The sequence below is a fragment of the Nicotiana tomentosiformis genome, chromosome 8 (assembly GCF_000390325.3).
Source record: "Nicotiana tomentosiformis chromosome 8, ASM39032v3, whole genome shotgun sequence".
Lineage (NCBI taxonomy): Eukaryota > Viridiplantae > Streptophyta > Magnoliopsida > Solanales > Solanaceae > Nicotiana > Nicotiana tomentosiformis.
Window position 1 is genome coordinate 111,470,679 of NC_090819.1, and position 125,548 is coordinate 111,596,226.

The 125,548-nt window shown below is 36.9% G+C and overlaps 6 protein-coding genes across 8 annotated transcripts; 3 read left to right on the forward strand and 3 right to left on the reverse strand.

Moving 5' to 3' along the window:
- The first annotated feature begins 36,131 nt into the window (after positions 1 to 36,131).
- LOC138897994 (uncharacterized) lies at positions 36,132 to 38,931 on the forward strand. The gene is made up of 5 exons (XM_070184025.1): positions 36,132 to 36,358; positions 36,446 to 36,582; positions 37,030 to 37,511; positions 37,863 to 38,276; positions 38,608 to 38,931. The coding sequence occupies exons 1-5, from the start codon at positions 36,132 to 36,134 to the stop codon at positions 38,929 to 38,931; spliced, it is 1,584 nt and encodes a 527-aa protein (XP_070040126.1).
- Positions 38,932 to 44,316: 5,385 nt separating this feature from the next.
- Positions 44,317 to 56,305, forward strand: LOC104092099 (arginine--tRNA ligase, chloroplastic/mitochondrial-like). 2 transcript variants are annotated; one of them, XM_009597603.4, is made up of 18 exons: positions 44,317 to 44,509; positions 45,159 to 45,235; positions 45,345 to 45,484; positions 45,970 to 46,045; positions 46,177 to 46,278; positions 46,376 to 46,591; positions 48,568 to 48,648; positions 49,042 to 49,125; positions 49,411 to 49,515; positions 51,059 to 51,237; positions 51,910 to 51,994; positions 52,142 to 52,328; positions 52,502 to 52,571; positions 54,571 to 54,640; positions 54,914 to 55,003; positions 55,223 to 55,291; positions 55,384 to 55,482; positions 56,069 to 56,305. In XM_009597603.4, the coding sequence occupies exons 1-18, from the start codon at positions 44,395 to 44,397 to the stop codon at positions 56,177 to 56,179; spliced, it is 1,956 nt and encodes a 651-aa protein (XP_009595898.1). In that variant the 5' UTR covers positions 44,317 to 44,394; the 3' UTR covers positions 56,180 to 56,305. The 2 variants fall into 2 exon arrangements, with proteins under 2 accessions (XP_009595898.1, XP_033510963.1); XM_033655072.2 differs by having other exon boundaries at positions 44,328 to 44,509; positions 45,155 to 45,235.
- Positions 56,306 to 57,465: 1,160 nt separating this feature from the next.
- On the reverse strand, positions 57,466 to 58,554 carry LOC104092098 (protein OXIDATIVE STRESS 3). Its single transcript, XM_009597602.4, has 2 exons — positions 58,153 to 58,554; positions 57,466 to 57,947 (listed from the first exon to the last, which is right to left on the reverse strand). Exons 1-2 carry the CDS (start codon positions 58,347 to 58,349, stop codon positions 57,677 to 57,679), a joined length of 468 nt encoding a protein of 155 aa, XP_009595897.1. The 5' UTR covers positions 58,350 to 58,554; the 3' UTR covers positions 57,466 to 57,676.
- A 7,373-nt stretch (positions 58,555 to 65,927) lies between these two features.
- LOC104092097 (mitogen-activated protein kinase kinase 6) lies at positions 65,928 to 73,417 on the reverse strand. Of its 2 annotated transcripts, none has more exons than XM_009597600.4 (8): positions 73,151 to 73,417; positions 72,946 to 73,030; positions 68,271 to 68,405; positions 67,574 to 67,798; positions 67,302 to 67,484; positions 66,893 to 67,116; positions 66,254 to 66,360; positions 65,928 to 66,159 (listed from the first exon to the last, which is right to left on the reverse strand). In XM_009597600.4, the coding sequence occupies exons 1-7, from the start codon at positions 73,222 to 73,224 to the stop codon at positions 66,276 to 66,278; spliced, it is 1,011 nt and encodes a 336-aa protein (XP_009595895.1). In that variant the 5' UTR covers positions 73,225 to 73,417; the 3' UTR covers positions 65,928 to 66,159; positions 66,254 to 66,275. The 2 variants fall into 2 exon arrangements, with proteins under 2 accessions (XP_009595895.1, XP_009595894.1); XM_009597599.4 differs by having other exon boundaries at positions 66,254 to 66,299; positions 73,151 to 73,415.
- Positions 73,418 to 75,105: 1,688 nt separating this feature from the next.
- On the forward strand, positions 75,106 to 76,212 carry LOC138897995 (uncharacterized). Its single transcript, XM_070184026.1, has 2 exons — positions 75,106 to 75,417; positions 75,766 to 76,212. Exons 1-2 carry the CDS (start codon positions 75,106 to 75,108, stop codon positions 76,210 to 76,212), a joined length of 759 nt encoding a protein of 252 aa, XP_070040127.1.
- A 1,647-nt stretch (positions 76,213 to 77,859) lies between these two features.
- LOC117278068 (uncharacterized) lies at positions 77,860 to 104,442 on the reverse strand. The gene is made up of 8 exons (XM_070184027.1): positions 104,431 to 104,442; positions 104,213 to 104,320; positions 103,583 to 103,897; positions 103,088 to 103,351; positions 102,321 to 102,808; positions 79,533 to 79,583; positions 78,204 to 78,322; positions 77,860 to 77,954 (listed from the first exon to the last, which is right to left on the reverse strand). The coding sequence occupies exons 1-8, from the start codon at positions 104,440 to 104,442 to the stop codon at positions 77,860 to 77,862; spliced, it is 1,452 nt and encodes a 483-aa protein (XP_070040128.1).
- Between the last annotated feature and the right edge of the window lie 21,106 nt (positions 104,443 to 125,548).

Here is a 125,548-nt window from a genome sequence, read left to right on the forward strand (position 1 = left end):
TGCAACATGCTTAGTGAATTTCCTGCTTCTTCCTTGACTGGTACTTAGTCTAAATCGAAAGATTTCGTGATGTAGTAGCATTTCTATTGTTTGCGCTGCATATTTACTTTGGGACTACGGAATGTTATTCCGGGAGATCTCCTTGTACTGCATATTTACTTTAGAACTATGGAACGGTATTCCGGGAGATCCCTTGTACTGCATATTTAATTTAGGACTACGGAATAGTATTTCGGGAGATCCCCATGTACTGCATATTTACTTTGGGACTACGGAACGGTATTCCGGGAGATCCCCTTATACTGCATATTTACTTTGGGACTACAGAACGGTATTACGGGAGATCCCCTTGTACTGCATATTTACTTTGGGACTACGGAACGGTATTCCAGGAGATCCCCTTGTACTGCATATTTACTTTGGGACTACGAAACGGTATTCCGGGAGATCGTATTCCGGGAGATCCCCCATGTACTGCACATTTACGTTTGGGACTACGAGATGGTATCTCGGGAGATCCCCTGTTGTGTTTTTGTGTATCGAGCAGTTACCTTCTATGATTTTATTGTTGTTAGATTTTAGCCTTTATTTTATTGTGGTATTACACTCTATCTTGTTTTATTATATATTTACCAGTTGGGACCTGACCTGACCTCGTCACTACTCAACCGAGGTTAGGCTTAGCACTTATTGGGTACTGATTGTGGTGTACTCATGCTACTCTATGCATATGTTTTTCGTGTGCTGATCCAGGTGCTCCTTATCAGCCGCACTATTGTGAGCCAGGACAGCTTTGGAGACTTCAAAGTATATATGTCGCGTCCGCAGACCTCGGAGTCCCCTTCTACTCTTTCTCATGTCCATTATCTTCTGTATTTTTCCTTGTTAGACTCGGATGTATAGAGACACTAGATTTTTCCTTATATAGTTTGTGATTCACGATGTTCTGGGTTTTAGGATTTGTTGTGTATTTTTGAATAGTTGGTTAAATTTATATTTTTAGTTCATTATTCTGCAAAATGTTAGGCTTACCTAGTTATAGAGACTAGGTGCCGTCACGACATCACACAGAGGGGAAATTAGGTCGTGACAAGTTGGTATCAGAGCACTAGGTTCATAGGTGTCGTGAGTCACAAGCCGGTTTATTAGATTCTCGCGGATCGGTACGAAGACATCTGTACTTATCTTCGGGAGGCTATGGAACTGTTAGGAAAATTTCACTACTTTGATTCCTTGTCCTGCGAAAATTGTTGACTTCAATGATTCTAAATTTCTGTATTCTATTCTCTTATAGATGGTGAGGACACGTACAAGCGGATCTGGTGAACAGGCACTCGCGCCCCCTGCTAGAGCCGCGAGAGGCCGGGGCTGGGGTAGAGGCCGAGGACGTCCACGTAGTACAGCCAGAGCACCCACACGAGCTGCTACAGAGGAGCCCCCAGTAGCTCCAGCTGGAGGACAGGCACCTGAGGTACCTGTTTCTGCACCAGCCCTCCAGGAGACTCTAGTCCAGTTTCTGAGCATGTTCAGCACCTTAGCTCAGGCTCGATTAATTTCACTTGCTCCTGCCACATCTCAGGCCGGGGGAGGAGCACAGACTCCCATCGCGGGTACTCCAGAGCAGCGAGTTCAGGTCGACCAGGTTCCATAGATTGTACCAATGCAGTCGGTAGATCCAGCTCAGCCCAAGGTTAGGGCAGCAGCTTATGAGGCAGAGCAGCTCAGACTTGAGAGGTACAAGAAGTACCACACCACCTACCTTCAGCGGATTGGCTACAGATGATGCTCAGGGTTTTCTGGAGGAGTGTCATCGTATTCTCCATACTATGGGCGTAGTAGAGACGAGTGGGATTTCTTTTACTACATTCCAGCTTAGGGGAGCAGCCTATCAGTGGTGGCGTGCTTATGAGCTGAGTAGTCCGGCTGAGGCAGCTTTACTTACATGGACTCAGTTCTCGGATATGTTTTTGAGAGAGTATGTCCCTCAGAGCCTTAGGAACTCATGGCGCGTGGAGTTTGAGCAGCTGCGCCAGGGTGCTATGGCTGTGTCAGAGTATGCAGTCTGTTTCAGTAATTTGGCCCAACATGCACCAGCCTTAGTTGCCACAGTTCGAGAGAGGGTTCGATGGTTTATTGAGGGACTCCATCACAGCATCCGGAGTAGTATGGCTAGGGAGTTGGAGATGGATATTTCTTATCAGCAGGTTGTGAGTATTGCCAGGAGATTTGAGGGCATGTTTGCCCGGGATAGAGAGGAGAGGGAGGCCAAGAGGTCTCGAGAGGCTAGTTATTATTCTGGAGCTCGTGCCCCAACAGCTCTCCATAGTAGGGGTTATGTGAGCCACCCCGTTCATTCAGCTCCTCCAGCCGCCAGCGGTGTTCCAGCTCCTCCTAGGCCCCAGGAGCCTTATTATGCACCGCCAGTAACTAGTGTGCCTCCTGCACGGGGTGTTCCTAGTGGCTAGTCCAGCAGACCTGGCCCGAGCCAGTCACAGCAGCCACGCCCTCCCAGATCTTGTTTTGATTGTGGTGACACTCGCCATGTGGTGAGGGATTTCCCCAGGATTAGGAGGGGTGCACCTCCACAGACTTCTTATCCACAACGTGCTCCATCGGGTCCTCAGGCCATGATTACAGCACCAGCTGCCACCCCACCTGCTCAGCCAGCTCGAGGTGGAGGTCGGGGAGGTAGAGGTCGCCCTAGAGGGGGAGGCCAGGCCAAATACTATGCACTTCCTGCTCGTACAGAGGCAATTTCTTCTGATTCTGTCATTACAAGTATTTTTCCGGTCTGTCATAGAGATGTGTCGGTATTATTTGACCCAGGCTCTACATATTCTTATATTTCCTCTTATTTTGCCTTGTATTTGGGCATATCTCGGGATTCGTTGAGTTCCCCTATTTATATGTCTACTGCTGTGGGAGATTCTCTTATTGTGGACCGCGTGTATCGGTCGAGTTTGATTGCTCTTAGTGGTTTTGAGACCAGGGCCGATTTATTATTGCTCAGCATAGTGAACTTTGATATTATTTTAGGCATGGACTGGTTGTCGCCCCATTATGCTATTCTTGATTGTCACGCTAAGAACGTGACACTGGCTATGCTAGGTTTACCACGATTAGAGTGGAGAGGTACCTTAGAGTATACTCCCAGCAGAGTTATTTCATTTCTTAAAGCTCAACGAATGGTTGAGAAGGGGTGTGACGCGTATCTAGCTTATGTGAGAGATGTCAGTATTGATACCCCTACAGTTGAGTCAGTTCCAGTAGTGAGGGACTTTCTATATGTGTTTCTAGCAGATCTTCCGGGCATGCCGCCCGATAGAGATATTGATTTTGGCATTGATTTGTTGTCGTGCACTCAACCCATCTTTATTACTCCATATCGTATGGCTCCTCCTGAGTTAAAGGAGTTGAAGGAGCAGTTACAGGAATTGCTTGATAAGGGCTTCGTTTGGCCCAGTGTGTCACCTTAGGGTGCTCCTATCTTATTTGTGAAGAAGAAGGATGGTTCTATGCAGATGTGTATTGATTACCGCCAGTTGAACAAAGCCACAGTAAAGAACAGGTATCCATTGCCTCGTATTGATGACTTATTTGATCAGTTACAGGGTGCCAGAGTGTTTTCCAAGATTTACTTACGTTCAGGATATCATCAGTTGAAGATTCAGGAGCAAGATATCCTGAAGACGGCTTTCAGGACCAGATATGGTCATTATGAGTTTCTTGTTATGTCTTTTGGGCTGACCAATGCCCCATCAGCTTTTATGCACTTGATGCACAGTGTATTCTGGCCTTATCTTGACTCATTCATCATTATGTTCATTGACAACATTCTGGTATACTCCCGGAGTCGGGAGGATCATGAGCAGCACCTGAGGACTGCGCTTCAGACCTTAAGAGAAAAGAAGTTATATGCAAAATTTTTAAAGTGTGAGTTTTGGCTAGACTTAGTGGCATTCTTGGGTCATATAGTATCGAGTAAGGGGATCCAGGTGGATCCGAAGAAGATTGAAGCAGTACAGAGTTGGCCCAGACCATCCTCAGCTACAGAGATCCGGAGTTTTCTTAGATTGGCGGGGTATTACCATCGCTTTGTAGAGGGATTCTCCTCTATTGCAGCACCTATGACCAGGCTGACCCAGAAGGGCGCTCCGTTCAGGTGGACAGAGGAATATGAGGAGAGCTTTCAGAAGCTCAAGACAGCTTTGACTACAGCCCCGGTATTGGTATTACCTACAGGTTCGGGGTCTTATACTGTATATTATGATGCATCGCGAATTCGTCTTGGCACGGTGTTGATGCAGGACGGTAGGGTGATTGCATACGCGTCCAGACAGCTGAAGGTGCACGAAAAGAACTATCATGTCCACGACCTTGAGTTAGCAGCTATTGTTCATGCCTTGAAGATATGGCGGCATCATTTAAAAGGTGTTCCTTGTGAGATTTACACCGATTATCAGAGTTTGCAGCATCTGTTTAAGCATAAAGATCTTAACTTACGTCAGCGGAGGTGGTTGGAGCTACTTAAGGATTATGATATCACTATTTTGTACCACCCTGGGAAGGCCAATGTGGTGGCCGATGCTTTGAGTCGCCGGGCAGAGAGTTTAGGGAGTTTAGCATATCTACCAACAGCAGAGAGGCCATTAGCATTGGATGTTCCGGCCTTATCCAGCCAGTTTGTGAGATTGGATATTTCTGAGCCGAGCCGAGTATTAGCTTGTGTGGTCTCTCGGTCTTCTCTTTATGATCGTATCAGGGAGCGTCAGTATGATGACCCCCATCTGCTTGTCCTTAAGGACACGGTCCAGCACGGTGATGCTAAGGAGGTCACTATTGGAGATGATGGTGCATTGAGGATGCAGGGCAGGCTATGTGTGCCCAATGTAGATAGTTTGCATGAGTTGATTCTCCAGGAGGCTCACAGTTCAAGGTACTCTATTCATATGGGTGCCTCAAAGATGTATCAGGACTTGAAACAACATTACTGGTGGGGGAGAATGAAGAAAAATATAGTAGAGTATGTGGCTCGATGTCTGAATTGCCAGCAGGTAAAATATAAGCATCAACGACCAGGTAGATTGCTTCAGAATTTAGAGATTTCGGAGTGGAAATGCAGTTTGGGTGATTATGGATAGGCTGACCAAGTCAGCTCATTTCATTCCTATGATGACTACCTATTCTTCCGAGCAGTTGGCTCAAAATTATATCCGCGAGATCGTCAGACTTTATGGCGTACCAGTATCTATCATATCTGACTGGGGTACGTAGTTTACATCACGGTTCAGGAGAGCTGTACAGCACGAGTTGGGTACTCAGGTTGAGTTGAGCGCAGCGTTTCACCCTCAGACGGATGAGCAGTCCAAGCGCACTATTCAGATACTGGAGGATATGCTCCGCGCTTATGTGATAGATTTTGGGGGTGCTTGGGATCAGTTCTTACCACTTGCGGAGTTTACTTATAACAACAGTTATCAGTCCAACATTTAGACGGAACCGTATGAGGCTCTGTATGGTAGGCGGTGTCGGTCCCCAGTGGGTTGGTTCGAGTCCGGCAAGGCCAGATTATTGGGTACAGACTTAGTTCAAGATGCCTTGAAAAAGGTTAAGGTAATTCAGGATAGACTTCGCACAGCCCGGTCCAGACAGAAGAGTTATGCCGATCAGAAGGTTCACGATTTGGCATTCATGGTTAGAGAGCGAGTCTAGCTCCGGGTTTCGCCTATGAAGGGCGTTATAAGGTTTGGAAAGAAGGGCAAGCTGAGCCCAAGGTTCATCGGTCCATTTGAGGTGTTGCGGCGAGTTGGGGAGGTTGCTTATGAGCTTGCCTTGCCTCCCAGTCTAGCAGGATTTCATCTGGTATTCCATGTTTCTATGCTCTGGAAGTATCATGGCCATCCGTCCCATGTGTTACATTTCATCTCAGTCCAATTGGACAAGGATTTATCTTATGTTAAGGAGCCAGTGGCTATTTTAGACAGGCAGGTCATAAACCTAAGGTCAAAGAACATTGCTTCAGTAAAGGTCCAGTGGAGGGGTCAGTCGGCCGAGGAGGCAAATTAGGAGGGTGAGTAGGATATGTGCAGCCGTTATCCTCATCTTTTCACCACTTCAGGTATGTCTATATACTCGTTCGAGGACGAACGATTGTTTTAAGAGGGGGAGGATGTACCGACCCGGGCGGTCGTTTTGAAAATAACAACCCCGATCCCATATTTACTGCTTCCCCCATACCTTTTTCTACTTATGTGACTTGCCGGGAGATTTTGTTTTGGGTTCGGAGTGTTTTAGGACACTTAGTCCCTAAAACATGAGCTTAAGTTTTAGAATTTTGACCATAGTCAGAACTGTGTGAAGACGACGCCGAAATGAATATCCCTCGGTTCCGTTAGCGCCGTTAGGTGATTTTGGACTTAGGGCGTGTCTGGATTGTGTTTTGGAGGTCCGTAGGTCATTTAGGCTTGAATTGGCGAAAGTTGAATTTTAGGAATTTTGAACCGGTAGTGGAAATTTTGATATCGGGGTCGGAATCTGATTCCAGAAGTTGGAGTAGGTACGTAATATCGAATATGACTTGCATGAAAAATTTGGGGTCAATCGGACGTGGTTTGATAGGTTTCGGCATCGGTTGTAAAATTTTGAAGTTTCAAGTTCTTTAACTTTGAATTGGAGGGTGATTCGTGATTTTAGCATTATTTGATGTAATTTGAGGGCTCGACTAAGTGCGTATGGTGTTTTAGTATTGGTTGGAATGTTTGGTCGAGGTCCCTGGGGGCCTTGGGTGTGTTTCGGATGCTCAACGGGTAATATTTTGACTTAAAGAGTTGGCAGTTTTTGTTGCTGTTCTGCAGCTGGTTTTCCTTCATCGCGATCGCGTGAGAAGGCTCGCGATCGTGTAGAGTAATTTGGGAGACCAGCTGGGTTATCGCTTTGTGTTCTCCAAGAATGGGACGCAATCGCGTAGGTTCGTCAGGTTATGCATCGCGAATGTGTGGGCTAGGCCGCGTTCGCGAAGAAGAAATAAGGCAGTAGTGGAATTGGGTGTTGTTCTTCGCGATCGCGTGAGTTCAGTCACGATCGCGTAAGTCTGAGGAGCTATTTCATCGCATTCGAGTGGAGAGTTACGCGTTCGCGTAGAGTAAAATAATGGGACAGCGAAGTTGTTCTTCGCGATCGCGAGGGTGTTTCCGCGATCGCGATGAAGGAAAAATATCTAGCTAGAATTAAAGTTCAAAATCGAGGGTTTTTGGTTCATAACTCAAAATTTTGATTGAGAGCTCGGTAGAAGGCGACATTTGGAGAGATTTTCGGAGGAAGTTTTTGGGTAATGATTCTTAACTCCTTTATGGTTATATTCTACTAATCTATGCTTGAATTCATCGTTTAAATTCGGATTTGGGGTGAAAATTTGAGAAAATTTGAGAAAAGTTCTTAGACCGAATTTTGGGGTTTTGATCGAGATTTTTGTATCAGATTTGAGTAATTTTGGTACGAGTAAACTCGTGAGTGAATGGGTGTTCGTATTTTACGACATTTACCCGATTCCGAGATGTGGGCCCCGCGGGGGATTTTTTAGTTAATTTTGATTTTTTGTTAAAATGTTGATTTCAATAATTAGATGAGTCTATTATGGTTGTATTTATGATATGTAATTGCTTTTGGCTAGATTTTGCCCATTTGGAGCCGGATATTCGTGGGAAAGGCATTGTAACCGATTGATTGAGCTTGGTTCGACGTAAGTGGCTTGCCTAACTTTGTGTGGGGGAAATCCCCTTAAGATTTGGAACTATTGTGATATGTGAGCATCGTGTACGTGAGGTAACGAGTACGTACACGGGCTAGTTGTGGAAAAACCCGATTTTCTTACTAAGCAGCAACCTGTTTTCCTCTTATTTTGAGTTACACCATTTTAATGAGTATTAATCTATTTTCATTCTTAATTGAGTTATTTCTAATATGTGTAGCTATCCTGTTTATTCTAATACAGCATGTCTACGTGTCTTAACTGCTTATGTGAACTCTTGTAACGACCCGGCCGGTCATTTCGAGAGTTATAGCATTGTTTCCCCATTCATGCTTCTTTATGTGTTGTTCAGCAGTGTTGAGTTGTATCGAGTTGGTAGGTTTGGGTCCGGAGTAGTTTTGGAGTTAAATGAAAACTTAGTCTCTTAGTTAGAAAGTTAAGTTAGAAAAGTCAACCAGATATTGACCTATGTGTAAACGATCTCGGATTTGAATTCTGATGGTTCTGTTAGCTCCGTTAGGTGATTTTGGACTTAGGAGTGCATTCGGAATGTGATTTGGAGGTCCGTGGTAGAATTAGGCTTGAATTGGCGAAATTGGAAATTTGGCGAATTCGGTTGGCAGTGGAAAAAATTGATATTGGGGTCGGAATGTAATTCCGGAAGTTGGAGTAGGTTCGTAGTGTCATTTGTGATGTGTGTGCAAAATTTGAGGCCATTCGGACGTGGTTTGGTTGATTTCGGTATCGGTTGCCGAATTTGGAAATTTAGAAGTTCTTAGGCTTGAATCCGAGGGTAATTTGGTGTTTTGATGTTGTTTTGAGTGATTCAAAGATTCGACTAAGTTGGTATGTTGATATATGACTTGTTAGTATTTTTTTGGTTGAGGTCCCGAGGGCCTCGAGGTGATTCCGGGTGGTTAACGGATTTGTCAAAGTTGAGAAATGCAGCTGGAAGCTGCTGGTGTAAGGCTACTGGTGTGGCCGCACCTGCAGATGGTGAGCCGCAGGTGCGATGATCGCAAGTGCGGATGGCATGTCGCAGATGCAGAAAATGGAGGCCTGGCATTGAGCGCAGGTGCGGAAGAGAGGATTGCACCTGCGAGCCCACGGGTGCAAAGGGGCAGTCGTAGGTGCGAAGCTTGGCATCTAAGTGACTTTCGCAGATGCGCACCTGGGACCGAAGCGGGTCCGCAGGTGCGAGAAAGGGTCCGCAGGTGCGGAATCCCTGGGGCAGATCCTATATATCATACTTCGCGATTTTTGGTGCATTCTTCACCATTTCTATCCGGTTTTGGAGCTTTTGGGAGAGATTTGAAGATGGAATATATGGGGTTTCATTGAAGTAAGTTACTTGAGCCCTAATACTTGTATATATGGTGATTTTCCGTTGTTTAATCGGTGTAATTAGTGAAAAATGAGGGGTTAGGGCTTGGGATTTTTGGAGAAGTAATTTAAGGATTTGAAGGACCAAACGATGTCGGATTTTGATGAATTTTATATGGTTAGACTCAGTAGAGGACAAGGTTTATTATTCTGCCATTTTTTGACTGATTTCGAGACATAGGCCCGGGGGTCGGGTTTTGGCCGGTTTCGGATTTTTGGCATATTTTGTAGTTTTTCTTGCGGAATTCACTCCATTAGCGTATATTGATGGTATTGTACTGATTCTGATTAGATTCAGAGCATTTGGAGACCGAGTCCAGAGACGAGGGCATCCTAGAGTAGGATTTTTAAGTTGTTAAGGTAAGTAACAGTTTTAACTCTGGCTTTGAGGGTATACACCCGGAGATTTGACATCACGTGATTGTTTGGGAGTGATACCACGCTAGGTGACGAGCGTGTGGGTGTGCACCGTGAGGGATTGAGACTTGGTCCATCCCGTGAGGCTGTGAGGCCTAATGGCTATTATTTGTGGTTATATGTTTATTTGTTGTTGAACTTGTTTGCCTTCATGTTAGAGATCATGCTTAGGCTTTATTCATGCTCACATTATTTGTACTCAGTCATAGAAATTATTGTACATGTTTACCTCAGTCTCTATTATTTGCTAATATGCGGTGATACTTGATGTGGGTTGTGTTCCCTTATTTGTTGGTGATGATGAGGCTAGTGAGGTACATGATTGAGTGAGGTCGAGGGCCTGGTTGTGAGGATATTAATACCATAGTGCATGAGTTGTCAGCGTAGCACGTGAGTTGACCGTGCGGGTCCAGGTATTGATACCATAGCGTGTGAGTTGTCCGCGCAGCACGTGAGTTGACCGTGCGGATCCAGGTATTGATATGATGGCACGTGAGTTGTCCGTGCTTAGCGCTTGGGCTTTGGAAGCCCCTCCGGAGTCTGTACACACCCCCAGTAAGCGCAGAGTGTTGAGTGTTTTGAGTGTTGAGTGATGAGTGCGAGTGATGAGTGATGGAGTGACACTGCTGTGAGGTTGTATTTATTTGTGTTGTTGCTGCATTTATCTGTTAAACTTCCTTGTGGCATTTACTGAGTTATGGAATTACCTGTTTATTTCTGTTTATTTTTAAATTGTGAAAATAAATAATTGGACTGTTTTACTTTGCTCGTCACTATTGCTCAGTTCCTTAGTTATTTATGTTACTTGCTGAGGTGGTTGTACTCATGCTGCACCCTGCACTTTATGTGCAGATTCAGGTGAGTTAGAGCGCGGCAATCGTTGAGTTCAGGCCGGCTATCTGTGGAGATTGCAAGGTAGTTGCTAGCGTCCGCAGGACCCTGTTACTCCTTTTATCATTTCTTCTTCTGGATTGTATTGACAGTTAGACAGTTTCATTTCTTAGTTCATAGATTTAGACGCTCATGACTTAGTGACACCCCGATATTTGGGGCTCGTTTCCATATTTTTCTATATTACATATAGAGTTGATTTAGTTTATGAAAAAATTAAATGTTGAAATGTTTTATTAAATTCTTATAATCGATTTAGTAGTAATATTTTGGGAAATAGGCTTGCCTTGTAACACGATAGGCGCCATCACGACCATGGTTAGATTTTGGGTCGTGACAACTCTGTGCAACATGCTTAGTGAATTTCCTGCTTCTTCCTTGACTGGTACTTAGTCTAAATCGTAATATTTCATGATGTAGTTGTATTTCTATTGTTTGCGCTGCATATTTACTTTGGGACTACGGAACAGTATTTCGGGAGATCCCCTTGTACTGTATATTTACTTTGGGACTACGGAACGGTATTCCGGAAGATCCCCATGTACTGCATATTTACTTTGGGACTACAGAATGGTATTCCGGGAGATCCCCCTGTACTGCATATTTACTTTAGGACTATAGAACGGTATTTCGGGAGATCCCTCATGTACTGCACATTTGCGTTTGGGACTACGAGACGGTATCTCGGGAGATCCCCTATTGTGTTTCTGTGTACCAAGCTGTTACCTTCTATGATTTCATTGTTGATAGATTTTAGCCTTTATTTTATTGCGTGATTACACGCTATCTTGTTTTATTATATATTTACCAGTAGGGCCCTGACCTAACCTCATTGACCTCGTCACTACTCGACTGAGGTTAGGCTTGGCACTTACTGGGTACCGATTGTGGTGTACTCGTGCTACTCTCTGCGTATGTTTTCCGTGTGTATATCCAGGTGCTCCTTATCAGCCGCACTATCAGTGAGCCGGGACAGCTTTGGAGATTTCAAGGTATATCTGCTGCGTCCGCAGACCTCGGAGTCCCCTTCTACTCTTTCTCATGTCCATTATCTTCTATATTTTTCCTTGTTAGACTCTGATGTATAGAAATAATAGATTTTTCCTTCTGTAGTTTGTGATTCACGATGTTCCGGGTTTTGGGATTTGTTGTGTATTTTTGAATAGTTGGTTAAATTTTTATTTTTATTTCATTATTTCGTAAAATGTTAGGCTTACCTAGTTGTAGAGACGCCGTCACGACGTCACACAGAGAGAAAATTGGGTCGTGACAATGTTTTAGTTCAATCATATATTTTTGGTTCTTTAGTATTACTATTGTGAAGATTAATTAATATAACCGAGAGGAGTGCAATTTCTTATTCAACTTGAGTAGTAATATATATTTGTAATCGTGAGAGGCATTTATATATTTTTGAGAAATAGAAATTGAAAAATAATAATTCTACTATATAATAGAAATATTAAGTAAAGTGAGGAGCCCAACACATTTTTATTATATTTGTGAAAAATAAAATATTTTCTATTGCTCTATTCCAGCATTTTTAGTTAGTTAATTCACAACTTAACTCTTTCTGATTTTCTCAAATAGTAATTAAAACAAAAAATATCTGTAGAATAGATAAACCAATCTCTGTGGGTTCGACATCTTTTTATACTATTATTTGACAAAGTACGAGTTAGAATTTTATATACGTTAGACACTCGTGAAATTTTGGCGATGTTGTCGGAGATTGGCTAAATTTGTCACAACCCCAATTTCCAACCTTAGGATGTCGTGATGGCACCTAGTCTCAAGACTGGGTAAGCCTAACACATGTTGATTTAAAACAGAATTGAACTATTTAATCATTTATCATAAACCACTAAATGACATACATAGCCGCAAGCAGCAAATAGTTCTACATTTTCCAATACCGGTAATACAAAGTCATAAGCACTACTGAGACACACTAGAATTTCTAAACACAATACTGCTTTGAATTACAGTTTAACAGTAGCATAATAAAGTGAGATGGTGACTCCGAGGCCTGCAAACGTCAAGCAGGTATACCTTGAAGTCTCCCGTCGCGCAGACACAACTCTCAACAACACAGTCAGAATACATGGATATGTACAAAAATGTGCAGAAGCGTAGCATGAGTACACCACAACGGTACCCAGTAAGTATCAAGCCTAACTTCGGTATAGTAGTGACGAGGCCAGGTCAAGACACCTGCTAGACATAGAAATATGTTCAAGATATACATAATCTAATAATGGAAAGAACATAAATATAAGACCAACGGCGAAAAAATTATTGATTTACAACCAACAATGAAGTAATAGAAACATAAATGGCAGCAAACGATTAATAAAGAAACAACATAATTAGAACACCGATGAGATGTAAATGTACTCAAATAAGGAAAAAAGGATGACAACTCAAATAATCAAATCGCTCCCAACGCATGGACTTACAACAAGAATTACCCTGAGGCACCACGCCTCATAAACCATGAGTCATGGACCACAATTTCTAAATCTTACACATATGGCACCTCGTGCCCACAATAACAATCACCTTCGTACGGCAAAGCCCACGTGCTACCATGTACATTGCAACCGTGATAGATATTAATTTAGATGAACGTAAGATATATTTATACACCATAAAACATAATAACAATCTTGAATAAAGTAAGTTGTCAAATGAAATAATGAGTTTATTCTAGAAATCAAGTAAAGTAAAATAATATACAATTTGTATGAAACATAGTATAAGATGGGATTAGTTTAGAAATTAATAAAATTGAGTAAAAGTATCTTTTTTAAGCAATGCAAAACATAAGTTAAATTAACGAATTAAATATATAATTTGTTAAGGAAAAATATGATAATAATTTTAAGTAAGGTAAACATCTAACAGGATGATGAGTATAATTTGAGAACCCAATTATAGTGAAAGTGCGATAACCATTTAGAATAAGAAGGCACCGAGTGAGATAACGAGTTCTATCTTAAGAGGCACGTAGAATAAAGCATGCTAATAATTCTTTTATTTAATCCATTATGTTACCAACAACCCAACAAAATATGATATAGGGACTCCACACAATTAAATTCACAATGACAATCAATTCACCAAGTTATAACGGAGGCACGAATTGGCATGTTAAAGAAACACAACAAATCACGTAAAATGCATGACTCACACAAGAAACCACAATCATTCTAACACCAAGATAACAACGAATAACCAAACACAATCAAAATGCGAATGAATGGTTGAAGGAATAACAATGATCGTTCAAATCAACAAGTTATTCCAACATGGAATGTACAATAGAAATCACAACCGAGGTACCGCCTCGTATTCACATTTCACAATTTTAATCACAATCTTTTCGTATATCACCGCGTGAACCTTACATTTAGTTTTGAAACTCATTTTTTTCGAAATAGCTACATGCATTTTAGCCCATCTTATCTCACTGTGTGGCTTCAAGTAGTTCCCCAACTAGCAACACGCGTATCAAGCCCACCTTATCTCACCGCATGCATATCAACCCCTAGCCTTATACCACCGCATGCGTATCAATATCACAACACAATCACAACTCACACCACAAGTGCCTATATGCCATAACTTGCCACAAAGTCAACAACACCAATATTTCTACAACAAATAGCTCATGGCTCAACCATAATGTGTACAAGAATTTCAACAATAACAATATGAATGAGAATGCTCAACAAGAAAAGGTATCTCAACAATTAACAACTTTGCCTCAATATGATAACGACTATTACAACTTCAACACCAATAACTCAACAAGATGATATTCCACGAAATAACAACTTCAAGTGATTCAACAATTAAGAGGTAACAAGACAATAAGGAAGGCAATAACTTCAACTAAAGTATATAAGAGCAAAATAACAAGTAAGAGGTAGAACAAGTGCTAACAACGTCAAATAGAGCATGCAAGAGCAGATTAACAATGAGAGATATAACATGTCATGACAATTCAATTAAAGGCATGGAAAGAGTCTAGATAATCTAAACCCGTAACACCACATATAGCATGTGCACCCACTCGTCACCTTGCGTACACGGCCTTCACATAATACAAATAGCACAATCAACCCAAATCCTAAGGGGTAGTTTCCCCCACACAAAGTTAGGCAAGATACTTACCTCAAACAAGCTCAATCGATACACCAAAAGTGTCATCCCACTCAAATCATCATTCGAATGGCCCGAAACTAGCCAAAAGCAACTCAAAATTATCAATTATCAAATAATACCATAGGAAGCAAATTCAATCGATAAAGGTCGAATCTTTACACATTACCCAAAGTCAACCAAAAAGTCAAATCCAGGCCCGCACCTCGGAACCCGACAAAACTCACAAAATCCGATAACCTATTCAATTACGAGCCTAACCATACTAATTTTACTCAATTCCAACTCCGAATTCGGTGTTCAAAACTCAAAAAATTACTTTAGGAAAGTTTAGACAAAAACCCCAAATTTCTCTTTTGAAATCATCAATCAAATGCTAAAAACGAAGATGGAATTACGGAATATAATTAAAATCGAGTAGAAAATACTTACCCCATAGAAGAAACTTTAAATACATCCTTGAATTCTCCCAACCCCAAACTTTCAAGATGAGAAAAACTCAACAATATTAATAGTCAAAAATTGTCAATTGTTCTGCCTCGTTTCTTATGCCAAACGATCCTGAAACTCACTTTTAATGCCTCCAATAGATTTCTCGTGAAATTTCAGTGAAGTTAGACCTTTGAATCACTCCATTTGACCTTATAATGAAGGAGATATGTTGGTTTCAATATTTGAAAATAGTACATATTTTTAAATACGAATTCAATGGCAATTTCGTAAATAATCTGAAAAATCTGGCAACTCAATTCTTAGTAAAATGATCATAAATTCCGCATACGATGTCGAAACTTGATTATTTCAGTTGCTATGATTTTATAATTATGATACGGATATATTGATTTGGTCGAAACACAAATCAAAGGCCGCCTGCTCAATATGGTAACCTTTATGCTCAAATCGACGTTGAAACTGAAAACAATCACTATACAACCCAAACATATCCAAAACTCATCAAAATTTAACCAAACTTTGTGGACACGTCCAAAATTATCATACAAACTTATTGAAATAATTAAAATTCGATTCTGAGTCCGTTACCCAAAAGTCAAACCTTGGTAAACTCTTCTAACTTAAAGCTTCTAAAACGAGAATCATTCTTCCAAACCAATCTCGAACTTCCTGAAAAATGAAACCAACCATACACGCAAGTCATAATATATAATATGAAGTTACTCAAAGTCTCAAACCACCGAATGGAACGCTAAAACTCAAAACGACCAGTCGGGTCGTTACAAAAGTTTACTACATATTAATTGTTTTACTACTAATTTGAGATTTTTTTTAATTGTGTAATTATTTTAACTTCTTTTGCAGAAATTTCGGAAAGTGTATGACCCGTTACTCTTTAAGAGAACTAGTCGAATACGATCCTGAAATTAAAAAATCATGTTGTTGCGAAAAGAACAAACTTCACGATCTCAAATTTTCACATCAGAGGAAATGGTGAACAAAGAACTCAATTATCAACTTCCATCACATCAAGTAGATGAACAGCTTGATGATGTGGCACCACGACGTGATATAATACTTAGAGATTATGCAAGGCCATATCATTTTGAAGGAGAATCAAGTGTGAGGAGACCATCAATTGCAACAAATAATTTTGAAATTCGCACAGGCTTGATTCAAACCATTCATCAATCATGTCAGTTTGTTGGTGGTGCAAGTTAAGATTCTCACACCCATCTAATTAATTTTCTTGAACTAGTTTGACCCACTTATAAACTTCGCCAAACACACTCTAAAAAAAGGAGATAAAAAAGTTATAAAATTAAACAAAAAGTGAGATCATAATAACAACACTAATAATAATAATAATAATAATAATAATAATAATAATAATAATAATAATAATAATAATAATAATAATAATAATAATAATAATAATAATAATAATAATAATAATAATCTTCTATATATAATAAAAGGAGAGGCAAAAGCACAGTATGAAGACAAGTGGCATTAGGACAAAACAAACTACCTTTCTAACTAAAAAACCTTTTGAATTTTAAATTTTGAATTAATTGGTTAGTTACTCTATTTGAATTAAGAAAAATATAGATATCTTATAATTAGCAATAAAAAATGAAAAATATATATATATATATATATATATATATATATATATATATATATATATATATATATATATATATATATATATATAAAATTCACATTCAAATTGGGGAGTAGTTTCAAGTTGAAGTTTTTAAATTATTTTAAAATAAAATAAAAAATAAGAAAAAATAAAATAAGCTATAATAAAAAAACGAAAATATATAATAAAAGAACCTACCCATTCACATTGGGGAGTAGTTTCAAGTTGGATTTTTAAAATTATTTTAAAATAAAAAACGAAAAAAAATAAAAACTTTCAATTCAAATTGGGGAGTAGTTTCTTCCTAATATATATATATATATATATATATATATATATATATATATATATATATATATATATATATATATAAAACCATCAATTCAAATTGGGGAGTAGTTTCAAGTTGGAGTTTTAAAATTATTTTAAAATAAAAAAATAAAAATAAAGAAATAAAAAACTTTTAATTCAAATTGGGGAGTAGTTTCTTCCTAATATAGTAATCTATATAAATATCTATTTTATTTATATATATATATAAAAAAAAAAAGTAAATAATTATATGATGTCAAGTGATATAACCATAAGACGATAAGTGTAGATTTTTAGGACAAAGCTCCAACAAAGTTGGAGTTTTAAAATTATTTTAAAATAAAAAAAAAATATTGCCAATTCAAATTGGGAATTAGTTCCAAGTTGGAGTTTTAAGACAAAATAAACTTCTTTTCTAACTAAAAAAAACTTTTGAATTTTAAATTTTGAATAAATTGGTTATTCTATTTGAATGATATAAATATAGATATCTTATAATTATCTATAATAAAAATAATAAAAATCAAATACTCATTCGAATTAGGGAGTAGTTTCAAGTTGGAGTTTCAAAATTATTTTACAATAAAAAATGAAATTAAAAATAAAATAAAATTGCCAATTCAATTTGGGGAGTAGTTTCAAGTTGGAGTTTTATGACAAAATAAACTACATTTCTAACTAAAAAACCTTTTGTCACGACCCAATTTCCCCTCCGTTTGGGTATCATGATGGCACCTAGTCTTAGGGACTAAGTAAGCCTAACAATAATTAAAACAACAACATTATTTAAATAGAATGAATGGAACCAAACCTAAATCCGGAATCACAAATACAGCAAGGACAAGTAATAACGTAGCAACTACAACCGCTTTTATATCAGGTTTTAGCCAACAACTTCACGAGGTACCGAACCTCGAACAATTCACAACTCACGGGTCTCAATACCTGAACCCTAACACTTGGCATCATGTGCCCTCATAACACCTCATAACCGCACTAACGACTCACGTGCCAATAGAGCCATTCTCACATAGAAGGCAAGTAAACAAGGGTGAGCATCTATGTTCAACAATATCAAGAACACCTCTTATCCGATAAGAGTGCTTAACTACGTGTATGCTTGTGCAAGTGTCCTAACATAGTCCATACCAGCAAATAAGCATAAGGAGGAAGAAGAACGGATAACACGTAGAATATTTTCTCACAGCTTTCACAAGATAAAGCTCACACAGGTATGTATACCACTACATAAATATCAACAACAAGAATGCCCTCAGGCCATAAATCATCACAAATCAATCCCTGACACAGTCCACCTTGTCTCGCCACGTGTGCAATAGTAACATAAATGCCCGCCTTGTCTCGCCACATGTGCATAATAATATTCCCACCTTGTCTCGCCACATGCGCAACCCATATATATATATATATATATATATATATATATATATATATATATATATACCGCCTTATCATGCCGCATGTGCAAATATCAATGGTAACAATAGCACGGCAGAAACCTCGTGCAACCCCATAATAACAACCGCACGGTAGAAACCTCGTGCATCACAATAATAACAACCGCATGGCAGAAACCTCGTGCATCACCACAACAAGTACCACAACAAAAATGACAATAATACAAAGTACGATAAGTAAATCAACTCAAGAACTTTAATTCACAAAGAAACGGTAGAACCAATTCATAAGGAATAACCACAGTAAAGAATGCTAGGCGTAAAGAGAACAACTCAACAAAGGAAAAACTATTGTGTAGCAACGATCCCACAATATACACTTCAACAACAGGGAAACTAACATGAGTCAAATAATTCCAAATAAAACAAGTCGACTAAGATATAGGATATCTAAAACTTCTTTTAAGATTGAGGAATTAATAAGGATATTCAACAATTTAATTAATGATAAGCAGCGGAAAGATAATCATAACCTCAATTAACAAGAAGAGATAATAATAATAATTTCAAATAAAGATAAGAAGTTATGAAAAGATAGCATGACAATAGGGGAGGTAAAATCTTCAGTTAAGTCAAATTAAGAGTCAAATAGGCAATAAGAGTGAATCTTGAAAGCAATTAATTCTAATTAAAGCATGTAGAGGTGAAACTAGTAAATAGGAATTTAATTATATCAAGAACAACTTCATACTCAATGAATATAAGGACCCAAGAATCCCAACAAGCCAACTTTTCACAAATAAGTTCGAGCACGCACTCGTCACCTCGCGTGCATGGACTACAGTCAACATAGAAGACTCAAATCCTAAGGGGAAAATCCCCCACACAAGGTTAGGCAAGATACTTACCTCGAACCAAGCTCAAACAGTCCGTAAGAATGCCCTTTCCTCAATTATCCAACTCTGAATGGTCCAAATCTAACCAAACACAATTGCATATCATGAATACAACGATAATAGACTCATCTAATTAATGGAATCAATATTTTAACAAAAAATCTGAAATTTGCCCAAAAACTTCGACTCGGGCCCACGTCTCGGAATCGGGTAAAAATCATAAAATATGAACACCCATTTAGTCATGAGTCCAACCATATAAGAATTACTCAAATCCGACCACAAATCCCCTTTCAAAACTCTAAATCTTTACTGAAAAAGTTCTTCCAATTTTTCCCAATTTCAACTCCAAAAATCCGAAACTAAATGGAGAAAACAACTATAGATTAATGGAATACAACCAAATACGAGTTAGGAATCATTACCCCAAAGCTTCTTCTGAAAATCCCTCAAAGAATCGCCATCTCCCGAGCTCAAAATCAAAAATGGAGTGAATGAAATAACCCTCGATTCCAACCCCTTTCTGCCCAGCGATCCTCGCACCTGCGACCATTTCTCTCACCTGCGCCTACCGCACCTGCGGTCTAAGGAGTCGCACCTGCGGAAGTCACTAACTCCCACAGTCTCCGCACCTGCGAGCCTTCTGCGCATCTGCGGGCATCGCAGATGCGGAACTTCCTCGCACCTGCGACCCCAGGCCAACCCTCAATTCTCGCATCTACGCTTCCATCTCCGCACGTGTGAATCCGCTGATGCGCACAAATTCTCCGCACCTGCGGAGACTGCCAAGTCCAGCTCTTCTTGGACCTGCGCCTCATTCTTCGCACATGCGACCATCGCACCTGCGCCCAAGGTCCGCAGGTGCGATTACACCTGAACTCAGACCTCCCCAAAACCATAGAAACCATCTGCAACTCGTCTGAAAAACACCTAGGGCCCTCGGGACCCCGTCCAAACATACCAACAAGTTCTATACCCTAACACGGACCCGCTCAAGGTCTCAAATCACATCAAACGACATCGAAACTACGAATCGCACCATGAATCGAACTTATAAATTTTTCAAATCTTTCAACTTCTAAAACCCGTGCTAAACCTATCAAATCAACCCGGAATGACGTCAAATTTCGCAAGCAAGTCCCAAATAACATAACGGAATTATTCCAACTCTCGGAATCGCATTCCGACCCCGATATCAAAAAGTCCAGTTCCGGTCCAAATCTCCAAAAATTTGACTTTCGCCATTTCAAACCTAAATCGGCTACAGACCTCGGATTTATAGTACGGACACGCTCCTAAGTCCAAAATCACACAACGGAGCTAATGGAACCGACAAAACTCCATTCTGAAGTCGTCTTCACGTAGTTCCGACTACGGTCAAAATCCTAAGACTTAAGCTTTCGTTTTAGGGACTAAGTGTCCCAAATCACTCTGAAACATCCGGTAACCGAATTCAACCACGCACGCAAGTTAATACACATAATATGAAGCTGCTCAGGGCCTTATGCCATCGAACGAGACTTAAATTCTCAAAACAATCGGTCGGGTCGTTACATCCTTTCTCTTTTAAACAAACATTCGTCCTCAAACGTGCTAAGCATCGCCTCGAAGTCTTGAAATCACTTAAAGTACATACCCAACACACACTCGTGGGTGACCCCACGTCACCCCAATCCACATAAGCCTGACAACACCATCTCAACTGTAATTTATCCTTTCTGCCAACACCGATAAGCTTTAGAGTCAAAAATTCTCACCTTCCATTTTTCTTCAAAAGACCCGATTCTAAATCCATAACCGATATCAGTCTCAACCAGTGGTAACAACTCATGCCTACACCCACAAGGTACGACCACACAACAAGACACACCACATATAGGCCCATAATAACATTTCTGATCACAATAGCTGCCCGAAATCAAAACCAGCACCGGCAATTAGACCCATATCCGTTAGCAACCCATTTCAAACCTCCAAAATACTGACAATGATGCAAGAAACATGAAGACCTCATAACTATACTCCCGAATCAACAAGTCACAACTAACACCATCGGGCACACACCCCGCAAGCTAAAACTCAAGAAGCACATAATGAAAATGACTGAATATGTAAAGAGAAACACATAAGGGAAATATCAAACAAGCCCGACAGGCTCAACTCTCTAACAGTATCATACTACGAATCAATTCAAAAGGAAAAATCAAAGTATATGAAAAAATCACAAGAATCTCATCCTGATATAACTTCCACAGCGGCACGCAGCCCGACTCAAACATATCAAATCACATGGAATCGTGAGGATCTCACCCTCAACTCTGAATCACAAGTCGAATACACATCATACCAATGGAAATCCTCCACTAACTCAATTCTGCCAATAAAATCTCAACACTTGCTAAATTCTCAACCCGGTAGAGTATCAAATCACCAATTATAACCAATTTACTCAGGAATCACATCAAACCTACCATAATGGACAACGTGAATTCATGTATAGTCTCGTAACTTTTTATGATGAATAGAAACAAATGATAGACATGGCTATCACTCATGGAATCTCCCAATGGGGTAAACATCTAAACATAATACTAAGTCATAAACTCACCCATAGGTGGGACAACAAGTAGGGGAACTCGCCCCGATAAGCAGGACCGAATCAAAATACGAATGGTGCTCCTCTGTAACAAATCAAAAGCATACATGTATGACATCATCTGGCACAGTGGCCTCTAGCCTACTATATGAAACACATCAACGGGTCGGGCCTTCCACTCTTGGGTGCCCTCTACTTGCCTGAATACTCCGATGTGGCACACCTATCCGGAGTCTAGGACAATATCTCACCCTGTGGGTGGTATCTCCACACTCGAAGCAACCTCTCTGCTGACATGGTTGCGGGAACTGTGCGGTAAGGGTACTCTAAGACCCATGAGCACCAGAAACACTATGCGAAGCCTGAAGTGCAAACTGAACTGGCTGACCCATAAAACCTCTACCATGTCGTACCCTGCCTCCAAAATAAGGACCAGTAGATCTCTCCAGTCTATGAGGCCTCCTTACCTCCATGTCCTCTCTCTCTTAATCTCGCTTGTACTCTCTCTCATGGCCTCGCCTGTCTTCTCTCTCCTGGTCCCACATGCCCTCTACCCGGCGAGCGATCCCTACCACCTGCTGAAACGAAACATCTGACTCTAACTCCCGAGCCATGCTGAACCGAATATCATGTTTGAGTCCCTCAATGAATCTACGGACACGCTCTCTAACTGTGGCAACCAAATCACTGAATCTCACGGCATACTCTGACACTGACACAGTGCCCTAGCACAGCTGCTCAAACTCCGCGTGCCATGCATCTCGAAGGGACTGAGGTACAAACTCTCTCAGGAACATCTCTGAAAACTGAACCCATGTAAGTGAAGCTAACTCGGCTGGGCTACCCAACTCATATGCCCGTCACCACTGGTAAGCCGCTCCCCTGAGCTGGAACGTAGTAAAAGCAACCCCGCTCGTCTTCACAATACCCATAGTACGGAGAATGCGGCGACACTCTTCCAGAAAACCCTGTGCACTCTCTGAAGCCAAACCACTACATGTAGGAGGGTCATATTTCTTGAACCTTGCAAGTCTAAGCTGCTCTTCCTCAGATGTTGCTGCCCTGACCACGGGCTGATTTGAGACCACAGGTTGTGTCGCCATGACACCTGGAACCTGACCGACATGAACTCGCTGCTCTAAGGTATGGGCGGCGGGAGTCTGGGCTCCTCCCCTGGTATGTAAAATAGCTGGTGCAACTGAAATCAACCCCGCCTGAGCCAATGTACCAAACATGCTCAGGAACTATGCTAAGGTCTCCTGAAGTCCGGGGGTAACAGCAGGCGCCTCCGGTACCTGCTCCCCAACTGGAACTACTGGCGGCTCCTCAACTGCTGCCCTGGTAGGTGCTCTGGTTGTGGCACTTACTCGTCGTTGGCCTCTGCCTCTGCCTCTGCCTCTGTCTCTAGCGATACCTGCTCCAGGAGCAGCGTCGTCGATAACTGCAGCTCGTGTCCTCACCATCTGTGAGAGAATGGAATGATAAAAGTTCAAACTCCGAGATCAATAAGCTCGCATGATAGGAATGAAAGAAGTGAAATTGTCCTAATAGTTTCGTAGCCTCTCGAAGATAAGTACAGACATCTCTGTACCGATCCGCAAGACTCTACTAAAATCGCTTATGACTTGTAGCACCTATGAACCTAGAGATCTTATACCAACTTGTCACGACCCAATTTCCCTTCTGTTTGGGTATCGTGAAGGCACCTAGTCTTAGGGACTAGGTAAGCCTAACAATAATTAAAACAACAACTTTATTTAAATAGAATCTCTTACAATTCCCAAAACCGGTAGTACAAGTCATAAGCTCTACAGAGTATTTGCTAGAAAACTTCTAAATACAATTGTCCATAAATAAGAATAAACAGTGCAAAATAAAAAGTTGAAGGTGACTCCGAAGCCTGTGAACGCAGCGGCAGGTTTACCTTGAGTCTCCGCAACAACAGTCCACACAGCTAGCTAACGAACAATTACCTGAATCTGCACAAAAGAAAATGTGTGGAAGAGTAGCATGAGCACACCACAGTGGTGCCCAGTAAGTATCAAGACTAACCTCGGTGGGGTAGTGACGAGGAACAGTCAAGACACTCACCGGTCTAATAAACTAAACAGGTACAAGTATATGAGCAGCAGAAGTATGATGTCTACATAAAGACTATGCAATATGGCTCACAATACAATAATGGAAATAAGGAAGGAAACAACCAGTGTCTGCAAAATATCATGAAAATGACACAGAAAAATGAATGGAACCCAACCTAAATCCGGAATCACAAACACAGCAAGGACAAGTAATAACGCAACAACTACAACCGCTTTTACATCAGGTTTTAGCCAACAACTTCACGAGGTACCGAACCTCGGACAATTCACAACTCACTGGTCTCAATACCTGAACCCTAACACTTGGCATCCTGTGCCCTCATAACACCTCATAACCGCACTGACGACTCACGTGCCAATAGAGTCATTCTCACATAGAAGGCAAGTAAACAAGGGTGAGCATCTATGTTCAACAATATCAAGAACACCTCTTATCCGATAAGAGTGCTTAACTACGTGTATGCTTGTTCAAGTGTCCTAACATAGTCCATACCAGCAAATAAACATAAGGAAGAAGAAGAACGGACAACACGTAGAATATTTTCTCACAGCTTTCACAAGATAAAGCTCACACAGGTACGTATACCACTACACAAATATCAACAGCAAGAATGCCCCAGGCCATAAATCATCACAATTCAATCCCTGACACAACCCACCTTGTCTCGCCACATGTGCAATAGTAACATAAATGCCTACCTTATCTCGCCACACGTGCATAATAATGTTCCCACCTTGTCTCGCCACATGCGCAACCCCCCCCCCCACACATATATATACATATATATATATATATATATATATGTGTGTGTGTGTGTGTGTGTGTGTGTGTGTGTGTGTGCGTGTGTCACGCCGCATGTGCAAATATCAATGGTAACAATAGCATGGCAGAAACCTCATGCAATCCCAAAATAACAACCGCACGGCAGAAACCTCGTGCATCACAATAATAACAACCGCATGGCAGAAACCTCGTGCATCACCACAACAAGTACCACAACAATGACGATAATACAAAGTACGACAAGTAAATCAACTCAAGAACTTTAATTCACAAAGAAACGATAGAACCAATTCACAAAGAATAACCACAGTAAAGAATGCTAGGCGTAAAGAGAACATCTCAACAAAGGGAAAACTAATGTGTAGCAACGATCCCACAATATACACTTCAACAATAGAATTTTTTTTTACAGTTAAGACTAATAAATATCAAGGGATAAACAGGGAATCAATAAGGCATGTTGCACAGAGTTCAAATAAGCAGTTAAAGCAAGTAGACATGGGATATTATACTGAACAGGATAACTACACATATTGGAATAACTCAATTAAGACTGAAAAATAGACTAATACTCATTTAAACAGTATAACTTCCAATTTAAGGAAAATCAGGTTTCTACTCAGTAAAATAAATCGAGTTTTACAACAAATAGCCCGTGTACATACTCGTCACCTCACGTACACGGAGCTCACATATCACAACAGTACCAAATCCTAAAGGTATTTCCCCCACACAAGGTTAGGCAAGCCACTTACCTCGAACCAAGCTCAATCAATCGGTGACAATGCATTTTCCACGAATATCCGACTCTGAATGGTCCAAATCTAGCCAAAATCAATTACATACCATAAATACAACTATAAAAAATTAATCTAATTAACAAAAAAAAAGAATTTAACAAAAATTCCGAAATCCGTCCTAAAAATTCGACTCAGGCCCACGTCTCGGAATCGGGCAAATATCACAAAATCCGAAAGCCCATTCACTCACTAGTCCAACCATACCAAATTTATCAATATCCGGCCTCAAATGACCACTCAAAACCTAAAATCAAACTCTTCAAATCCCTAGCCTCAAACTCTCAAATTCCAGCTTAAATACACACTAACTAGGTGGAAAAATTAAATCGGAAGCAAGATTATTGATCAAAAATAAGAACAAGGGACTTACCTCACAAAATTCTTCGAAAATTCTCTCAAGAAATCGCAAAACCCGAGCTCAAAATAATGAAAATGAGAAAAAATCGCGAACCCTTGCATTTAAGTGTTCTATCCAGCTTTTCCGCATCTGCGGACCTCTAGTCGCACCTGCGACGCTGCACCTGCGGAATTTCCATCGCATGTGCGGAAATGACTTAAAGAGACTGGGTCCGCATCTGCGAGTAATGGGCCGCACCTACGCGCCCGCTCCTGCGGAATTCCTCCACTTCTACGATCCCTCACGCCCTGGCCCCTTCCGCTTCTATGCTCCATCTTCCGCATCTGCGGCTGCGCATATGTTGTTATACCTCCGCACATGCGACCTCAGATCTCTTCCTTCTAAATCGCACTTGTGTCCATTGGCTCGCTTCTGCGGGCTCGCACCTGCGGTCAATGTTGCGTAGGTGCGATTACACCAGGTGCAGCAGCTTCACTTATTCTTCCAAAATCGAATTTGATCTGTTAACCATCCGAAATTAACCTGAGGCCCCCAAGACCTCAACCAAACATACCCACTAGTCCTAAATCACCATATGGACATAGTCGAGCCGTCAAATCACATCAAACAACGCTAAAAACATGAATCACCCTCCAATTCAAACTTAATGAACTTGAAACTTTAAATTTTTACAACCGATGCCGAAACCTACCAAACCACATCCGGTTGACCTCAGAATTTTGCACACAAGTCATAATTGACATTACGGACCTATTGCAACTTCTGGAATTAGAATCCGACCCCAATATCAAAAGTTCACTACCGGTCAAAATCTCCAAAAATTCGACTTTCGCCATTTCAAGCCTAAATGAGCTACAGATCACCAAAACACAATCCGGACATGCCCCTAAGTCCAAAGTCACCCAACGGAGCTAACGAAACCGACGAAACTCCATTTCAGATTCGTTTTCCCACAGTTTTGACTACGGTCAAAATCTTAGAACTTAAGATTCACCTTTAGGGACTAAGTGTCCCAAATCACTCCGAAATCACCAACAAAACCTCCCGGCAAGTCACATAAGCAGAAAAAGATATGGGGAAAGTAGTAAATAGAGGATCGGGCTATTACTCTCAAAACGACCGGACGGGTCATTACAAAAGCACAAGAATCTCATTATCAACTCCGGGTCATCAGCAAATTACATATTCGGTTAGTTAGAAATCTCTCTGTTACTTATCTCCAGGAGAAATTCACAATATAAAACACGTTTCCTACACTGATAGAGAATATCCGACTCAACCCATGGTAGAAACCATCAAGAACTCTTCGAAATCCATTTGCACCTAACCAAGTTATCAGAACTGAAATCCTCTAACTCGACCAAGCCACGCAGGTCACCAAACCCAAGAATATTGCCACCGAAACATTTGTAAAAATCTCACCACATCATAATTACCAAAAGAACCGAGCATACAATTACCAGACTAATCCAACTTGTTACCAATTTGTCCTATTATCTCTGAGTTTCTTCTGAATTACCCTCAAGTTGACATTTCTCCTTGTGAGAACACTATTATCCTTACCCACAACTCACTACAAGACATACTAACATAAAACCATACCGCCATAAGGCCCATAAGCCACTGTATCCTTATTAAGGACCACAAAAGTACCACCGCTCATCGAGCCACAAATTCCACTCGTAGGAACATTACCGGACGTATGAGTCTAAATGTACAAGTTACAACTGAAGCTACCGAGCCTAAGCTGTGGTCTAAACCTGGCCTCAAGTCCTCCAGACTGGCCCATCACCAAAACACAAAATACACATCTTGAACCTCATCCCTAGAATCACAAGCCGGCGATGCACAACTAATACCGAGCGCTCACATGCGCACACGAATGCGTGGAAGGAATTCAAAGAACTATGTTTCGAGTTGAATCAATTCTGCACGATAGAATACAAGAAAGTAAAATTTTCCTAAGGGTTCAGCAACCTCTCGAAGATAAGTACAGACGTCTATGTATCGATCCGCAAGACTCTGCTAAACCTGCTCATGACTCATGAGACCTATGTAATCTAAAGCTCTGATACCAACTTGTCATGACCCAAAATCTCACCTGTCGTGATGGCGCCTATCTCAATACTAGGCAAGCCGACAATCTCAATAAACCACAATATCTTTTAAGTTTGAAAATATTATAATTAAATTTAACGGAAGAAATCTCACAAATATAAATATAAACATTCCCAAAACCCGGTGTCACTGAGTACATGAGAATTTAAATGAATACAAAGTCTGACTGATAAAAATCGATTTCTGAAATATAGAACAATACAATAACTAAACAGGAAGGGAATCATGTATGCGGACGTCAAGCAGCTACCTTGATAGTCTCCAACAGAAGTAACTCCGAAATCTAGCAGCCGTCATATTCGGAAGTACCTACATCTGCACGCGAGGTGCAGAGTGTAGTATGAGTACAACCAACTCAATAAGTAACAAGACTAACCTCTGGACTGAAAGTAGTAACGAGCTCCGCAGGTTCAATCCAGTATAAATAATGGTACAAAAATGTAGGCATGCTTTTAAGTTCAATAGTTAAACTCAGTACAAGTTAAATGGATCAATACTGCATGATATGAGAAATATGACATCTCAGTAGAAAGGCCTAATGTAAATATTGGTCACATATTATTCGGTCACTCATGACTCTTTATGGCCAATCCAGCCCATAGATATTCGGTCCCGTATATATATACACATCGACTGACAGTCAGTCACTCAGTACCGTATAAGGCCAATCCATCCCTGGGTAATTTATTCCCAATGTAAATGATACGGACAAGATCCATGTCTAGAGAAAATTCATCACAACATATAAATAAGTAATGCAAGTCCATGCCCTAGAAAGTCCATCCCGAATATATATAATCATCTACGCTCACTGGGGGTATGTACAGACTCCAGAGGGGCTCCTTCAGCCCAAGCGTTATATAAAGTCGATATGGCCTAGTGCGACATGCAGTTCGATCCCATAATAATAATAAAGCATGCTACAGGCGGGCATCCCCGATCCATATAGTAATAAAGCCTATAAGGCCTGCTGCATGTGGGCAGCCCCGATCCATATAGTAATAAAGCCTATAAGGCGTGCATCCCGATCCTATAATAATATATATAAAGCCGATATGTCCTGCTGCAGGCGGGCAGCCCCGATTCAATAAATATCCTCACAATGGATGAGCATGAATGGGTATCAAATGTACATTTTAAAATAATTAATTCAATAGCAACACGACCGTATGGGTCCCAAAATATCGGCACATAGCCTAAACATGATCTTTATTACGAGCCTCAGCTCAATTCCTCTAACACGTGCGGCATGTTCAGATAATAACGTGATTCTTTAACTTTGCAACTTCACAGGATTTATTCAAGTCAATTTATATGGTGCACGTCCACACGCTCGTCAACTATCGTATTCGTCACCTCCGAACAGCTTATATAACACCAATTCGGGGATTCATACGCTCAGAACCAATTTTAGAAGCGTTACTTCTCTCAAACCGTGTAATTTCTCACTCTATTATGTCCTTGCCTCGAGAATTGGTCTCCGAAAACCTCGTATCTAGTCACATATAATTCGATTCAGTCAATAAAAATTACTGAATTAATTCCATAAGAAAATATAAATTTTCCAACAAAATCCGAAATTTAGCTCAAAAATCACCAATGGGGCCCACATCTCGGAACCCGACAAAAGTTACAAAATCTGAAAGCCCATTCAACCACGAGTCTAACCATACCAATTTTACCAAAATCCGACCTCAACTCGATCCTCAAATCTTCAAATTAAACCAATAGAGTTTTCAAATTTTTTCAACTTAATTCACTAATTTAGTAATAAAAACAACAATAGATTCATATAACTTAACCAAAATCAGGTTAGGAATTCTTACCCCAATGTTTTCCTTTAAAAACTCTCAAAAAATCGCCTCACCCGAGCTTCCTTGGTCCAAAAATGGAAGAATGAGATGAATTTGGACTTTATTCTCCTACCCAGGGGTTTGTTCTTCGCGTTCACGACCGTCCCCTTGCGTTCACGATGAACAAATTCTCCAACAGCCATTTTCAAACCCTTTTCAAACAGCCTCTAGTATAATGATTATAACCTTTTGTAATAAATTCCAAATGATGAAGGGTTTAACTTTTGAAAAATTAGACACCAAGGGCTATAACTTTCATTTGTTGCTCATCTCCCAATTTCTTATAGATTGCGAGATATAAGCCTCCAAAGTCAGCCATGTGCAATGGAGATTTCCAAATGCTTCCCAGACATCCTGTAGTGTATTTGCCATAACCTTTTGTACACAACTACAAATGATAGATGGTTTACCTTTCTGAAAACTAGACACAAGGGGCTATAACTTTAACTTTTGGATCAGCTCCAAATTCCTTATAGATTGCGAGATATGAGCCTCCAAAGTCAGACGACGGACAACAAAAATTCTTTCTTCGTGAACGCGAAGAACAAAGTCGCAACTACAAAATCCTTCTTCGCGGATGCGAGAGGCTCCTCGCGAACATGAAGAACAATACCAGAACCAGCAACCAGCAGCATCAAAACATCCAAACTTGGTCCGGAACCACCCCGAATCAAACCCGAGGCCTCCGGGACCCCATCCAATCATACCAACCAGTCCCAATACATAACATGAACCTGCTCGAGGACTCAAATCACATCAAACAACACTAAAAATACAAATCACACATAAATTCAAGCCTAATGAACTTTGAAACTTCTAATTTCTACAAACGACGCTGGAACCTATCAAATCACGTCCGATTAACCTCAAATTTTACACACAAGTCATAAATAACATAACATACCTATTCAAATTTCCAGAATCGAATTTCGACCCCGATATCAAAAAGTCAACCCCCGGTTAAACTTCTCAAAAATTCGACTTTTGCCATTTCAAGCCTAATTCCTCTACGGAACTCCAAATAATTTTCTGGACGCATGCCTAAGTCCAAAATCACCATACAAAGTTATTGGAATCATTAGAATTCAAATACGAGGTCGTTTACACAAAATTCAACATCCGGTTAACTTTTTCAACTTAAGTTTTTAATTATGAGACTAAGTGTCTCATTTCACCTTGAAATCCTTACGGACCCGAACCAACTAAATCATAAAACAAATGTAAAGCATAAATTAAGTAGTAAATGGGGAAACAGGGTTATAATACTCAAAACAACCGACCGGATCGTTATAATAGTACTAAGTACTTGCTAATTTATTAATAATAAAGAGTAATAAGGAACAAATAATTTATTCGATTACTATTTAATGTGTATTCTTTTGTTTTGTATAATTGTTTTTATATTTCTTTATACTACATGAAATAATAAAATAATGACTAAAATTTATTAAAATAATATAATATATTAGATCATAACTTTATAAGATTAATATTCTGTTAAATTATCCGCGCATCGCGCGGGTTCTACTACTAGTATACTATAAAAAGAATTTACTCAAGTCTTGTGTTTACATTAAACTAAATTTTACCATAATCAGTAGTGTATGAAAGTGTTAATATGTATTTATTAATCATGGTAATGATAAAGATGCCATGAAAGACATGTGATATTTTGTTTCCGTGGGTGTAAATAGCAAGCATGATTAAAAAAATTCCTATATTATTAAGAAACAAGAACTTTTTAATTTGTTTCAAGTAGAGGTATACATAGGTCGAGTTGGTTCAGATTTTGCAATTACCAACCAAACCAATTTTGTCGGGTTATTAAATCTAACGACCAAACCAAACCAATAAAATTCGGATTTTTCAATCTCATTTTTTCTCGGGTTTTCAGATTTTTCGGGGTTTTTTCTGGTAAAATCTTCGTAGCACAAAACATATAACTTGTGCTCAAAATATTTTTTTAATCCTAGTAAGATACAACTATATAAGATATTTTCCAAGAAAAAAATATAAAATACGAGATGTGTCATGGCATTATCCTAAAATATTTAACAATAAAGACAATAAAATTATGTACTATAAATATTGCTAATTAAAAAGCCATAATAAAAATAAACATAATCTAAAAGTACTAAGTCATGCTAAAATAAGTAGATTAATAAGGAGTATTAATTACATGAGTAAAGGCTAAAGAAAAAATAAAAATAGGTTATGCATTTTTATCTAAATTATTGCAAAACAAAAAATAGATATTCAATACATTGCGGTTCGTAGTATTGAATTGAATGTCTTTCGTAAGCATTAGTATTGATTTGATTTTGGTTTGGGCTTTTGTTAGCATTATTTAAGTTACTAATATTAATCGCAATAAAACTTATTGGAACATTCAAAAGTTCTAAGTACAACCTTGAAATAATATCTTAAAAGATAAAATTATGAAAAAGTTTAAAAAATATTTATAAATTACATCACAATAAGTTTATTTATATATTAAATATATCTAAAAATTTTATATATGTAATGTCGGATTGGTTTGGTTTCGGTTTGACTTTCTTTAGTTAAAACCAAACCAAACCAATTATGATCGGATATTTTTTCCAACACCAAACCATAGTCGGGTTTTTTTCTCGATTTGATTCGGATTATCGGATTGGTGCGGTTTGTCGGTTTTCTTTGTACACCCTGATTTCAAATGTGTATAATATCGATCTAAATACCTTTATGTAAAGGCATGCATTTGCAATACCATGAGTACTAATCTTTTGAGAGTAGTGAGTTTTCTAGACATTATCATATATAAAGTTGTGGGAGTTGTGAATATTACAAAATGTACAAGTGGTGAATATGATATTCTGAAGATGTGTAAAACTTATGAGTACAAATAGACAATTATAAAGATATTATTTGAGATTTTGTATATTTTTCTCCCTACTATAAAGACACCAACTGCGATTTTTAAGTCTTTGTTTAACTTTTATACAGTAACTTGCAAAAGGAAGTGTTTTGGCAAGTATAGTGGAAGTTCAAGGGTTATCGGTTAAACGCTTTTAAGGTAGTGCATTAATATCTTGATGAGTGCTAGGCTATAATGCCCTATTTTGCTAGCTTTTAAATACATATTGCTTAATAATAACAAGTAGCAACTACAATGATTAAGAAGCAAAAAGATAAAAAGAAAAAGAGACTTAGTGGGACCGAAGCCTAAGAGAATTAGAGGGGTAAAAATTTTTTCCCATGAGAAGGGTTGGTAAAGTTCTTTATCTGAAAAAGTAAAGAGGAAAAAATGAGGTTTTAGCAAGAAAACCAAAGTAATTTATTTGCTTTGGGAGTTAGGCAATACACAGAACGTAGAAAGCCATAAAACAATTCAAGGTTTTGCAATTTGCCATTCTTAAAACTCAGGTATTCAATTCTTCCAAATTTCCTATTGTTATTATCGCTAGGTAAAAATTTAGTCAAACCCCTTAAGTTCTCATTCTATGAAATTATTTTTATACGTAAGTTTAATTATTTACTGAAATAAATTGATAGAGCTTTTGCGGTTCATATTTTTTAGTCATGGCAGAGAAGTTTTCTTTGAATGCCCATATGATAAAAGTTTATCTTTTAGTTAGTGCCAAAATTAAGTGAGAGATTCTTTCATATTTAGTATTTAATTGTAGAATACATAATTGATGTTATGGATCTAGAACCAAGGATTTATAATGAGGTCACTTTATCTTTTTGTAAAATCAATTTACTTGAATTCATGGCCTCGTCATCTATATACCTATGTGAAAGAATGAAAATATTTAGTTGAAAACTTTACTTGAATTAGTGAGGTGAGAGTTTCTATATTTATAGCTAAGTAACAACAAGTAAGACTTAATAACTTATGAATTGACACGGTTAAGCCTATTATTGTAGATTACGCGTTGTCGAATACTCAAAAAAAACTTAAAGGGACGAATTGCAGCTAAAGTTTTAAGGTGAGTTGAGGTTTACTTTCCTAGTGGGGAATTCCATTAAAAACCTTGTACTCCATATGTTATCTAAAGCTAAGTCATGTTTTCTCGTGATCCAATGCTCAGTTCACTTATTCTTATTCAGTACGGCATTATATATGACATGAATACATGCTTATGTGTATTATCAATTGTTATGTGCCTTTAATTATGATATTCACATTCAGTAGGGAGAAGTGGCCAACCTCCCCCAGCGTGAGTGCCATGATGTCAGGATTACCTACCCTACGCTCGCAGGTGCCAACTGTTTGTTGGGGAGATAAGCCGACACTCCCCCGTACGTATTCCCAGATGCTTACGTACGCAGTGCCATTATGCATAGCAATTAACTTTACAAAGTTATATCTTAAAATATATATATAACTCAGTTTATTTTCAGATATCAGTTATAGCCTCAATTTCTACGTTAAGTTTTAGTTTTAGTTTACAGTTTCAGTTTCCAGATTATTACTTGGTTGTAAAATTTTATATGATTTATATGATTTTTCGTATATCCCTTTTCTTTCTTATATTTTCCAGAAGGTCTCGCTCCGCCTTTTTAGGAGGTAACCTATGAGACTTAGTGGGTATCCTTTGGTGGTACTTAGCCCGTTTGGACCTGCTACGTCGTGTGACAGGTATTGAGGATACAGGTAATGAGACACATGGCTAGAGGAGATATTCTAGATTCAGTTTACAGACTCCGTTGATTCATCCCAGCGGTAGGGACCCTTTTCAGACTATTATTTATAACTTTTTTTTACGTTTATTTTATTTTCAGGGGATGCCCCCGTTGGCTATGTATTTTAAATTTTATTTTTCAGATTCTAGAGGCTCATGACTTGTTAGTGGGTCAGTATTAAAATATTTTAAAATTTATCCTTTATTTATTATATTTTATCAGTCAACTTAAAAACTGCAATTTGATTAGAATTAATATTTAAGCACGTTAGTTTCTTTGCTATTGAACTTGAAGTTTGATATAAATAGTACAGGGTTCACTCAATGAGTGGTAAGGGTTGAGTTCCAATCACGTCCCACCCCAGTTTGGGGGCGTGACAAGTTGGTATCAGAGCAGCAAGGTTTACGGAGTTCTAGGGAGTCATGAGCCGTGTCTAGTAGAGTCTCAAATATGCGTATGTTGTGCACTATACTTATATTTGGAAGGCTACAAGACATGTTAGGATTTATTTTTCCTCTCGTTTGATTCTTATATCGTGCGTTAGAGATAAACATTTCAGAATTCTAACACCCATTTATCTCTCGTTTCAGCACAAATAAGATGATTTGAACAAGATTAACTTCATCCTCTAATGCTAACAATGTTGAGATACCAACTGCTAATCATCAAGATGCAGCACTAGAGGTGCAAGCCGCACTAATAGCACCAGTTGCAGTTAGAGGACGTGACAGAGGTAGAGGTATAGGTCAAAATACTAGGGGTAGAGGTGGAAATGCGAGAGGTAATCAGGCTCGTGGTAAGGCCACAAGACAAGCACAAGCTCCACCTCAGTAGGTTGTTAATGATCGGGTACCACCACATTAGTAGAATAATTGAATTGACAGAATTTTGGACTTTCTGGAGTCCCTAGCCCCTCCAACTGGTGGTCGGGCTACATCTGTTCATGCTCCTCCTCAGGACCCTCTTGATTCAGATGATGAGGTTATATGAGATGATTTTCAAGTTCCACTCGTGGTACCGCCACCAGTTATCCCTGCAAATATTGCCCAAATAGTGCAGTTACCAACGAAAAAATTGATCCACATGCCTTTCTAAGATTAAATCCTCCTACTTATAATGGTACCGATAAACCAAATAAACCAATATTATTTTTGGAAGAGATAGAGGAAATGTTTGTGTCTTTGGGTTGTCTTGAAACACAAGCCACAAAGTTGATTGGGTTTCGATTGAAGGGTGCAACAGGACAATAGTGGAGAGGTTACAAGAAGGCCAGAGATTCTACATTACCGCCACTTACTTAGCCCCAGTTCAAAGAAGCTTTCAGGGCCAAGTTCTTGCCTAGCAGTCGGATGGATGAGCTCCTACGTCAGTTCGAACATCTTAAACAGGGTACCATGTTAGTGACTGGATATGAGATAAAATTTGCAAAATTGGCAGAGTATGCACCTAATTTGATACCGACATAGAGAGAGAAAGTGAGAAGGTTCATTGAATGCTTGAATCCGCATATGGTAAAAGATATGACTTCACATCAGGATGACAAAACTTATCTTCAGGTTGTCAATATCGCTACGCATAAGGAGGCTTTTGATAAAATCGCCAGGGAAGCTAAAAATAACAACAAGAAGGCTAGAATAATAGGTATTTATAGGGGATTTTCAGTTGGGGGTAAGAACATGAATCATTCAGCTCACATTCAATCAACGGCTCACTCATCTCCTTATCTAGCTCCACTCAGACATGGCTAGTAGAGTAAGGGTCAGGCCCCTCAGGGGCAAAGTTCAACTACTCAGGGCCAACCTCAGTTCTTCTATCCTATATGTCCTTCATGCAGCAAAAGACATCCAGGGAAATGCCTTTTGGGTCAGAAAGGTTGTTTTCACTGCCATGATCTGGGTCATATTAAGAGAGACTGTCCACTGCTTGGACAAGCTCTGGGAAAAACTCCAACCAGACAGGCAACATACATGGGTAATTATATAGTTGCACCTCCTCCAGTTCGGGCATCTAATATTCATACTGGGCGTGGTGCCAATAGAGGTGGAGCTCAGGGAGGAGGCGGACCAGCCAGATTCTATGCATCTAGACATGCAGAATGTTGAGGCGTCTAACAAAGTTATTACATGTATTCTCTCGGTTTGTGGTCGCCTTGCTTATGTATTAGTCGATCCTGGTTCAACTTTCTCCTATGTGTCTCCTTATTTTTGTGTCGGGTTTGGAAAAGCACCAGAAAAATTAGGGGTTCCGTTTGAGGCTTCCACACATATAGGGGAATCTGTTAGAGTTGAATATATATATTCAGAAAATGCATAATCATAGTTCAGGGATGAGAAACATTAGCCGATTTGAACTTGTTAAATATGGTAGACTTTAACATCATAGCTGGAATGTACTGATTGTTTTCTTTTCATGCTACAGTTGATTGCCACGCGAAGACAGTTAAATTCTCATTTATTGGGGAAGATCCAATTATAATTAGAGGTGAAATGGGTATGCTTGTGAGTAAATTTATTTCTTACCTTAAGGCTAGAAAACTAGTGAGCATCAGGTGTTTGGCATATCTAGCACATGTACATGATATGAAAGTTGGCTCCCCAGTGCTTGAATCAGTACCGATTGTGAAAGAGTTTTTAGACGTGTTCCTGGGTGATCTCCCAAGGATACCACAAGATAGGGAGATTGAGTTTGGCATAGACACATTGTCAGGAACTCAACCAATCTCGATTCCTCCTTACAGAATGGCTCCATCTGAGATAAATGAACTCAAGAAGCAGTTACAAGACCTCTTAGATAAGGGTTTTATTCGACCTAGTGTTTCACCCTGGGGTACTCCAGTGTTGTTCGTGAAGAAAAAAGATGGTTCCCTACGGATGTGTATAGATTACCGCCAGTTGAATAAGGTTACTATCAAAAATAAATATCCACTGCCCAGGATAAATGACTTATTTGATCAGTTGCAGGGTGCCAGGTATTTCTCAAAAATAGATCTAAGATCAAGATACCATCAGTTAAAAATCAGAGAAGCAGACATCCCGAAAATAACCTTTAGGACTCGGTACGGTCACTATGAATTTTTAGTGATATCCTTTGAGTTTACCAATGCACCAACAACTTTTATAGACTTAATGAACGAAGTCTTCAAGCCTTTATTAGATAACCCTGTCATAGTATTTATCGATGATATTTTGGTATATTCCCGTAGCCAGAAATAGTATGAGAATCACTTGAGAATAGTTCTTCAAATACTCAAGGATCGTCAGCTTTATGCCAAAATTTCCAAATGTGAATTTTCGCTCGATACAGTTACATTTTTGGGATACGTGGTCTCGAAAGAAGGCATTAGAGTAGACCCCCAGAAAACAGAAGCAGTTAAGAGTTGGCCTAGGCCGACGACCCCTACAGAGATTCGCAGTTTTCTAGGGTTGACAGGTTACTACCGTCATTTTGTAGAAGGGTTCTCTTCAGTAGATACCCCGTTGAAAAAGTTAACTCAGAAAAATGTGAAGTTCCAATGGTCTGAAGCTTGTGAGAAAAGTTTTCAAGAACTCAAGAACAGGTTGACTACAGCCCCAATCTTGACTCTGCCTACCCCTACAGGTAAATTTATGATCTGTTGTGATACTTCTAGAGTAGGATTAGGATGTGTTCTTATGCAGAATGACAAGGTAATTGCTTATGCTTCTAGGCAGTTAAAGAATCAAGAGAGAAATTATCCTACCCATGATCTTGAGCTAGTAGCAGTTATTTTTTGTCTAAAAATATAGCGTCACTACCTTTATGGAGAGTAATGTGACATTTATACATATCACAAAAGTTTGCAGTATATATTCAAGCAGAAAGAGTTGAATCTGAGACAACGCAGGTGGTTGGAGTTGCTTAAAGATTATGATTGTAATATCTTTTACCATCCCGGCAAAGCGAATATGGTTGTTGATGCACTGAGCAGAAGATCCATGGGGAGTTTGACCAGGTTGTGTGTGGTCGAACGTCCAATAGTTAAGGAAGCCCAACATAGCTAGCCAAGGGGTTCGTCTCGATGAGAAGTATGATGGAAGATTGATAGCAAGTATGGGTGCTAAGTCTACTTTAGTAGAGCAAGTTAAAGCCAAACAATTTGATGAACCTAACTTGCTTAAGCACAAGGAAGGTGTCCTCAGTGACAAGATTAAGAATTTTTCACTTGATGAGAATGGTGTGATGAGACTTGATGGCCGCTTATGCGTGCCTAATGTAGAAGATCTTCGAAGGGCAATTATGGTAGAAGCTCATAGCTCCAGATATTCAATACATCCAGGTTTACCAAAATGTATCATGCTTTGAGGGATGTTTATTGGTGGAATAATATGAAGCGAGATATTGCAGATTATGTATCACAGTGCCTTAACTGTCAGCAAGTAAAAGTTGAACACTAGAGGCCAGTTGGCTTAGCTCAAGTCATTGAAATACAAGAATGAAAATAGGAACGAATAAATATAGATTTTGTGGTTGGCTTGCCGCGAACTTTTAAGAAACATGACTCCATTTGGGTCATAGTAGACTGACTCACTAAGTCAGCTCACTTTTTGCCATTCAAAATAACCTACACGTCACCCCAGTATGCATCATTATACATAAATGAGATTGTTCAGTTGCATGGTTCTCCCATGTCTATTATTTCTGACAGGGGTGCAGTTTACTGCCCAGTTCTAGCAGAGTTTTCAAGAAGGTCTCGGTACCCGAGTTAATCTGAGTACAAATTTTTACCCTCAAACGGACGGACAGGCCGAGAGGACAATTCAGACTTTGGAAGATATGTTACGAGCCTGTGTTCTTGATTTTAAAGGAAACTGAGATGATCATCTACCTTTGATTGAATTTGTATATAATAACAATTATCAAGCAAGCATTCAGATGGCCCCATTCGAGGCCCTATATGGGAGGCGGTGTCATTCGCATGTAGGGTGGTTTGATATAGGTGAAACGAAGCTTATTGGTCCAAACATAGTACAAGATGCCTTGAAAAAGGTGAAACTTATTCAGGAATGACTTAAAACAACTCAAAGCCGACAAAAGTCATACTTTGATATAAGACGTCGTGATCTTGAGTTCAAAGAGGGTGATTATGTATTTTTAAAGGTGTCTCCAATGAAGGGTATCATGAAGTTTGGTAGAAAGAGAAAGCTTAGCCCAAGATATATAGGGCCTTATCCAATTCTTGAAAGGATTGGGCTTGTGGCGTATCGACTAGCTTTACCTCTAGAGTTATCTTCTGTGCATCCAGTTTTTAATTTGTCCATGCTGAGACAGTACTTTCACGACCCGAGTCATGTACTTGATAGACATGAGATAGAGGTAGATGATACTCTGACATATGAGGAGGTCCCTGTAGCTATAGTAGACATGCAGGTTCGTAGACTTTGAACCAAAGACGTTGCGTTGGGAAAGTAATATGGAGCAACCACTCAATTGAGGAAGCTACGCGGGATCCAGAGGAAGTCATGAAGAAAAAGTATGTTTACTTGTTCGAGATTTCAGGTACATAATTCAATTTAAGCTTTAAAATATTTAGATTGTCAAGTTATGTGATTTTTGTACTTATAATGATGTAAAATGGCTTTGACGGGTATATGGGTATGCCTTGATGTTGTATATAATTGGATTGAGTAGCTGGAGGTGCAAAGTATTATTGTTCGATTGGTTTTGACAGATTGAAAATTTTGGGATAACTCCAGTTACAAAGGAAACTCTGTCGAAATTTTTGAAAATATTAAGAGTTAGCCAAATTTTGAGGTCCTAAGAGATAGTGAGAGTGGCATAAGACCTAAGACCTTTCTTTATACTTAAGAATAAATGTGATATGACATTCGAGGACGAATATTTCGAAGGGGGAGAGAATGTAATGCCCCATTTCGCTAGCTTTTAAATACATATTGCTTAATAATAACAAGTAGCAACTACAATAATTAAAAAGCAAAAAGAAAAAAAGAAAAAGAGACTTAGTGGGACCGAAGCCTAAGGGAATTCGAGGGGTAAAAGTTTTTTCCCGTGAAAAGGGTTGGTAAAGGTCTTTGTCTGAAAAAGTAAAGAGGGAGAAGTGAGGTTTTAGCAAGAAAATCAAAGCAATTTAATTGCTTTGGGAGTTAGGCAACACAGAAAACGTAGAAAGCTATAAAATAATTCAAGGTTTTGCAATTTGTCATTCTCGAAACCCATGTATTTAATTCTTCCAAAATTCATATGGTTATTATCGCTAGGTAAAAATTTAGTCAAAACCCTTCAGTTCTCATTCTATGAAATTATTTTTATACGTAAGTTTAAGTATTCACTGAAATAAATTGATAGAGCTTTTGCGGTTCATATTTTCTAGTCATGGCAGAGAGTTTTCTTCGAATGCCCATATGATAAAAGTTTATCTTTTAGTTAGTGCCAAAGTTAAGTGAGAGATTCTTTCATATCTAGTATTTAATTGTATAATACATAATTGATGTTATGAGTCTAGAACCAATGATTTATAATGAGGTCACTTTATTTTTTTGTAAAATCAGTTTACTTGAATTCATGGCATCGTCATCTATATATCTTTGTGGAAGAATGAAAATGTTTAGCTGAAAACTTTACTTGAATTAGTGAGGTGAGAGTTTCTAGATTTATAGCTAAGTAACAACAAGTAAAACTTAATAGCTTATGAATTGACACGGTTAAGCCTATTATTGTAGATTTCGCATTGTTGAATACTCGAAAAAAACTTGAAGAGACGAATTGCAGCTAAAGTTTTAAGGTGAGTTGATGTTTACTTTCCTAGTAGGAAATTCCATTATAACCATTGTGCTCTATATATTAGCTAAAGCTAAGTCATGTCTTCTCGTGATCCAATGCTTAGTTCACTTATTCTTATTCAGTACGCCATTATATGTGACATGAATATATGCTTATGTGTATTACCAATTATTGCATGCCCTTAATTTTGATATTCACATTCAGTAGGGAGAAGTGGCCAACCTCCCCTAGCGTGAGTGCTATGATGTCAGGGTTACGCACCCCACACTCGCAGGTGCCAACTGTTTGTTGGGGAGATAGGTCGACACTCCCCCGTACGTGTTCCCAGATGCTCACGACCGCAGTACCATTATGCGTAACAATTAACATTGCAAAGTTATATCTTAAAATATATGTAACTCAATTTCTATTTCAGATATCAGTTATGGGCTCAATTTCTACGTTAAGTTTCAGTTTCCAGATTATTACTTGGTTGTAAAATTTTATATAATTTATATGATTTTCCGTATATCCCTTTTCTTTCTTATATTTTCCAGAAGGTCTCGCTCTGCCTTTTTAGGAGGTAGCCTATGAGACTTAGTGGGTATCCTTTGGTGGTACTTAGCTCGTTTGGGCCTGCTACGTCGTGTGACAGGTATTGAGGACGCAGGTAACGAGGCACGTGGCTAGAGGAGATATTCTAGATTCAGTTTACAGACTCCGTTGATTCATGCCAGCGGTAGCGGACCCTTTTCAGACTATTATTTATAACTTTTTTTTACGTTTATTTTATTTCTGGGGATGCCCCCGTAGGCTATGTATTTTAAATTTTATTTTTCAGATTCTAGAGGCTCATGACTTGTTAGTGGGTCAGTATTAAAATATTTTAAAATTTATCCTTTATTTATTATATTTTATCAGTCAACTTAAAAACTGCAATTTGATTAGAATTAATATTTAAGCACGTTAGTTTCTTTGCTATTGAACTTGAAGTTTGATACAAATAGTACAGGATTCACTCAACGAGTGGTAAGGATTGAGTGTCAATCACGTCCCACCCCAGTTTGGGGCGTGACTTGTGTTTTTGTCATCCCGAATACTTGATGTGGATGATATTATTATTGTCAATTTAACTGAGAGGTGTCAATCTCGTGAAAATCAAAATATATAAGTGAGGAAATGAATGTTGTATTCGTTATCATCCCTCAAGACTCAAGAATAAGAAATAAAAAGACCTATATTCAGTAGATCCTATGAATGCCTGGACTTGATGGGTTTGGGGCAAAAAATTCCAATCATGCTGAGCCATCATAATGCTTAAATTATATAATGCATTGGAGAGTACTTTATAGGTGCAAAAATATCAAGTTCATTTCTCACACATGTTTGATTATGCTCCAAAGTATTTATACTCAAATCTTTGATGATTTAAGACCAATAAATCTTTACAATGTTTTTACTAAAATATTTGCAAAAATTCTTACCCCAAACTTGTAAGATTTTACCTTCTCTTATTCTTCTAATCAAAGTGGCTTTGACCAGGAAGACTAATAAAAAAAATATTTTACTACCTTAAAAAGTTTATTTAGAGTATTAAGAAATTTAACATATGGCAACTTAGTTTTAAAACTAGATAGGTTCGAAGCATATGACAGGGTGTCATGGCCATATCTTTGTATGATTATGAGAAAGTTTATTTTAGTGAAATATGTATTGATCTTATATTTAAATAAATCTCTAATAATTGGTATTTGATCATAAATGGTAATAAATGGTACTAAGTCTAGTTTTTTTAAAGTAGAAATGACACTAGGTAACTACTTTAAAGGGAAGCTATTTAAGAATTAACCAGTGCGTCCTGAATTTTAGTTTATCCGTTCAATATTTTAGGACAAAAATGTCATGATTTGTATGAAGTTAAGAATTTTAGTTTAAAATTCTAGAACAAAACAAGTACCAGTTCTTGAGAATGACTACCTGGACATTGAAATATGTACATTTGCCCCTTTTTAAATGAAAAAATTACACGTCTTATCACTTGGCCCAATAACCCATAAAAAAATAAAATTAGAATTGAAAAAATATATTATTGAGTAAAAATTAAATTTAGGGGTCCTAAAATTTATGTCTCTTGGTCTTCTTCTTTTTCTATTGGGGAAAAATGACATCATGACATAGCAATCTCTTATGGGTAAGAGTGTTCATGAAAATCCGAAAAATCGAACCAAACCGACCAAAAAAACCGATACTTTTTAGGTTTGATTTGGTTTTGGTTTTGAATTTTAAAAACCGATCAAATTTGGTTTGGTTTTGGTTTTAATAAAAAAATAACAAAAAAAATTGAACCAAACTGACTATAGAAGTAGGTATCTAAATTTATTATTATACCTATATATATGTATATTTTTATATAAAGTTTCTAAAATTTTATGGTACATATTATTCGTTTATATTTTAGTCTACTTTTTTGCTATTATAATAATCTAATTATTTGCCTTTATATTCTAGTTTGATTGGTAGTTTTCTTTTGCTAAGTACAATAATTTATTTCATGTTAAAAATAATCGATTTTTAATTGAGTACTTAAATTATTCATCACTAGTTGATTCAATTATCATCAATATATCTTGGTAAATGATATATTTCTCAAAGAGCAATTGGTTTGATATTGTTACGTTGAAAATGTAGTCTCCGGAATATGTATTTGGTAGTGTATGTCTCATATTTAAGAAAAAACCCGATAAATAACCGAAAAAATCGAAAAACCGACCAAAACCGAATCGATAAAAAACGACTTAATTGATTTAGTTTGGTTTTAATATTTTAAAAACCGACTTAGTAGATTTAATTTCTTTTTAGGAAAAATCGAACCAAACCGAATCACGAACACCCGAGAAACTTGAGAATTGACCACAAAGTCCCTATCCCAATATCTCCAGAAACCCTAAACAAAAAGTCTAGTTCGCACTGCGAATGCGAGCGCGTTGCGTGGAAGCGGAAAAAGGGTAGACCGAAGAAGAGGAATAAAATAGGAAAACCCAAACAAAAATGAGCAGCTTGGCCTTGTCTTCTCTCAAACTTCCGCCGGTGCTTTTGCTCTCTCCGCCTCCACCCGCCAAGCTCCTTCACCTCTCTTCTTTCTCCTCGTTTCTTCTCAATACCCGTAAGCCTCTCTCTTTTTCTGTATCTCATTTCTGATGGATTGTTATTAATATACACTTATATACACAGTCATTTTCCTCCGTGTTTGATTTCAATCCTTCTAACTCTTCGTTGAATCATGAATTTGAGTTAATTTTTGTTTTTCATTTTGATGTTCAATTAATGCTTACCCAAGCCTGTTCTACTTAAATGCCGAGCCTAGCTGTCTTTTTGAACTTGAATATCGGGCTAATATAGAAATAATAAATCATCTATCAGAATTCAGAATAATGGCCGATGGCCGTTTAAGAAAGAAGGATAGAATTTTGGACTGCGCAGAAGAAAGAAGGTAGAATTTTTATATCAAGGAAAACATGTAAAACATACAAACATCAACGTTCTATTATCTTCGCGTTTTACGCCCTGCAACTCTTCCTCAGCCAGGCTTGGGCAGAGTATCAGAGCAAGTATTAGTAGAAAACAAAAAAGCCTTCCTCGTCATTGACATCTTTGCTCGTAGGGAAAGCGTGTTACAACATCTGGAGTTTGTTTCAGTATCCTTATTGTTCCTAGATGATTACTCTTCCGTTTTGCTTTCTATCTATTTCCTTTAGATGTAATATGCTAGTGCTTGTGGTAATTTTTGTCATGGTGCTGGTGAAACTAGACAGGTATTCCCCGAGCAACATCTAGGGAACTTTTCAGTGTGGTAAAAGTATCTACAAAGCCAATATCAACCATGGCAACTGTAAGAAAATACATCACCCTTTTGATATTGTTATTATCTTCATTAATTGCATGATAATGACTTGCAATGTTCTGCGGAATCATAGCTAACATACCTCCTTACTGAACAGGATAAAGAAATTGTAGGGAGTGTTAAGGAGCAATTAGCAAAGCTATTTGAGGAATCACTTAGGGCAGCATTCCCTGATGTTGAAGGTGTGCAGCCTATGATTGCTATTTGCAATGATCCAAGACACGGGGACTACCAGTGGTATGGATTACTTAATTTACAAGTAATTACAGTGTTGTCAAAGGCTCACCTTAAGCGTTTAACCCTTAAAGCTAGGTGCAAAAAAGGATGATTGCTTCTCCTCGCTTAGTGTGTCTCGTTGCCAATGGACGTTGTACTGAAGAAGCCATGCTAAACAATAAAATATGTCACTGACTTAAAGTTTATAAGTTCCTTTTGTCCATATAACTGTTATTGGTGCGTTAGTAATTATTATTGAATAGCAGATATATTTATGTAGTCTTTTCTTCTTTTGCTCCTTTTTTCATTAAATCCTGCGCTTTGCTTGCCCTTTGCGACTAAAGCCCCAATAGACCCAACACTTTTCTGCCCTTTTCGTCTTTTGATAACACCTATTTGTTAAGACTATTAATAATTCTATTAATATCACTAGTAGTTTTATTACATAGGAAATATTAGGCCATTATTTCCTTTAACTTCTCACCATGGGGTTTGATTTTGGGCAGCAACAATGCGATGAGCTTGTGGAATAAGATTAAAGGCCAAGGTACCCAGTTCAGGGGTCCTCAACCTGTTGGAAAGGTAATGACATTGACATCCTCTATAGTCTCTTTGCCTTATTTCTATTCATGCCAGTGTCTTCGAAGTTCGTAGTTTTGATAATAGTCTTGAAGTGCAAGATACTAACATCGCATTTGTTTTCTTATGTTTAGGCTATTATAGATAATCTTCCTGCATCAGAAATGATTGAGAGATGCTCTACAGCAGGACCTGGTTTTATTAATGTTGTATTAAAAAAGCAATGGATAGCAAAGGTGTTCGCTTTATTTTACCCCAGTTCTATTCCTTTCGAATTTTATTTTATGAAAAGGTTTGTATCATATAATGACATTGTTGTTTTTGTTGATGCAGAGCATTGAGAGGATGCTAATAGACGGTATTGAAACATGGGCACCAAAGCTTCCTGTCGAAAGGACAGTTGTTGATTTTTCATCTCCAAACATAGCAAAGGAGATGCATGTTGGTCATTTGAGATCTACTATTATTGGAGACACTTTGGCCCGAATGCTGGAGTTTTCTAATGTTGAAGTTCTTCGGAGAAACCATGTGGGTGACTGGGGAACACAGGTAGATGTCATGCTCAAATAATCTCGTTATTCTGTCTTTGTCATGAGCAATTGGAATAAGATATACATATGTCTAAATTCGTTTGCAAATTCTTCTGGGCTAGACTTTTTTTCTTTTTCAAACTGATACATCAATTGCCTGAACTGTTAAAGCAATTAAGAACTGGTGCATTTAACAGATATCCTTGCCTTTTCTTCTTGAAAAATATTATATTGATTATCGTTATCCGCATCGATGTTATAACACTGTCAATTTAGCCTTAATTTATTATAGTACATGAGTGGAAGAGATTTCAGATAGATTGAGAAGGGATTTTTTGCTGGTAAGGAAGAAAGGGAAGAGGGAATTTCATTTGGTAAGGTGGAATATTGGTACTCTTGACAAAGAAAATGGAAGATTAGGAATAAGGAACCTGAGGATCCATAGCTAAAGCTTGCTGTACAAATGGCTTTGGAGGTTCAATTTTGGAGAAGGGGCTCTTTGGAGAAAAGTTTTGGTAGCAAAATAGGGCCACGAAGCCCACGACCGATGAGACCTGTGGTACACTAAAGTGGTTCAGGGACCTATGGAATTGGGGTTTGGAAGCACACCAGAGAACATTGGAATGTTCTTTGCTATGATCAAGTTAAAATTGGTAAGTGGACAATTTTAATTTTGGCATGACACATGGACGGATCACACACCTTTACAAGATCAATTTCCAGATTTGCTGAACATGCTGATGCCACTGGGCACTAGTTTGGGTGGACTATTAGATTTATAAGGGATTATAATGATTGGGAGATTCAATGGGTGCTGCAACTGTTTGTGCAGAGTTGGAAGCCCTGGGAGTTAATTGGGGAATCTGGTACTTTAATTTGGTTCTCAAGAAATGCTATTTTCTCTGTTAATAGCTGCTACAAAAGCTTGGTAGCCTCTTCAATCAACACAGTAGAGTGGGCATGGCCATGAAGAAGGATCTGGAGAACGAGGTCTCCATATAAGGTAGGTTGTTTCTGTTGAGAGGCTGCCCATGGTGCGGTATCGACTCATCGGAATCTGATGAAGGGCAGCCCGGTGCACAAGGCCTCCCGCGTTCACGTAGGGTCCGGGGAAGGGTCGCACCCTAAGGGGTGTGACGTAGACGGTCTACCCTAATGCAAGCATTAGTGGTTGCTTCTACGGTTCGATCCCGTGATCTATAGGTCACACGGAATCTGATGAAGAGGGGAATGAATTTATGTGGCAGGTGTCTCATGTGAGAGGTACGTGGAGACATCAGGGCACCTTTTTATGTACTTCCGCGGAGCTTATTTCTCAACATCCTTTGGATTGTTCAGTGATGCCTACTTCTGTTAAAGATCTTTTCAGCTGCTGGCATTCACATGGTTAGAGAAAGGACAAATAGATGATATGGAATACAATTCCTTCTTGTGTGCTATGGGTGATATGCAAGGAAAGAAATTAGGTGTTTTGAGGGAAAAGCTCAAACTATACAGTGTCGGAAACATAAGTTTTTACGGTTATTAGCTAGTCGGTGTACATTGGAAGATGTATACGAAGCAGACAGCCAGACACTGACAGATTTTTTAATCTCTTTTCAGAACTAGCCTGATTTTGTAGATACTTTATATCTGACAGCACATACTTGATGCGGGTTTCATAGTGAATAAAAATTCCTACAATCTCTTTCAAAAATAGATATGTGACATGAATAGTCTATCATTATTCAAGTTTACATACCTTTAAAAAAAATACCATGTCATTATTCTGAAATATTCATGCAATTGTTGGTTGAATGAGCAATCTTACTCTGATTTGTTTTGAAAGAAAGACCAAATTTTATGTTCATTGGATTTTTATCCACGAAGCTATATAGTGATTTATTTATGACTCGATGCAAGTTCTCTTTTTAGAGTAGTATGTTATGCACTAGAAATGGTTTGTTCCCTTACCTTGTAAGTCAAAAAGCCTCACACTTATTATATCTTTTGCAGTTTGGAATGTTAATTGAGTACCTCTTTGACAAAATTCCTAACTGGGAAGCTGCTAGTGCCCAAGCCATTGGAGATTTGCAGGTGAATGTTCAAATTTAGCTGTCATTCTCCTATTATCTTACTCTGTGATATTTGATAATCTCCATTTGGCCCTAGATAAAGCATGCGATATGCACATAAAAAATTAGCTAATAGAAAATAATGGAAAAAGAAAAGGATTAGCATTGACAGAAATTTCTGATACTACATAGTGTTCTTTTCTTTGTTCACATGCTATCATTTTCAATTATTACTTGACTTATTTGGAAGTTTTTAAACAATTGTCTATTATTAGCTACAAATATGAGCATACCCTGGAATGTGCGCGTATCTGTTTCTTGAAAACTTCACTTGGGAAGGAGCAGTACATGTGGTAGGATGACGGAATTTTTTATGATAACTTGACATATCAGTCCCTTTCTTGATTTCTTGTAGGCGTTCTATAAGGCCTCAAAACAAAGATTTGACAATGATCCAGATTTCAAGGAGAGGGCGCAAAAGGCTGTTGTTAGCCTACAGGTGAACTTTCAAGTTTTGCAAGTCTGCATCTAATGATAACATTTTTCTTGATAGATGTTGGGGAAATTCAATTCTGTCCTTTGAAGGGGAGGGGGCAAATGAATATGCTTGCAGATATCTGCTGCTTCTCTTGCATTATTTGTTTGAAATGCCAGATGGCATCTGATAATCGTGTTATAGCTTCCTCATGAAAGATCTGCTCAACTAGTTAATAACTTTTAAGGATAACATTTTATTTGATCCTTTTCTCTTATATGTGTGTTTCAATTGGTGTATGTCTCATAGGGAGGGGAGGAGAAGTACAGGAAGGCATGGACACAAATTTGTGAAATTAGCAGAGAAGAATTTCAAAGGGTTTACGAAAGACTTGGAGTTCACTTAGAGGAAAAGGTACCTTGTTGAGCATTCTCTACTATCTTAAATTGAAATCTGGAGAGCATGCATTATATCTTGTTTTTGCCTTCTAAATGTGATGCATCCTCTAGGCTAATGTTGTTTAGTATCTCCACGAGCCGTGCTAAAATTTCTTCTGATCCTTCATGCTATTAGAATCACATATGTACTGTTTCAACTTTTAGCACCCATGAAATGATTCTGAATCTGATGATTTTACTTGTTTTGTATTTTCAACAAATACTTAATCCCAAAGAGAATGCTTCAAAGGTATTCCCCTGAAGGAGAATTCTCATAGCAGTCGTACCAAAGCGTGTGCTTAGTGGTGAATGAAGCTAGAATGAACCTTGGGAAACCAAGGTTCAAATTCCAGCAGATGCAAAAAAGTTAGGTATAATTTCTAGCCCGTCGCAGGAATCCGGTGGATTAATTGAGCTGCGCACAAGCTAGCTCGGCCACCACTCCTATAAAAAAGGAAATCGCATAACGGTTGCATTGGAAGCTTTAGTATGTTTTTACTGGACAATGTACTGCGTATATTGCTGCCACCTGAAATTTAATAAGACTTCTAAAAAAGTTGAAACTCTTAGATTCAGATGATTAATTTCTGAAGAAATGGTAAATGAAAAAGAAAGATAGAGTAGCCTGTTGCCTGAACTTTTGATCTTAGAGTTATAGTTCTGCAGATTTGTTTTGATGATCAAATTAGTTGGTCATATAAACCCTAAAGAGAATTTTTTTTTTTTTGGGGGGGGGGAGGGGGCTAAAATTAGAAGATCCTGGTGGATACTCTTTTAACTAATTTCATCTTGTATGTGGTGCAGAAGTTGCTGCCATGTGACCGGGTGGTCACAGGTTCAAGCCGTGGAAACAACCTCTGGCTGAAATGCAGGGTAAGGCTGCATACAATAGACCCTCGTGGTCCGGCCCTTCCCCAGACCCCGCGTATAGCGGGAGCATAGTGCATCGGGCTGCCCTTTATGTGGTGCAGAAATTGAATATGATTTATGATTGTTGACATTGGACCATCTGGTCTCTAGTAGTCAAGTAAATATGGGGAAATTCATTTGGTGTGAGTGTCCTGCTATATGTAAATAGTTCTATCATATCCTGTAGAAGGATTGTGGGAGAATATGATGTTTTTTTATGACAGTGGCGTCAAGCCCGAATTGCGCGCACTATGACTAGTTCCACTGAGTACTTGCTACCTCCCACTAGCAGAGGTACTAGGTAACTCTACCCACCAAGGCCTGGGCGGATGGGAAGAAATCACCTAGTGTCTTTTGCCTCCGCTGGAATTTGAAACCGAGACCTTATGTTCTCCTCCCACTTCATTAACCACTAGGCCACACTCTTCATTAACCACTAGGGCACACCCTTGGGTACGAGAATATGATGATTCATTCAGCGGGGCTTATCCTTTTTTAATAAAATATTCTTTTTTCATTTTGAATTGAGCATGTAGCATGCACATGCATTACTTGTTTTATGTATGATTGAGCTAACCCTCATTGATTAATTTGGTATTTCTTATTTTTAGGGTGAAAGCTTTTACAATCCGTACATTCCCAAGGCGTTAGATTTGCTTAACAATAAGGGATTGATTCAAGAAAGCGAAGGAGCTCGTGTTATCTTTATTGAAGGGAAAAAAATACCTCTTATCGTTGTTAAGAGGGATGGTGGTTTCAACTATGCTTCAACTGATCTTACTGCACTATGGTTGGTTTTCATTGTAACTTGTGCTTTTGGATGGACTTTGCAATTATAGGCTGTTATGTCAAAATCATGGGATGTGTTTTAATGGGCTTTGGTGTCATGTTTGCCCCTTCTACTGCCAATATGACATGTCCTTTATGTCATTTTTGTCATTGCATGATACGTGTCTAAAACCACCAGTCATATTCATAGAGGAAATTGAAATATAAATAGGTTTGCGTTTCTACTTGGTGATAAACCTAGCGCTGTGGGAAGTTTGTTGCGCTACTCTACTTTTCTGTCTCAGTATTAAGGTTTGTGTAAGAGCTGCATGTATATTAAGTATGTACGCAGGAAGGAAAATATCTTGTCCCAGTGGCAAAGTAGGTCTGGTAGCTGTGAGTTCTTGTAATCAGTGTAATGCAAGCAAATGTTAATACGGAGTATATGTTAAAGAGGTGATTTTGAGTACAGATTACCCATCTTAAATTAATCCATATAGTTCAGACCATTATGATTAGATTACTCTAACCTATGTGATGTAGTATAGGTAACTAGCTGGGTAGAGGGGTATTGAGTTTGCAAGGCTTTTAATTTGGGTATCAACTGGTGTAACTGATGCTGAGACTTGGAGTTCAATGTATATTGAAGTTTCAACACATGATTTCATGATACCTTCTATATGCAACTCTTAAGGTATCGGCTTAATGAAGAGAAAGCAGACTGGATGATATATGTGACTGATGTTGGCCAACGAGAGCACTTTGAAATGGTCTTTGCTGTAAGTTTCTAAAATCAGTATCTCTTTTTCTATCCCTTTTTGGCATATGATGTTAAGATATATTTATTATTTGATGAATAGATTATGATATGATCTCATGAGGATTGAGCCATAACCAGGTTTGTTTTCCCTCTAATCTTCTTTCAGGCTGCAAAACTTGCAGGCTGGCTTCCCCAAAACGAGAATGATTTTCCCAAGGCCAGTCATGTAGGATTTGGTCTAGTTTTAGGAGATGATGGCAAACGATTTCGTACTCGGAGTACTGAGGTGGTTAAGCTAGTTGATTTACTTGATGAGGCCAAGAGCCGGTGTAAATTAGCACTTGAAGAACGAGGTATGTAGAATGATATTTGGTTGATTCTTGAACAGAGGGATTTTGGGATTTTTTGTATACTAGTTTATTTTTATTTGAATTAGCGTCTCTCTTGTCAATTATGGGTAGTAAAGTTTTGCAATCTTAATTTATAATGCAGAATTTCATGTTTTCTGTCATTACTGTCTTAGCAGGTAAGGCAACAGAATGGACAGCTGAGGAACTGGAGCAAACTGCTGAAGCAGTTGGATACGGTGCTGTGAAGTAAGTTCCTCATGCTTTTGCATGCATTTGTACTTATTTTCATTTTGCAAGAGAACAAAAATGAGCTGGGCAATTGAATACAGAGCTTACAAGTTTGGTGTTGAAGAATAGCAAAAAAAGTGTGACAAGTGATGATGAGCTTAATATTTCCTCAAGCTTGGTTGAGAATTTATAATCATTACTTGTGTGACAATTAGTGAAATGCCAATTTTAGGCATAACAAAATTCATAATCTATGCATGATTACACTAATCAGATCAATTTATATCAAACCTATTCAATATGAATCAATGCATATCTTGTAGTTCTCCTAGAATTTACCCTCAAGAGATTTAGTACCCAGCATTCCCCTGCTGGAGCATGCAAGTGTTATAGGCTCCAAGTTTGTTACTAATTTACTGGATCCAATCCAAGTACCTTGAAGGGATTTAGTTATAACATGTGCAAGTTGGTAATTTGAACTGGCAAAACTAGTGGTAATGCATTCAATCTTCTATCTTAGAAAATGACAATCCACTTCTATCTATCTCATTCTTTCATGAAATACGGGATTTGAGTATATATAAAAGAAGGTACAATTGTCACATTTTTACTTCATCTTTGTGACGTCAGTGCACTTATCTTAGAGAAGTTGTTTAACTAGATAAGCTTTAAGTTGCAAGGGTAATAGCTTGATATTTTGCTTCTGCAGTAGATCTGGTGATAACATCTTGTCTTTTACTCTTTCAAGAGATATATTTCCTCTGATCATGATACAGTATCCAGAAGTGAATTGTCTATGTGAGGGAGAATTTGTTCAATCTGCGTTAGAGTATCCAACATTTTGTTGATGACCCTTCATATAACAGTCTTTGTGCTTGAGCTCCTTTAGTGTACTCAAAATGCAAATTATTGCATCCCAATGGCCAGTTGGTCACGCCGTGGAGTTTGGAGAATTTAATTGACGGCAGATGAAATATTTGGTTGTGTGATTTTATGATAAATTAGTTTGTCAACCAGTCTTCCATTTCATCAGGGTTTTCTAATGGCTTCTAGCCTTTTTCTATCTAGAAACAAGTTTAACATTTGGATTCGTAAGAGTGTCAACATATTTGAAATCTAACATACTTGTCTCCTCAAATATATCCAAAGCGTACTTTCTTTGTTGGATAGCTATGCCAATCTTAGATTGTGATAACTCGATCTCCAGAAAGTATTTCTATTTGTCCAAATTTTTGGTTTGCAAGTGATTAAACAAATTGCAAGTTGAGAAATTCCTTGTTGGTTATTGCTTGCTATGTCAATGTCATCAACATAAACCAGTTTAGTGTCATACTTCAACCTAGCATTGTCTGTCGCATGCAAAGCAGGGGAATTTAATGGTCTGTGCTATGATTTTGTGAACTTTTAGTATAGCGGTTGTTTTAGGCCAACTCTTTTGTCAGGCAAAACTGAAAAAGTATGAACAGTGAAAGAAAATTTCTATTTTGAAGAAGTGACATTTTATTGGAGGATTCAAGAAAGAGACTTTATATGGGATGAGGCAGTATACATACGAAAATTAATTGCCTTGGTGGCAATAGTTTAGAACAAAAATTCTGGTTCAATAGCTCAAACAAGTAGGCCAGAATGCCTTTGACCACTGCAGCGATACATAAGAGTTCGTCAATAGGGAGAAGTACATAGGTTCTATATAGTCATTGCTGTTGGCACATTGTATTATCATAGGCATGCACTCCAATTACAGTTAGGTGTAATTTTGGAGAGTACATACCTTTTGCACCAAAATCTTTCACATTTATATGAATAGTGATGTCATCTACAATCTCCAGATGTTTCAAGAAATCAAATTCGTAACACTCAAAACTATGATTGTGTTTGACTTATTTCCCATCAAATAGATTTATCAACTATCTCTATAGTTTGCTCTGGTACATTTTGTGATACATCTCCTTTGTGCTTTTCTTGTCTTCTCTCGAGGACTCTGACCTTTTCTTTTCCCTTTTGGAATGGAAAATAGATATGCAGACTTGAAGAACAACAGATTGACCAACTACACATTTAATTTTGATCAGATGCTTAGTGATAAGGTGTGTATAGATATCCATTTACAAAATGAGTAAATTTCATTTTGCACTAGTATACTAATTTATCTCTCCTCGGATTAACCCACGTGCTTCATTAGACTTATCTTCATCCTTTTCAATCTTCATGGAAACAGTTCCATGATTATATTTATAACTGAAGCGGGTGAGATCCTGTAATATTTTATGTTTTGCACTTGATTCATAGATTTGCTTTCTTATTTATGCCTCTGGTTAAATAAGATTTGACATTCACTTGTGTTTCTCTGTGATTGGCAGGGAAATACGGCTGTGTATTTGCTGTATGCACATGCCCGAATTTGTTCGATCATCAGAAAGTCTGGTAGAGATATAGAGGAGTTAAAGAAGGTAAAGATCTCATTCGTCCTTGTTGAAATATGTCTTCCAGATTTTGTATGTATGTGTTTTTTGGGAGGGTGTGTGTGTGGTGTTCAACCAATGTTCAGGTCAAATAGTTCCTGCTATTATTGCTCTTTGGCCACTTGTGGCTGTTTAAAAGTTAATGCTTTGGGTTATTGGATTTGTAGAACTAATAATTCTCACAATTGAGTGATTTGTAATGGACAGGTAGGAGGTATAGTATTGGCTCATCCAGATGAACGTGCGTTAGGCCTTCATTTGCTCCAGTTTGCTGAGGTAAGTAGATGTTCTATAGTTATTACAGCGCCGTGACTTTCTATTATCTGTGCAAAGTTCTAGTCTTGTAAATATTGGTGTCTCATTTGCAGATCGTTGAGGAGGCTTGTATCAATCTTTTGCCAAACCTTTTGTGTGAATATCTTTACAAATTGTCTGAAGACTTCACAAAATTTTACACCAATTGTCAGGTAAGAATTTTTTCTAGTGAGAATTATTGTCAGGTATGAATTCTTTCTAGTGAGAATTAAGTTAACCAAAGAACGGAAAAATTGGATACTCTTCACCTGGACAATTCATGGCTAAAGTTGCCACAAACTAGCTTGAAACCACTTGCTAGTAAATCTGGAAGCATTGCATGTAGCTGCTGCTTCACAGTTAGTTATCCTAGGATTATAATGTAGGGATTGTTAGTGTTATGAATAATAATACATAAATTGTTATGCAAAGATTGATGGGGAAGTTAAGAATTAGTTTACTAATTAGCGTACATGTTGAGTTTTTGTTCTAAAAAGAAACTCTTAAATTAAAAAACACTGTAAAGTAAGGCGGATTACCTTACTTTTATTTTAGGAGTATTTGTCGTTTCAGGTACTCTTATCCAAACATTCTTATTCCACATTTATCTCACATATAATAGAACATAGGTTCCAGCATACAGCACTAAAGAAACAAGAACAACACATAAGATTCATGCAAGGATGAAGATCGTTTTGAGGAATTATTTGTTTTTGAGTTGATAGCTAGCCCTTAAAGTTTTATTTTGTAATTTGGCAGGTGGTTGGTTCAGCGGAGGAAACAAGCAGGCTTATGCTGTGCGAGGCAACAGCTGTTGTGATGAGAAAGTGTTTCCATTTGTTGGGTATCACCCCTGTTTATAAAATTTGAAATGTTAAAAAGATTTTGTACTCTTCTTTCTTTTTCTCTTGTAGTCACGAGTTTGCCAATCCTGCCAAATGTGTACACGAGTTTGTGCAGTTTAATAGTTTATTGAGATCCAAAATTAGTTGGTTATGTTTTCTGAGGGCAAAATTCAGCATTACTTCATATTGTTTTCAGAGCATTTTGGAACCTTACTCAACGTAGGGTCCAAAAAATCCTACGTACAAGGGGATAAGAGTTCTTAGCATCGGTAGTAGTTTTTCAGCAGTTCCTGCTTGAGTTGTTTATTTTAAGGATTTAAATAATAAGCAACTTTTACACTATCGGTTCAATTTAACCAGCTTTAGCAGGTCAGTACTCTATTTTCTAGGTTGTCATTTCAAAAAATCTATATACATGCATTGCACTAAACTTAAACTCTTACTAAATACCTGCCAACTTAAGTTTTAATATTAGCCACCTTCACTTTGCCCATGACCTTATGGTTGTTTTAACTGGTCGATCTGTGAACCAAATGACATGCTAAGCAATGATAACTAATCATAACTAAAGATTGGTTATGGATCCATGACACATGCCATGGTTGTTTTAAAATCGATCTCCTGTGTTTGGTACGCGGAATAAGGCGGGATAATATAAGTGATTAAATTTATACCATCAATCAAACATGGTATAAATTTAATTACAGACTGAATATCCACCTTATTCCTTTATCCCATTAAACTTGGGATTATTTTATCCCACCACCTGGAGGTGGGATAAAATAGTTCAGGGCTTATAATCCTGGGATTATAATAAGAGTCGAGGAAGGTTCTAGGTATGACAGTCGCTACTCACGACTGATCTTTTATCAAATTAGACGTGGCTAAAGTGGCCATTAATGCAAAGAAAGGTAGACAAGGAAAGTAGTTATGTGAATTGAACAAATGAAAGAATTTCCTAATTTTCAATTTCAAAAATATTCTTTAAAGCTATGATGTTTTTAATATTTTAAACTAGCTGAACTTCTTTTTTTTTTTTGTTTAAATTTTTTATAGATTGAATGAATTCAATTTGTATTTCATGTGAAGGAAAAACTAAAAAGATTAGCATAAAAAAAAGGCTTCTATTTTGTTGGTTTGGTTTGTTCTGTATTTTAGCAAATTGGCATAGTTGATTTGATTTATTTTAAGGCAAAAGCCAAATCAAAACAATTACTACTAATATTACGAGTACGACGACCCACCCAAAACTTATCTTACGAGTATGAATGTGGTAACTGCTCATAACCCTCGAAACATTGATCAGACTCCTCGAGAAACTTGTAGGGTTTAATTAGTTACAGAAAATTTCCATAATTCCTTTTTCTTTTTTCTTGATCCTCCATCACTTCATTTACATCAACAAACATTTCTGCTCAAAATTTGTTTCTCTTTCTACTGAAAATGTCAACCATTTTCCTTTTACAATTTCACATGTTGCTAGCTTTAAAAAATAAAAAATTACTACTGAGAATTTAGGAAATTAAAAATTCTTTTCCAAAGAAATGGGAGATGTAGCATGAAGAGTAGTATTTGATAAAATAGGCCTCCTTGAAGTTGAAGAGTAGGACTTCTTTTTAATGATAGGTTTTGGACGAAATGATGATCTTTTGACATTTGCTCCAAAACTCTTAAATGACTTCATTCTCTGGTTATAAGAATTCCCTTTCTTTGCAAGATCCTCTAGCCTCTTCACATTTCCTAAACATCCAAACGACCGACTATTCCCTTGATAATATTTTGATAGTCCTCTCCTGCACACACACAAGAGTTCATATATTTCATTACAATTTAGAGTGTATATAAAACATTTTGAGCTAAATGCTTGCCCAAACAGAAATTCTTAACTTTCCACAAAAATAGATTACATGTGAAGAAAACATATATTTTGCATATCTGAATATATACGAGGATCAAATATCTATTACCATAAAAAATAGTGATGAATGGTGAACTTACTTGATGGGTAATTGATCCATTAATTCAGACAACTCATACAAAGGTCCATGAGACGAAGCATCATCATCTAGCTCAAACGAAGAAGAAGAAGAATAAGAAAATTCCAACGAATTTGACTTAAGAGAATAATCATCAGAAATACAATTCTCAGTTTCCATAATAACCCACGTCTGAACATTCTTCTCTTTCAACCCCATTATATTTCTTCTTCTTGATAATTTCCCTTTATTTAAAGAAAGATGATTGAATTTGCTAAAGGAAAGGAAAAAATATAGAGAGTTAAGTAACAGAATAGAAGATATATAATGATTTTCTTGTTTCCTCAAGACTTGGTAATACGTTGCAATTTCTAGCAAGTTTCTGATAAGGAGACATTTATATATATATCTCCTACAACTCTTTTGTCTAAATCCAATAATTTAATTATTTATAGATAAACATTAAAAAAATACTCTTGCTGTTTTAGATTACATGGTTGAGAGATTTTTGAAGGGTTTGGCTGGGTGAGTGGGTGGATAATGACTGACGTGTATAATTATGAGATTTAGTTTTGAGTACAAGATTAGTTTTTCTCTCTCTTCCCTTTTTCTTAACTGAGCAAGATTAGTTTGTTTTCATGTTGTTTAATTTGCATTTATTCTTTAATTACGGATTACTTTTTGGGGTTAATTTTAAGTGGATAAGGTAGATTTTTGTAGACATCCAAATGTGACTCACCACTCTTTCATTTTGGGGAAACTAATTAAAGTCACCATCTTTGTGACTTTTGTCCCCACAAAGGTATGACACTACAACCCATGTACTTGTAATTTTCATTTCTATATTCGAACAAAAGATTGTCAACATAAAGGTCGATCGATTTATATTTAATTGGTTTAATTTTTAAAAAAATTAGTATTGAACTTATTATATTATTAAAATTATAAATTAAAATCTATTAATATTTATTGAGATTTAGTAAATTTTTAATATATATCTATATTTTGTGTCAAAAATTATAGAGTTAAATGAACTCGTACTTGATAGGCTACATCATCGTCTGGTCAAAGAGGTTAAATCATTGATTATTCTACTTCTTTTAACCAAAGTAGTAGTACCAAACAGATCTTATGCACTATGGGAAACAAAAAACTGTGGTTGAATTTTGGGTAATTTTCATGTATCCTTTGTTTTGCGAAAATTCTTTTAAGTATTTTCATAATTAACTATGTATGCTTACATTAGGATGTGATGCCCATATCATACGTTTTTGGGGATGCAGTCTTTCTTCGAACCCTATGAGAACGCGGGATACTTTGTACTTCAAACTGCCTTTTTAGATCATTCTAACAATTCCAAAAAAAAATTAAAAGTTTCCCTTTTCCGCTCTTTTAGAAAAATAAAAAGTCACTTTTATTATGATTTTCTTATCCAATATAACCTTCTTACTCCTATTAGTGTAGCATTAATTATGTGAGACGTTTAAAGAAGACAAAGAAGATAGTTTAAATATATTCTTATAGTAAGGTTATTAATATTCTTATTTATAAAGGGATGTGTAAAATCTTAAAGCATACATAAAATGAAAGAGAGAGAGTAATTCAGTAGTAGAGCTACTAGTCTGCTACCTTGCATCTTAAAATCTTAATTGAAGGCGTAAAGTTTTATTTTCAAAAAAAAATCTTCTTTATCTTTTAATAATTCGAGCTTCCCAAAAGAATATTAGAAAAGAGCTGGCTTGAGTACATCTTTGTATGAGGAGTTCTACAAGGAAGAACTTCAATGGATGGTAATAAAGTCAATTTAGTTTTCAAGATTGTACTAAAAGAATTGTTCCTTTCTTACAAGTATATACCACATTAGAGAATTGGATAATAAGTTAATTTTGTCACTTTAGAGATTTCAAAGAAGTGTTCCTTTCTTACAAGCATATACCACTTTTGTGGCTACAAATAATTAAAGGGTTTCTTATATTGATAGGTTGATGTAGAATTAATTATCTTTGACTGCTTAAGTCAGCTTGGGTCTTATATGACTTAAATTCTATACGTTAATTCTTTAAGGTTCTTAGTATCGAATGTAATATATTTTAAAAATTATGACTTCATATCTTACTATTTGTTATAATTTTAATGAATTTTTATTTATAAATTTATATTTTACATCTAAAGTATCGAGTTCAGATAAACCTGAAACCACTAGATTGCATCCGCCCCTGACTTCGAGTGATACTGTCAAACTTGTTCAAATTTACCAATTGTGCAACATAGACCTTGTAACTTATGGTTTGACGGTTGCACTTTATCTTGACTGATTAAAGTTACTAACATAATCCATTTCGACAGTACAGCCTCTTTTCTATTTATTTATTGGGGGTTTTCCATCTATTTTAACTGAATTTATGTAGGACAAATAATCTTTATAATCACTGAAATGTTACCTTATTCCGGGGGAAGCAATAAAAGAAGGTAAATACCGTCTCATATTAATAAATAAAATTAGTGTTTTTAGTTCTTAAATATGACAAATTTTGGTTGTGGTCCTTGTGATATACGTATGTGGTTAGACATATTTAATCCTCGGTTAATCGAAATATGCACTTTTGATCCCTCTGCTAGTAAATCTTCAAAATTTTAATAAATTATTTATTGTTATGTTAAAAGTATTGTTACTCCATATTTGAGGGTAATATACTTCTAACAATAATCTAAGAATAACATAATTCTCTATATAAAGGATCAAACAATACACATTGCTTAGCCAAATATATGAAACCGGAATTTATCAATAACTGAGTGTGTTAAGTGCAATTATCCCTATTAATATACTCTCTCCGTTTTAAATTAGATTAGGTACTTTCCTTTTTAGTATGTTTCAAAATAAATGATATATTTTTAAATTTGAAAATAATTTAACTTTAAAGTCTTCATTTTATCCGTAATGAGAAGTTTTTATCATAAATTTTAAAAGTCTTCTACTCCGTGCCGAATCAAATTAACTTATCTAAATTGAAACGGAGGAAATATTTATGATAGTTCCAAGAATCAAACCTTAATGAAGTTATTAATAGTGCCGAAATTATAGTCGGAAGCATTGATTAGAATTAAATAAAAGTGGCTGTCAAAAGAAGTTTCGAGTTGTAATGTAACAGAATCATGTCTGTGCTTTATCTCCTAATTAGGTCATTTTCTAACAAAATTGAATGGTATATATGAGGATAAGAAAAAAGCTGACTGTTGTAAAAGTCATGATACACGTGGAAATACATCTGCAAAAGTGTAACTTGCCCTTTGTTACCACAAATTCGTTTAATGGGTCCCACTGAACAACTGGTCCACGCATCCATAGGCTAGATTTTTGGCCCTACTAATTTAAATTTTTAATAACTGAGCTTTTCCCTAAAATAAATATTCCTCAGAAAGCGCCTCACCGACAAATTTGAGAATAATATATATTTATCTATATATTAATATAATGCACGCCATAGCCAAGCTGACGTGGCATTCTGTTATGCCAATTTTTCTATTTATCTTTTGTTTTAGAATTTTGCTTTTTTTAACCTTTTAAATAATCGTAGCTCTACTAAAAAATTCAATAGTCACCTCTTTTAAAAAGTTATTACATTATCTTTTCCTTAACCGTCGTTCATTAATTACGGCTACCGTTACATACTATAACTTATGGAAAACGCACATTCAAACCTCCTGGAAATCCTATTTCTCTGCACTTTGTGCCCTTCTGCTTCTTCTTACGCCCAAACTACAATCGACCATAGTCAAAGACCAAACTTGCCAAGAAGGAAGGTTAGGGAAATACTAATGTGGTTATAGACTCTATTCTTTACTATTTGTAACTGTATGAGACCATTGATATATTCTCTGGATTGGCAATAGCCAAGTAAAGATGGGACTTGACACAAATGAAATTTGAATCACTAATTATATACAATCTAAAAGTTCGATTAGGTGAAAAAATAATTTCATCTCTATTACACTTAATTGTTGATTTCACGAAAAAAGAACGTAATGCTTTTTTTTGAAAAGTTTCGTAGGAGTAAGCATAATGCCCATCTAAAGGAATTGATCATGTCGGCCTCACAGCAAAAATATTTGTTTCATATGATGTGTCTTTTACATTGGAACAGCAAATAAGTTGCTCTATAGGACTAGGAAAGTTTTGTTTAACTATTGTGTATTGTCATCTTGATATGTACGGGAATAAAATATAAAAGAACTAAGAGTTCTTCGGGGGGAAAATTGGTTACCAAGCTAGGAAAAAGGGATATTTGACAGTTTCTCTGATAAAATGAAGAGGCCGGTTAGGTAATTTAGAAGAAAAAAAAAAGTCAAAAAACTTATAGTTAAGACTCATAAAATTTTGGTTTGTGGATTTATGACAGATGGATTCGGGTTTTTTGTTTCTTTTTTTCTTGCCTTACATGGAAAAACCATAAGACAAATCTTTAATTCGCTATGGAAAAAAATTAGATACTTATATACACATGTTAAGGGGCAGTTTTTTTATTTTGTGAATTTGCGCCAAAGGATTCGAGTTTGCTTTGTTTCTCTTTTAGTTGCCTTACAAGGAAAAATCATAATACCACAAAAATTTAATTCTCTAATAATTATTTTTAGATACTTATATACATATAGTAAGGAAAAATAATGTTTAAAATTTATTACGTATGCTAAAAAATTCTTTACATGTTTTAAGGGGGACAAAAATTATTGTTGCATCTCTATAGGTAAAACATAAATCAATTTATATGACAAAAAACCTTACATGACAACAAAGTACAGAAAAGGAAAAAACAAGTGTTAATACTTAAATGAGTTAAATATTATTTTAAAATTTAGAAGGCTGCATATCTAATTACTAATAAATATTAAAGAGTAGCTCGGTGCACAATGCATCTTACGTTCACACATTATCTCGGGAAGGATCGTACCTCTAAGGTGTGATGCATTATGCTCTAGGGAACAACATTAAGTAGGAATAGAAGGCAAAAAATCAAGTGTTAATAATAAATAAGATAAATATTATTTTAAATTTTTAGATGTATGTAAATTTAATTACTAATAAATATTAAAGGACAATTCGGTACACACATGCATTTCGCGTTCACGCAGGATTAGGAGAAGGGCCACACCCTAAGGGGTCATTTGGTACGCGGGATAAGATGAAATAAGATGTGGCATTAAATTTATACCATATTTGGTTGACGGTATAAATTTATTCCATGATAAATATATATACTGTCAACCAAACATGATATAAATTTAATCTTAGTCTTAATACAGGATATCCCACATTATCCTATCAAACTTGGGATTATATTATTCTACCTCTCTAATAGGATAAATTAGTCCAGAGATTATAATCCCAAAATAATTTAGTTCGCGTATCAAATGACCCCTCAGGGTGTGGTGCATTATTCTCGAGGGAACAACATTAAGTTGGGGTTGGAAGGCAAGATGACTTACGTGTGCCAAAAGTCTAATAAATATTATTGTTTGTAATAATTACTATATATTACCAAGGAACAGTATTTGCCTCTAAATACAATCACTACTAAATATTATTATATATAATAATTTGTATAGTATTACTTATGAATAACATTTAACAGGATTTAAAGGCTTAATTTATAAAATTACAAAAATTACAATTATTAATATATTTTTTTATATGTATGTCTTACATTATCTTTTATATTGTTGGCGTTATGAAAATTATAAATTTTTAATCTCGACTAAAATTGTTAAGAGAATCACTTTGTAATGTACTAATATTTCACCGCGCGAAGAGCGGACAATTTAACTACTTATTCAATAATCCCTAGTGAGTAACGAAACACGACTCTTAACATTTTTTAAAAAACTAGTTTCTCGCGATGTGCGTTGAGTACCAAAATTTTGAAGTCTTGAAAAGTGATTTTTTTTATAATTAATGAATATTATTCCTATTTAGCTAACTCAATTAAAAGAAAATCTGATGACCGAAAGTTCCCTTAAATTCTTATAGTCTATGAGTTATGTATTTTCTTTAGAAGCCAATAGCACAAACTGTTGATTCATCTTGACATTGTCCACTTTAATTCTTCACTCCAAATATATGACCTATATACTTCTTTGAGAAAATAATTGGAAAAGGAAAATATTGATATATATGTAATACCCTAAAAGAAAAGAAAAAAAGAAACATGACCATATCTTTTCCAGAAAATCCAAAAAAATGGATATGAATTTGTGTAAATTTAATAACTTAAGCTTCTTGTTGTTACAGATTTATTTGGTTTTTTTTGTGCAAACTAATTTTGATAATTAAGAAAGTGACTCACATATTAGCAAATTAATTAATTTTATTAAAGCAATGATAATTAACTCAGAACAATACCTTGATCTGGTAATTAAAGTAAAAAATAAAAATAAATAACAAACAATTCAATAATTTGGTAATATCATAAAAGTAAGAGCCAAATGACAAAGATATTATAAGAAACAACAATACATCAAATGTTGCTATCTAGTGCAAAAACAAACAAAAGCTATAAGCTAAAAGCGGTTAGGAGGGGGGGGGGGGGGGGGAGTTCAGACAAAAGACAAAAATATTAACTTTGCTATTACACAAATTGAATACATTAGATCTCATCATATGAATATTTTTATGATTTTATCCCAAAAAAATCATTGGAAGTCCAACAAACATCAAACATAAGCATTGAATTATCTTTTATCATCATCATACTTCCAAAATGTACAAGAATCAAAAGCTACATTCTGTATCCAAAGAGATTTCATTACCTTTTGTTAAGCTCCTAATGTTGCCTTCATGAAACAAATCATGGCTCTGAATACCATTCAAAACTCATGGGAAACGAATGAACTCTAATGAAAGGAGATTATAAATTCACTAGGTTTTTGGTCTCTCTCTTTCTTTTCCAAAGGTAACGTCTAGCCCTTCAGTCCCCCCGTAGATTCTTGTAATAAAGGTGAAACTACTAATTGCCATATTAAACGTACAATTAATGTTGAAGGAATTAAAAAATTTCCTACCACTCCAAGTTAGTTCTTGAAATACAACATCAAACATTTGAAATTATATTTTCGTACTTTAATGCAGGATAGTTATTTAAATTTTAAAGGGCAAAAAAGTTGTTCTAATGTTTCGACAATATCTTTGAATCTACAGTAATTTTACATGTTGTCTTTAAAAAATATTTTTAATTTGTTAAATATATGTCTCCTTATTAAAATTGATGTACTATAAAACACGGTGGCGAAGCCACCTTATAGGAAGGGGTGTCAAATGACATTCCTTCGCAGAAAAAATACAGTGTAGGTAGGCAAAAAATATATATGTATATTTACTATGTATTGACTCCCTTTAATTTTCCGGTATGTTTACTTTTATATATTGTGATATCCCTTAACGAAAATTCTGGCTCCGCCACTAATAACACATCTAAAATCTTCTAGGACCGGGGGAAGTGCACAGATAGCCACTGATTAGAAATGTTTTTACTTTTTAGCCACTATTTTAAATGTATTTACTCTTTAGCCAGTGCTTAATAAATTTTTATCCGCCGGATAAAAATACCCTTGTGCTAGACATAGGTGCTGTAACGCCTTATTGTAACAACTGGGATAAGATTCAATTATAATTTGCCACTTAAAGCCTACAATGAGCTCGTCAAGTAAAGAGCTTGCAACTGCTAAAGTTGCAAGTCCATCATAAATAAATCATTACTTTGGAAAATACGAGATTCAGAGAAGGTCAATCCTCATGAGTCACGATTGTGTTCTGAAATTCAAACTCATTTAAGAAAAAAATGCAGCTAAATAATTCGATCAGCTCATGTGATGTTTATAACAACTGCTAGGTATAGAAAATATTACATGTCTATAATGTGTAATACTACTAATTTATGAGAATTTACCTTGGAAAATTTACAGGAGGTTCCAGGCTACTCACAAGTATGCCGAAATCTATGTCTTTGTCTTCGAACTTCTTAATGAAAGGGTGGCTCTGTAAGTGACATTGTAGTAAAGTAAGCAGTTGCATATTTAAGCTCAGCAGCTAAAGGAAAAACATGAAAGATGATGCACTGAGTTATACTTACCAAAAGGTCCAAAGCTGAAGATCTATCCCTTGGGTCCTTTTGTATGCTGTGTAAATAGAGCAATGCAGTGAGCTAGATTATCATTACCAAACTTTAACTCCTTGTACCTGCTTGAGACAACGAAGGGGAACCTTGGAGCAACGGTAAATTTGTCTCCGTGTGATCTATAGGTCACGGATTCGAGCCGTGGAATCAACCACTGATGCTTGCATTAGGGTAAGCTGCCTACATCACACCCCCTTAGGGTGCGGCCCTTCCCCGAACCCTGCGTGAACGCAGGATGCTTCATGCACCGGGCTGCCCTTTTTTACTACTTGAGACAACAATTAACAATACTAGCCTAATTTTTCCAAAAAGACTGTCCTCGAAACAGGCAGCAAGCAAGATATGAATAGATAATGAGTAAACTAGGAGTTAACTATTTTTAATTAAATTAAATTTAGGGTGAACAATTAAGTCAGGTCTCAAATTCAAAAACAATGATATACAACCTTAGACTTAGTTCAATCATCATCAAGGTGATATAGAAAGAAAGCAACAGAAGTAAACTTGGTGGAGAATCCATTATCAGTTCCATCTTTGCTTGGCGAGCACAATTCAAAGTCTTTAAGACACAAGCAAAAGAAACAGTATTCTTACCAAGCAGAAACAAATGAACAGAATTCTGGGGAAAATTGATCTGCTGGAGCAGACGGTGGTGGACTGCTAACAATAGCCTCCAGAAGCTCATAAAAGCTCGGCCATGCTTGCTGGTCCTCCGACTGTATGTATGGAAAACGTCCAATAGCACATTCAAGGATGACCATGCCCAAGCTCCAGATATCACTCTTGTAGTCATAGGTACTTCCACTTATTCTTTCAGGCTTAAACCAGGGTAATGAAGGAGTCAGTTTATAGTTGGAAACTAAAAGGCATTCTCGCCAAACTATTCCTAGAAGGAGTTGTTCATAAAATAGCTGAAGCTACTCGTAATGGACTAATTCAAAATAAAGAGCAATTACCAAAACACAGAAGAAAACAACTCTAGTGATGTAGGAAGAGGACTTACTGCCATGTAATTGTAAGTCCCAACAAATGTATCTCTTTGACCCATAGAGCTGGCTAGCATTGCACTTACACCAAAATCAGTAATTTTAACTTCTCCTTTGTGGTTCACTAGCAAGTTTGATGGCTTTATGTCTCTGTGGATAACATGTCTCTCATTATGCAAGTAGACAAGACCTTGTAAAACCTGGAAAGAAAACATTAGCAATGAAGCAAAAAGTCATCATCTGGAGAGCAGAAACTTGTTCAAACATTAGTTTCTAGAAAGCCAAGAACCTGCTTGCAAACAACTGCGAGATATGGTTCAAGAATAGTCTTAAGTTGCCTGATTACATCAGCTAAAGATCCACGGTCCATATACTCAAGAACCAGAGAAATAGCTCCATTGTGATAGAAAGAGTGGTAGCATACAACAACATGTGAACATTGTGATGCTTGATTTATTTTCAGTTCTTGCACTATCTGCTTACGAATATCTTCCTGTATAGTCATCTGGATAACCTGGGTCAGAAGCAATCACCCGTCAACATTAAAAGAGATGACCAGCATGAAGTTAAACCAAAATACAACTTCCCGGAACAACAAGAAGCTAGTAGACACTTTAACAAAAAGTGACAATGGCCCAGTAAGCAAGGGTCAAATTGCGGCAAACCATATGTAGATTTTGTAATGAAAGATTCTGCAAATTGTCATTCCAAGAATAGTTAAGACGCATTTGTTTGTTGATTCCTTTATTCAAATGCTAAAAATGGTTCTCTAAAGGATTAGAATCTCTTTTTCACAAATACTTGTTCTTCTACAATTCATTGAAGGAGGATCACTCGCATAGCCACTATTCCATGACATTGACATTTACAGAGAGTAATGCGTAAGTAATGCACTTTTCTTGGTCCTAAATATATGCAAACATCAGTAACCAATTAAATTTGAAAAAAGAGGAATGTTAAAACATTCTTGCTTGATGAGTACTGACCTTCAAAGCAAACAATGTTCCAACCCATTTATGGCGAACAAGTTGAACAACACCACCACTTCCCTTTCCGATGACTTTGATGGTTTCAAGATCTTCCAATGAGAACTGAAGATCTATCTCCTTAGTTTCTGAGGCCTGTGAACATTATATTATGCACAAGAAATTGAAACTTTCTATAAGATCACAGAAATGTTCCATAGTGAATTTTGACTAAACCTAAGGGTATATCCGCTAACTAATCAAATAATCAATCCTTAGCTGAAGATAAATTCGACTTTGAGGAAATAATACAGACAAAAATATGTGCAAATTTACAACAGTTAAAAATTTTAAATTTCCTACTCATAATGTCATAGCGACTAGAGCTACATAAATAACTGAAAATAATCTGAGTAACTTAAAATGGAATAATAATCAAGACGCCTCAGACTGGAGTCTCAATTGAAAATAATTGCAATGTGAAAACATAAACTACAATTAGAAGATGGGGAATTGAAATAAAAGGTTTATTTAGAGAGAAAAAAGGTTAAAGTCTTAAGCACATGGAGCAAAGCGTGAAGACAATATTCTTCAACTTGGACAGACTCCTTCTTGCTGCTCCTCAGATATGCAGCAAGATAAAGCATCCTGAATCATTTGAAGCTCTCTTGTTTGGGTATTACTAATTTATTACTGCACAAAATTGTTTGTGTTGAATCTTTGAGTCTTTCCTTCAATGAGAGGAGAATTTTCCATCAAAAAGCTTACATCTCAAAAGCACGACATAGAAAGAATTGAATGGGTTGTTACAAATACACTTTCCCATCTGGCCAATGCTCTTTATAGTTTTATATCCTCTACTCTACTCTTTCCAACATATTGCCTTCTTTTCCTTTTTTTCTGATAGGAGAAAACTCTTGCCAAGTTGTGTGCCAAAAAGTAGAGAACCTACACAGAAATATAGTTCTCTATAAATGGCATCTAATTCTCTATACATACAGGAGAACTTCTTGGGTGCACCAAAACTAACAAATAGTAAGAGGTTATTCCTCAGATTTATTAAATCATTTTCTAAACCCTTAAAAACTTTACTTCTACTCTCTAAAGGTCTATTTAGAAATGTCCGGTCCTGCTATGCGATTGCAACACATTCTTCACTAAGCCCGACATCACCTACTGTACCCAAATATAATTCAAAAGAAACCACCAGAGTGTGAAGCCACCTGGAACCATATTGCCTTCTCCTACCAAAGCTAATACACAGCCACATGAGAAAGTTGATATGCCATCAAAGCATCTGAGATTCCTTTCTGTCCAAATACACCAAAATATACTTGCTGGGGTCATCTGCCAGATCCTCTTGATGGTTCTGTCAATTTTGCGATGGTTCCAACTTTCAACTGCTTCTTTTATGCCTTGTGGGGTTGTCCAACTGATGCCAAAAACTGAAAGGAACATGTGCCACAAATCTGCAGCCACTCTGCAGTGCAATAGCAAATGGTTTATAGATTCTGAGCTGTCCAGACACATGTAATATCTATTGAAAATTCCTTCTACATAAGTTGTCTTGAGTCAAAATAGCACCTTTAAGAGCTATCCAGGTGAAGCACATGATCTTTGTAGGGAGTTTGTCTTCCATATAAGCTTCCATGGCCAAAGTTCAATTACTTCATTGCTAGCACACTATTTCTTGTATCCTGCCTTCATTGAATAACAACCTCCATTGAGATTGCCCCACCTTAGACTGTCTTGAGCTTTTGTGTTCATTTGAAAGCTTTCCAGTAGCTGGATAATCCCAGATCTTATACTGGGATAAACCCCTAATCATTGTAACAAAACGACCCCTAATTCTTTGTATATATTTTCCAACAAATAACTAAGAAAAACTCTCCCCTTTCCTTTACTTTTTCCATCCACTATATTGCCATCTCCAACCAAAGCTAATAAAGACGCGTGAGAAAGTTTACTGCTTTATCATCCATTTGTTGAAATGAGTTTCTTTAACAAACAAATACACCAAATGGCACTTAAAGCTTTACTTTCGAAACCTTCGTCTTTAACCCTTTATCACATATCGGTAGATAAAGCTAAGGGCATCCGTGGACTATAGCTGATAGATCTACAATGAACTCAATTAATATGCTAGATGATCTTAGCTAGACTCGGGCTAAAGTGCTGAATGCAGTAGCTATGAACCATTTATCGAGATTCTAAATTCAGAACATAGCATCTCTATCAGAGGTCCATAAACATGGATCTCCATTTTGGCATCTTAAGAACTGTATTTGGTATACATTCTGACGGTTTGGAAAAGATACCACAGTAAGGCACCACAAGCTGCAAAAAGAAGAGATTCATTCTCTCATGATTGAAAAGTATATCTCTAGATTTTTCTGGTCTGGACTTGAAAAAGGAGGCATGCACCACTGGGTTTCCTGGTACAATCTTTGTTTTCCATATGAGGAAGGGGGTGCTAACTTCAGGAGACTAGATGACAGTTGTTTGGCATTCAATGCTAAAAGAGGTGGAAGTTTAGAACCGCTGATTCCATGTCGTCACAATTCATGAAGGCCAAGTAGTGTGGTAGTTCTCATCCTCTCACAGAGGTATGGACCAAGGGTCAGTCTCATAGTTGGAAAGCTATGTGTGGCATTAAGGATAGTGTGGACTCTAACATCTTATGGAATATTGGCAGGGGAAACATTAGTTTTTGATTTGATAATTGGTCCACCATTGATCCTTTATACAAAAAGATTGATGATGGCTTGGCTCAACACAATATTCTTATCAATGAAGTGTTTATAGATGGGCAGTGGGATTGGTCTTGTCTTCATGCTCAAGTTCCAGTCAATATTAAGAGGCAAATGTCTCAAATGCATGTTGTTCTCAATCCAGATGCTGATGACATTCCACACTGGATATGCTCAAGTACAGGTAATTTCTCTGTAGCTACTGCCTGGAAACTCCTCAGACAGAGGAGCCACACAAATCAATATGACTCCAAGATCTAGCACAATGACATTCCTTTCAAGATGTCATTCCTAACTTGGAGAGCAATATATGACAGACTCTCCACTGATGATAAGATCATCAGGTTTGGTATCAACTTACCCTAAGTGTGCTCATGTTGCATGAGTCCTGGAATGGTCAACGGATCCGAGACAGTGGAAAATCTATTCTGTAAAGGCTATTATGCTCAAAATATCTGGAAATACTTTGTTGGTCCTCAAGGGATTACATACAGAAACGTAAATATGAGAACTCTTATTATCAACTGCTGGAATCAGAGGACTAAGAACTTTGTTATTGCTTATGTGCTTAAAATTATCCCTCCCTTTGTGTTGTGGGAACTATGGAGATCAAGGTGTAGCTCCAAATATGGAATGGAAAGACCATCTGCTGCTAGATCTATCTCCTTTATAGCTTTCAACATTACTGACAAACTGAAAGCTAAATTTGGTAATACCAGACTTGGTGAAGGCTGGGTTGACATATGCAATCTCAACAACATTTCTCTCAATGAAGTATCTATTATCAGTGTCGGATGGATCAGACCCCCCATTCTCTTTGTTAAACTCAATAGTGATGGCTCATGTATTGATGGTAAATGTGGTGCTGGAGATGTGACCAGAGATTTCAGGGGGAAATTCATTATGGCATGCTCCATTCACTTGGGGATGGTACCAGCAACTGTGCAGAAGCATGTGCTTTAGAGTTTGGTATCAACTGGTGGATACAAAGAGGGCACAACTTAATCATAGGTGAGACAGACTCACTACTCCTGCATAACTGCATTTCTGGTTTTTGGCCTACCCCCTGGAGGATTGACAACAAAGTGAGACAACTTAAAACACTGGTGGAAAGCCACAGGGTCATCACCAGACATTGTTTCAGAGAAGCTAACAGAGTTGCAAATAGAATGGCTGCCTTGAGTCACAATTCAGAAGAAGTGTACATATATACTAACTTTAATACTCTCCCCCGTCATGTTAGAAGTTTTCTAAAATGCTGATAGATGGCAACTTCCTACATTTCGAGTCAAGAAGAGAAAACCAAGCAAGCTTGTTTACGAGCCTCCTTGAAGTAACAGCTTTATTGCCACATTTTTTGTTGTTTTGCTTTTGTGAGGAAGTGTTAGCTGAAGTAGTCTCTAACTTAACTTACCTCTATCACATCTTCTAAAGAAGGCTTGGTTATATCCACCTTCTTCAAATGTACTCTCTTCAAAAGTGGCAATAAAACCGGTACTCGATTAAGGTAAAATAAAAAATAAGAAAAAAAAGTGCAATGAAATCTATTATTCTCCAAATAAGTACAAATAATAGATTTAGGACCCAGTAAATCAAATGGGCAGGTAGAATTTTGGAACTCAAACCCATAAAGTTCAAATGATGGATCAGTCTCAGCACTCAGATACAAGTACAGTAATTACGGATGACACAATTTCACAACCAATGCATAGAACAACCAAAAAGACTTCCCTTCCTCGCCAAATATGCAATCTCGTGGACCACAACTCAAATCAACGTGCTAGTCAATCATAGAAAAAATAATGAATTCAGATATCTGAACATAAAGCATTTTGGAATACCAAATGCTCAAACTACACGCAGAGTACATTAGTAACATAAATCACAGCTAACAAAGAGATAAAAGGAAACTCAACAAAAGTTATTGAAACTGAAAAATAGCTAACCGGGGATTCATTCTCTTCAGAAATTAATCTCAGTCCTTTCTGGTTTAAAAGTAAATCGCCGTCGTGAAAGGTTCCACTGGCTGTCCTGAATTATAAACAAGCACAAGCACTAATTAATTGTCACCTTTTCGCAAGAGATTTAATCACTAGTAAATAAATGGGATTAAAATAAAACGTCTAATACAAGTATATTAGAGGTAATTACAAGAAGCTGGAGATAGGGGTATCTTGAGCAGGTACAGAGAGCTTAAGTTCCTTCAATGGCTTCGTCGTCTTCATTATTTGATCTCTATGCCTAGGGTTTGGTAGAAAGAGTGTTGAGATTTGAGATTTTGAAAAGTGAAATGGACCGCCCAACTGCGGAGAAAGGTACACTGAATTTCAAACTCAGACCAGCGCCAACAAATAATAATTCTATTACTACAAGACAAGTTTGCCTCTATACCCGCTTATGCCTTGTGTCAAAAAAACTGAACGTTATGCAAATTTCTTAATTTTTATTTTTAGCATATAGTCTTTAAAGCCTTGTGATATTTGAATTTGAGTTTGTTATACTTGGTAGCTTTATTTAAAAGGGACTATTGAGCCTCTTCTTTAAAATAAAAAATTTAATAAGGAATTGATCCCATTTCAAGATTAAGGCTAAATTATATGTTAATTATCTTTTAGAAGGATTGAAGCTTATTTGTAAGTGTATTGGGTAAAATATGTTATGACATGTGGCCGTTCAAGAAAGGGTTACGTGGAGCCCAAGACACGGTGAAGACTGAAGACAATTGTTTCGTTTATCACCCGAAAGAATAATATTCATAAAGATGTGATAAATGCTCTTCTCCCGGTAGCATTCAATAGAGAATATTCATAGCATTAAGAGCAGTTATCCGTTACAAGGAATTTGGTATTTATGTTCACCGTTACATCTCCATAAATGCCCCTCATAATTGACATTATAGAAGGGCACGACCCTAGGACTTTATTCATAGCTATAAATAGTGAGCTCAGTTGTCATTGTAAAGGGATAATTTTCTAGCAAACTTATACTACATTTTATACAAAGCTCAATCCAATTTTATCTTCTGATTTCTCGATTCTTTTGTTGTTGTGCCTGGAAACCTTATTCCTGGAATTGTTGTTTCTGTTGTTTCCTCTATATCTTAAGGCTAAGTATTGCGTAACTCTTCAATTATTTATTTATTTCAAAATCAAATTAATTCACTTATCTAGAAACAACGTATAAATTCAATTGTACCGTTTTACAGGTAAACAGTTTGGCGCCCACCGTGGGGCCTAGATAGTCGTGTAATTAAATTGATCTTTGCTTTTTTTACTAGCGTGTTTTGATCGTTTTTGTCTTAGAAAAAATCACAAAAAATGGCAGATAACATTGTTAACGACATGCACGACCTCGAGATTCAAGGGGATCAGCCTCATTCTGAGGACTCAATCAGCGATACCCATAACGAAGGGAGTGACGCTACACCAGTGCATGGCATGCAGTATCATCGACATGTTCGGGGGATCACTCCCAATGACGCTAATGAAGAGCATGCCGTCGACACGGTAAGTGTCTTGCAAGAGCAACAAGCGATCATTTTAGGCTACCTCACACGACAAGATAAAGTTATGACGGAGTTGAAGCAAGCGCTGTCGGGAGCTTCAAATAATGCAAATAGATGAAATCTAATCCCTCCCGCGATTCCCACAAATCAAACAACACGGAGGATCGACAACAACACTTTCAGGGGTGAAATTGGCTCTGATGGGCAGGGGAACAGATCTGATCTCAACAACGAGAATGATTCTTTCAAGAATGAACTTTTACGGTTCATGAGGGAAGTAAACGCCCGCATGGACCAGATCCCGAGCGTGCCACCAATGCTAAAAGGCCCAGACTCGAAGAAGTATACTCAATTGTCGAACAAGCCAAGTGCGACACCAGAGTTAATCCCGAAGCGGTTCAAAATGCCTGAAATGCCAAAGTATGATGGAACTTTAGACCCCTAGGAGCACATTACCACCTACACAACAACGATAAAAGGGAATGATTTAGCTCCTCACGAAATTGAATTTGTGCTGCTGAAGAAATTTGGAGAAACCCTCACGAGGGGGGCCTTGACGTGGTATTCGTTGTTACCCAAGCATTCCATAGATTCCTTCGAAATGATTGCGGATTCTTTTATCAAGGCTCATGTCGGGGCAAAAAAAGTACAAGCCCGAAAGGCCGACATATTCAGGATAGCGCAAGGAGAGCCTGAGCTGCTACGAGAGTTCATTACTCAATTCCAGAATGAGAGAATGTTGCTCCTGGTTGTCCCGGGTGAATGGGCGGCTGAGGCGTTCACCAAAGGATTGAATCTGATGAGTCAAGACGCTTCCCAGAAATTGAAAGAGAGCCTACACGAGTTTCAAGCAATGATCTGGATGGACGTCCACAACCAGTATGAATCAAAAATAAGGATCAAAGATGATCAGGTTAGTTGTCCATCGTCGATCAAAGGACGGGAAAAGAATAAGGAAAAATCAAAATATGATTATTACGCGGATATGCGGACTTCGAGGGGCCGATTTTTGCCTTACAAATGAACCGAAGGCCGTAGCATAGGTTTTTGGACAGCGGACAGGTTCCCGATCGACAGGAGGACCGATCGCGATCGGAATAATCGGTCACTGCAGGATAAAGAAGTGGCAGGATCACGTGATCCTTCCTACCCCAAATTATGATAATATAACTTTAACGTCAGTATAGTGGAATTAGTATCGGCCATGAGAAATATCAAAGAAGCACGGTTCCCAAGACCGATGAGATCTGATTCTAACCAGAGGGATCCCAACTTGTGGTGTGAATACCACGGGACGAATGGCCACCGGACAGGGGACTGTCGACATCTCCGGGAGGAAGTGGAAACGTTACTAAAGAATGGTAACCTCAAAGAATTCTTAAGTGGCCGAGCTAAGAACAATTATGGTCGAAAACGAGACAACGTGGAACCCTTGAAAGCGGGAAAAGATCCCCCGCGTCAAACAATCAACATGATCTTCGGAGGGAACAAGATTAACGGGGTCACTTTTTTAGCAGCAAAGAAGACGAAAGTATCAATAACGCATAGCAAAAGGCTTCGGGAAGACGATATCACTTTTACGGAGAAGGACGTAGACAGATTGCTGCTACCACACAACGACGCATTGGTAATTTCTTTAAATGTGCTAGATTGTAAGATTAAATGTGTTTTAGTGGATCCATGGAGTTCGGCTAATATCATACAATAGAGAGTATTGGAGCAAGCTAAACTCACTGGAAGCATTATTCCGGCCACAAAGCTCCTCGTCAGATTCAACCTCGCAAGTGTGACAACTCGGCAAGAAATTTTATTACTCACAAAACTGAAGGAGTAACGAAAATAACTCTTTCCGAAGTGGTAGATGAAAGTTGTACCTTCAACATACCATCAATTGCTGAAGTTTCCAACACATGAGGGAATTAAGCAGATAAGAGGCGATCAACCAACGACAAGGGAGATGAATGCAATTTCGGTCTCCAGTAGCAAAGGAAATGAACATGTGGCATAGCAATTACAAGGCCCGACACCTACTCCTGAACTAGATGAAATTAGCCCGACGTCAGAAGATAATCAAGTGTCGAGAAATTTCTAAGTTCCATAAGAGACTGATGTGACGAAGTCCACATCAGAAGAGTTGTAGCAAGTGGCATTGTTCGAGGAATTCCTAGAAAGGAAATTCCACCTGGAGACAGGACTGCACCCGGAACTCAGGTCCGACTTCATTAAATTCCTTAAATATAACGTCGATTGTTTTGCATGGTCTCATGAGGATATGACAGGTATCCCGACAGAGGTAGCCATACACAAGTTAAGTTTGGATCCTAACATACCTCCGGTAAGACAAAAGAAGCCTCTGATCACCGAAGCCAAGAATAAATTCGTCAAAGAAGAGGTAACCCGCTTACTTAATATTAGTTCGATCCGGGAGGTAAGATATTCAGACTGGCTAACTAATGTAGTAGTAGTTCCTAAAAAGAACAATAAGTTTTGCATGTGCGTAGATTATAAAGATCTTAATAAGACGTGCCCGAAAGACTCGTTCACATTGCCAAACATCGATCAAATGATTGATGCCACTAGGGGTAGGCGTCGGTCGGTTCGGTCGGTTATTATGAAAGTACAGTTCGGTTTATCGATTTTCGGTTTTTTAATATTAATAACCAAATCAAACCAAAGTATTTACGGTTCGGTGTGGTTTTTTTAAAGTTCGGTTCGGTTATTTCCAGTTTATTTTTTTGGTTTTAAACGGTTGTAGGAATAACAAGTATTTACGTTTTGTAGGAACATCAATAAACAAGGCTGGAACTTATTTGCTTTTCGTCCAGGCCAGCAACAAATTATCATGTTGATTTTTTAGAAAGACAACCCAGCAAATTGTCATTTAGTTGTTGTTCGTCCAGCCCAGCAACAGAGAAAGACAGTGGCAGACGATGGTCTAACACAAGTTTTGCTGACAATAACACTTTAATTTGAAACTACATTATAAATGAAACCGAGAATAGACTATAGAGAACAAGCAGACAGAGAACATGGAGGCCTTCAGTGGCATCAGTGCAAACAGAACACCTAAGTAGCAAAATACCGCACAGTTCAGCAGTGGAAAACTAGTCCAAAACAGTTTAACACAATGGAAAATCTAGCAGCTACCAAAGTCCAAAATAAGTCTAGAAATACCATTACCAAACAACAAAACAGTGGCAAACTAGCCACAAGCCACAAAGTAAGTCTAGAAAATGTACTTAAAGTTTTAAATATGAATCACTGGATGAGGCATGAGATACTTCTTAATATGCTTCACTAAGCCATAAGTGCCATAATACTTTGGATGACAATTATAAACTCGACCACAATGAATTCACTTTGCATTGCGAGCTTCTTCATTTACTTTAATTAGCACAAAATGTTCCCAAATAGGCGATCTAACTTTAGGACCACGAGTCATAGTTGAACCTACAAAAAAAAAAGTTCACAAGTTAATAAAAAAAATTAATTATAAATAACAAAAGAATATCATAAAACAAGCAAATCTTTAAACTTACCACTTGTTCAAACTATGCATCAACAATGCTAGTATCTCTTTCAACAATGCAAGTTTCTCTTCCGCTCGTTGCCATATCTAAATATTTGATAAAGTGTGTCATTTAAACTTACAAAGTAAACTAATTTTCACTAAAACACTCATATAACGCAAAATCTTACCAAGTTCAATTTGCTCAAGAAACTTCAAATCTTCTTCAACATTAATAGGAGTACCCTCATATCTAAACCAATCTTGAACACAAACAAGACTTTGCACCAACTGAGGAGTCAATGAACTCCTAAATGAATCAAGAATGCGTCCATTGGTGCTAAATGCACATTCCGATGCAACACTTGAAATTGGAATGGCTAATACATCACGAGCTAGCTCAAATAGAATAGGAAATCGAGGCGCATTAATTTTTCACCAATCTAAGATTTTAAAGTCATTAGAATCATCAGACAATGGCTATTGTCCTTCACCAATATATCTTTCCAACTCAGATTTAGCACCTACACTTCCGGAGTCTTCCTTTTGCCTTTTCAACAATTGCTTTGTTCTCACAGATTTTGTTCTCACATTCCCACTAGGTGGCTCAGATGTGTCATCGGATGAAGTAGATTTAGATGGATATGATTGAAGATAACATCCTTTGGAATATTTTTTTTGATACTCCCCAAACAAATAATTCACATAAGCATCCACTTCGGCAGTTAATTTCTTCCCTGGTCCCTTTCCTAGTCAACTGAATTTGTAGGTGAAGATGTCATTTCGCTTTCAGATGAACCCACCTCACTTACTCTACTTTCAACTTCTTCCATCTATAGAAAATCGAATGAAAATAGAATTAAGGTCGGAATTCCTATAAGTCTACAACAAATAGACACTACAAGAAATCATAGCTACGACGACATTTATTTAGCGACATATATAATAAATGTCAAAAAAAAAACTAATTCTTTGATATTAAGATTTTGGTAAGTATTTTTCTATTCTAATATGTTGTTCACTGGATTAAATTTTTGGTTAACTGCCTTTAACATTATTTGGTTGTTCAATCGTTCTTACTGCTATACAACCTTGAATCCATTTACTAGTACATACATCATTCATCAAACGATTATGTGTAGATACTAATTTTCCTATGTTCATAAGTGGAAACATGTTGTTTAATCTGTACCTTTCTCTTTTAACTTTAGAGTCTATTTACAATACTTATTTATTGTAGTGGTATGTAAAGCAAATCCTTTGCTTTTTAGGTTGGCCATCTACCTTGAAACCTCCTTTGGCAGAAACATCCAAGCACTTTATTATTTTATTGTTGTACTTAATTATTTTTTGAAATTTTGAGAGAAATTGTGGTGCTTAATACTAAAGTAAAGTTGTACATACCCTTTAGGGTTAGACATGATTTTGAAATATACTGAAGTGAAAGACTAAGACAGTGAGACATTTTCTTTCTTCATACACAAAAGACTAACACGAAACTCAGAAGAACTTGCACTAACCTGAGGATGAAGGATGAGCGACGAGCTGAGGAAGAAGGCGTCGCAGTCGAGCTGAGGAAGAAGGCACAGAACTCACAGGAACTCAGAAGAAGTCACAGCAGTCGGCGATGACGAGTCGCAGTCGGCATCTCGGCGACGACTAGTCGCAGCAGTCGCAGGCTCGCAGCAGTCGCACAGGAAGAAGGAAGAACCGAAGAGGTGAACTTTTCAATTGATGTAGGTTTGGGAACCCTAAATCTAATTCTTTATTTAGGTTTGGGAAATGGGAATTGGGAAGTGACTAAGTGTAATGTGTATTAGTGATTTAGTTAGTGTAACCGATGGGTTTGGGTATTAGACAGACTATCAGTAAGTTGGGTTTGGGTAAACTAAATTGGGCTTCAAAGTTTAAATAGGTATTGGGCTTCAGCCTAAAATGGGTAATAACTAATACCCAAGATTTTGTTTTTTTGGTTAAACCAAAAACCGAAACATCAAACCCGCAAACCGCACTAAAAAACCAAAAATTAATAATTTAAAAATCGTGCACCGACCGAAAAACCGATTAAACCGAAACTGAAAAATCAAAATTCACGGTTCGACCGGTTTTTCCGGTTCGGCCGGTATTATGCCCACCCCTAGATGCCACAATCGGGCACGAGTTAATGAGTTTCCTCGATGCTTATTTCGGGTAAAACCAAATTAATATGAACCCGGAAGATCAGGAAAAAACTTTGTTTATAATGAGTTTCGGTATATATTATTACAATGTGATGCCCTTTGGGTTGAAAAACGCTGGAGCCACTTATCAACGGCTCGTGAACAAAATGTTTGAAAATCAAATAGGAAAAACTATGGATGTTTATATAGACGATATGCTCGTTAAGTCTTCAAATGCAGGTGATCATCTTAAACATCTGCAAGAGGCTTTCAACATTCTAAGGAAGCATAATATGAAGCTTAATCCCGAGAAATGCACGTTCGGGGTCAGCTTTGGTAAGTTTCTGGGATTTCTGGTATCACAAAGGGGGATTGAAGTAAATTCCAGATAAGATCAAGGCCATAGAGGATATCTCGGACCAACTGACAAGTGTGAAGGAAGTCCAAAGGCTTACGGGGAGATTGGCAACTTTGAGCAGATTTATTTCTCTATCGTCAGAAAAGTATCATCATTTCTTTGCACTGCTCAAAAAGAAAAATAATTTCGAATGGACCCCGGAGTGTTGGCAGGCTTTGAGGGATTTATAGAATTACTTGTCAAGCCCCCCATTGCTTTCAAAACCAAAATAAGGGGAAACATTGTTGGTTTACCTCGCGGTCTCAGAAGTTGTGGTAAGTGCGGTTTTAGTCCGAGAAGACGAAGGTACGCAATCTTCCATTTTTTATGTTAGTAAAGTTTTAACGGGAGCAGAAACTTGTTACCCACATTTGGAAAAACTGGCCTTAGCTCTCGTAGTCGCCGCGCGAAAGCTGATGCCCTATTTCCAGTGCCACCCGATAGCCGTGGTGTCTACTTTCCTTTTGTGGAACATCCTCCATAAACCCGATCTCTCGGGTAGATTGGCCAAATGGGCCGTCGAAATGAGTGAGTTCTACATAGAATATAAGCTGAGGACTGCAATTAAATCGCAAGTCTTGGTTGACTTTGTGGCCGATTTCAGTTCGGGATTATTGCCTCAAGTAACCAAGGAAGCAATGATGATGTCAGAATCGACATAAGGGGTTTGGACCTTATTTATGGACAGAGCTTCCAACGTGAAATGGTCCGGGATTGGTATAGTCTTAATCACGCCTTCGGGGGAAACCCTAAGGCAAACCATCATAACGGTCCATTTACCTAACAATGAAGCAGAGTATGAAGCTTTGATTGCAAGACTCGAGTTAGCACGGGGACTTGACTTTGAGTTCATCGAAATCAAATACGACTCATAGCTGGTGGTATATCATGTCTACGGGATCTTCGACACCAAAGAGGAGCACATGCAACAATACGTGGTAAAGGTTCAAGCTCTACTGGCGCGATCTCGAGAGTGGACAATTACTCATATCCCAAGAGAAAAAAATGGAGAAGCAGACGCATTGGCAAATCTAGGGTCATCAACAGAAATAAAGGGATCGGAGTCCGGGTCGATAGTACAACTGATGAACTCAGTCCTGGATACAGATGGTTACTACGAGGTAAATTCAACTAGCCTGGTCTGGTACTGGAGGAATGAAATAATCGATTATCTCGAACATGGAAAGCTACCTGAAGACCCCAAAATGTCACGGGTGTTGCGCGCCAAAGCAGCACGATATAGCTTCAAGGGAGGCCAATTGTATAGAAAATCTTTTCAAGGCCTGCTGGCCCGATGATTAGTGTCACACCTCCTTTTTCCCGAGGGGATAGGGGAGTTTTTCTAATTTAAGTGACATTATTCGAAATGGGATTATTTATTTATTCAGAGTCGCCACTTGGAATAATTTATGGTGTCCCAAGTCACCGATTTAATTTAGAATCCCAAATCGAGGAAAATTGACTCTTATTTATGGTCTGCGAACGCAGAAGATCGGGTAAGGAATTCTGTTAACCCGAGAGAAGGTGTGAGGCATTCTCGAGTTCTGTGGTTTTAGCACGGTCGCTCAACTATTAATAATTGGTCTGGCTATCTGATTTAATACATGTGTTTAAATCTATATGTGCATTTTTATTCCTTTTACCGCTTTCATTACATTACTGCATTTTAAATTTTTATGGAATTAATATGAGACGTGTTACATTGTCGTACACTCGTTGTTTATACACATCGCAAATCGTGTCACGTGAAACACACCTGCAATCTACAACGTATTCAATTTTATTTATTATTGTTTGAAGTTGTGGTCGAGTCACGTGAAACGCACACTCAAATTGGGGATTACGTATCGTGACCATGCCACGGGAACCGTACCCACAGTCACGATGATTTATTATTAATCGCGCCTACAGCAAGCTACGAAGTTTATGAATTATTTGTCTTAAACTAATTTGAGATTTGTAAAGCCATAAGAGTATGTGATTGTAGAAAAACATGAAAATAAATTAAATTAATTATTCAAAAACTACAAAAAGGGGTCATTGTATGAGATTAATGGGCCTAGCAGATTTTAAGTTTTGGCCCAAAAATAAAATAACTTTCTTCATTAGTTAGCTTGTAATAACCTCACAACTCCACTTCCTTCAACAACCCATGTGTCTAGGCCCAAACGTTGGATCTTCACTAGTGACATAATTCTAGTTAAACTTGTTTAACAACTTAACTCTATACTTTAGACAATTGACAGCTTAATTTGAAATAAATATGTAACTACTAAAGCTCATTTATTAACACATGAAGGACTAAATAACCAAATAGAGACATAACATTGCTTGAGCTTCTATTTCAATAAGTTTTTTTTTTTTAATGAACAATCACAACTCACTTATCAATTAGCAAATTTTATTAAATCATTCGTGGATGAACCCCCTTTTTAAGAGAACATGCTAATGAACTACAACAAATATACAAAGAGGAAGCTCAAAAATTGGCATGTTTAATAGATAATAATTTCATTCATTCAAGATATAAATGAACACCAAAGAACACCAAAAGAAAAAGAAGCAACTCATATCATTAATCAAAACAAGATAAGAAGTGGACTTCAAAAGTTGAATCTGAAACTTTACGGTTTTACAGCTTTGAATCTTAAACTCATCCAGACCGCACGCAAGACCTCAAACGGAGCATCGAAACTTGCCAACGACCTCAACTAAAAACTTCATTGTTTCGACTGGGTTTGGATGGTAGTTTATGGTATTAAAAGGGTTGTTCTATGGAGGTTTAAAGATTGTTTTTGGGTGGTGAAGCTGCTGATTTTTTCGAAAGAAAGACGAAGAAAGAATGACACGAGTAGAAATTTTCTTATCCTAGAAGAAGAAAAATATTTTTTTCTCAATTCCTTCCTCCCTATTTTTTCCTTTCTCTCTCTCCTTTTTTTTCATCACATTTCTCTTCTATTTATAGAAAAAAAATTCGAAATTTTCAGATTTTTATTTTTTATTTTATATTTATTTTTTTATTTTTAATTAAAAAGAATTTTCACTTCCCATTTTTCTTATTTTTTTAAAAAAATAATTCCCCACTTTCATTTACTTTTATTTTTTAATTTCTCACTTTTTTTTTACTTTTAATATATTTAAAATCCCACTTTTTACTTTTCTTTTTTTATTTCCCACTTACTTTTACTTTTTTTTAAAAAAAAATCAGATACCCTTACTTTTATTTTTTAATTCCAACTTTATTTTACTTTTTATTTTTTAAATTTCCACATTCTTTTACTTTTATTTTTTTAATTTTCCACTTTCTTTTACTTTTTTTATTAAACAATTTCTACCTAATTTTACTTTTACTTTTTAATTTTATATTTCTAATTTTCCTATTTTTTAATTCCCATCCGAAATTTGTTTTTTTTTTAAAAAAATAATATTTATTTTCGGTTTTTAATTCATTTTATTTAAAAATAAAGATAAAAATAATACTAATAGTAATAATTTACCTTTTAAATTATTAATAATTTTCTCTCTCTCTCTCTCTCTATATATATATATATATATATATATATATATATATATATATATGTATGTATGTATATATATATATGTATGTATGTATGTATAAGTGTAACAAAGCTAAAAAAATATATATTAAATTTTGAAAATATTTACATAGTAGTAGGTGATTAAAATTCAAATATAGTCAAAACTTAGGTGCTCACAGCTGCCCCTCTTTGCTTGGAAACATGAAGAGTTTTCAGGCAAAGACTAGGTGAGCCACGTGACTAATTTTTGACCAAACCATTATTCAAAAGGAAAAGAAATAAAAGATAGGGTGCAACCGAGTCCTAGTTTTGGACAGCCTACATATCCCGGGTTATAGGGGAATCAGGTCGCGTGTAGTTCAAGGAGAATGGTGGAATGATGAGTTGAGGAGTCGAGTGAGGTTCCGTCGAGGCTCCGATCCACGGTCCTGCTATTATATCAAAATAAAAAAAACTAAACAAGTCTATCAATTATGAGTTACAAGATTCCTATCTATGAGTCTTCAGAAACTTGATCTTGAGTCTTGACTGGTTCTTCATGCAGACTCTGATCTAAACCTTGATGCTCACTAGTTGTAGGTTCTAGTTCATTGTTCTATAGCTTCTTCTAATCAAACCGGAACTCCAATGCTCGTGGTTTCAGTCATGTCTTAGCATTCCACATCTTTTCAATTGCTTTTGCATTTTGGATTCACTTATTTTTTTTTCTTTTATTCTGAATTGAGACTTCTTTTTTTGGTCATCTCGAACCCTGTGCCTCGAGGTAAAACCTACTCAGACACCAAAACAAACAATCGAACGAAATTTTTCTGCCCTAGTTTGCACTAGGAAAATTCCGTGAGTTATTGTAACAAAATTCTAAACTACTTCTTTATTGAAAGCAATAAAATGTCGGGAGTGGTGTACCCTAAAAATGTCATGTTTTTTTTTTTTTTGGATTGTGTTCTTTTATTGTCAAAAGGATGTCTCAACTAAGGATTGGTATACCTTATGTTGGGAAAATGTGGCCAGGGAATGGGATACCCTATATTGGCAAAGATATCGGGGAATGGTGTACCCCGCATTTAAGATCAAATCAACTAGGGAGTGAAGACCCTATGTTGGAAAAAGTGACTAGGTAGTGGAGACCCTATGTCAAAAATAAAATCAACTAGGGAGTGGAGACCCTATGTTGGAAAAGACGACTAGGGAGTGGAGACCCTATATCTACAATAACATCAACTAGGGAGTGGAGACCCTATGTTGCAAAAGAGACTAGGGAGTGGAGACCCTATGTCAACATCAACTAGGGAGTGGAGACCCTATGTTGGAAAATAAACTAGGGAGTGGAGACCCTATGTCTAAAAATCATCAACTAGGGAGTGGGGACCCTATGTTGAAAAATTATCAACTAGGGAGTGGAGACCCTATATTTGAAAAGAGACTAGGGAGTGGAGACTCTATGTCTAAAATATCATCAACTAGGGAGTGGATACCCTATGTTGGAAAATCATCAACTAGGGAGTGGAGACCCTATGTTGGAAAAGAGACTAGGGAGTGGAGACCCTATGTCTAAAATATCATCAACTAGGGAGTGGATACCCTATGTTGGAAAATCATCAACTAGGGAGTAGAGACCCTATGTTGAAAAAGAGACTAGGGAGTGGAGACCCTATGTCTAAAATATCAATCAACTAGGGAGTGGATACCCTATGTTGGAAAATCATCAACTAGGGAGTGGAGACCCTATGTTGGAAAAGAGACTAGGGAGTGGAGACCCTATGTCTAAAATATCAATCAACTAGGGAGTGGATACCCTATGTTGAAAAAGCGACTAGGGAGTGGAGACCCTATGTCTAAAATAAAATCAACTAGGGAGTGGAGACCCTATGTTGGAAAAGGCTACTCGGGAGTAAAGACCCTATGTCTAAAAATAAAATCAACTAGGGAGTGGAGACCCTATGTTGGAAAAGTGACTAGGGAGTGGAGAGCCTATGCCTAAAAATCATCAACTAAGGAGTGGAGACCCTATGTTGGAAAAGCGACTAGGGAGTGGAGACCCTATGTCTAAAAATCATCAACTAGGGAGTGAAGACCCTATGTTGGAAAAACGACTAGGGAGTAGAGACCCTATGTCCAAAATAACTTCAACTATGGAGTGGAGAGCCTATGTTGGAAAAGCGCCTAGGGAGTGAAGACCCTATGTCTAAAAATATCAACTAGGGAGTGGAGACCATATGTTGGAAAAGCAGACTAGGGAGTGGAGACCTATGTCTAAAAACATCAACTAGGGAGTGGAGACCCTATGTTGGAAAAGCAGACTAGGGAATGAAGACCCTATGTCTAAAAACATCAACTAGGGAGTTGAGACCCCATGTTGGAAAAGAGACTAGGGAGTGGAGACCCTATGTCTAAAATAAAATCAACTAGGGAGTGGAGACCCTATGTTGGAAAATGCAGCTAGGGATTGGAGACCCTATACTACTATGATTTTTATTTTTTATTTTTCTTTTTAATTTCATATATTTTTTTAAGATAATGAGTAAAATGCGGGAAAGAGTTTGGAGAAGACTTCCCTTTTGCAGTAGTTGCTGCAAAACTATTTCTAGCCTTTGCGTAATTTCGTTTTGGTTGCATCTCCTTCTTGCAAGGTTGCTTTTGGATTGCACCTGTTTCCCTATTATTATTATTTTCAAACAAAGAACAATTTGTCAGTTTGAAACAGTGGTTGGTTTTGTGGCCTTGATTGTTTCAGTCACTTGGTCTCGGTCCTTTCAGTTGCAACTGGTTATTTCCTGAATATCGATTGCATTTCTAACCTCGGAGAACCTCTGGCTTTTCCGGATTTTGCCACGATGGTTAGTCACATGGGACTTAACCTTTTCAACTTTTATTTTGCCCTTGTGGGCATTTGACTTTGAATTCCCTCTTTCAACAGTTTTTTATTTCGAAACATCGGCCAACATGGCCAGTTGGAGTCAACTTGATGCCCTTGCCGAGATTGGGTGCCTTTTCTTTTGCATATTGGCTTGTATCAAGTGAGAACCCTGTAAATCAGTCCTGCCTTCCCTTCTTTGTCTTAGTTTTAGAATAGAGTTAAACCGAAAAGGATTCAAAGAAAAGCAAACAATGGAATAGACAAATGAATTTAGACAAGAGGTATCCTTTTCAGGGAAAAGAAAGAAGGACTTATCTGGAGTGTATACAGACTTCAATGAACATGACATGCCTCTTGGACTAGATGCCTGATCTGTGTAAACCGTCCAACTCTCAAAAATTCATCACAACTCTTTCTTTGAGACTGAGAAACTTTGCCCAGGATTGTGTCGATGCCAGTGATTGTGAGGATTCTCTTTTCGATCAGTGGCGCCCTTTGCGGGTTTTCACCAGCTGGCCTCTCTCATTTCTCTTCTCACCATCGCCTTATAGTGCTCTTTGTGAGTTTTCACTAACAAGACTCTCTCATTTTCGAATTTCTCTGCTTACCATCGCCTTATGATGCCCGTAAGATTTTCACCAATAAGAATCTCTCATTTTATTTCTCTTATTTTGTTGTATCAGATCCGAGTAACTGTATCCTCCCATTTTGAATCTCTTTGCCGATTGATCGGAAGGACTTAAAAAGGATTTGGGTAAAAAGGATATGGATTGAATTACAACTTTGGAACCTTTCAGACAAAATCATCGCCAAACCATTATAACATCTGCCCCGGTTTCACTTTTGAGGGAATTTGGGTTTTTGTTTTGGTGTGACTGAACCCCAGAGAGAGGCTGCCTACGTATCCTTTCGGAATCAAGTCAAACGTAGTTCAAGTAACATGAACTGTTTTGATTTTGTTTTTCTTCTGTTTTGTTTTCTTTTCTCTTTCTTTTTACTTTCCTTTTCCTCTTTTTTTCATTTTTCATTTCATTTTCTTTTGTCTCTATTTTTTTTTCTTTTTTTTTCAATAACACTTTCAGGTTCCAAAGAGGGTAGTTAAAGAAAAGGTAACCGGCTCAAAGTGTTTGCAAAGGGTTGATAGTGTTTGGGTAGTAAGAATGAAAGCCTTCGTCATCCCAATCAGAGAGCATTAAAGCTGCTTAAAAGGGTCAAACATAATACCTTTTGACCGCATCTGTATTGACAGCCGGCACAGAGACATTTCCTTCAATATCTCCCAAATACAATGCTCCATTTTGGCATTACTCTTGTTACAATGTATGGACCTTTTCAATCTGGAGCCAATTTTCCTTTAGTTGTTCCGAGTCTTTGTTTTATTTCCTTACACTTATCTTCATTGCATTCTGATTCTTGATTCATTATTTCGAAGTCTGACAGCGTTTTAGGATCTGGGCATGAAGTCCGCAAGCATGTCATGTTATTTAAATGTGCATTTAATAGAACTGAAAAAGAAACAGGAGAAGTGACAGAATTAAGAAGAGACATTCATGGACAATGAAATATTAATTTCATTTGATTTTTTTCTTCTTCTTGTTTTTGATTTTGATTTTTTTTTTTTGGAATTTTAAATATAGAAGGGTTTACATCGGAATGTAAGACAATAAAGTAAAATATCCGGATCACACCCTGAGATAATCCGGACGCAGAAAGGACAGCAAGACTAACTACTAAGACTCCCGTCTAATAGGGAACTTTCAAGCTTGGCGACCGTTTTTGGCTTTTCCTCTGTCTCGGCAAGGGCTGTAAGGGCCTTCAGTGCCGTATCAAATTCCTCATCTCTCTAATTTCTGTTCATCAAACCCTCTGAACCACTCTGAACGGCCTGTGATGTGGGCTTAAAGGCAGCATGACTCAAAAATTGGCCCGTTTTTAAAAACATTTTCGACCACCTCCCCAATTTTGATAGCCTCGGCGAACGGATTACCCATAGCAGACATCATGTTCTAGAAGTAGTTCACCTCTTGCGCCTGTAGAAAGACCGTAACCATTTCTGTTTCGTCCATTAGAGACTTTTCCCTGGCGGCTTCCTCGCGCCATATGACAGCATTTTCACAAAAATATTCCGCGGTTTTCTTTGTCAATCTGGACACACAGTTCTTTTTTTGGATTTTTCACTCTTTCCTTTTCTTTTTCTCTTCTTTTTTCTTAGTTTTTTTTTTGTTATTTTTGTCACTATTTTCTTGTTTTTTTTTTCACTCAGTTTATTTGATGTCAATGATCGAATCCGATGGGGATTGCCTACGTATCATGATGCCGCATGAATTAGATCTTGCGTAGTTCGGGGAGATTAGGAATAAAGTAAATAAACTCACCCTCTCTTTTTTTTCTTCAGGATTTTGATTTTTTTTTCAAAAGACTTATAAAAAAGAAAGAAAATATTTTTTGATTTCGATTTCATTGTTTTGTTTTTTTGAGAATTTTTGAAAAGAAAGAAAATATTTTTTTTGGATTTGTTTTTTTAAAAAAAAAAAAAATTCGAAGAAAGACTTCTAAAAAAAAGGTAGAAAATATTTTTGGATTTTGAATTGATTTGTTTCTTTTTTCAAATGAAAGACTTCTATAAAGAAATATATATATTTTTTGGTTATAAATTTTTTTATTTGGGATTTTCTAAGGAAAAACTTCTAAAGAATGAATTAAAGAAAAATATTTTTGGATTTTGACCTTTTTTTAAAAAAATTTCCAAAAGAAAAACTTCTACAAAAGAAGGAAAATTTTTGAATTTTATGTGTCAAAGAAAAACTTATAAAGAAAGAATTAATGGAATACCTGAATTTTCAGAAATCGGGTAAATTTCTCTCTCTTGCCTCACTCTTGGTTTTTCTTGATTTTCTTTCCCTATTCTAGAAGTTAGTCAATATGCAAGCCGAAACAAATAAATGTACAAGTAGCACGTAACAATGCATCAGGATGGTCTTTTGATTTGGGTATACCTGTCCTAGACGGACCCAACCCATGTATTGAGTCCCCAAAGTCAAATGCACGTGATGCAAATAGACGTACCTACTAGGGATCCGGCATGAGGTTATATCATTCTAAGTTTAAATCCTGGGTGTATTGTTCTAGACCTGGCTTACCCGAGCAGACAACTCGAGCCGAGAGGGGGCAGCGTAACGGGAATACAGAAGCTTCACCGGTTTTGCAACTTGTCCCAACCTCGTTCTAAAATTGGGATATGACTATAACAGAAAAGAAGCCATGCAAAGCGCACGCTTCCCAGAAGATTCAGAAGACTCAGAGAGAAGAGGGTTTCGTACAGTTTATATACAGTTCAAATAATATCAAAGCGGTAAAAAGCAGCATTTAGCACATTAGGCTCAAACACGTAAAAATCAGATAATAAACAAAAGGCAAGTATAACAGTTATTCTAAGCTCGAATTCTGAACCCTGAACTAGAGATTCTGAGTTCTGATTTCTAGCAGAGTCGCCAGAGTTGTCACACCTCCTTTTTTCCGAGGGGATAGGAGAGTTTTTCCAATTTAAGTGACATTATTCGAAATGAGATTATTTATTTTTTCAGAGTCGCCACTTGAAATAATTTATGGTGTCCCAAGTCACCGATTTAATTTAGAATCCCAAATCGAGGAAAATTGACTCTTATTTATGGTCTGCGAACGCAGAAGATCGGGTAAGGAATTCTGTTAACCCGAGAGAAGGTGTGAGGCATTCTCGAGTTCTGTGGTTTTAGCACGGTCGCTCAACTATTAATAATTGGTCTGGCTATCTGATTTAATACATGTGTTTAAATCTATATGTGCATTTTTATTCCTTTTACCGTTTTCATTACATTACTACATTTTAAATTTTTATGGAATTAATATGAGACGAGTTACGTTGTCGTACACTCGTTATTTATACACATCGCAAATCGCGTCACGTGAAACGCACCCGCAATCTACAACGTATTTAATTTTATTTATTATTGTTTGAAGTTGTGGTCGAGTCACGTGAAACGCACACTCGAATTGGGGATTACGTATCATGACCATGCCACGGGAACCGTACCCACAGTCACGATGATTTATTATTAATCACACCTAAAGCAAGCTACAAAGTTTATGAATTATTTGTCTTAAACTAATTTGAGATTTGTAAAGCCATAAGAGTATGTCATTGTAGAAAAACATGAAAATAAATTAAATTAATTATTCAAGAACTACAAAAAGGGGTCATTGCGTAAGATTAATGGGCCTAGCAGATTTTAAGTTTTGGCCCAAAAATAAAATAACTTTCTTCATTAGCTTGTAATAACCTCACAACTCCACTTCCTTCAACAACCCATGTGTCTAGGCCCAAACATTGGATCTTCACTAGTGACATAATTCTAGTTAAACTTATTTAACAACTTAACTCTATACTTTAGACAATTGACAGCTTAATTTAAAATAAATATGGAACTACTAAAGCTCATTTATTAACACGTGAAGGACTAAATAACCAAATAGAGATATAACATTGCTTGAGCTTCCATTTCAATAAGATTTTTTTTTTTAATGAACAATCACAACTCACTTATCAATTAGCAAATTTCATTAAATCATTCGTGGATGAACCCCCTTTTTAAGAGAACATGCTAATGAACTAAAACAAATATACAAAGAGGAAGCTCAAAAATTGGCATGTTTAACAGAGAATAATTTCATTTATTCAAGATATAAATGAATACCAAAGAACACCAAAAGAAAAAGAAGCAACTCATATCATTAATCAAAACAAGATAAGAAGTGGACTTCAAAAGTTAAATCTGAAACTTTACGGTTTTACAGCTTTGAATCTTAAACTCATTCAGACCCCACGCAAGACCTCAAACGGAGCATCGAAACTCGCCGACGACCTCAACTAAAAACTTTATTGTTTCGACTGGGTTTGGATGGTAGTTTATGGTATTAAAAGGGTTGTTCTATGGAGGTTTAAAGATTGTTTTTGGGTGGTGAAGCTGCTGATTTTTTCGAAAGAAAGACGAAGAAAGAATGACACGAGTAGAAATTTCCTTATCCTAGAAGAAGAAAAATATTTTTTTCTCAATTTCTTCCTCCCTATTTTTTCCTTTCTCTCTCTCCTTTTTTTTTCATCACATTTCTCTTCTATTTATAGAAAAAAATTTCGAAATTTTCAGATTTTTATTTTTTATTTTGTATTTATTTTTTTATTTTTAATTAAAAAGAATTTCCACTTTCCATTTTTCTTATTTTTTTAAAAAAATAATTCCCCACTTTCATTTACTTTTATTTTTTAATTTCTCACTTTTTTTACTTTTAATATATTTAAAATCCCACTTTTTACTTTTCTTTTTTTATTTTCCACTTATTTTACTTTTCTTTTTTTATTTCCCACTTACTTTTACTTTTTAAAAAAAAAATCAGATACCCTTACTTTTATTTTTTAATTCCAACTTTATTTTACTTTTTATTTTTTAAATTTCCACATTCTTTTACTTTTATTTTTTTTTAATTTTCCACTTTCTTTTACTTTTTTTATTAAACAATTTCTACCTATTTTCGGTTTTTAATTCATTTTATTTAAATATAAAGATAAAAATAATACTAATAGTAATAATTTACCCATTAAATTATTAATAATATTTTCTATATATATATATATATAGCTTTGTTACACTTATACATACATACATATATATGTATAAGGTGCTCACAATTAGGAGCGTCCGGAGCCAACTATGTCATGAGAGAGGTTCATGAAGGGATATGCGGCAACCACTCGGGCATAGATTCCTTGGTGTTGAAGTTGGTAAAGGCAGGATATTACTGGTACCCCATGGAACAAGACGCCAAGGACTTCGTGCGGAAATGTGATAAGTGTCAACGTTACGTTCCACTGGTGCATCAACCGGAAGAACCCTAACATTCGATCCTATCTCTGTGGTCGTTCATGAAATAGGGAATGAAAATCGTCGGACCATTACCACCTGCTCCTGGAAAGGTAAGATTTCTTTTAATTATAATTGATTATTTTTCTAAGTGGGTGGAAGCAAGTCCTTATCAGAAAATTGGAGAACGTGAAATGGTGGATTTCTTGTGGAAAAATATAATTTGCAGGTTCGGAATACCAAAAGAGATAGCATGCGACAAAGAGCCACAATTTATCGGCGCAAAAGTTACAAAGTTCCTCTAATATTTGAAAATAAAGAGGATCACATCTTCCCCTTATCATCCGAGAGCAAACGGTCAAGCATAGTCGACAAACAAAGTAACTATTCAAAGCCTCAAGAAAGGGTTGGAAGCGGCTAAAGGAAATTGGCCCGAGGAATTACCCGGAGTACTATGGGCATTCCGAACTACGGCCAAGTCGAGCACAGGGGAAACCCATTTTTCCCCCGTGTACGGTGCAGGAGCTTTAATCTCGGTGGAAGTAGGGGAACCGACCTTGAGATACTTCGAGGCAGAAGAAGAATCGAACAACGAAGCAATGCTTGTCAACTTGGAACTGCTCGATGAACGCAGGGAATTGGCATATGTAATGTTACGACCCAAATCCTCCCTCCGTGAGATGTCGTGAAGGCACCTAGTCTCTACGACTAGGTAAGCCTAATATTGTGGAATAATTAAATAAAAATATAAACTTAACAACTAACTGTAACAAATAATTTAACAACTGATATAAGTGACGCTCGGCATATACAATACCACTCTCGAATATACACAAAATCTCCCAAGACCCGGAATACCATAAGTCACAAGCTTTTAGGTTTTTTGTCTAATTGTTCTATACATCAATACTAGAAGAAGTAAAAAGAGGAACAACATAAGAAGGGATAGAAGGGGACTCCGAGGTCTGCGGACGCGGGCAGATGTACCTTGAAGTCTCCGGAACAGCAACAACTGTGCAACTAAAAGCGAGGCTGGAAGAAGGTACCTAGATTTGCACACGAAAATATGTGAGTAGCATGAGTACACAACAGTACACAGTAAATGCCAAGTCAGGTTCCTACTGGTATATATAAATTAAATAAGGTAGAATAAATATCGCGGTATAATAAGAGACTGAAATTTCATAAAAAGGCAATCACAAAGAATAACAGTACAATACATCGGAATAACAACATGGAATCTCCGAGATATTGTCTCGTAGTCCCAAAAGTAAATATGCAGGGGAATCTCCCGAGATACCATCCCGTAGTCTCAAAAGTAAATATGCAGGGGGATCTCCCGGAATACCGTTCCGTAGTCTCAAAAGTATATGTGCAAGGGGATCTCCCAGAATACTATTCCTTAGTCCCAAAGAAAATATGTAGGGGGATCTCCCGGAATACCGTTCCGTAGTCCCAAAGTAAATACGCAGCTCAAACAATGGAAATTACAGTTACGGCAAGAAATCCTACAGTTTAGACTAAGTACAAGTCAAGGAAAAAGCAGAAAATCCACTAAGCATGCCACACATAGTTCAAATAAGCAATTAAGGCACGTAGACATGTTATTCTAGGCTAAACAAGATAACTACACATGCTAGTATAACTCAATTAAGAAGAAAACCGGTTATTACTCAGTAAAAATTGGATTTTCCAATAATTAGCCCGTGTACGTACTCGTCACCTCACGTACACGATGCTCACATATCACAACAATACCAAATCCTAAGAGGAGTTCCCCCATACAAGGTTAGGCAAGCCACTTACCTCGATCCAAGCTCAATCAATCGGTAATAACGCCTTTACCACGGATATCCAACTCCGAATGGACCAAATCTAGCCCACAACAATTACATATTATAAATACAACTATTATGGACTAATCTAATTAATGAAATTAATACTTTTATAAGAAATTCAAAAATCGTCCTAAAAAACCTCCCCGGGCCCACGTCTCGGAATCGGGTAAAAGTCACGAAATATGAACCCACATTCACTCACGAGTCCAACCATACCAAAATTAGCCAATTCCGGTCACAACTCGACCTTCAAATCCCCAATTTATAGTTTATGAATTTTCTATAATTTTTCCCAAATTTTCATCTTAAAGTACTAATTAAATGATGAAATGAGTGATATATTCATGTTTATTAACCAAATCTGAGATAGAATCACTTACTCCGATGATTTTCTTGAAAGCTCCACGAAAAATTGTCACAAACCGAGCTCCCAAAGTCCAAAATGTGAAATAATACCCTAACCCTTGTTTATATAGTACCAAAGCTGCCTTCCAAAGTGATGACCGCACATTTTCAAGTGTGGTCGCACATCCCAGGTCCTGCGGCCGCAATCCAAATTGTGCGGCCGCACTTCAGAAATTTCTGCCCTACTAGGCTTTAGTAAAATGGCCATAACTTTCTGTACAAATTTCCAAATAATAATTTCTTTATCTTTCTGGAAACTAGACACGAAGGGATACAACTTTTGTTTTTGAAACATCTCCAAATTCCTTGTGGATCAAAAGATATAAGCTTCCGAAGTCAGACCAACGAACCTGCAGAACATCCTGAAATGCGGCCGCAAGAAGAATTGTGCGGTCTACACTTTTCCGATGTGGTCCGCATTTTTCCATCATTCCCTTTTTGTGGAAGATTCCATCATTCCCCAACCAATTCTCTATCATTTTTAGGTCATAATCTTCCCACATACTACAAGGATATATGCATTCAAGGTAAGCACTTTCATCCCCATGAGTTACCTTACTAATGGCCCATTCTAGTTACATTTTGAAATTAAGAGTTTGGGTGATAGAATCTTACCTCTTAGGAAGAAGACCTAGGTGTCTCTCTTGATAATCTTCAAGGTTTTAAGTGAAAATTGAAGAGCAATTTGATGAAGATCACTTCCTCCATCTAGGACCTTCTCTCTCACTCTAAAAATATCAGAAAATATGATCAAAATGGTCCAAGGTAGGTGTTTTAACAGAATAGGGTCGGGTTTAAAAACCTCAAAAATGAAGCTCTGGAACAAGTTTGCGGTCGCATATGCACCGCGAAATTAGGGTGCCAAAATTGGAAAAACAACTAACCGGGTCTGCGGTCACTATGTGGCCCACAGACCTGTTCTGCGGTCGCATAATGCACCGCAGAACGGTTCTGCAGTCGCATAGTGCACCGCAGAACGGTTCTGCGGTCGCATAGTGCACCGCAGAACGGTTCTGCAGTCGCATAGTGCACCGCAGAACCTCCCTCTGAAAAATCTCAAGGCGGGATATGCGATAAGAATGCGGCCCGCGAAACGATTATGCGGTCGCATAATGGCCGCGAAATTGACAACAAAGATGCCCCAGAAAATTATCCCACTCTGCGACCAGTTTGCGGTCCGCATAGTGGTTATGCGGCCGCAGAAATGCCTACTTCTGCCCAATATTTTCCTTCAACTCCCTAGCATACTGTTCAATCCAAAAAGTCCGAACCGCGACTCGCAAGCTCACCGCGAAGAATTTTTACTATTATTAACCTCTACGCCTACTATGGCATCACAGAATTCGGTTTTTTAGGAAATATTTTACGGGGACTTACATATGTGGTCCGCAATTTTCCTATGCCTCAACACTTTTTCTTGTGCCTCGGCACTTTTCTTCTGCCTCAGCACTCCAAAATGTGTGGCCCGCACTTCCGAAAGTACCAGAACAACATGAGAGTACCGAAATACCCGAACTCGCTCAAAACTCACCGAAACACACTCGAGGCCCCCGGACCTCAACCAAAGATCCCATCAAGTCCTAAAACATCATACAAACTTAATCGAAACCTCAAATCATACCAAACAACAACTAAAGACATGAATCACACACCAATTCAAGCTTAATGAACTTGAATTTTCAAACTTCTACAACCGATGTCGAAACCTATCAAATCACGTCTAATTAACCCCAAATTTTGAACACAAGTCATATTCAATATTATGGACCTATTCCAACTTTCGGAATCAGAATCCGACCCCGATATCAAAAAGTTCACTTCCGGTCAAAATCTCCAAAAATTCGACTTTCGTCATTTCAAGCCCAAATCAGCTACAGACCTCCAAAGCACAATCCGAACACGTCCCTAAGTCCAAAATCACCCAACGGAGCTAAGGAACCGACAAAACTCTATTCCGGAGTCATCTTCACACAGTTCTGACTACAGTCAAAATCCTAAGGCTTAAGCTTCCGTTTTAGGGACAAAGTGTCCCAAAATACTCCGAAACCAAAAACAGAACCTCCAGGAAAGTCATATAAGCAGAAACAAATAAGAGGGAAGCAGTTAATAGGGGATCAAAGCTAATACTCTTAAAATGACCGACAGGGTCGTTACATGTAAGAATGGTAGCTCAAAAGCAAAGAATGGAGCAGTATTATAATCGAAGAGTCAACCTTCGTTATTTCAAAGTAGGTGACTTGATCCTAAGGAAAGTAACTCACAATACCCAAGCTAGGTCCAACGTGGGAAGGCCCCTACTGGGTTTTAGCTATCACCGAAAAAGGTTCATACAAGTTGGAAAACCAAAATGGAGAGAAGTTGCCCAGCAATTGGAACGCGGCACACCTCATAAGATATTATTGCTCATGAACATTATCCGATCAGAAAATATGTGCTGTACTATTTTTCTTTCGTTCAGTTTTTGTCCCAATTGGATTTTTCTGGCAAGGTTTTTACCGAGGCAGTAACAGAAAGCATACTACGAAGACAACAACAATAAGCCCTTTAATAACAAGGCACACAAGTAAAGATCTACTTGGGGATGGTTAGATAATTTTTTGCTCTATAGCAAATTCCCACCGGGAAGTTAAGTTTGCTATTGAGCAAAGGTTATATGATCATACACGAGCACAAACCACTAGAGTGTTATTAGATAGTTCTTCTCTCGATAGCATAAATTCTTAAGGGGAAGTAAAGTGTGTTACCAAGTTAAGGATTATCTAGTAATGCATTAGTGGAATTTTCGAAGATACAAGACTTCTAGTGTTCCAATTCATATTCTTTACATTCGAACAATGGAGGAATGATATAAGGATACGGCAACAATGACTGCCACGTCGACCGGGAATGAAAAACCGGAAGTATAATTACATCATCGGGACCGGGGACTGCGCGAACAGCCCCGTAGAAATGGCGATTTCTTTTCAGCATAGCAAATGCTTTTGTATTTCTTGAATCATTTTTACGACATTCATTCAAAATATTGTACGAGGGAAAACATGTAAATTTATTCATGAAATATTCAATTTGTTTTATATTTGTCCTCCATTTTTTTTTCGCTCCACAAAAGCCCCTTATCAAATTTTGTCCCGTATTTGCCCCTCCCTCTAATGCTTGATTATGATATTTGCCACATTGGAGCCATTTAAACAAACAAACCATCCAAATTATCAATTTGATTTTCATATACTATCCGCATAATTTGAAGTAAGCCCCTGCGTAATTAAAACGGTCTAAATATATCCCTACATGGTTTTACCAATTCTTTCACAAATTAGTTTACATATTCCCTCTTCAATAATTTGAAGCATGTCCTTGAACGGAAAAAAAATCCAAATATATTCCTATGTGGTTATTGGTAAAGATATATTTGAGACAAAAGATAATAATGAAGCTCATATGAATTGAAAGGCGAAAAATAAATATATTACATCTATAAGTCAAAACGCAGAATATTAGGGGTATATTTGGGCTTTTTGCTTTGTTGTTAATGGGCGAAAACTTTCAATACTTCAATAGCATGTATTGGTTTGCTTTCAAATCCACACACGAAAAAGTGATTTTATTTTCATGTTTTCTTACCTTTTTCTTACTCTGGGGAAGGTTTGTGCTATAATAAATAAGGTTGCAAAGGATAGGTTTGATTTTTGAAATATTATAAGTAGTGACTGTAGATAATAAATTTGCGTCAAAAAAAATAAAATTAAGACAGAAAAATATTATAATAATCGTAGTATTTTATTTCAAATATTTGAGTGTTATAATCTCTATTGTTCCTCTGATTCTACTTTTCGAATATAAATTTAAGAGCCATTGAACTTGATCTTGATTTGTTCCTTGTTCTTGAGTTTGAACTTAATTTGTTCTTCGTTCTTGAGCTTGGGCTTGATTTGTTCTTCGTTCTTGAGCTTGAACTTGATTGCTTGAACTTGGACTTGATTGCTTGAAGCTTGAAACTTGTGGAGGAATTTGTAGTGTTTGATCCACGAGCTCTTTCTTGCTTCTTGTTATCACTTTTGATGTCTTTTCTGGGTTATGAAGACCCCTATTTATAGTTGTGGGAGGGAAGAGTTATGATAAGAACAAACTTTTTCCGACCAATCAAATTGAAGTGTGACAAGGCCGCATTTGATTGGCTAGAACATGTCACTTGCACACGTGGCGCGCTTTCATTGGCCTTTTAATGTGACTTGGCATGCCTTGTCATTTTGACACGTGACATGATCATATTTGCTCTTCCGTTTGACTTGGCGTACCACGTCATTTGACACATGACACCAATTGGGCCTCTAAGAAGATGACATATTGGGCCTACTGAATTGGGCTCATTACTTGTAGCTCAATTAAATGGGCTAGTCCAATAGATTAAGATTTATTTATTTAACCCATATAAATTGGACATATAGAATTGATCCAATTATATTAGCCCATAATATTTATTTGGACCAAAATATATTTAATTTAAAGTATAGTCCAAATTATTTTATTGAATTTAAATTCAATAAATTTTGTATGCCTACAAATGCCCCATACTTCAAGATTTGTGAGGGTATATATTTTGTCCATTGAAGACAAGGCTTGAAGTATCAAGTCATATAAAGAATCACGTGGCATATATATATATATATATATATATATATATATATATATATATATATATATATATATATATATATATATATATATATATATATGTGTGTGTGTGTGTGTTGGCTTGAACTGTAGACACTTGAATTTAACAATTGCCATGATTAACTTTGAATTTATACAAAGCCTTAGTTTTCACGTGACATTCTGTTAGCCAAGTTACTAGCCAACTTTTACTTCTTTATTAGGAATCTATTTCACTATCAAATTCCAATGGTCAAATTTAATGTACAGCACAAATTTTTAATTGGTTTAGACTTTCAAATTAACCATGCCCCAATTCGTCACCGGCAGAATGCATCTCCATTTCATTAGGGAACTAATTCCCTCCTTATTGTAATGATTAGATAACTTTACGTGTGTATTTCAATTCCAAATAGCAATTTGAGTTGACTTTGGATTCCTACAGTAGCTGAATCCCATCCGGAATGCAAAATAAGTAATCCCACCACGGTAATTCACCTTCAAGATCAACATTATGACTTCTATAAATACAATACTCTTTATTCTATTAGTTTCACTTTCAGCGTTTGCAAATCAATTTGAGTATGTTTTTGACGACTTGGAAGCATTGACGCGAAGATAATTTCTTCTTGTTTGCTCGTGCTTTCTTTATTCTATTGTCCTTTTTGTAGGTAAAACAAGAAGGATATGTTCTTGCTTAACGAGATGTGTGAAATGATTTGTATTCATCCCCGCCCGAATATCAGAGAGATTACTCTCAAGATGGCCAGAATATCGGAGAGATTACTCTCAAGTTGGCCCGACTATCAGAGAGATTACTCTTAATGTGGCTCGACTACTCTCAATGTGGCCCGACTATCAGAGAGATGACTCTCAATGTGGCCCGACTATCGGAGAGATTACTCTCAATCTGGCCCGACTATCGGAGAGATTACTCTCAGTGTGGCCCGGCTATCGGAGAGATTACTCTCAGTGTGGCTCGACTATCAGAGAGATTACTCTAAATGTGGCTCGACTATCGGAGAGATTACTCTTAATCTGGCTCGACTATCAGAGAGATTACTCTCAAGGTGGCCCGACCGAGAGATTACTCTCAATGTGGCTCGACTATCAGAGAGATTACTCTCAAAACGACCCGACTATCGTAGAGATTACTCTCGAGGTGTGAAGGGATTGATACTCATCCCTGCCCAAAATACCGGAGGCCATTTCAGGATGCAAAGGTTCATATGGCATATCGAAGTACAAGTCCATGGCAACAAATAGATGGACAAATCCTCAAATATCATATGGGAAGACAAATCCAAGGGACTTAAGGTACAAAAGGGGCTTACATGTCCACCTTAATATTGGAAAGTTATAGTTCCTTTTAAGGACAAACCCACGAAGAGGCCAATTTAAGGTGCAAAGGGACTTAAATGTCCGCTAGATTGGAAAATTAGAAAGTTTCAACTCGAACACTTGGTGAACTTTGAAGATTTGGCGGATTTTGCAAATTTTAACTTGAAGAGTGGTGGACTTTTAAACTTCAACTTGAAAAATTAGAAGGCTTGAAGACTTCAACTTGAAGATTTGGAAGACTTAAATAATTCAACTTGAAGACCGACATACTTGAAGACTTCAACTTGGAGACTTGGAAGGCTTAAATATTTCAACTTGAAGAGCGGCGAACTTGAAGATCGATGGACATGAAGACTTCAACTTGGAGACTTGGAGGATTTAAATGTTTCAACTTGAAGAGCGGTGAACTTGAAGACCGAAGGACTTAAAGATTTGGTAAACATGAAGACAAAGTGAATCTTCGGGCTTCAATGCAAATACTTAGTAGCCTTCTAAAAGACTAAAATCATTCCATTGAAGATACCAATTTACCACAGAGGCTTACCCCATTTAAATCAAATGGGATCCAAAGTTTAACAGAAGAATAGTATCTCATCTCGATTTTCAAGTGCTGATTGAATGGATTACATTCAATCGTACTTTATTTGGACAACGATTGGTGGATTATGTACCTTTTGAACTTATGCGATTGAAATCAAAATGAAACTCTAAGCTGCCTACGTACCTCAATGAAGAGGATCAAGTCATACCGTAATTCATAATGGGTGATTTTTTTTTTACTTTTTATTTTTATTTTTTATTTTTTATGTCCTAACTTTTGCCTAAGCCGCCTCTTTAGAGGTTTTCAACCTAGCGGACTTTTTTTGGGGGACTGTACACAGTTTAGACTCATGCGGTCCAGGAGTGTAGGAATATGCAGTTTAGGCTCATGCATCAAGGAGCGTTGCAAATTCAAGAATAATACTTCTTCAAAAACTTGCCATTGATAGGGTCGATTCTCATACCATCTACATCAACTAGATTGTAAGCCCCACTTGGATAAACTTCTTGCACGACATATGGCCCATCCCATTTTGAAGTGAAATTCCCTACAGGTTTATGGGAAGTAATAATGGGTCTTCGTACGACAAGGACTTGATCTCCTACTTGAAAGGATCTTGGGCGAACTCTTTTATTGAAGGCGCGAGACAATCGAGCTTGATAATATTCAAGTCTCTGTTGAGCTTCCAACCTCTTCTCATCAAGAGCCTCCAACTCTACTAATCGAAGTCTAACATTTTCTTCATTAGTGATCCTTTCTTGAATAACTAATCGTAATGAAAATATTTGACGCTCGAGTGGCAAGACAGCTTCGACTCCATAAACAATTGCATAAAGGGCCGCTTGTGTTGGCGTGCAGTGAGTTGTCCTATATTCCCACAGAGCTTCTTCCATACGGTCATGCCAATCTCGTTTGGATTTGGAGACAACTTTCTTTAACAAGTTGCATAGAGTCTTGTTGAATGCCTCAGCTAGACCATTGGTGGCAGCATTGTACATAGAAAAGTTACATTGCTTGAAGCCAAAGAGATCACAAATCTTGTTCATCAATCTATTGTCAAATGGCTTGCCATTATCCGTTATTATGTAAAGAGGAAGGCCAAAGCGATAGTTTATGTTTACTCGGATGAAACTTGCAACATTTTCTTTATTTACTTCCTTAAGAGCCACAACTTCAGCCTATTTTGAGAAGTAGTCAGTTGCAGCCAAGATGTATAGGTGCCCACCAGAGGACTTTGGCAGTGGTCCAACAACATCCAATCCCCAAGAGTCAAACGACCAGGATGCAATAGTCGGGTGCAACACTTTAGGAGGTTGATGAATAAAATTTGCATGGAATTGACAAGCCTTGCATCTTCGAGCATAGTCCAAGCAATCTTTTACCATCGTTGGCCAATAATATCACATCCTTTTTATATGAAAGTTGAGCTTTGGTCCAGACTGGCGTGATCCACATACCCCATAATGTGCCTCTTGCAAAGCTTGGACTGTTTCTTCTTCCCCTAAGTATAACAAGAATACTCCCTCGAATGAACTTCTGTAAAGGAAGCGAGGTGCACGACGACGGATTTCAGTCCTTCTCCTCGGATTTTCTAGAAGTATACCATAGCTTAAGTAGTCGATAATGGGTTGTCGCCATTCTTCTTTCTCAACTTCAGAAACAACGACAAGATGCTTGAGTTCATTTTCTTCACCTTCAGCCTCATTTGGCGGTGGTACTACCTATTTTTGGCAGACAATAACTTGCGCTTAATCAAGCAGGATTAACGATGAGGTTAGGGCAGCTAAAGCATCAACCTTCTTGTTTTCTTTCCTAGGCACATGTTGAATAGTCATGCCACCGACCCACCCCATTAAATTTTTAACATAATCATGATATGGGCGTAAATCAGGTTTCTTGACCTCGTAACTACCTAAAAGCTAGTTGATCACCAACTGAGAGACACCAAAGACTTGCAATTGCAACTGCTTCATTTCGACAGCCATTTCAAGCCCAAGTATCAGTGCTTGATACTCAGCAACGTTGTTAGAGCATAGTTGTGTCAACGTAAAAGAGTAAGGCAAAACTTTACCTTGAGAAGTGATAAATACTACACCGGTACCAACACCAGCTCCCCCGTGATGTGCAGCACCATCAAAGTACATCTTCCATGGAGGTTGAACTTCAATGACTATTGCGTCCTCATCAGGTAGTTCGCCAGATAGCTCCCAATCATCAGGTATAGGGTGATCTGCCAAGAAGTACGCTAACGCTTGTCCTTTTATAGCCTTTTGAGGGATGTGCACAATTTCAAATTGTTGAAACTGGAGGTACCACCTTGCTAGTCGATCACCAAGGACATGTTTTCACATTACAAACTTGATGGGATTTGCCATAGAAACAAGGCGAATGACATGAGCTTGAAAGTAGTGCTTCAACTTTTGAATTGAGAAGACTAGGGCCAAACATAACTTTTCGATTGGTGAATAATTTAACTCATTTGGTGTCATCATCCTATTCAGGTAGTAAAGGGAGTTTTCTTTCCCCTCACATTAGCAATGAAGCAAAAAGTCATCATTTGGAGAGCAGAAACTTATTCAAACATTAGTTTCTAGAAAGCCAAGAACTTGCTTGCAAACAATTGTGAGATATGGTTCAAGAATAGTCTTAAGTTGCCTGATTACATCAGCTAAAGATCCACGGTCCATATACTGCAGAACCAGATAAATAGCTCCATTGTGATAGAACGAGTGGTAGCATAAAATAACATGTGAACATTGTGATGCTTGATTTATTTTCAGTTCTTGCACTATCTGCTTACGAATATCTCCATGTATAGTCATATGGATAACTTGGGTCAGAAGCAATCACCCGTCAACATTAAAAGAGATGACCATCATGAAGTTAAACCAAAATACAACTTCCTGGAACAACAAGAAGCTAGTAGACACTTTAACAAAATGTGGCACTGGCCTAGGAAGCAAGGGTCAAATTGTGGCAAACCATATGTAGATTCTGTAATGAAAGATTCTGCAAATTGTCATTCCAAGAATAGTTAAGATGCATTTGCTTGTTGATTCCTTTATTCAAGAAATCTAATCAAATATTGGTGGTTCTCTAAAGGATTCGAATCTCTTTTTCACAAATACTTGTTCTTCTACAATTCATCGAAGGAGGATCACTCGCATAGCCACTATTCCATTATATTGACATTTACAGAGAGTAATGCGTAAGTAATGCACTTTTCTAGGTCCTAAATATATGCAAACGTTATTAACCAATTAAATTAGTGAAAAAGAGGAATGTTAAAATATTCTTGCTTGATGAGTATTGACCTTCAATGCAAATAATGTTCTAACACATTTATGGCGAACAAGTTGAACAACACCACCACTTCCCTTTTTGATGACTTTGATGGTTTCAAGATCTCCCGATAAGAACTGAAGATCTATCTCCTTAGTTTCTGAGGCATGTGAACATTATGCACAAGAAGTTGAAACTTTATATCATATCATAGAAATGTCCCATAGTGAATTTTGACTTAACCTACGGGTATATCCGCTAACTAATCAAATAATTAATCCTTAGCTAAGGATAAATTCGACTTTGGGAAATAATATAGACAAAAATATGTGCAAATTTACAACAGCTAAAAATTTTAAATTTTCTACTCATAATGTCATAGCGACTAGAGCTGCATAAATAGACAATATTCTTCAACTTGGACAGATTCCTTCTTGCTGCTCCTCAGACATGCAGCAAGATAAAGTATCCTGAATCATTTGAAGTTCTCTTGTTTGGGTATTACTAATTTATTACTGCACAAAATTACTTGTGTTGAATCTTTGAGTCTTTCCTACAATGAGAGGTGAATTTTCCATCAAAAAGCTCACATCTCAAAAGCACGACATAGAAAGAATTGAATGGGTTGTTACAAATACACTTTCCCATATGCCTAATGCTCTTTATAGTTTTATATCCTCTCTTATGCTCTTTCCAACATATTGCCTTCTTTTTTTCTTTGATCAGAGAAAACTCTTGCCAAGTTGTGTGCCAAAAAGTAGAGAACCAACACAGTAATATAGTTCTCTATAAATAACATCTAATTCTCTATACATACATGAGAACTTCTTAGGTGTACCAAAACTAACTAATAGTAAGAGGTTATTCCTCAGATTTATTAAATCATTTTCTAAACTCTTAAAAACTCTACTTCTTCTATCTAAAGGTCTATATAGAAATGTCCTTCTTCTAGTTACAGGTCCTGCTATGCGATTGCAACACATCCTTCACTAAGCCCGACATCACCTACTGCACCCAAAAATAATTCAAAAGAAACCACCACAAAGTGTGAAGCCACCCGGACCATATTGCCTTCTCCTACCAAAGCTAATACACAACCACATGAAAAAGTTGATATGCCATCAAAGCATATGAGATTCGTTTTTGTCCAAATACACCAAATTATACTTATTGGGATCATCTGCCAGATCCTCTTGATGGTTCTGTCAATTTTGCGAAGGTTCCAACTTTCAACTGCTTCTTTTATGGCTTGTGGGGTTGTTCAACTGATGCCAAAAACTGAAAGGAACATGTGCCACAAATCTGCAGCCACCCTGCAGTGCAACAACAAATGGTTTATAGATTATGAGATGTCGAGACACATGTAATATCTATTGAAAATTCATTCTACATAAGTTGTCTTGAGTCAAAATAACACCTTTAAGAGCTATCCAGGTAAGCACATGATCTTTGTAGGTGGTTTGTCTTCCATATAAGCTTCCATGGCCAAAGTTCAATTACTTCATTGCTAGCACACTATTTATTGTATCCTGCCTTCACTGAATAACAACCTCCATTGAGATTGCCCCACCTTTGTCTTGAGCTTGTGTGTTCATTTGAAAGCTTTCCAGTAGCTGGATAATCCCAGATCTTATACTGGGATAAACCTCTAATCATTGCGACAAAACAACCCCTAATTGTTTGTATATATTTTCTAACAAATAACTAAGAAAAACTCTCCCCTTTCTTTTACTTTTTCCGTCCACTATATTGTCATCTCCAACCTAAGCTAATAAAGACGCGTGAGAAAGCTTACTGCTTTATCATCCATTTGTTGAAATGCATTTCTTTAACAAATAAATACACCAAATGGTACTTAAAGATTTACTTTCGAAACCTTCGTCTTTACCCCTTTATCACATATCAGTAGATAAAGCTAAGATCATCCATGGACTATAGGTGATAGATCTACAATGAACTCAATTAATATGCTAGATGATCTAACCTAGACTCGGGCTAAAGTGCTGAATGCAGTAACTATGAACCATTTATCGAGATTCTAAATTCAGAACATAGCATCTCTATTATAGGTCCATAAATATGGATCTCCATTTTGGTATCTTAGGAACTGTATTTGGTATATATTCTGGCGGTTTAGAAAAGATACCACAGTAAGTCTCCATAAACTGCAAAAAAGAAGAGATTCATTCTCTCATGATTGAAAAGTATAACTCTAGATTTTTCTGATCTGGACTTGAAAAAAAAGGCATGCACTACTGGGTTTCCTGGTACAATATTTGTTTTCCATATGAGGAAGGGGATGCTAACTTCAGGAGACTAGATGAAAGTTGTCTGGCATTCAATGCTAAACAGAGGTGAAAGTTTAGAAACATCGATTCCATGTCGTCTCAATTCATGAAGGCCAAGTAGCATGGTAGTTGTCATCCTCTCACATAGGTATGGACCAAGGGTCAGTCTCATAGTTGGAAATCTATGTGTGGCATTGAGGATAATGTGGACTCTAACATGTTATGGAATATTGGCAGAGGAAACATTAGTTTCTGATTTGATAATTGGTCCACCATTGATCCTTTAGACAAAAAGATTGATGATGGCTTGGCTCAACATAGTAATCTTATCAATGAAGTATTTATAGATGGGCAGTGGGATTGGTCTTGTCTTCATGCTCAAGTTCCAGTCAATATTAAGAGGCAAATGTCTCAAATGCATGTTGTTCTTAATCCAGCTGTTGATGACATTCCACACTGGATATGCTTAAGTACAAGTAATTTTTCTGTAGCTACTGCTTGAAACCTCCTCAGACAGAGGAGACACACAAATCAGTATGACTCCGAGATCTGGCACAATGACATTCCTTTTAAGATGTAATTCCTAACTTGGAGAGCAATACATGACAAGCTCTCCATTAATGAAAAGATCATCAGGTTTGGTATGAACTTACCCTCAGTGTGCTCATGTTGCATGAGTCCTAGAATGGTAAAAATATTTGGAAATACTTTGTTGGTCCTCTGGGGATTACATACAGAAACGTAAATATGAGAACTCTTATCATCAACTGCTGGAATCAAAGGACTAAGAACTTTGTTGTTGCTTATGTGCTTACAATTATCCCTCCATTTGTGTTGTGGGAACTATGGAGATCAAGGTGTAGCTCCAAATATGGAATGGAAAGACCATCTACTTCTAGATATATCTCCTTTATATCTTTCAACATTACTGACAAACTGAAAGCTAAATTTGGTAATACCAGACTTGGTAAAGGCTGGGTTAACATATGCAATCTTAGCAACATTTCTCTCAATGAAGTATCTATTATCTGTGTCAGATGGATCAGACCTCCCATTCTCTTTATTAAACTCAATAATGATGGCTCATGTATTGATGGTAAATGTAGTGCTGGAGGTGTGATCAGAGATTTCAGGGGGAAATTCATTATGGCATGCTCCATTCACTTGGGGATGGTACCAGCAACTGTGCATAAGCATGTGCTTTATAGTTTGGTATCAACTAGTGGATACAAATAAGGCACCAACAACAGCACTTCACCTTGAGAAGTGACAAATACTACACCAACACCAGCTCATCCATGATGTGCAGCACCATCAAAGTACATATTCCATGGAGGTTGAACTTCAATGACTATTGCGTCCCTATCAGGTAGTTCGTCAGTTAGCTCCCAATCATCAGGTATAGGGTGATCTGCCGAGAAGTCCACTTACGCTTGTCCTTTTATAGCCTTTTGAGGGATGTACACAATTTCAAATTATCGGAACTGGAGGTACCACCTTGCTTGTCAATCACTAATGACAGGTTTTGACATTACAAACTTGATGGGATTTGCTCTAGAAATAAGGAAAACGACATGAGCTTGAAAGTAGTGCTTCAACTTTTGAATTGAGAAGACTAGGGCCAAACATAACTTTTCGATTGGCGAATAATTCAGCTTATTCGGTGTCATCATCCTGCTTAGGTAGTAAAGGGAGTTTTCTTTCCCCTCACTATTTTCTTGGGCCAACAGTGCTCCTACAGACCTTTCTTATGCTGAAATGTATAGTATTAATGACTTTCCAGGAATATGGGCTTCCAAAACTGGGGGCTTCATCAAGTAAGTTTTAATACTTTCAAAGGAATTGCTACAAACTTGGTCCTACTTGAAAGAACACCTTTCTTCATGAGGCGACTAAATGGTTGGCACCTCCCAGCTAGGTTTGAGATGAATCTTCTAAGGTATGCTAGCTTTCTTTGCAGACTTTTCAATTCATGAATATCCCGAGGCTCAAGCATTTTCAAAATGGCATTCACTTTGGCTTGATCAATTTTGATCCCTCGATGTCGGACAATGAAACCAAGGAACTTTCCAGAAGTAATTCCAAAGGCACATTTCAATGGATTCATCCTAAGTTGGTACCTCCGGAGTAACTCAAATACCATTCTCAAGTCTTTTAAGTGATCGATTTTCTCTTTTGATTTTACCACCAAGTCGTCAACATAGAATTCAACATTCTTGTGGAGAAGATCATCAAAAATATTCTGTATAGCCCTTTGGTAAGTAGCACCGGCGTTCTTCAATCCAAAAGGCATTACCTTGTAGCAATAAATACCCTTGGGGTACGGAATGCAGTAAATTCTTCATCTTTTGGCCCATTCGAATTTGGTTATAGCCCGATGAATCGTCCATAAATGGCATTGCCTCGTACCCAGTAGTAGCATCGATCATCAGCTCTAGAATAGCTGGAATTCATCTTTGGGACACGCAATGTTGAGCTCTCTGAAGTCAACGTACACCCGAATCTGGCCATTCTTCCTCCTTACATGGACAATACTTGAGACTCGTGTTGGGTATTTAACTTCGCGAATAAAGCCAGCTTCAATGAGTTTGTTAATTTCACTTTCGATTAAGGGAACCAAGTCCAGCCTAAAGTGCCTTTGGGCTTGCTTAACAGGACGAGCGCCATTCTTGACTGCAAGGTGATGAACTGCTACTTTAGGGTCCAAGTCAGGCATCTCTTTGTAACTCCAAGCAAAGACGTCCTTCAACTCCTTGAGTAACTCGATATAAGTATTTTCTTCATTAATTGCTAGTAAAGGACTTAGGTATGTGGGCCTTGGTTCTTCATCTATGCCAAGGTTAACTTATTTTAAGGCATCAATCGTTGCCTTCACCCCTTCTTCAAGTTCCGGGGGAGCATCTTTCGCATCTTCATCTTCTTAAGGGTCCCCATCATTGATGGATATGTGATAACACAGTGAAACATCCTCCAATTTTTCGTCATCCTCCATTAGAGATGAAACACATTGCTCACCTTGTGTAGTGACATGATATGAAGAACCCACACTTTTTTTGTCTTCATCACATTTTTAGTGTAGACGACAGTGTATGGCTTCACCTTCAGTACCTCATCACACGAAACTATGACTTTTGTTTGTCGCCTCATTCTGGAAGGAACCAGACTTTGAAAATCCTTAGAGATCTTCTGAATTTTGGGTGAAGTGGGTGTTCTTGTATTTCGATAATTTCTCCGAAACTTATTCCCTTACTTTAATGGACCTAATATCTCGAATACAGAAGTCCTCGCAGTTGATTTTCTAACTCGATCAAAGACAGAAGGCTTGTTAGAAGCGGCAGATTCATCTTCTACGGTGATATAATTGATGTTCGCCCTTCTCATGGAGATGTGCACCGGTGACGGTTGTTTGTATCCCAAACCTTCACGTGGTTGCCTCATCGCAGCTTCTGATGTGAGCTTCCCTAACCTTGATGGCTCATTGGGATTGTATTCAGCTTTTGCAAATAGCCTGTAAGCGTTAGGATCAAAACATTCATCTGTTCGCTTTGTAGGGAGTACCACATTCTGCAAACGATTTTGGGCCAAAACTGATATAACACATGACCCCGCAATCTGATCGTTGATAGTGGACTCCCCTCACTTGGCGCGAAGCCATAGAACACATGCCGATGATCCACAATACTAACCTTCACCGGTCATAAGACACCTCAAGCCATTTATTTGGCGCATGTCACCCTCGTGACAGTTAAAATCGCTCTCTCCAGTGCCTTGGCTACCAGTATGTACCCTTCGCTAAATAGAAATCTCATACGAACTACTTAGTCTCTAATACCACTAACTATTTTAGATCTACATCCACCTTGTGACACTACCACAATTGTGATCATTAGGTAATTAATTAAACCTTCCTTATAGCATACTTATCAACCAGATGCCAGAACCCGCTGCACCATAATGTGCATAACTGAATGATCTCTCAATACTTTCGCATCCTCGATCTGGACTACACGTCGTAATAATGGTTGAGCAACCTTGGCTCCCTTATAACCCCTTTGTAGTATCCCGAACCGTTGATGCATAGTTGATACCAAGTGCGCAATTTCATTCACGAGTGGATGCAAAAGAACATAAGAATGAAAGAAGTGAAATTTTTTCCTATTAGCTCTGTAGCCTCTCGAAGATAAGTACAGACGTCTCCATACCGATCTGCAAGACTCTACTAAACTCGTTCGTGACTCGTAGAACCTATGAACCTAGAGCTTTGATACCATGTTGTCACGACCCAAAATCCCACCACAGGCGTCGTGATGGCACCTAGTCTCTAAAACTAGGTAAGCCGATTTTCATTACATTTCGAAGCCATTTTTTTGTAATTGATTAAATAGGTAATCAAAACCAACAGCGGAACAAATATGAACATAACAACCTCCCAAGACTGGTAGTACTGAGTCACGAACTCTAATTGAATACATGATATTATCTCGAGGAGAGAATATACAGTACTGATCGAATAAGAAATTAACAGTACAATAAAATGAAAAGACTCCAAGGGACTACGATGACCAAACAGTCCTACCTTGAATCCTTGCGATCATACTCTAATCTCTGTCTGAATCCAATATCTTCAATACCTGGCTCTGCACAAAAATATGCAGAAGTGTAGTATGAGTACACCATGGTCGGTACCCAGTAAGTATCAAGACTAACCTTAGTGGAGTAGTGACGAGGTACAGTCAAGACACTCACTAGTCAAATAATATGTGCAATATAGCATACAAAAATAATAGAAAATAAATAGTAGTGACAACAACACCAATCAACTAGTGATTTAAACAGCAAAGCAACAGGAACACCATAAATATTACTCAAACGAATAATAAACACAGGTACAACCAATTAATCAAGTCCCTTTAATATACATCTTTTACCTATAAGTTTTTTTCCCAATAAAAGTCTCTAGAATATAATCATTTTCAATAAATATATTTCGAATATACTTTATTCAAATAAATATCCTTCCATTAAAATTCTTTCACATAAATATCTTTCGAATATAATTCTTTCAAATAAATATCTTTTGAATATAATTCTTTCAAGTAAATTTCTTTCAAATATAAATCTTCCAAGTAAATATCTTTCAAATATACTTCTTTCAAGTAAATATCTTTCAAATATAATTCTTTCAAATAAAAGTCACCATGTGACACCTCATTTAACTTTCCTGGTGTGAGAAATATATTCAACATATCACATCAAATGGCACGACAATACCTTCGTGCACTTGTCTCATTCTCACCCAATATATATATATATATATATATATATATATATATATATATATATATATATAAATTAAATCAATTGGCACGGTACTACCCTTCATGCATTTATATCTTTCTCACCGTGCATATATATAACAGTACCAACTAGGTGGGAGAAATGCCAATAACAATAAAAGAAATAAAGTGGAGGTACACAGGAAGCAACAACGACTACAAGTCACATAGAAAACATAGGTGCACAATAACATCTCCAGATAAAGGTATGAATGTATACACAACAAAACGATATCACAATATAATGTATATCTCTCGTCTTCGCCTGCATAGAAACACCCTTCGTGCCATGAATATATGATAATATCAAAATAATTACACGCCATCACCCTTCGTGCTTTTACTTTCATCCTCACCTGATAATATAAATGAAATGGCACGGCATCACCCTTCGTGCTTTTACTCTCATCCTCACCTGATAATATAAATGAAATGGCACGGCATCACCCTTCGTGCTTTTATTCTCATCCTCACCTGATAATATAAATGAAATGGCACGGCATCACCCTTCGTGCTTTTACTCTCATCCTTGTGAGCACCTAATTTTTGACTATATTTGAATTTTTATCACCTTTTACTATGTAAATATTTTCAGAATTTAATATATATTTTTTTAGCTTTGTTACACTTATATATATATATATATATATATATATATATATATATATATATGTATATGTATAGAAAAAATTATTAATAATTTAAAAGGTCAATTATTACTATTAATATTATTTTTATTATTATTTTTATCTTTATTTTTAAATAAAATGAATTAAAAACCGAAAATAAATAAAAATTAATTATTATTATTATTATATTTTTTTTTAAAAAAAATTCGGATGGGAATTAAAAAAATAGGAAAAGTAGAAATATAAAATTAAAAAGTAAAAGTAAAAGTAGGTAGAAATTGTTTAATAAAAAAAAGTAAAAGAATGTGGAAATTTAAAAAATGAAAAGTAAAATAAATTTAGAATTAAAAAATAAAAGTAAGGGTATCTGATTTTTTTTTTAAGAAGTAAAAGTAAGTGGGAAATAAAAAAAGAAAAGTAAAATAAGTGGGAAATAAAAAAAGAAAAGTAAAAAAGTGGGATTTTAAATATATTAAAAGTAAAAAAAGTGAGAAATTAAAAAATAAAAGAAAAGGAAAGTGGGGAATTATTTTTTAAAAAAAATAAGAAAAATGGGAAGTGAAAATTCTTTTTAATTAAAAATAATAAAATAATAAAATAATAAAAAATAAAAATCTGAAAAATCCGATTTTTTTTCTATAAATAGAAGAGAAATGTGATAAAAAAAGAGGAGAGAAAGGAAAAAATAGGGAGGAAGAATTGAGAAAAAATTATCTTCTTCTTCTAGGATAAGGAAATTTCTACTCGTGTCAATTTTTCTTCGGCTTTCTTTCGAAAAATCCAGCAACTTCACCACCCCAAAACCACCGACCCTTGACCACTTTTGAGCCATCATTAACCCAAAAAAAAAAAAAAAAGCTCCAAAAATAGCCACTAAATCGTCAGTTTTGCAAGGTCGATTGAGGTTGCAAGTTGGGATTTGCCGCTCGAGTTTTCGTGGTCCGAAGGGTCCAGTTGAGAGCTATCCGATCATTGAGTGGTTGTAATTTAAATCCACAATCATCAATACAAAGGTTCACTTCTCTTTCTATTTTGTTTTTCTCATTAATGTTTTGGGTCACTCTGTTTTAATTTAACTTTGAGTATGATATGATCGAGTTCGCATCTGAGTGTGCTAAGATTAATTTATTCTCATGTTGAGTATTTGTTAAGATAAATTTCTTGTCCTTTTTAGTAGTTCATATGGTTAATTTTATTGATGAATATGTATTAATTCGTTACTTTTCTTGTTTATTCAATGAAGTAATGGCTTTCCATTTTAGCATGCTTTAGTTTCATTTTGATCTCCTATCTTAGTGACTAAATTGGTCCTGCCTGTATCTATCTATTCCTGTCATAAATTTAGTCTAGTTTTAAATATTGGTTAGCAGTAAAATTATAAGAGATTAGGTTGGGCCATGATTGGTGTAAGACTTTAATTGGATTTCCCTAACGTATTTATGGGCTAATTGTTGAACATGACAAAAAATAAATAAACATTCACAAGCTAGCCAACTTTTTCCATAATTAATTTACTTCATTTCCTCCATAACAATATACATACCTCATGACCTTACAATAATGTCAAAATTAGTAATTGAATAATATTCTAACACCGTAGCTTGATTTAGGCGCGATTAATAATAAATCATCGTGACTATGGGTACGGTTCCTGTGGCATAGTCATGATACGTAAACCCCAATTCAAGTGCGCGTTTCACGCGACTTGACCATAAATTCAAATAATAATAAAAATAAACATGTTGTAAATCGCGGGTGCGTTTCATGTGGCGCGGTTTGCAATGTGTACCAAAACGACAAGTGTGCGACATCGCGACTTGTTCAAATAAATTCCATAAATATTAAAAAGCGGTAAAAGACAAAAATGCATAATGGGTTTAAAACATGCAATAAATCAGATAATTACGCCAAGTATTAATTGTTAAGAGACTGTGCTAAAACCACAGAACTCGGGAGTGCCTCACACCTTCTCCTAGGTTAACAGAATTCCTTACCCGGTCTTCTGTGTTCGCAGACCAAAAATAAGAGTCAAATTTCCTCGATTTGGGATTCTAAAATAAATCGGTGACTTGGGACACCATAAATTATTCCAAGTGGCGACTCTGAATAAATAAATAATCTCATTTCGAATAATGTCACTTAAATTAAAAAAACTCCCCTATCCCCTATCCCCTCGAAAAAAAGGAGGTGTGACAATCCTCACCTGATAATATAAATGAAATGGCATGGCATCTCCCTTCGTGCTTTACACTCTCAATGGCACAGCATCACCCTTCATGCTTTACACTCTTCCTTACCAAGCACATGTATATTGTCACGACCCAATTTTACCTGTAGGTCGTAATGGCGCCCAACACTACATCTAGGCAAGCCAAGTAATAAATTAAGCATACATTGATAAAATTTAAAACCAAGAAAATATAAACCCAAACTCTACCAATGTTTGTACCAAGACCTGGTGTCACAAGTGAATGAGCATCTAGTAGATTATACAAAACTCCAAATACTGTCTGAAATAAAATAGACAGAATATAAATATCAGAAGAGACATTGGTAGCTGCAGAACGGCTCAGAAAGGCAGCTCACCACTATGCCTCTGGATGACGTGGGTATGTGATGATAGGTCCTCCACTAGTACCTGTCTCAGATCCTGCACAAAAAGTGCAGCAAGTGTAGTATGAGTACGTAAACAATGTGTACCCAGTAAGTATCAAGCCTAATCTCAAAGTGGTAGAGACGAGATGGCCGACTTTGACACTCACTATAGTCAATAACAATTGAAATAAAACTAGGATATTTAAATCAACGCGATTTACAGAATTTATTTAATCAGCGAAAATAATCAAATTCCTTCAAATGTATCAATTTTCAATATATTAATTAAATTCCTTTAATTCAAATAAATTCTAATTTATCAATTAAATCTCATTTACAGGAGTAACAATTAATTCCTTAACAAGAAAGAATAATAATTCATTAAATTCCAAAGATTTTCCAATTTACTAATTAGCTTTACAAGCTGAAATAAATTATTAAAGCATCGTGTAATTATTATTATTATTAAGCACGATTTCTGCCGAGGACGTACGGCCCGATCCAGAGTGTCGTGTACACTGCCGAGGGACGTACGGCGCGATCCATAGATGCATCTATCCTGCCGAAGCGTTCGGCCCGCCCACAAGAAAGGAGGACATTTTTATGTACCTCCGGAAGGAGAGTATATTTATTATGAGATAAGTTTGGGAGGAAGAATAATTTCTTTAACAATTAATAATTTAAACAGAGAATCGAGTATATGAAGTTTTCATCCTTTAATATCTTTATCTAACAATCCACAATATATATTCATATATATCAATTAATATTAATTTAATCAAAGAATACAATTTACACAAGTAATGCATGCTTTGAGTCCTAAATTACCCGGACTTTAGCATTTATAGTAGCTACGCAAAGACTCTCGTCACCTCGTGCGTACGTAGCCCCCACATTTAGCAATAATTATTTAATTTTTTAATCACCTATGAGGTAATTTCTCCCTCACAAGATTAGACAAGAGACTTACCTCGTCTTGCTCCAATTTAATCCAAGATTTTGCCTTTTCCATGATTATCCAACTCTGTCTGGCTCGAATCTAGCCAAAATAATTCAATACAATCACTAAAAATTGTAGAAAATAAATTCTATAAGGAAATACTACATTTTTAATAAAAATCTCGAAATTAATTAAAAATTCGCCCGCGGGGCCCACATCTCGGAATCCGACGAAAGTTATGAAATCCGACAACCCATTCAATTACGAGTCCAACCATACCAGTTTCACTCAAATCCGACTCCGAATCGATACCGAAATCTCAAAATTTCGTTTCTATGAAATTTCTAAACTTTTCCAAATTTCAATCTCAAAACACTAATTAAATTGTGAAAACAATGATATATTCTTGTATATTGATCAAATCCAAGTTAGAATCACTTACCCCAATATTTTTCCCTTGAAAATCTGCCAAAAGTCGTCTCTGCTCAAGCTCAAGTTCGTCAAAAATGGCAAATGGGACGAATGTCCTCTCTTTATAACACTGCCCAGCACTTCGGAACTGGGCCTCGAACAGGGCCTCGATCGCGGCATCGAACATGTGCCTTCGATCAGGGCATCGAGGGTTGGGCCTCGATCCTAGCCCTTGAGCCATACCTTCGATCATGCCATCGAGCCTTACCTTCGATCGCGACTTCGATCACATGCTCGAGTCTGGACCTCGGTCATGGTCTCGATCAGGGTATCGAGGTTGGGCCTTCGATCATAGCCTCAATCATTGCATCGAGCTTGAGCCTTCGAGCCTTACCCTCGATCATGCCCTCGAGCCTTGCCTTCGATCGAGGTTTCGATACTGAGCCTCGTCCCTGACTTCGACTCAGGCCTCGATCGTGGGCTCGATCTGAGGCTCGGTATCTGGGGCTCGATCTGAGGCTCGGTATATGGGGCTCGGTCTGAGGCTCGATCACATCCCAGAATATGCAGCAGAAGAGAAAATTACAGCAGCTTTTTAAGTCCAACTTTTGATCCGTTAACCATCCGAAACTCACCCGAGGCCCTCGGGACCTCAACTAAATATACCAACAAGTCCTAAAATATCATACGAACTTAGTCGAACCTCTAAATCACATCAAACAACGCTAAAACCATGAATTATACCCCAATTCAAGCTTAATGAAACTAAGAGTTTTCAACTTCTACATTCAATGTCGGAACCTATCAAATCAACTCCGATTGACCTCAAATTTTACACACAAGTTATAAATTACATAACGGAGCTATAAAAATTTTCGGAACTGAATTCCGACTCCGGTATCAAAAAGTCAACTCCCCGGTTAAACTTTCAAACTTTAAATTTCTATTTTAGCCATTTCAAGCCTAATTTCACTACGGACTTCCAAAAACAATTTCGATCACGCTCCTAAGTCCAAAATCACCATATGGAGTTGTTGGAATCATCAAAATTCTATTCCGGGGTCGTTTTCTCAAAATGTCGACCGAAGTCAAACTTAGAACTTTAAGGCCAACTTAAGAAATCAAGTGTTCCGGTTTCACCTCAAATACTTCCAAATCCCGAACCAACCATCCCCGCAAGTCATAAATCATTATAAGCACCTACGGGAAGTTTTATTTTAGGGAACGGGGTTCTAAAAGTTAAAATGACCGGTTGGGTCATTACATATATCATTAACAAGTAAGGTAGGAAGCATAAATAACATCAAGGAGAGTGTTTAAACCACAACACAATACAACAGTTAATATCACAATTTGCCACTAACCACAACCAAATTCCAAACATGTAGCAGAATCAATAAATTTCTCAACAAATGGCCCAAGGCTCCACACAACGTATATAAAACCTCAAAACAATCAACAAAGGTGAAAAATACTCAGTATAGGACAACTCCTTCATTAATCCAAATTCTTGATAATTATATTAACTCCTCAATTTAAACTAATTAATAAATATTTGCAGATAAGGGTTCCATCATGGATTTAATTCCAAGAAAATATCAAATCAATAAACACACGGAATTTACGTAAAATCCAAGTGACAATAACACTAAATTTATTATATAAAATACATATTTGACAAACAAGGAATGAGGTGTGATAATTCAAGGATTTACTAATGCCAACAATTATCTAATTTAATACATAAGAATGCTTAAAACTTTAAACCACGAAAATTTGCACATATAAGCCCGAGTACGTACTCGTCACTTTGCGTACTCGGCTTTTTATATTTTACCAATGGCACATAAGACTCGATGCCTAAGGGGCAATTCCCCCAGTCGAGGTTAAGCAAGACACTTACATTTTTGAAGTTGTGTCGATATTCCAAAATCGCATTCTTTCTTGAATTGACCTCCAGACCGCCCAAATCTATCCAAATTAATTGTACCACTATATTAAAATTCATCGGAAACAGTTCCGGATAATAAAATACAAACTTAAAATTTTATTCTAAAAATTCAGCGCGGTGCCCGCCCCTCGAAACCCGACAATTTTTTTACAAAATCCGAACACCCATTCCGATACGAGTTCAACCATACCAAAATTATCAAATTCCGATAACGGATCGCCCTTCAAATCTTAAATTAAAGTATAGAGGATTTCTACTATTTTCAACCCAATTCACTAATTTAGTGATAAAAACAATAATAGATTCATGTAATTTAACCAAAATCAAGTTAGGAATTCTTACTCCAATGTTTCCTTGAAAAACTCTGGAAAAATCGCCTCACACGAGCTTCCTTGTTCCAAAAATGGAAGAATGACACGAATTTGGACTTTATTCTACTGCCCAGGGGTTTGTTCTTCGCGTTCGCGAGACTCCCCTCGTGTTCGCGAAGAACAAATTCTTCAAAAGCCATTTTCAATCTCTTCTCAGACAGCCTCTAGTATAATGGTCATAATATTTTGTACAAAACTCCAAATGATGAATGGTTTAACTTTCTGAATACTAGACTCCAAGGGCTATAACTTTTATTTGTTGCTAATTTCCCAATTCCTTATAGATTACGAGATATAAGCTTCCAAAATCAGCTCTGTGCAACAGAGATTTCCAAACTCTTTCCGGGTAGCCTATAGTATATCTATCATAACTCTTTGTAAACAACTCCAAATGACAAATGGTTTACCTTTCTGAAAACTAGATAAAAAGGGCTACAACTATTATTTTTCAATCATCTCCAAATTCCTTATAGATTGTGAGATATCAACCTCTAAAGTCAAACAACGAATAGCAAAATGTCCTTCTCCACGAGAACCTCTTCGCGAACGCGAAGAACAAATTCCTAACAGCAAAATCCTTCTTTGCGAATGCGAGAGGTTTCTCGCGAACGCGAAGAACAACACCAGAACCAACAACCAGCAGCATCAAAACACCCAAACTTGGTCCAGAACCACTCTGAAACACACCTGAGCCCCTCGGGACCCCGTCCAATCACACCATCCAGTCCCATAACATAACACGGACCTGCTCGAGGCCTCAAATCACATCGAACAACATCAAAATGACAAATCATACCTCAAATCAAAATCTATAAACTTTGAACTTTTACATTCTATATCTTGTGCCGAATCACATCAAATCAATCCGGAATGACTTTAAATTTTGCACACAAGTCATAATTGACATAACAAAAGCTATTCAAATTTCTAGAATCGGATTCCGACCCCGATATCAAAAAGTCAACCCCCCGGTCAAACTTTTCAAACATACGACTTTCGCCATTTCAAGCTTAAATTGGCTACAGACCTTAGATTCACAGTCCGGACACGCTTCTAAGTCCAAAATCACCCAACAGAGCTAACGAAATCGACAAAACTCCATTATGGAGTCGTCTTCACATAGTTCCAACTATGGTCAAAATTCTAAGACTTAAGCTTCCGTTTTAGGGACTAAGTGTCCCAAATCACTCTGAATCATCCGGTAACTAAATTCAACCACACACACAAGTCAATACACATAATACGAAGCTGCGCATGGCCTTATGCCGCTGAACGAAACTTAAATTGTCAAAACGACCGACCGGATCGTTACAATTGTAAGGTCATGAGGTATGTAATTATTTGTGGAAGAATTAGATTTGTTATTTATAGAAAAGTGGGCTAGTTTAGAGAAAGATGAGTCAACTATGTTATTTATTACTTTGGACATGATGAGACTAAATCTTTTGGCCCAAAATCTTTTTTTCTCCAACAGCCCAAAAATCAATTTCCTTAGAAACAAATCGTGGCCCAAGCAAATTATCCAACCCAATATCCCATATTTTGTATATTTCTTAAACAAAACTAATGGCACCACAATCTCATGAACAAAATTAGTAAACAAGCCAAATTATAGTGATTCAATAGACCTTTTATCCGGTTAAATCAACTCAAAAAAAAACTTTGCAACTCTAAATTTAATATTATGGTCCAATAAATATATGAACAAGGAAACAATCTGATTCAAATGATCCAAGTATCAATAGAGTGAACTACTACTTCATGCTACCCAATAATCACACCAATAGACAAGAAGGTAAATGGACAATTATAATCAGTGAAGAAAGGGAAATAACATGCCTTTGATATAAATTAACAAAGTTGAAATTACAAGAGCGCTAAACAAATCGACGAGTGTTGACTGGAGCTTTCACCGGCCACGAAACCTCGAACAAAAAATCGCGACTTGCAACCCCGATCGACCTTGCAAGATCGGTGATTTAGTGGCTTGTTTTTGCTATGTTTAAAGCTATTTTTTTGGGAGGGGTGATTTTGCTGGATTTTTCGAAAGAAAGACGAAGAAAGAATGACACGAGTAGAAATTTCCTTATCCTAGAAGAAGAAAATAAATTTCTCTCAATTCCTTCCTCCCTATTTTTTCTCTCTCTTCTCTTTTCTCCTCACATTTATCTTCTATTTATAGAAAAGTTTTCGATTTTTTTCAGATTATTTATTTATTTATTTATTATTTTTTAATTAAAAAGAATTCCCACTTCTCATTTTTTTTAAAAAATAAAAAATATTTTCCCACTTTCCTTTACTTTTATTTTTTTAATTTTTTTTTACTTTTATTATATTTAAATTCCCACTTTTATACTTTTCTTTTTTTATTTTCCACTTATTTTACTTTTCTTTTTTAAATTTCCACTTAATTTTACTTTTTTTAAATTTTCAGCTACACTTACTTTTACTTTTTAATTCCAACTTTATTTTACTTTTTATTTTTTAAATTTTCACATTCTTTTACTTTTATTTTTTAAAATTTTCCACTTTATTTTACCTTTTTTATTAAACAATTTCCACATAATTGTACTTTTACTTTTTAATTTTATATTTCTATTTTTTTTAATTCCCATCTGAATTTTGTTTTAAAAAAATAATAATTAATTTTTATTTATTTTTGGTTTTTAATTCATTTTATTTAAAAATAAAGATAAAGATAAAAATAATACTAATAGTAATAATTGACCTTTTAAATTATTATTAATTTTTACCCTATATAAAAAAATATAACAAAGCTAAAAAATATATATTAAATTTCTGAAAATATTTACATAGTAGAAGGTGATAAAAATTCAAATATAATAAAAAATTAGGTATCATAGTAATTAAAAAGACAGCATCTAAAGAATCATAAAACTAAATAAAATAAAAACCTACGGAAAAGGATCCCAAGAATCCTAACACTAAAGGAAACAAGAACTAAAGGAAAAAAAACTCGTAAGACGAGAATTCCAAAACCCAAATAATGCAAATTCTAAAGAATTCTAAACCTAAAAGGAATTAAGCACACATCACTTTTTGATTTTTTCCAAAAAACTTAACGATTATATTTACAACTATATCCAACATATAATGCATTTACGAAAGGTACAAAAGACGAACGACATTTCGATAGGGCCTTAATACTTTTAATATAATATAATATATATATATATATATATATATATATATATATATATATATATATATATATATATATATATATATATATATATATATAGTAGATAGATAGATTGTTGTTTAAAATCTACTCGATTTTTCTGTTCAATTTATTTTGTTTTTTTCTAGGAAAAAGGCTTAGCTTTGTTATAAAATAAAGACTATAAAAGAAATAAACTGAAGACAAGTATAGAGGGAGATTGATATTTTATTTAACTTTCAAAGTTATGTTCATAATGAACTAAAAACTCCTTTATTTATAGAAGAAAGGAAGCAGTTGCGAGGCTTTTCAGGAAGCAGCTGTGAGGCTTTTCAGGAAGCAGCTGCAAGGCTTTTCTTTAGGTGCTTGTAATTTGTCTACATGAGCTGCTTGCAACCTGCCAGTTTAATAAGAAGCTGCTGCAAGTCATTTCATTGAGCTGCTTGCAACCTGCCTGCATCAGCTACTTGTAGATAAATTTCAACATAGTACTAAATAGATAATCTTCTTCGGGAAGATTATCTATAGCGGAGTAATAAATGGACATCCACAATATAATTATTTTCATAACACTCCTCCTTGGATGTTCATTAAAAGATAATGTGCCTCATTAAAACATTACTAGAAAAAAACCCTGTGGAAAAAATCCTAGTGAAGGAGAAAGAGTACACATATTTATTAATACGCATTGCTAGCTGCCTCATTAAAAACCTTATAAGGAAAATCGTGTGGGAAAAAATCTTAGTAACGAAAAAAGAGTACATCGCGTATTTTACTCCCCCTGATGAAAATCTTGTTTCAAATATTTAAGTCTCCGCATTTCAATCTTGTATACCATCTTCTCAAAAGTTGAAGTTGGTAAAGATTTAGTGAATAAATCTGTCGGATTGTCACTTGAACGGATTTGTTGCACATCAATATCACCATTTTTCTGAAGATCGTGTGTGTAGAATAATTTTGGTGAAATGTGATTCGTTCTATCTCCTTTTATAAATCCCCCCTTCAATTGGGCTATGCATGCAGGATTGTCTTCGTATAAAATTATGGGTCTTTTCTCATATTCCAAACCATATTTTTCTCGAATGAAATGAATTACTGATCTCAACCATACACATTCCCTACTTGCTTCATGAATATCTATTATCTCAGCATGATTTAAAGAAGTAGCAACAATAGATTGATTTGTGGAGCGCCATGATATAATAGTACCTCTACATATAAATACGTACCTGGTTTGAGATCGAGCTTTATGGGGATAAGATAAATGGCCTGCATCTGCATAACCAACAAGATCTGCACTACCTTTGTTAGCATAAAACAAATCCATATCAAGAGTTCCCTTTAAATATCGCAATATATGCTTAATCCCATTCCAATGTCTCCGTGTAGGAGAAGAGTTATATCTTGCTAGTAAATTAACAGAAAATGCTATGTTAGGCCTTGTAGCATTAACAATATACATAAGTGCACCAATTGCACTAAGATAGGGTGTTTCAGGACCAAGGAGTTGCTCATCCTCTTCTGGAGGTCGGAGTGGGTCCTTATTCACTTCAAGTGATCGAACAATCATTGTTGTACTCAATGGGTGTGCTTTATCCATGTAAAAGCATTTTAAGACCCTTTATATATAGGCAGATTGACGGATAAAGATCCCGTCTGCTAAATGTTGAATTTGCAGACCAAAACAAAGTTTTATCTTTCCAAAATCTTTCATCTCAAATTCTTTCTTAAGATATTCAATTGCCTTTTGGAGCTCTTCTGGAGTTCCAACAAGATTTATGTCATCAACATAAACAGCAAGTATAACAAATTCTGATGCCATTTTCTTTATAAAAATACATGGACAAATAACATTATTTATGTAACCTTCTTTACCATATGCGCCCATATTACTTTAAACCGTACAAAGATCTTTGTAATCTGATTGAATACATTTTTCGAGATTTTGAATTTGCTTCAGGCATTTTAAATCCTTCAGGGATCTTCATATAGAATTAATCAAATGAGTCATATAGGTTATGACTTACATTTAAATGGCATGACATCTTCAGGTGTCTGGACTACAGGTCCGATCCTCACAATCTTTTACAATATTATGCACTATATTGTATCAAATATATTATCAACGATCATTTCGTATCAGTTCGCAATCGGCATAACTTGTTGAGATCTCATCACTTTCTTTATTTTCAGGTACCTGAACTTTTTTTGGAGTTTCATGTTATGTCATAGGCTCTTCCAGAGCTTATTTCCTCCTTGTTATGATCATTTTGATCATTTGCTCCTATTATTTTCAAGGGTTGTTACCTTTGGAACCATTTGGTCTACCACGTTTCATGCGTACAGTAAACTCTATCCTTCAGGGACTTTAATTTTAATAGGAGCATTTACAGCTGAAATATGATATTTAATTTTGGATCAGCAAATGCTTCTGGCATTTGACTTGAATTATCTTCTAAACAAGGATCATATTAATGATAATTCGATTCATATAGCATATTTTTCAGCTGTTTTATTCCATCCCCCAAATGTTAGAAAAACTAACTCATATCCTCAATCTTCTTTGAAAAATCTATCTTTGTACATTGTGGTAGATAAATTAATCATATACCACACATCAAAAGTTATTAGATAGTAAAAATATTTGGTTTCTAATCCTAAACCAATTGTGAGGGGAGGACTTATCATATTTTGTTAGTTTGATACATACAAGTGCTGTTATATGTAATTTAGAAAATCTTAGAGCAACACATGAGGCTTTGTTATCATAAGCAATAGTTTAGCCATTAATAAGAGATATTCGATGCTAAACTAGTTTTGATATAAACCAACATCATCAAGATGAACTATCTTGATTTCATAATCTGAAAATTATGCTCTTAATTGAGAAAGACAATTTCAAATGCCAAACTGCAAGTTGACAATAAACATACA

What these genes read in the sequence shown, in the direction of transcription:
- LOC104092098 (XM_009597602.4), bottom strand. Translation starts at nt 58,349, where the DNA reads ATGGGGTTGAAAGAGAAGAATGTTCAGACGTGGGTTATTATGGAAACT. An exon ending in ATGGATCAATTACCCATCAA is followed by an intron (nt 57,948 to 58,152) that starts GTAAGTTCACCA and finishes GTGTGTGTGCAG; the next exon opens with GAGAGGACTATCAAAATATT.
- LOC104092097 (XM_009597599.4), bottom strand. Translation starts at nt 73,224, where the DNA reads ATGAAGACGACGAAGCCATTGAAGGAACTTAAGCTCTCTGTACCTGCT. An exon ending in ACCCCTATCTCCAGCTTCTT is followed by an intron (nt 73,031 to 73,150) that starts GTAATTACCTCT and finishes TTTATAATTCAG; the next exon opens with GACAGCCAGTGGAACCTTTC. An exon ending in CTGAAGAGAATGAATCCCCG is followed by an intron (nt 68,406 to 72,945) that starts GTTAGCTATTTT and finishes TAATGTTCACAG; the next exon opens with GCCTCAGAAACTAAGGAGAT.
- LOC138897995 (XM_070184026.1), top strand. Translation starts at nt 75,106, where the DNA reads ATGATTGCGGATTCTTTTATCAAGGCTCATGTCGGGGCAAAAAAAGTA. An exon ending in TAAGGATCAAAGATGATCAG is followed by an intron (nt 75,418 to 75,765) that starts GTTAGTTGTCCA and finishes GATTCTAACCAG; the next exon opens with AGGGATCCCAACTTGTGGTG.
- LOC117278068 (XM_070184027.1), bottom strand. An exon ending in TGAAGCAGTTGCAATTGCAA is followed by an intron (nt 103,352 to 103,582) that starts GTCTTTGGTGTC and finishes TGCCAAAAATAG; the next exon opens with GTAGTACCACCGCCAAATGA. An exon ending in TCTTGAGCAAATTGAACTTG is followed by an intron (nt 77,955 to 78,203) that starts GTAAGATTTTGC and finishes TTTTTTTTGTAG; the next exon opens with GTTCAACTATGACTCGTGGT.
- LOC138897994 (XM_070184025.1), top strand. Translation starts at nt 36,132, where the DNA reads ATGACTTCACATCAGGATGACAAAACTTATCTTCAGGTTGTCAATATC. An exon ending in CAGACAGGCAACATACATGG is followed by an intron (nt 36,583 to 37,029) that starts GTAATTATATAG and finishes TTCATGCTACAG; the next exon opens with TTGATTGCCACGCGAAGACA. An exon ending in TTCTTATGCAGAATGACAAG is followed by an intron (nt 38,277 to 38,607) that starts GTAATTGCTTAT and finishes AACGTCCAATAG; the next exon opens with TTAAGGAAGCCCAACATAGC.
- LOC104092099 (XM_009597603.4), top strand. Translation starts at nt 44,395, where the DNA reads ATGAGCAGCTTGGCCTTGTCTTCTCTCAAACTTCCGCCGGTGCTTTTG. An exon ending in CTCGTTTCTTCTCAATACCC is followed by an intron (nt 44,510 to 45,158) that starts GTAAGCCTCTCT and finishes GAAACTAGACAG; the next exon opens with GTATTCCCCGAGCAACATCT. An exon ending in GTCCTCAACCTGTTGGAAAG is followed by an intron (nt 46,046 to 46,176) that starts GTAATGACATTG and finishes TCTTATGTTTAG; the next exon opens with GCTATTATAGATAATCTTCC.